The sequence below is a fragment of the Acipenser ruthenus genome, chromosome 11 (assembly GCF_902713425.1).
Source record: "Acipenser ruthenus chromosome 11, fAciRut3.2 maternal haplotype, whole genome shotgun sequence".
NCBI classification, from domain to species: domain Eukaryota; kingdom Metazoa; phylum Chordata; class Actinopteri; order Acipenseriformes; family Acipenseridae; genus Acipenser; species Acipenser ruthenus.
In genome coordinates, this window is record NC_081199.1 from 40821821 (window position 1) to 40965999 (window position 144179).

Here is a 144179-nt window from a genome sequence, read left to right on the forward strand (position 1 = left end):
TCCAGAGTTTTGTTACAAGTTTTCTAAGCAAGATTCAGTGCAAATTTGAACAAAAGTTATTGTATTTCTTGCTCTTATTGTATTACTTGTATTGTAACGCTTGAAATGTTTTCGCTTACGATTGTAAGTCGCCCTGGATAAGGGCGTCTGCTAAGAAATAAATAATAATAATAATAATAATAATAATAATAATAATAATAATAATAATAATAAAGTATCAAACCTGTTTCAGCACTTTCTGGTACCTTATCAACACTGACACACTGTCAGCTCTCATTGTGACAAGCTCCCAGGAATATGGAAATATATTTATTGGGTCACTTTTCCATTGTGTCTCTAATTACTGTGTAGTTACATAATAGTTACTTAGTAAATAAATGTGTACTTAGATATAGTTACAATACTATTATGCATAGTTACAATCTACTTAATTTGTAAAAATGTTGTATGATATATGTAAGCACATAAGTGTACCAGAAAACCGTTAGGGTTAGGATTAGGGATAGAGTTAGGGTTAAGGTTAGGGTTAGAGTTAGAGTTATATTGTCTAAAAAAAAGTATGCATTAAGTACATTGTAATTATGAATAGTTTGTAATGAAATGAATATAGTTTCATTATCGAGGGTGTACTTAGTAAGCAGAGCTTTGTTTTATCTATGCTCATTAAAACTAGTTGTATTTCTGTGTGTAATAGTGCACTCAGCTGGGACACGATGAAGTTTTTATAAAGCCAGGTCCCACTCTCCCCAAGCAATAGACTATTTGGCAAGTTAGAGACATGATTGGATAATGAAGATCTCAGTTTCTCCACTGGGGGCTCATGCAGACGTTCAATCAACTTCTTTCTCCTTTTGAAGTGCTAATGAAACAAATTGCTTCCATTTTTTTTGGTGTGAATGTGTATTTGGGAAAATCACAGGTTTGTTACAGAAACAAATAAACAAAAGCAAATCTACTGTTTAAAAATCTAAAATCGAATTCGACTTCAATGACCTTCAAGAATACAGGCACAGCTGAGGAACATCTTTGGAGACCTCAAATAAGCAATTCTCCTCTACAACTGGAGACGGAGCAGGGCCTGCAGCGTCTGTGCCACCAGCTTGACGGTTTAGTGTTCTCCAGTTGTTCCTCTGTTGGCAAGCAGATGTGCCAGGAGTTCAGGGATCTAATATAAAACACAACCTGGCTGTTGGGCTTCAACCTTGGCAAGACTGCAATCTTTTTTTTTTATCTTAGTTTTTAATTAATTTATTGCAAATATTTAACCCCTTTAAAGTATTTTGAACAGGCACACTAGCTTCCAAGTGATTTTTCTTCATATATTTTAAACATATATTACTGTACATCTTTTAAACAGAGATGCCTCTTTAAGAGCCTGATCTTAATACACTGATTTGTCAATTTACAGAAATGGTGCCAAGGCATGAAAGGGTCAGACCAAATTGCGCATTGGTTTCCATATTTAAGCAGGCGGTAAGCTCTAAGCAGAAACTTTACATAGAGTTAGATAAAAGCACAACTATAACATTTAAAAAAAATCATGTTTAATAAATTAGAGGGTGGTAATCAGTATCAATGGCCATGGTTGGCAGGTAGACATTTCTTTTATGTATATAGAAAACAATCACAATTATTTATTCTCTTTGATTTACCTTTCTTCTGTTCTATTACAACACACATGGTGTGCTTTCTCGGGCAGACGTGGAGGTGGGAAGGAACCCTGTACAATGAAACTGCAGGAGATGAAAGGGAAACATTGCAAGCATTTTAATTATTAACAGCCCGCTACATCTATAGGTCCCTGCTAGAACAGTATGAAGACTGCAGTCATACTTTCACTGTGGCTGCTTCCCAGGACTAGAAAAAAGGACATGACTTTGTGGTACCAGGTTGGTTTAATCAGCATAGTTGGTCCTGTGCTTCCATATGCAACTGGGCGGAGGCTGGGCACGAACAAACAACCCCACACTCCACAAGCGAGCATCTTAAACTCCATGAAAAAAGAGCCAGGCCCGTCTGCATTCGTGGTTTTAAGGCTTTTAGCCTCATCTCACCAACAGGGGACAGAACCCATAACGTCAGTGAATCACACAACACTGCCTGTTACACTGGTCTTTTCTGGTTGTGGGGCAGGTTGTGCCATTTCTTGTCTTTAACAAGATCGTAACTGACTGAGCACCTCCAGAAAATTCTGCCCCAAAGACAGAGAGGCAGTCATGTGACCCTGCTGCCGAGCCACAGTGGACAGTGACTGTCAAAAAGCCAGAGCCGATCCTATTGCACCTCATCATGCTGTCAACAGACATAGCAAAATGACTTCCAGGCATGCAAATTAAATCAGGGTTTGCAATAAGCAAGACAATTTTCAAATACAACAATAATTACCAAGAGTAACAGAGTCTTCTCTGGTCACAGCAGACCGAGACACAAAATGGCACTTTTAAAAGCGCTTTCATTATTTACAAAACAAAATAATAAACCAAAACCTAACTCCCATTGGAGTGCTAAACTAAACTTTTCTTCAGTTCTAATTATTCCTACGGCTAAGCCATTTACTGATTACAAAACCACTTGTTAAACACAGTCTACAAGTTTAAACAATACGCCAAGGTTCACAGTCTACAAGTTTAAACAATGGGCAGCAGTGTGGAGTAGTGGTTAGGGCTCTGGACTCTTGACTGGAGGGTCATGGGTTCAATCCCCAGTGGGGGACACTGCTGTTGTACCCTTGAGCAAGGTACTTTACCTAGATTGCTTCAGTAAAAACCCAACTGTATAAATGGGTAAATGTAAAAATAATGTGATATCTGTATAATGTAAAATAATGCATAATGTGATATCTTGTAACAATTGTAAGTCGTCCAGGATAAGGGAGACTGCTAAAAAATAAATAATAATAATAAAAATTATTAATATTCCAAGGTTCACACAGTCTACAAGTATAAACAATACTCCAAGGTTCACAGTCTACAAGTTTAAACAATACTCCATGGTTCACACAGTCTACAAGTTTAAACAATACTCCAAGGTTCACACAGTACCTTTTCTTTGACCACCTAGGTCTACTCCAAGCTTCACACAGACAGCAAACACCAAAAATTTCTGACCTGCTTAAATACCTGCCTGCTAATTACAGGCAGGTGTTGCTAATTAAATTAGAGTCAGGTGAAACTCTCCCTGGCTCACTCCAGTGGCATTCTGGGGGTGTAGTCTTTTTGTAAACCCCAAAACTACATTTTTTTCTCTCTCCTCCCCCTACTCTGTCACACAAGAAATAAAGATCTATTTAATAAAATGTTTATTTACAGGCTGTGCTGATGGTGTGTATACATGAAGTAATACTGAGATGTGACTAACTAGCTCAGCTAGCTTGATAAATACAAAGTGAATTAGGCATAAAATGAGGGATATTCACTCTTGTTAGCAGCACTTTTCACAGATAGATATATCACTAAAGGATTTTTTTTATGTAATAGAATGTTTTAGTTTGAATACTTCTTTGCTCTCTGCAGCAGTGGAAGGGTGGTGACTTAATCAAATCTGATGCATTATTATGTGATTCCTGCTCTAATTGTGTTCATATTAAGCATGCTCTATTTCATTTGCCTTGGTGTTAAGATCTGATGTCTCTTTGATGTAAAACTCTCATGGTGCTCATAACTACTCTTCAGGTACCTATTACAACAGAATGCCAGAATGCACAATAGTACTAGATGTGTGCAAGCGTATCAGGGTGTGTAAAGGTAAAGGGCTAGGAATGCTAAAAAAAAGAAAAAAAAACCTTTGCTGACTTCACATGCTCCACACTGGATACAGTTTTGAAAGGTTATCACATCATGTGATTTCTTTGGAATCTGGAAGGAACTAGGATTCCACAACCCAGACAATGCCAGGTGGGTTCTTATTCAAAAGGGATTCAACTTCAATATTGGAACAACATGAACTGGAAAACAAGACCTTGTTGAATACATGTTGTTAATGCATGGAGTTGAATTCCCACAATCACTGATGTGTTCTAAATAGATTGGGCAAATATTAGTAAACGGTAACTGCAGTGTTTTGAAACGTATCCAATTTGGTCACACTGGAATGAAAATTCAGAAACTGTGTGGAATGCAATAAAATGGCAGAGACAAAGTTTGACATTGATCTTAGTTTCCCTGCGACTGTTAGCGAGGGGACAGCACTGCTTTCTCATGAGAGACTGATGGATGAGAAAGATGTGTTCCGTGCCTAGACAGTGTGACTTCACATCCTACTCAGTGTGATTGTTTACTCACCTCCGATTCCCAGTTACAGAGCTGGCGCTGCGCGCCGACCCTCTCGGGTATAGTCAAGTCACAGTTTCTCTAATGCTTTCCAGAGTCCAGGAGCAACAGCCCCGTATTTCAGCAAACCACATAGCTCATTTTTCTTTCTCCATAGTGGTTTTAATTCAGTAGCTCAAAAGTAGTTTTGCTTCTTGTCTTCAATTCTGCTCTGGTTATTTGTTTGTTCATATATCCTTACCTGTGAAAACAAGGACAATGTAATATAGACTTTTCAAAGTCTCTGTTTTGTAACTGGCTAAGCTAGCTAGGTTGCTGAGGTGCTTGGGGCTGTTAACAAATTATTAAGACGCATTCCAACCCAGTGTAATATATTGGAAAATACAGTTGCTATGTGGGTGGGTGTATTACAATTAGTGTTCAGCGTTTTCGGTTTTTATCTTTAAGTAGGAACAAATATCTAAATAGATGAGTTTACCTTCAGTGGAAGCATGCTAAATGTTCAAATACATTTAAAGAGACATTTGTCAGATTTTTCCAAATGTAATACAAAAAAATTAAAAATACAATTATAAAACAAACGAGAAAGAAAAATAGTATCACTTTGGGTTACAGGGCAAACATAACCATGTTAAACTATGGTTCTGGCTGAGTAACTACCAATGGTTACATAATTACACGGGCAAAGCTATTTCATTTTGTGGAATAAGAGCAGCGAGTCATCTCCATTTGTATGTAGTGCTCGTTTCACACGGTACAGTAAGATCAACTTATTGCATGAACCGGGCTTAAGAACTGAAATGTAGACATGCACAGAAATGTACAGAAATATAATTTCTAACTCTGTCTTCTTTTTTTAATTTTTTCAAGGCCACATGTGATTGCTTCCACACCTGTAAACTCTGGTATTGTGAGTGTAGTAATACCATGACTCAGAAAAGGGTAAGGTTTAAGAAAAGGTAGAACATTATTGTAAAGACAGCAGAACAGTTGAAAAGATTACAATATCATTGTTAAAAAAAAATAAACTCCACCAAAATTAAATGTCTGTGCTTCTTTCTCTGTAATAAAACACTATGGAATTTAGCTATTTCACTGGGGAAGGAACAGTAAACTACTATAAAGATCAAGGCTTTGAAGTGAAATGTTCTTCTGGTATCAAGTCAGTAGTGGCCAATTAAATACTGCAGAATGTGTCCAATGATGTGTTGCTTGGGGTGCATTTAAGATAAAGCTTGCAGAATGATAATACAACATTATTAACTAAGGGAGTTCTAATTAGCCACCTCATAAATTGAATCACACAATTCAATAACTGTAAGGATGGCGTCTGTAATGAATCTCCCTGTAACCGCTGTGCTCAGCCCCTAAGAGATCCTTCTGAATGCATAGAAACAACATCACAAAGCATATTATTTGGCTGCACACCAGTAATGGCAATGGGGGTATTTCAGAACACATGCCCATCGATGTTTTTAAAATGGTCTGAATGGGGTTTACAACGATCGCCCATTCTTGGAAGCTTCATGAAAAGCATAAGGAAGCACCTCCAACATCATTGCCTTATCAAACCAGAAAACTACTATTTTAGCAAAGAAACAAAGTTAAGGGAATGCTGTTAAGTGATTGCTGCAATACAGTTTTGCAAATCCCTACTGCAGACGAAGCTAAGCTGGCATTGAACTGCTCCCGGGTGTTTTGGAATTGTGATCTTTCTTATGTGTAAAACAGGATACTTATCAACTGGGTGCGCAACCAATATGGCTGACAATAGGGGTCCTTCATATACATAACACAGCAGAATTACTTGTACTCTACCACACTCTGTACTGACTACAATCACCAATGGTCATACATTAACTTCTGTAAAGAACAGTACTAGTACATTGGAATATAATACTTTAAAGGTGCTGACACATTAGATAGAGGTTCAGCATTTATTTTATTATTTAATGTCATTAAGATATATATTTTATATTTCCTGTACAAATCATTTTTAAATTATGAGAATGGCTTTTCCGGAGGTTTTTATTTGACCACAATGCTTTTCCTTCTCCTGTTTTTAGTTTTCCAATTTGTATTCAATTTGCAGGTCAATAAATCTTTCTTTGTCATCTGCTTCAATGGAGCCTGAATAAAGGTCATTTAAATTGATTCACCTTTCTTATCTCCATGGTGTTGCCTGCATAATCCTGGTGTCTATTGTGTAGGAGCAGCCACTGCACGGTACCTACTGCTGTCCCCAGCTGGGAGAGAAAGCTCAGACTCTTATTACAAATCATTTGCAGGTAAATTGCATTTTAAAGTCTTATTCTCTCCTGAATTTACAGAACTTATTAAAGCGAAAAGTAAAGGAAAATCAAATCTTTGGGAATGACATTTTAGAGACATTGATATCTTTCTTGGCGAATACTGACCCAGGCTCAAAATGCATTGATAAAACATTTAAGTCTATTGCATGTTATAACCCTTTAGATAGATGTGTTTGCATCAAATGAACCATGCATCTATTTTTGAAATCATTAAAGTACATGCAAACTAGTTCTACTGCATTACATTGACCTCTCTCTCTCTCTCTCTCTCTCTCTCTCTCTCTCTCTCTCTCTCTCTCTCTCTCTCTCTCTCTCTCTCTCTCTCTCTAAAATTCTTGGAGGATTCCAAAGGTAACTATAGGTCACTGAAATGGGCAGTGTATCTGCCCACCTTTGCCCTGGACCTGTCATTCCGAATCAGCTTTTCACTGCCATGTTCAGTGCATGTTCACCGTGACAGTGTGCAGCAGTGCTAAGTCTCTGATCAGCAGTGCTGTGGGAGGAAAGATAATGTCTATAGCAACAGTAAGCAACCCACAATCAGGCCCCCTCCCAAGAGAAATGTCTTGTAGATGCTGTTTAATCAACAAGCACTTTATTAACAGTCACTTGCTTTGCAAATTAAAATTGTCTTGAGTTTATTCCCTTATCTCATTTAGCTAACAGAAGTCTTTAGGACACAAAGAAGCCTTGCTTTCTCTGGCTTCCCATTGTAGAAATAGAAAGAGTCCATATATTACAATTTGTCTAATGCAGGTAAGAGAGCAGGTATCTATTTTGGAATATTTAGTAAACATTTACATTAATTGCTTTGCTTTTTGTATATGATTTTCCTTTGGTTTTACACTTTATTTACATATATGGTTGTGTATTTACAACATTACAATAACAATTACTATGCAAGTGTATTTATTGTGTCATTTAAACAGACACACACACACATACACACACACACACACACGCACACACACACACACACACACACACACACACACACACACACACAAACACACAGACACAGACGACAGTCTAAATAAACCAGTCTAAATACTAACTGTTGTCAAATATACCTTAATAATTGATCCTTGTGATGGCTAGCTAGCACAGTAATGGGTAATTGCAATCGGTGTGCCATCTGTACCAAACTAAACTCTGCATTGTAAGAAAAAAGCATGCTCTGCATCTGTTCTAACATACTCTCTCATGGATTTGTTTGCAGACACTACTGGTAGCTGTGCTATTATTATGTACAAATTATGATTTAGTGTTATAGATTCCTCTTGGAAGTCAATAAACAGAGTGCTTTTACTGGATGCGCCACTCGGAAGCCTCAGCTTCAATTCTTCTGATCATTAATATATTTGTCCTGCTGACACACCCCTTATCCAAAAAAAAAAAAAAAACCCTGTATGGTGCTGCCACACTCCTACTGACGTTTCACTGGTAATGATGTCCTTCGTAGGCCTGGGGTTTAAAACAACATTTTCAATTCAAAATCAGTTAAATAAATAAATAAAAAGTAGTATTTTGAGGTTCCTTTGTTAAAAAATCCAAACGACATTATTTTCTATCTTATTTTTCATCTTTGAAAACCCCAGCAGTATAGGACTGTCCTTGTGGGAAACGAATACAAAAAAGCGTGCTCTTGTAAATATAGACTTCTCCCAGGGCCCCGTATCATATTAACTCTAATTTCAGAGCTGGAAATTTGTCACTGCTCGGTTCTGAGGTAATTGTGTACCATTCAATCAGTTTAACTTGATCAGCGATACAAATGGCACAATTAAATCAGCCAGCCAGAATTTATTGTTTAATAAGTGCAGGAGTCTGAAGACATCTGCGAGATGCAGACGGAAGAGGGGAAAAGGTGAGACTGAATCCAACCGAATTAGGTCACACCAGACGGTTGCTTTCGTACCAGTTCACTGAAGAGAAACAGCAGCTGTCAGATCCACAATTGCAGAAAAGCCATTCGAAATGTGGGAGGCAAGGGGCTGCAGCACAGCAACAACGTAACTGCTGAATTATTTACTGGCTGCTTATTTAGTGCAGAAATGTTCCAGCGGTACATACAGATCAAACCCAGAGGCACCTTATTTTTTGCCAAACTAATAGATAGTTGTGCATTATTAAGGGCAATATGTTTAAACATGTAGCAGTACACTCCCACGTGTTCCCATGTAAAAGGCTGAGAAGAGTTTAACCCTCATTAAGTGTAACACTTTACATGAAGTATATCTAATTACTGTGTATTTACATAGTAGCTTGTGGTTGAGTGTCCCGCCCCTTTGTTTATTATTTATTTATATTATGATTTATGTTTATATTACAGCGAAAGCCGATATTATTTGTTACTGTTTTGATTATTAAAACCTCATGAGGACCTGACAATCGCGCATCCTTACTAAACTCGTACAGACTATGGTCGAGGGGTAATAAGATAATTAACAGCTAGTTAACCACTCGGTCAGAATATAAAAGCCTGCAGCTATCTGCGCTCAGGGTGGAGTGTACAGAGGAGAGTACGGGAGAGCAAGCAAGGAGAGAGAGATTTAAAAGCTAAACGACTGCTAAGCGTACTGGTTTTACCCCAGCATGATACGTATTTGTTTATTTCTATTTGTTTGGCCAACGTGCCCTTTTGTTTGTGGTGTTTGTTTTGTTTAAATCTTTTGTTTTGTTATTATTTAATAAAAACACTGAGTGCCATAGCGCTGCAGTTTCACCACGCCATTCATTGTTTTGGTTTCTATTTCTGGTCTGTGACGTCACCACACGCCACTCAACAGCTTGGTCACATAGCTACTTAGCAAATACATGTGTACTTACTCATAATTATAATGTTATTATGCAGTTACAATGTACTTAATGTGTACATCTTTTTGCATGATATAACCCTGACCCTAACTCTTTTCTGATACAATTGTGTACTTACATATATCATGCAAAAAGATGTACACATTAAGTACATTGTAATTATGCATAATAACATTGTAATTATGTGTAAGTACACATGTATTTACTAAGTAACTACTATGTAAATACACAGTAATTAGGGACACAATTAGTAATAAGATCCAATCACAAGCTAGAAAACTCGATGTTTCCACTGTCACAGCACTGGAAACAGATCTCTATCACTGATTGTTGCAACGGTCCAGCAGACAAGACTCTGTAACTTTCTGAATAATGTTGCAAACATCAGGTTCTAAACATTGTCCCATTACCCAGAATTTCAGAGAGGAGAGTGGACAATAGCATGTGGTAGAGGAGAGATCATGAGGATGTGTTTATAGTTTAGATCGTCTGGGCCTGGGCTGGGGACAAATCAAAACCTGCTAGATTAGTGTTGTTATCAGTGCACTGTAAATCTGCAAATGAGCTGACAGAAGTCAGAGCAGCAGTGCAGTACAGTACAGTATATCTCCGAGGTCTCGATTATAAATGTGTTTTAACCCCACTAACCACTTATCTCTCTGATGTAAATGAAAATATAGTCTGTGGTTATTTACTTTAACGATACTGAGCATACAGACATCAGTCTCTTGTCTACCTTGTGGTATTTGGTTCATCCATAACTATAAAGCGCTCAGTTATAAGATTGGCTGACATGTTGACTAAAGGGCTTTTGAATTTGAATGCCTTCTGCTGCAGGCTATCTGCCAGTGCAGCACCGTGCACAATGAGTAAACAAGTTCAAAAGCATTGAAAATACCACCTGCTTTATTTATTTTAGCCTAATTGACTCTTTGACTGTGCCTGATGAAATGGCTGCTTGAACTCTGAAACAGCACCTTTCAGACGTTATAAAACCATTGATGAAAAATCACTCTGATCTTTATCCGTCACTTCATCACCTGACTCCTCTACCTTGCATTCTTATTAGGTCATCACAGACCAACAGGGGTGCACTGTTATAGAGACTGTACAAGATAGTTCTGCACAGTTCAGACAAGGAAATACAAACTGGCTTCACAAATTAAGCTGTTAAAAAAACCTTGGAAACACTAAGCATATCTGAAAAGCTGTTAAATCTTTAGAAAGTAATAGGTTTGCCATTCCCCCAAGGAGGCTAAACAGTATGGTATCAAATGGAATGAAATCCAGGGTATCGCTGGGCTGTTTAATTAGTTGTTTTTTTTTCTTCAAATCATTCTATAGGGATGTTTTATTGAGATATGGTCTCGGAAAGCAGAGAGCAGTGGCTTATGTTTGTGAGTTTATCAATGTCAGTGACTTTCATGTTAGGACCAAGACTTATCAGAATGTCTACTGAATATCTCATGATGTTTTTTTTTATTTTTTATTTATGGATGAATTGATAAGATATGAAAAGCAACTGATTAACTTTCTGAAAGTCCTTGTTAATTAATGTGTCTTTTGAAATACATGACCAATGCTGTACATCTAGAGAATGATCATTATTTTAGTCAGAATGTAGAAATGTTTAATTACAATGTAATTACATGTACTTAATACACCTGCATTTTTAAGGCTATCCATATTTTTTTAACAAACATTTATTTAAAAAAAGGATTGTATAACACTTACTATCCTGAAAGTGAGGCTCTTTCATAAGCGCTGAGTTCTTTTTTTATTTATTTTTTATTTGAGAAAAAAAGGAACAGCAATAAAGGAGACCTGTCTTGTTCAGTCAGAGGTAATATGACTAAAAATGAAGAGTAATGGTGTAATAATGGGGGTAAGTCCAATTAGCAGCCCTGATTCCCCAAAAGGCCCAGTCTTCCCTCTTAACGCATTAATATATATAGCTCTGCTTTGCATATAAATGCTGAGCATTGCTCAGCCGCGACACCTTCCTAGTATAAATCAAGGCCACATGAAAGTCATCTACCACCCTGTTAGTTATTTATTATGAGCTGGTCGGGAGGTTAAACCTGATAGCTTTTCCAGCGGGGCTGAGTGACTTCGTGCAGAAGAAAAAGAGGAAGCAAGACTTTTTAACCTCTTAGGTCAATGCCTCAGGTGTAAGTTAGGATGCTGATGATTGCAAGTCATTGGAAGTCTGCTGTTCAGCTGCTCAGGGACCTGTATGAAAAGGCTCCTGGTGAATTACTGCCTGTTTCCTTGGCTACGCTTATATTTGTAAACTGCTCATTTAGGGACTCGTGTACCTCTAAAGGGTTTTGATTTGGATCAATTGGGAAGCTTGTATCCGGAGCCTATCCTCATATGGAAGCAGGTGCAGAAGTGATAGTGTGTTATTATGTACAGGTGCAGAGGTGATGCAGTGCAGGAATAAACAGACAGAGATTTGTAATCCGGTATGAAAAATTGTTGTTTTATTTATAATCCAGCTCTGGTGACCAAATAATAAGCTCCAGTAATACACAGCAATATGTAAAACCCGGAGTACAGAAAACAGGGATTGCAGCCCTAAATAATAAAGAGACGTTATCTTCCCCACAATAATACTTGCCATGATCACCCGTCCTGGTGCGTGCAGTAGTGCTCGTGGTGGGTGTGAACAATTTATTATAGTTCATGACAGTTTTAGTGCAAAGGTGATCCGGTTTGGTGCTGGCCCAAGGCGGCAGCTCTGGATTCTTGTTAGCCGTCTGGTGGTTCAAAAACACAGACAGTTACTAACAAATTACAAACAAAACAAAACACTCACAAATATTTCTTTTAACACACAAGTCTCGGTGTCTCTCACGGTCCTTCCAGTGTCTCAATAAAAACCAAGCAAAGTAAAAGATTTACAATTCTCCGGCCCCTTTTATGCGATTATGCATGACTCCTTGGTAAACGATTGCAGCTGACTCAATTGCCTGCAGCTGCTACCTCATTTACCTTCCAGTTTAATATGTTCCTGCACCAGTGTCTTGCCTTTTTCCAGGCTGACTGACCCAGGGAATGAACTGTCAGGCCAACCCGTCCAAAGCCTTTCCCTTTCGCTACTTAGTGCCCTCACAGGTCGAGAGGGAGATTTACAACCAGAACTCATTATATTTCCGTCACAGGGGCACTTTACCTTTGTTTTGAGCATTAACATGGTGGTCAAGACAAAGGGGATTTTTGAAAGGTAGTGTTTTACTAGATATTCCTGATCATTTATAATGTGAAAACAATGAAAGACATGTCTAATGTTATTACAACCATAACCGTCTGTAGCATAATGTGTTCTCAAGCTCACCACTGATTCATAGTTTTCTGTGCTACATTCTTGGCCAGACCAGTTACCATGTTTCACTTGGTAACAGGATTAGAGTCGACTTTCATGAATATTAAAATTGCTTGTCAAGGAAATTTCAGCTAGGCATTGAGATATAAGTACTGTACAATAAGGAACGATCCCTATTTACTCCTGACTCAACCAAGATGTGTTTTAGTAAAGGAAACATTGGGTGACTGTGTGTGCGTGTGTGTGTGTGTGTGTGCGCGTGTGTGTGTATGGCGTGTGTGTGTGTGTGTGTGTGTGTGTGTGCGTGTGTGTATGGTGTATATGGTGTGTGTGTGTGTGTGTGTGTGCGTGTGTGTGTGTGTGTGTGTGTTCGTGTGTGTGTTTGTGTGCGTGTGTGTGTGCGTGCATGTGTGTGCATGTGTGTGTGTTTATGTGTGTGTGTGCGCGAGTGTGTGTGTGTGTAGGTACTCAGAAATAATGTTTATAACGCAGCTGCCCATGCTCGCCCAGCTCTGTAAATAAATTCCAGAATTTTTCATTGCTGTCAAGCTGACATGTCTCACGAACATAAAAATGAATTCTAAAAAAGGATCGCAGTGACCAATTTACCATCTGTAATCATCTCAGCCATTCAACCTGAAGAAGTCTGCTGTGCTGCCTGCTGCTGGGTGATGGAAGTGCAGGTCTGGCGAGCTTGTGTGGAGGGCGTGATGGTTTTCACTTTACTCTTCATTTCTGAGTGAGTTATGCCAGCCACAGCAATCACAGGCAAGATCACTCAGAAATAACCCCTGTAGTGTCAGATCACCTGCAGCTGGGAAGAGAATGTTAGGGTTAGAAACAGCGTCACTGTAAATCTCACTCTAATAGACACCCTGAGAAACAGGACCTGCGCTGGAGAATCCCACCTGGTGCTTGTCCTTTCTTATAAAATAATAAAAAATAAATAAATAAATAAATAAAATAAAAGGTGTTTGTAGTTGGGAACCATTGCATAGAAATGTTTGCACTCAGAGCTCAAGCAGGAGAATAAAACTTTGGGTAGGGGGGCGGGGTGTCTATTCAATTGATTTAAACAGATTATGGACCATTGATTAATCATTTAAATACTGCTCTTATTTAGATCCTCCAGCATGTAAAATTATGTTGACTTTGTACATATATGGCAGACTTGGATTACTTCTCAAATGGTCTTGCCACATAGAAGACAACTTCAGGTGAGTGGATTTTGTGATATTAGCTGCTAAGACAACACTACTTTTTTTGCCATCCTTCCCTAGCAAAACCCTGCAGGCCCCTTGCTCGGCTTGACTTTATTTTGTAGAGCTCCTCAATACAACCTGATGTCAGTCAATGCATTAGTTTAACCTACAACTAGGCATGTATGCTATGCCTACTTCTACACTGCAGTGTACTGTTTGGACGATAGACAGTAGTGGGAGAGTAATGATATCTGTCTTCTGATTTCGCTGGCTTGATTAAAGAACCAGTCTCGTCTATACTGAGAAGGGGACCCATAATTACACTTACTTTCCACCTCATTACCTAAGGATGGAAAATAATCCCTTTTCATGAGACCTTTGCCATTCCCTGCTGCAGCCAGTGGCGTAAATTATTCTATCTCAAATAATGAAAAAGTGAGGGGGACAGCCCCCTGTGTAAATTATGCCTATGGCTGCAGCTGTTTTGAGTAACTTCTCCTTGTTTTGTGAAGGTACATCTTGGAATTGCATTGCATGGCTAATCCACTGGAGTAATTGGCTTTACAAGTTATTGGTTCTGATGTCCACACACAATGGTCAGGGCTTGGATACAGTAAGATGTCCCTCAGGGTCTTCTTTCAAGGTAAAGAGTTATAAAATAAAATCTAAAATAAAAGAGGTTATAGACTTTTTAAGTTATCAGCTCCCCCCGCCCCCAAATCTACGCCTAATGCTCACCCCATTTTTGTTTTTTTAGGGGGAACTACTCTTCTGCCTTAACATTGTTTGTTATCAGAAATCATGTTTGCAAGAGATTGAATGGACGTGTCTCCATATATTGAAAGGAGTTGTATGCTTTTTCTTGCCGGTTGTAAATGTGACCAGCCCAGTACGGCTTTTATACAGTGTTCGAATTCTGTATACTGATTAAAAACCGTCAACAACATTTTTTGGGGGGTCACCTCTTTCTGAGATGGATGCCCTCTCAAGCCCCAGCGGTGAACAATGACCTTCATGGTTGTGAATTTTTTTTTAATGGTCACTAGATCCAAAATTACAGCTGGGTATGGCTGAGGGATTTGCATGGAATGCCCTTCTGTGAATCTGTGACTGATCTAGTTTTGGAATATAGGCTTTAAGTCTTACATAAGTCTCTACTGCCTCAACAACATTATTATTCAAAAATAAGTTTTTTTTTCTAACCACATTCTTTTCATCTTGTGTAGATTGAGACAGCAACTCATTTGACAGTACAAGCAAGTGGGGGAAATATATGCAATGGGTATCATTAGCAATTTGATCTATTATGCATAAAGAAGTTGCACAAAGAAGATATTGGATGCATCACATACTTTGATAAAATATCTGTGCAAGGGGATTTTAATTTTACTCTTGTTTTTCAGCCGCTAAAGTAGAATAGCTGACCTGTGCCTGAGAATGTAGTGGTTCACCGTCCACTGGATATCTTATTGGCATTTTTCTACTAACAGGCACAGTAATGCTAAAGGACACGTCAACAGACATCATTGGGGTCCATTTAACAATAAAGTCTGTCTGTCTTTATACATAACTTGCATTTAAAGGTACTTTACAAGAGATTGCAAGTTGACCTTCTTTTAGTATCGAAGGAACTTTCCGTTCATTTCATTGTATTCGCCATTAATGAATAATGTTTAATAGGAGAGCAATGCCTTTTTGGAGGCTTAGTGTATATAACCGTTTGTTAAGCTATGATGCGCAATACTTTTTTTCTTCTTCTTTTGTCAGAAAAAGCTATGAGTGACACAGATAATATGCACATAGAGTAGCTGCCCATTTTGGAAGATGGGGAAATGAGGAATGGATTGGACTGGAGAGGAAAGTGGGGCTATTTTAACAGGATGGACCAGAGGGCAGTGCTCTGGTTCAAGCCAGCTCCCATTAGACACTGTCTGAAACCCTCGCAGGGGCTGCTGGGAGTTTGGGTGCGGAGATCAGACCTCACATTTGTGTGTCTCCCCAATACTGGAACAGCACCGCGCATGCTGAGCGAGTTTAGCACAGGCAGACTGAAGGGAATTTAATAGGAAGATTCCGCCTCTCAGGAAAGCAATGAACTTCATGCGTATGAATAAGGCACACTCATACCTGACAGGCCAGCTGAGCTGAATGTGTTTGTCCTCCTGGTAATAAGATATAATTTGATCTTCCCTAATGCTGAAAGGCCGCTTTTGTCTTCGCAGAGTCTGAGAGATTTAATCCCTCTGGTACCATCACATGAATTCATATCACAAAGAAATGGGGTAATATACACAACATGATGGAGAACAAAAATGATAGCAATTATTCAGGTCTGACAAGTACTACTAGTGAGAGTGGAATAGCGTTAGAGATGAGGGACTGGCAGGCAGTGTGGTCTAGTGGTTTAACCCTTTGAGGTTTCAAAGTTTTTTTGTTTTTTTGCACCCGTACTGCTAAGGTTTTTTTAGATTTTAACCAATCTCAAATCTAAAAGACACAGGAAGGGTATTAGAGTTATTGCAAAATCCTCACATGATCCAGAAATATAATAAACACTCAGCAGCTGAGCTGTAGTAGTATGTCACAGAAATCACGCAAAATTGATTTTGTGGAAATAAAAACATTTTATTCAACCTTTTCTCATTTTTTTACTAGCCTTGATTGGCAACTTTGTGATTCCACTGCATGTTTACTCCTATGAGCATAATGTTCTACAAAATAAATGTATTTATAGAAGGTATAGAGGAAAGATGACCAGCACCAGAAAGAGGTCAGGTTGTTACACACTGTCTCAGGCTTCTCGGAACTAGGGAAGCAATCAACTGGATTTTACACTTCCCCTTATTACGCTGTGTTGAAAGTGGTTATTTATTTAGTTAAATAACCAAGTTTTAGGGGCATACAGTACAATATGAATGTAATTGTAATTTTGGAATAGTTGCTAAGGAAAAGATTACAGAAAGTCACAGAAAGTGGGTGTGGGAGAGCATGGCTCTGCCTTTGGAAATACTGGCAGGGATGGAGTTAAATTCTCCTTCCTACCCAGGTGGATTGTGTCAGGTGGGAGCAATCAACCAATTAATTATCCAATTAAATACTCAGCCTCCTGGCATAAAAGGAGGCCTCAGCCTCCCATTTGGGGGAGAGTTCTAGAAGGAGAAGAAGCAACAACAACAACAACAACAACAACAACAACAACAACAACAACAACAACAACAACAACAACAACAACAACAACAAAAACAACAACAACAACAACGACGGTTTTCTGTGTGTGCTGTTTTTGTTCGTTTTGGTAAACCAGTGAAGGCAATGCCCAGCCTGGAAGCCGTATTTTTGTAAGTTTTGTTTTGTGCTTATTGTCTATTATTTCTGTTTAAAACCTTTTTGTTTGGCCCTCATGCCGGTTTATTTTGTATATTAAAAAGCTTTATTTTGAACTTTCACACTGTCTTTGAGTCTCAGCCTCTGTCATCCTGTCACAGTGGGATTATAGCATCTGTTTTTGACCTTGCTAAAATAATAATAGATAAGCAGATGCTTTTATCCAAAGCAACTTACAGAGACTAGGGGGTGAACTATGCATCACAACTGCTGCTGCAGAGTCACTTACAATAGGACCTTGGTTTTACGTCACATCCGAAGGAGCTAAGGTACTAGGATGCAGTTTGTAGGATGTGCCGACATTATACATTTTACTGAAGATGCACATGCCTCAGGGCTAAACATTTACACAAGTAAACAAAACAAGGAGGTTCAAAGCCAGGGTTACTCCAGGCACGTACCAAAAACTCCCCAGGCATTATATAACTTGGTACATGAATACATGTATTATTGTTCTTTGTTCTGGTATTTTTTGATAACTGTCTGGTTTTGTGTTATCTTTAGGAGCAACTAGACAGTTCTGACTGTGTGTACTGTTCACATGGTCCTGTTAATTTTAATGAACAATAATTGCATTGTAGAACAGCTTGTTATTTTGACACCATAGCACTGGGTGACAAGGGCAAATAATGGATCCCTGCTTCATTGTTGCAAAGCTATACTGAAAGAAGTGTTGCATATCAAGTGCAATAAGAACACTTAGAAGCATGAGCTCCAGCTCCCCAGATTACCCATGGTTGAAGTGTCCTAGAATCCTGCGAGTGCTGACTGCATCGAGCCACCCAGTATATAAAACATTACAGCTCACTCTGAGATGAATAACTCCGAGTACCTAAGCTGGCCCTTTGAAGGTCCCTGTACTAGGCTGGGTCATGAAATCACCCCACTACCCAGGAACTGTCAGATACAAGAGTCACAGATTACCTGTATGAGCAACGGAGGCATGTGGAATGCTACACCAAAGTTCACAACTTGATTTCACAGTCTTACAAGGATGACAGAGTCTTTCTGAAGCTCTCCGCAGATGGCTGGTATTTGTTTATGCATCATTCAGGATCACTCTTCAAGTGTATGCATAAGTTAGTGAGGTTTGTACTTGTATAGGTACAGGTGTAGTTCAATGTAGTGTCACCTCCCTAAACTGAATTCATGTTTGTACAGCGCTCGTCTCTGAGGTTTTGGTTTGTTTTAATAATACATAGAACTTATTATTAAAACAAAATCATATATATATATGATTGGAAATACATACATATAAATTAAGTAAATCACATTTAAGGTAATACAAAGCTTAGCTGGGTGACTCTGTGATCAATACTGATCTCACTAAATCTGTACAGCCTTCCTCGTACCATGCAGCAATGTTTCTGTGTTTAAATGGTCGTCAAGTTGCTTTGGAAGACAAGATCGACTGCACCTTGAGACGCCCCTTGCCAACGCTAGCCTATATTTCCAATCACAGACCCATTGTTCCAAGGCTGGCACCTTCCAGTCTCAATCTTCATACTTCATTCACAAGTTATTAATACCAGCTCCCCACAGAGTATTGTCAACTTTTTCAACATAATTAATTATGAGCTTAGAACTTGCCTTTTATCAGCATTTCACAGCACCTTTGTGTTTCTGAAAAAATAAACCTAACAGTCTCTAGAAATGTGAAAAAAGGAATCAGCACCAAAACGTTATGTTTTCTCACTGTGGTTGCGATCGGCAGTGTGTTCCCCACGCTGACTCCAGCCATAGCTTGCATGATCTTGGAGAATGCCCTGATTAGACAAGCGAAGCACAAGCCAGTTATTAAGTCTTCTGAAGCTGTAGGATTAAAATACCTTCCACAAGCCAGCTTTTGTTGTTAATTCAACCAAATCATATTAAATGATACTGGTGCCTTCAAAACTATAAAACACTCAAATAAAAATATCACATATTCTACAGTATTGGTGCTGTATTTCAATAGGACATTTAACAAGCAACAGCAATACAGTGTTCAAATAATGAGGCACTGATAAGAAAATGTATGATTGCTTTATAACATGACATGACACTGTACCAAACAGCATTTCCTTGTTAATATTTGTCAACACATTTATAAATGGGTCCCTTTTATAACATTCTATGACAAAAAAAATATTTCAAACAAGTAGTCATTCAATGTTATCATGTGTAACTGTTGATGGCCTAATTAATAACATGTTTGTACGTTGTATATAACCCTCTAAAAAAAAAAAGAAACACACTCAGTTTATTTTTTGCTCCTTGTTAAAAAAGTATCCCTACCCCCATTAAGTTCTGTGCTCCCATGATCCCATGATCTTCTGCCCATCCACAAAATGTTTAAATCACAGTTTCTTGACACCTACTTTTAAATACTGACTATATATATTTTTTAATTAAAACAGTAAATATTTTTTCAAGAACAATATGAACAATTTATCACTGTCAAGAGCACACAGTCGCAGACAAAAGTATCTGGGCAGTTTAAAAAAAATGAGAAAAACCACAAAGAAAGTGTTTTCTATCATTTCTAATTGTTCTATAGAAAGATATAAATTCAAGTAGAGATTTAGCTTTATAATAAAACAACAAATGATTATATAACATGCATAAAATTCTATATACATCTACATTATTTAATTTTTTTATTTATTTTTTTTTTAAGTCAGAATCTGGTAAAAGAAAAAATATATATATATATAGTGATCTTCGTTCTTTGCCAGTGTGTAGTTTGTGCTACTTAAGTAGAAACAGCACTTTACAGAATGGAAGGCTCTGACCCCTTTATTTAAAACTGAAGCACAACTATCAATTTTAGGAGTTATAATTATCTTGGAATTCTCTTTTAATTTGTACGGTGCCTGCACTGTCTCTCTCGCATTCCACTGAAATGTTGTAAAAAGAAAATAAGAAAATGAAAGCTTTCCGAATAGATGCTTCTAGGGCTAGCTGCCTGGATAGTGTCAGAAACAGCTGTCATGAATTTGTGAAGCAAGTTGCCAAGTATCAGTATCTGGAGCAATTTCGAAGTCTTACAGAAAATATATTCTTTAATATCAGTTCATACTGCATAGCATACATGTAATAGTTTTACAAATTCTCAACATATTTTTTTTCTGCTTGAGGACTAAAGAGAAGCATGTCCTGTCTAGTTTAACACAAGTTTGTGACACATACATTGGTTGATTTTCAAAGCCATTTACTCCAAAGAGTAAAGAGGAGAAAAAAACACCTGCTCAAGTAACTAGAAATAAGCACGGCTGGTATTTATTTTAAGGCAGTTTTAGTGAGTTACTGTAGGTTGTTTGTGTTTCATTGTGTAACCTGAAAGGTTGTTCTTTTATCACTTGAGTTATTTACGTTTTGGATCTAAAGGTTTTGAAAATCAGCCTCAGATGGTTTGCTGTATTGCAAGTGTTTTCAGTTTTTTTATCCAGCCCCTGTAAATGGCAAAGAATCTTCACAAAACAGAACTGTAACCTGTACAGCAGGCAGGAGGAATCAATGCCTGCTTCACTAAATGGTTGATAGCTCAAGCCTGGGTTTGGCAGTGACACCAAGTGGTGTGACAGGGAACTGCCACCAAATCCTCCAGTTGCAATGCAGAGCATCCAACCCAAATGGCCATTCTTTCTACAACCCAATCTCCATTACAAGTCTGATTATAATGTGACCATATACCGGCCTCACTTACAAATCCAAAGTCTGCGTAATCTAACCGCGTGTTTTTTCTCTCTCATACATGAATTACTGTAAAAGCGTCTACGATTTTACATGATGTTTTTCAGAATCAAGAAGCACAAACAGCAAAGATTATCCAAGCACAAAACAACAATGAGAGGCACTGTTTGAAAACATTGACATTTGAACATAGTGTCATTTTTTTAAGCACCACTTATTTATGATGAGAAAGGAGAAATAAGGAATGAAGGGTGAGAGGGAGCTAACATTATAATGTCCTAGCTGGGTGGGACCCTCTAGAGGTGTGTAGGAGGGGAGGGAGGGATTCTGCTGGGCTGGTGGGGTGAAGGCAGAGGAGGGCAGGCAGTTTATTTTATATCTTGTCATGAATTTAAAATGGATATGAACTTTACCGTTATGGATTTTATAATGCATCATTGTTCTTTGAAAATTCATCAGATTTCCTATCCCCTTCCCCTTCTTCCTCCCTTCTCCTCTCCTTACCCTTCTCCTTACCCTTACACTTACTCATCATGTTTCATGTGACTTACTCACCCTAAAGAGATAAAAGAGTGATCGGAGCTTGAGAAACGAAACAGAATGCTACATGTAGGCCCTAAACCTGGCCGAATGCATCGGCAGAAGATAAAAAGTGTGCTGTATATAATTTTTTATCGGGAGCGAGCATTTATAGCCCCTTAGTAATTGAAGCCAGTTGTTAAAATGTATAAATCCATCAGTAGTTTGTGGTTCCAGAGGGAGCTACAAAAGTTTGAAGAAAGCAGTAAAAAGCATTTAAAACAGGCAAGCCTTCTACTGACTCGTTCACATCTAAGGCAATGGCAAAGTCAAGATCAATGACTGATTCATTAAACGCATTGACACTTGCATGTATTGCAATCAAAGGGTACAATGTTTTGCAATCATTTGGTTCTCATGAAATATTTGAATTTGCTGTAATTCACTTAGGCAGTATGGGTGCATCTGCTGATATTAATGTAAAGAAAGACTCTCTCTCCTCGGTCACTGTGGTACATACGGTTGGTAGTTGTATCATTTCCATATGATTATGCAACATACTGTATGTTTATCAATATCTCTGAATGGATTCTGTAATACACAGAAATGCATTTTATAATGTATTGACATGCTATATATCATTCAGTCCTTATTTTCCATGACTGAATTTGCCATGACCACATGTGGCCCCAGGGCATAAAGGGAATATGACGTTCTTAAATACGACTAGATTGTTTATCTACATTTATATATATATATATATATATATATATATATATATATATATATATATATATATATATATATATATATATAGATAGATAGATAGATAGATAGATAGATAGATAGATAGATAGATAGATAGATAGATATAGATATAGAATAATAGATGGGCTTCAGTGAGTTACAGGAAAATAATTTCATCTAGGTAGAAACCCAAGATGGAATTGTGGAATTGTTTTCCTGTAACTCACTGAAGAGGCCCATCAATTATTTTTTATAATACGTGGATGCCCTTGTGATGCTAATATTAAAGAAGACGAGTTTCACTGCTGTACAGATGTTCTGTGTCGTTATCCGTTTCTCCAATTTCTCTAAGCTACGAATGTACCAGCTTTACTTTTTTTTTTCATGTATTCTCATTTTGTTGACCATTAATGAACATTTCTGTAATGTACATTTCTGTACATTTTCTGTACGAGTGATTGAAAACAAGACATTTTGTGTTTGAATTGAAAGTGATGGTCTTGAGGAGTCAAATGGATCAAAGTTCAAGTATATTTTCCTCTAGAAGAATTATCACTTTTTGACGTAACTACTGTGGTAGTATGCCTTTTTTTTAGAATGGCTCAGGATACAAATATAGCCTTCATCTTTTCAGACTTAATAGGTTTTCTTTTTTTCCAGTTTGGGAAAGGAAAACACAGGGCCTAGAGCTTATATCACAGAGGGGTGTGGCAATTTCTCTCAAAAAAAAAAAACGATTTCTAACAAAAGTAAAAGGTTCACCATGTGTTTAAGCTAAATGTCCACTTCCAAACTTTAGAAGTAATTTAAATCATTTAAAGATGCATCATCTAGGGGCTCCCGAGTGGCGCATCCAGTAAAAGCCCTCGCTAGAGTGCAGGATGCGCTCTATAGTCTGGACGTCGCAAGTTCGAATCCAGGCTATTCCACAGCCGACCGTGGACGGGAGTTCCAAGGGGGCGGCGCTCAATTGGCCGAGGGTTGCCCGGGGGGAGGGAGGGTAAAGAAGCGGGCGGCTGACGGCACACGCTTCGGAGGACAGCGTGTGTTCATCTTCGCCCCTCCCGAGTCAGTGCAGGGGTGGTAGCGGTGAGCGGAGCCTAAAAAAAATAATTGGGCATTTAAATTGGGTAGAAAATAATAAAAAAATAATTGGCAACGACTAAATTAAAAAAAAAAAAAAGATGCATCACTGTTAATATTGTACAGATGTCTTGCTGCAGAAAGGAAGAATGGCAAAATCTGTGCCTTCCAAAGAGGCTTTCAGACTTTAGCTGACCACACTACATAGAGTATATCATGTAAATATAGAGTATCAATACATACATAGAATAATATATGGGTACAAATATATTAGCACACAGTAATTACTCAGATGCTAATATTATTAACTCAAAATTTTTCATTCTTTTCACTATAAGAAATATTTCATATATATTTTGTAACAATGTGTTTTTTGTTTTATTTTTTGATAACTAACATTTATGGATTGTAATAATAATTTTGCACATACTGTAGCCACTCTAACCTGATAAACAGCTGGGCTGAGGAAACAGCCAGCCGAGTAGGAGACAGCTGAACTGAGCATTGATGTCGCTTGTGCTTCCCTGCTTAATACATCTCCTGTATATTGAGTGTAATTAATGGTTGTTTTGGAAGAAATAACAACTTTTGTTTTGTTTTCAGCACCAGGAACATCAGGTCTGCCTGGGGCCCTGACATCAGCAGACTGCCGGGTTCACAGAGGGGACAATCAGGCAAGGCAGGGTCGCGCTGAATCATAAGAGGCGATTTCGTCTCTAATTGTGTATGCCTCTTACTGCAATATTTAACACAACTTTTGCTTTATATTTTTTAGATATTTACTTTAGATTCTGAACCTCGGCCCACATTTTCTCTGGAAATCATAAGGGAAGTGAGCAACACTATACATAACATTAAGCGTCTCTAATTACTTTGTATTTACATGGTAGTTACTCAGTAAATACATGTGTACTTCCACATAATTACAATGTTATTATGCATGGTTACAATGTACTTAATGTGTGAATCTTTTTGCACTTTACCCTTTTCTGATACAATAGTGTACTTACATATACAGTACAAAAAGATGTACATTAAGAATATTGTAACTGCATAATAACATTGTAATTATGTGTAAGTACACTTGTATTTACGAAGTAACTACTATGTAAATACACAGTAATTAGAGACACAATATAAAGTGTTACTGGGAAGTGGTATCATAAGAGAAGACAGAGACTACAGTAGATGTATTTATTGCATGATGGAGGCACTCATCGCTGTATGTCTATATTCAGCCAAAAAGGTGATAGAATACTGAGAGCACCACACTCACACTCAACTCACACACAAGAAAGCTATAAGCTGTCTTTCTTTTCTTCTTATCTCTCTCTGCTGAATTCTGAACCAGCTACAGTAAATCACTTAGGGGCAAGGACAGGACATCTCTGTCCCACAGTGGGACTGTCCTAGTCACCATGGAGATAAACTTGGATATAATTATTTCAACTGTTAAATTGAGGGATGTGTCACAGCATTCCCAGCGCAGGGATCTCAGCAAAGACAGTCCCTCCAGAGAGGGTGTCACAAATCACAGGAAGAAAATGCCCACCTTCTCATCACCCTCCCTCCCTTATTAATATCGCAATTCATGCACTTGGAGGCTTTGCTATTGTTTTTTGTTTTTGTTATCAAGGGAAAACGTTAGATCACCCGGCGTTTTCATGAATAATAGAAACGACTGCCGTAATGATCCCCCCAGGGAGTGTGTGAACCTGGTTGCAGACCGCTGAAGGAACATGAATCAAGGCAGAGTGAAGTACACCCACAGCACTGTGCCAGCCAGCCAACACTCGGGTTAGCACTGGGTTAGCACTGGCTACACCATGGCGATGACTCCTTCCATCATTTCACCAAATACAAATAGTTACATAGGACAGCTAGGAGACATTTAAACGTAACTATAAATCACACATGAGAAATCAACAAATCCCTGCTAAGACTCTTGCTTACTTAGACACAATGCAGCTGGTGCACGCTCTGTCTCATTGACGTTGCTTTTTTAAATTTCCACTAATCTGAGTTAGGCACAGTTTATAGATGTGCCTCGGACGCGCAGGAATAATCATGAATGCCACCCAGGGAGGAGGGTGAATATATGAAATGAAAATGAAAAAGCAAATGCTTTTTGGTGTTGTATTCCAAAATATGAAACAAAAAATGACTTTAGTATAGCCAGAAATCCTGTACTATCCTTATAACATTTTAAATAGGGAAACTAATGAGTATTTCAGGCAGGATGCCATCGTGTTTTCTCTTGTGCGGAGTCATGTGTTTAGGGATTGGCTCTTTCTTGATGCTTGCTCTGTCCCTTTGGGGGGAGAAATAACATAAAGGCATAACATAAATGGCTTTTATGTACCAATAGCTCAAATTAGGCACAGGATAAAAGGAATTTGTAATCACAGTCAGCCTTGTAACCAGCCTTACAGTTTCTACAAGCCCCCCTGGGCTGTATTCCTGTCTCATGATCTTTTTTTTTTTTTTTTTATTTCCTGGCCAAGGCAACACAGTGGGTTTTTTTCTTTTCTAATAAAAAAAACAAAAATTAAAATTAAATTGTGTTTTAAACTAATCATGTTTTTCCGATTCCAATGCAGTAAATTGATACAGATTGGACTTTAACACAGTAAGGGACCATTATGTTATGTTTTGTGTTTAAATTCAGTGATTGAGACAAGTTTGCTTCAGGAGATTATTACACCAGTTTAACGTAAATAATCATTTTGCTGAACAGAAACGCACAGTGTGCTGTAAAATAAAAGTCCATTACTTTTAGTGTTACATTTGGAGCTTACTTTTTCAATTGCTGTGTTCATACCAAAGACTTCTTACAAATCAAAAATCACAGATATTCAGGTCAGGGGACAGTGTCTACCAGTGGTGCATTGCCAGGGCCATTCTGTGCACCCTTGGTTAAGGTCCAGGTGCAATTGGAACATTGAAAACATGTGTTAAGCAGAGTTCAGTCTGGAAAAGGACTTAATCTATCCAGCAAAGAAAGCTTAATACAGCCTGCGTGGGCCGACAGAGCCTTTGTAGTGAAAAAAATGTTTTAGAAATGAAAAGTTCAGCTCTAAGGTGGCAGCACACAGGGTAAACAAAATGATTTTACAGCCTATACAGAGTACAAATGTAGGCTCTCTGAACAAAGCCCAGAGGGCTGAAATGACTTGAACACAGTGCCAAACACCTTTTTAGCTGGGGTTAAGTTTGATTACAACAACAATTATTTATTTATTGGCATTTAATTGTCAACACATATTGCTACACCTGATTTCCATTATTTGCATGCATGTACATTGACTGGCCAAAAAAAGAGTGTAAGCAACAATAATGGGGAAGCAGAAAGATCAGACACTTCACAAGTGACAGTGGTTCCTCTATTGTGGCTGCATTGACCAAGGGGTTCCAAATGGTCTCCTGGAATGTCAACACTTGCAGAAAACCAAACCACTGCAAAGCACAAATCTGGTTGCTAGTCTGGAGCCTGTATACGTGTGCACTGCATTGTGACGGCCGTGCTACAGTGGCCCAAACATTAATCCTTCAGCACTGAACAATATATCTCTGTTTCCACTCCAACAATCACTGACACTTTTTGGGCTATGGAATTAGGTCATCTCAATTATTTTGGCCAGTCAGTGTATACATTTTTTGTCCAAGTCAAAAAATGTGTTGGTCTTGTTATGTAAATGAGATGACACTAGATTGATAGGGCTGCCACCCAGATTGGAACTGCTAAACTAAATCCTACACAAAGTTATGCAGACCTTTACCAGTCCTTTGAGGGGAAAATTGAAAGAGAACAGGCTTTTTCAGCGATGGTTTTATGAAACGCATGTGATGGCAAGGAACATGTGCATGGTGTTCTTGCTAATGGAAACTAGTGATGTGTGTTTGCTGTTTGCAGCAGGTGCCTTTTCTCATTAAGTTATTTTTATATAGCTTTTCCATTACTTGAACCATCAAGGGCACATGAGGAGACCTGGTAACTTCAGCTCTTGTTTTAACGCTACAGCTTACTAGCTTATTGAATAAGCTGTTTTTATTGTGTATTATTATTTCTCCCTGGAAAGTAGGAGACACACACACCTGTTGCATTAATAGGATCACATGCAGCCATAAAGAAAAGCATGCCAGTATCATGAAAAAAAAACAGTTTCTACCAGTGTCCACAGCCAACAAGTATGTGCCCACTTTATGAAGATAAATGTAGTCACTGGAGCCTGGACTAGATTAATGTGTTGGCAAGCCCTTAGTAATGATCCAAACAGAAATAGCTGACTTGTGTTTCGAACGATCGAACAAACTTGCGTCTCGAAGAGACATGCCACGTGCTCGATAAACATCAGCCTTACTAACATGAATCTGTGAAATGTGCAACTCAACCATTTCTGAATATTAGTCATGCAGTCCGACTGTGCTCTGGATGTTGTTGGTTTAATAGGTTTTGAATTTAAAATTCCCTGTGAATCAATGCTGTGTTTGCAATTACAAGATTCTTAGATAAGGTGCTGAATTTCATGCTTAGTAATACTAAAATAAATTAATTTAAGTAAGACAACTGTTTTAATCTGGGGTTTCATTCCATGTCTGAAGTGTTTGAGGTCCCAACATATATATCAGAAGTTCTGTAGGGGTGTGTCACTTTTCACAGGTGGGTGATGAACTTGTCGAATGGAGTTCCCATAGTTGCAATGTTTATGAGCTGTTGCTTAGTTAATCTCATTGAATGTTTGGGTCACATGCAAGCCTAGCTTTCAGACTCAAAGAAAGGTTTTCTTGTAGCAAATCAGTGGAATTGAATACTGCTCAAACTGACCATTGCAGAAACTACATTATATACTTTATAGAGAAAAAAGCTAAGTGGAAAATAAGTTACCATTAAATCAGACCTTCTGGGAAACCTCCAGCTATGAAATTAATCCAAACTTACATGCATTTACTAGAGAAAACATACATGCATAAATAATAGAAGTTACTGACTCTGTGGTATGTTATAGGTACAGTACAGCAGAACAACATTATAAGTACAGTACAGCAGAATAGGGTTATATGGGTTAAATAAATGACTACCAAACTAAATAGGCCCTGGTTTACCCTTGTTTGCAACCTTGTCCTGGATTCAGACACCATAGCCATCTGCACACACAGCTTCAATGCACAGGGAAGTGGGTTAGGAGTTGATTTAAGGACACAGTCCACCTCCTTCAGCACTCCGCTGGCCTCAAATATTGTAGCTTGTTGTGACAGGGTAGCGACACTAGGAAGACTCGTTCCTGGCAAGAGAGAGACTCAGACACAGGAAGCTGCTGTTTAAGAGCACATTTATTAAACAAACAAATAAACATGAACAAACAAACAATGGCACAAGGGCCAAAATAAACAGATCAAACTATGAATAAATCTGTAAGCTTTACTTTAGTAATGCATTACATGAAATAGAGAGACCAGTATTACCAGTTGCATGCATGAATAGCAGTCAAATACTCAGCTTTACATAGATAATGTATATAACTTCTGGATATTAGCATATGTGCAGATTATTATTATTATTATTATTATTATTATTATTATTATTATTATTATTATTATTATTAGTTTATTTAGCAGACACCTTTATCCAAGACGACTTACAGAGACTAGGGTGTGTGAACTATGCATCAGCTGCAGAGTCACTTACAACTACGTCTCACCCGAAAGACGGAGCACAAGGAGGTTAAATGACTTACTCAGGGTCACACAATGAGTCAGTGAGTGTCCGTTCCAAATTCAACTTATTATGGGAAAAAAATTCAAGGTCAGGTTTACTTTAGATAATTAATTTAATCAATATACACATAAAACAAACAACACAGTGTTCACTCACTAACTCCCTTCCCCCCAGACAAAAGATTTCCCCTCTCCTATATACCACGTGGCTGGAGCCTAATTAACCATCAATCATTCAATTCAGGCTCCAGCCACATTCTCACATGTATTCTGGAAGGGAGGAATTTAACCCCCTCCCTGCCAACCCAATATTCCCCACACACACATTACACTGGCAGGGCTTCCACCCTGCCACACTTGTGTTCATTTAATAAAGTTGCAATCTCCTTCAGGCTTCTAAATTCTTCCTTTTACCTCAGTAACATTAAGCAGACGAAGCTCTCTGGATGAAGTAGAATAATGACTCATTTTATTCAAGTTATTCAAGAGAACTTCATTTAAGTGTGCTTTGATAAAGGTTGGCATTTGCATTTTCTTATTGGGTTAGAACACCTGTTTCTCAGTCTCCCATGAACACACACATCAGTCAAGCTTGAAGAGGGTTTTCAATTGCAAAAGACAATTGTTTTGGATCAGTTCAAAATGGCAAGCAACTCAAAATGTCACAAGGGTGTTTTTTTTATCATTGAAACGTGTATTAACTATGTGCATAAATTGCATGGGGAAGAAGCTAAACTATAATATACCCAAAATTAAATTTGTTATCGAAAGTAAACCTGACCTTGAATATTTTTCCCATAATAAGTTGAATTTGGAATGGATGCATTAATCTGCACATATGCTAATATCCAAAGGTTATATATATATATATATATATATATATATATATATATATATATATATATATATATATATATATATATATATGTATATATATATATTATCTATGTAAAGCTGAGTATTTGACTGTTATTCATTCATGCAACTGGTAATATTGGTCTCTCTATCACATGTAATGCATCACTAAAGTAAAGCTTATGGAGTCATAGCATATGAAGCAGAACACTGTTGATCCGCAGAGCCAGCATCGCAGCTGTTGTGCGTGCTGATGCACTGGGGAGTTAAAATAAGCTGATCCCTGGAGCCAGCATTACACTTCAGCCATCAACATCAGGCAGAAGGATATCTACATCATCAGATGCAAATGGATGGAGATGCAGATGGATCACATTAGTTTACTGTAAAGTTACATCTTAGTTGGTGCTTATCTTGGCGAGAGCTGAGTTAAAATCGGCATGAAGTTTTAACATCTACTCTCATGTAATGGAAATCAGACTCAGTTGAAGATAAGCATACAAGCTCACAATGTACAGTATTTCAAAACACTTATCCACTGTACAACAATGGAAATCATCTCTCCCTTGCACATTCCAACAGCATCACATTCCTATGTAAATCTTTTAAGATGCCTGCTGTTAAGTAGGCAGCACACATTCTCTCTCTTTCTAAACAAGCCTCTAAAAGGAGAAACGTATTCCTTACTCTTCCAATCCCCACTCATGATCTTTGCTGTTTGTGTTCATGAATAAACCATCGGACAACAAAGCGCTTTGTTTGGGGTGCTGTGTTTTTGGAGTTTGGAGATATAAACGCCTACTCTACTCCATCTGCTAAAATTACTCCACCTGCCAAAACTTAAATATCCTGGAACTGCACTGCCAAATACACTTTTAAGACTTGGAGGAAAGAAAATTGAAAGGGTTTTTTCAATCAATTTGTATCACTACCTGAACAATGCACCATCATTTCTGTACATTAACCTCACACACGGGACAACAAAAACAAAAGGTACGGTGCAGTGGCGCGTGCGCCGTTTTATTTAAAGAATCCAAAAATAAAATATTTAAACAAAAATAAACACTCGCTCACAGAGCAAAATAAAAGGTTAAACAAAAACAAATCACGAACACAAAATAAACAATAAATAATACGATCCCAGGTCAGGCTGGGCAGTTGCTGTCACTGTTCCTGGAATCTTTATGTTTTGTTTCGTTTCGTTTCGTTTCGTTTCGTTTCGTTTCGTTTTGTTTTGTTTCTCGCCTCTCGTTCTCGCTCTCTCCTTCCAACACCCCACACCGAGCTAGAGAGCTGCAGGCTTTTTATAACAGGTGACCATCTCCCGATTAGCAACAAAATTAATCATTTAATTAATTCGGGAGATGGCCACCTTCTGCACGAGTTTTTCCCCTACTCCTGGCAGAGGACGAGCACCGATCTCGCCTCTGCCAGGACACGTTTTAAATATAAACAAAACAATAACACAGCGGCGCTTCGCCGTCATAAATATCATACAATAAAAATAATACAAAATAAATACACAATACACTGCACAGGGGCGGAGGGGGAGACCCCGGTCTAAAAATAAATAAACAATACCATTAAACAGCAGGGCTTTTCTTCCGCCCTGCTACACGGTGGTAGTAGCTTCCTCTGTTCCAGCCAATTATTTTAAATAAAGGAAAACATACAGGAACAGACAGGCAGTTTTAATGCAGTCTCCAGGGAAGTCTGACAAGAAAAGGAATAAATCAGAGAAAAACAGGGCCACATTTTAATAGTGTGGACTGGGTATTGTTTAATTATAATTTAACAGAGCAATGGGGCTTGGGAGCTGACAAAAAGAAACAAAACAAGAAAGATTCTTCAACACTAAACTAGACCCAAACAACTAAGGAAGACACGGCACTCTCAAGTTCTGTCTTTCTCATTTTTTGAAATGATCATGGATGTTTCACCTCATAGGAGACACGTCGATTGGAATTCCAAAGGCTGATGGGAGTACTAAGCAGCCATGGCAAGTAACATGCAATTGTTGTGTCTCCTCACGAGTCATGTAATATTGTGATTCTTCCCTAATTCTAGCAACCAGGTACAGCATGGACAGCTATCCTGTTTACCGGTTTATTTTCAAATCCGTTCGAGACATGCACTAAAAGTAGGTCTTCAAGTTGTCCTTCACAAAACACCCACTTGTGGAATATAACAAAGTGTGTTTTTATTGTTTTAAAAAAAGGTTCATATCATTATAGCTGCACTTGTGTTACCATTGCAGATCATTTTGTTAGGGTATTGATATCTTGTCTTTCTAGTTACCTACCCAGCCAACAGTGCTCACTATAGGTAACAGTCAGCTAAACAGTTTTTAATGAAATTATTCCATTAATTGTACCTGTCTTGCAGTTCCTGTAGCTATATAAGTGTCCAGACCAGAGAGATCCTCAGTGACACTTGGAGCTCCTGGTTACAGACAGCAGAAGATTGGAATACACAATGCATTCTGTTTTAATGATCCCTGTTGGGTTAAACCTTCCAAATGCAATAAAAAATTCTGCCTCAAAATGGAATAACAGCAAAGGTAATAACCTGTATTGCATATGTAGTAATCCTTGTGCAAATGTAATAGCACGCCAGCTGCAAACATATTAAAATAAGTCTAAAGAGCAAATCAGGCCAGACACATGTTCGGTGAAAATTAACATACGTGACATATATTTATTAGCATGCATGCTTTTATTCATACAACAAACTCTATCTTCAAAAGAAAGCGGAAGTTTTTAATATGTATTTTTGTGCTATTTTAAAAAGCCTCAAGCTTTTTCTCTTCAATATAAACAGGTTAAAATATTTATGATAATGCTCATAACATTATTTATTTTTTCTGGCAGCATGGTCATTATGAAGAAACCTTACCTCTAGGCCAGTAATGACCAAAGATGTACTGCAAATTGATATTACTACTATTCCTGCTGTATATTCATGTAAAGTACTGCCAGCAATTCACATTGTTTGTTGTATTGCATCTATTCCTTATCAATACAATACAATAAAGATTACTTTCTAGAAGGTATCCCTGCAATTTATATAGTTTTATATTAAAACATCTGACAGCTAATTATTTAAGCGATCTTTAGAATTGCTTTAAAGTAATTTATTTTCTCTACTTCCAGTTATACTTGTATTGCTGCATGCAGAAATTACTGGAGTGGTTTTAGTCTACAATAGACCTACAGACCAATCCTTCTTCACTGATGCAGATCTCTGGGGAAAAAATACAGTAATTTTGAAAGGTAGTTTTGCGGTTTTCTCATGTTTTTCCTGTGGTTATAAGCATGGTTAGACTGTGCATTTACCATAGTTTACCATGGTTTGCCATGTTTTTACAAAGGTAAACTTTTTTGTTACCAAGTTTTACCAAAACATGAACCTTAAGACTACTATCCAATAATCGTTCCACTACAAAACAGCAAAAATGAATACAAAATCTATCAGAAAAAGGTATTTAATAAGGGACTGTCAATTTTTATTTGTAAAGATTTATTAGGGATAGAAACCGTATGCAGTATATTGTTATTTTATTAATAAATCCTTCTCAGTTATGCTGTCTAAGCCGTGACTATTGACCAATATAGTTTCTTATCATCGCTTGGTTTCATACTCAGCAAAACAATTGACCAATGGACAAAATCACCACAGACAGAAGTCCTGAGCTGATGGTGACATCTTCTCCTCCAAAACCCAGCACACCATTGCTTGTTGATTCTGTGGAAGTTTTGTAGGATATATAAATAGCTAAAAAAATTCTTATTGTTTTAGACATAAAGTTAATTCCAGCTCAAAATTAATTTGTTCAGTGCACACCACAGAAAAAAAAAGTTTCACTTCATTTATTGGTGGAACTAACCCTTTTCGATATAACAAGGTCATATTTCCTATCAAATAAACCACCTGATTTAGCTAAGGAAATGAGGAGTCATTTGTGGAGGCAGGCGTAACTGTTTTGAATCTGTGCAAATGAGGGGTATGGGTGAGCATAAATTGCAGTATCGCAGGGAAAGAATAAATAGCCTAGTCTGAGATGCATTGCTGATGAAACCCTCTCTCACACATACAGTAAGTAATTAAGCGTGATACTGTCATTGTAAGGTCAAACATTTACTTAAAATTCTTTAAGCAATTCAAGTTCATTAAATGGAAATCTCTCGTTTCCAGCTTTCATTGCAAGACCTGAAGTATTGCAATATGTATGCTGCTTGAAAACAATTCCGGTGAGCCATTTCTAAAAGTTTGCCTTGGTAATGTTACACATTCATTTTTCAGTTCTTTTACCATGCTTCACCATACTAATCTGTGGGTTACCATGCTTGCTCGTGTTTTACGTTTTTGAAAATCAGTGAGAGCAGAAATTTGTGTCCATCATGAAGCACAGCAGGGATTTCGGGGGGGAAAAGAAGGCCTGTAATGTGTTGCAAGGAGCAAACCCAGAAGTGAATTAACGCCACAAAAGGATGTGATACCCTGTCCTTCAAAAGAATTAGGATCACAGGTGTGGTGCCTCTGGAAACAAAAATGCATTGCATTTTGTCTGATGTTTACAGCTTTTTATTGTTCTCTGGATCTATCCAATTGATATAAAGTGTTATTGCAATCAAAGTAATTGAAATATAACCCTTTAATGTGCTAAGGTTATGAAAACACACATCTCTAACAGAGCAGTTTACTATTAAGTATGGAGTCCATTTTAAGAAATCACTGGTATCCTTAGTAAAACTTTGGGATTCTTTCTGGCAAACAGTTGGAAACTTTATGGTTGTGAATATCTAAACTAAAGTGGGGATTGATATACATTTGTTGCATACCGTATATATTATTATTATTTATTTATTATATGTAGGTTTATATAACGTTCAAGTTGTTTCGGCCAATTAAACATGAATGTCAAGGATCAAGACCGACTTTATAGTTTTACTGTGTCACATGACTGATAGGACCTTAGCACCTCCTCAAAATATAAAAGGTCACACTTTAACAAATATTGATCAAGTGCCTGACTGACACAACCAATCTTTTTTTCTTGGTGTGAATTCTCTCAAGTGTCTTTTCTTTTAATTCTCATAAGTTAAGCTTGGAAACAAACAGAATTATTTGCGTTGGGTCAAAGTATGCTTGGCCTAAAACAAGTCAAAGAGGATAGGATTATTGAAACAGAGAAAGAGAGATTCTGAGCATCGCCAAGCAATAAGATAGACATAGACAGCAGAGATAGGGAGACTCACAGACAGAGATTTGAATCCCACAGTATTTCATTCAGTGTGTATTCGGTGCTAGCTGTATTGAGCATGTCATACATCATGTGGACTGTACGTTGTCACTTCATCTGGAGAACAATACTCCAGGTACATCCACAAACCTTTAACTTAATCCTAACCTTAAATTATGTCTCCTAGTGGGACGATTGTCTGTTGAACAGATGCTATTCAAAGCATGGGTGCTCCTGCAGAATTTACTACCAGATGAATTGGCATCTTGCATGTGGACCAAGAGTTACCCTGTTGGCATTTTAGTGCCTGTAGGGCTATCTTGGGTTTAATTAAAACTGAACTTTGCAAAAAGAAAGACAATTCAATGTGTTGATTGGTTCCATAGAGGTGACCTGCACCTGATCAGACCCATTGTGCAAGACCCATAGGTCTATGTTAAAGGTGAGGTTGTTTTAATTGGGAGGTTAATCACTTTGCCATGAAGGAGGGGAAACCAAGCTAATTGAAATGCTGTTGTCCCGGGGGAACAGAATTAAAAGAAGTGGCAATGCGTGAAGGATGAGAACTTCTAATTTAGCAGACGTTTAACAGCAGCCTTCCACAATGGTTAAGAGTGTCTGAATTCAAATGAAAAGAGACAAGACTGCAGGGCTTTTTGAGGAAACACAGAAATATGAATTATGAACCAGCTTTATTAAAAGCAGGGGAGATCACATGTAGGTCACCACATTACCAGTAACTGACAGCAACCCCTTATATAAAAAAAAAGTCTCTAATTGAAAGAAAATAGACTTTGGAGGCTTTTAAATAAAAACAGGTGGGTATTTATAAGATTATGGCAAGGTTTATTGCAATTTGATGTTTCTTTGTTAATGAACTCAGCACATTGTTAGTGCATGGAATTCCAAGAGGGTGAGGGCTTTTTAGGACAAAACAACTCACACAAGACTATATAGAAAAAATTGGAATCTCTTCCAGTTGCAATGTTATTGTTCATCATTTGATCGAATGGCCAATCATTATTATCACACTTTTATTTTTAAAGTGAATGCCAATAGTTTACTTAACTGCTCACAAGACTTTTGTTTTAAATAGGTTTGTTTTCTTTAGCGTTTGATGTGTGATTGTCAAAAATCAAATGAGCAGCTTCGTTTTCACAGCAGCCTGGACCATCCACAAACCTTTAGTGGTCAGCACTACCCTCCTGAATCATGTTTATCATACCATAAATCCCACCTCATACAAATGCTGTTGCACTACCACCCCTTGGCAATTCGTTGGGGTATGTGTTCCGGGTTTGTGAGTCGTTGCACAGCCACGGAAGCCCAGTGCACTAGCCAGGTATTCGTGGTGAATGATACATATTTAAAACATTGTTTCAAGGTATTTTATTGATGTTGTTTAACAGACAATTCAGATAAAGAAGTTCATTAACTAGTTATCATCTTTTTAGCACAAAAGGAGATGTCAGACAAGTACATTTAAAATGAGAGTACTGTATACATTAACCAAAGTAAGAAAGAAACAAAGAAAGAATAAAAGGAGGAGAGAAGGAGAACAAACACAGACAGGGCTAATTATCAGATCCTTACATTCGTTCCCTTTTCTCCACAGTACAGTATTTCCTAAGTATTTCTGCAGGCACTTGTGGTGACTTTTGTTTGTCTCTCCCTAAGGTCCTGCCTCCAATATACACATCATTAATTAGATTATAGAAATCATTAGTGTCAGGCAAGGAAGCCAGTGAATTCATTGTGGCTCCTCACTTAGCATATAAAGCAGCTATTCTTTTTTCAGCTAAATATCCATGGCAGCTCTGATTATGCATGATGGATGAGGTCCATAATGAGATCTAGCTTTTCTTTGGACTTTTAACGAGATCTGTGAATATATTTCACGCATTTGCCCTGTTTTCATGATGGAGGAGTAGGCATTTAGGATTCAGTTTGCACCTGGCAGACATCCTCCAGCAATAGATACATACATACATAAATAAATAAATAAAAAAAATAGAACCACATATCTGTATTTAAAGAAAAAAAAAACGACACTTTAAAATTGCTTCAGTAAACAGTTTTTCTATCTGTATGATGCAGTGTTTAAATGTTTTGCTGACTGTAAAAGCAGCTGCAGCTTGACAGCACTAACTGGGTGGTTGTAGTCCTAGAACTCTGGATTCTGAACTCATAGATCATGGAAGCTAAGGATGGCTGAACCTCATCAGTAACTTCATGGTAGGCCTCCCCACAGCTTTAGGCAAACCCTAATACAAGTTTACCATGGTAAGATTGTGCAGTTTTCCAATGATTTCCAATGATTTTCCATTGGTTATATTATGCATTTACCAAACTGCTCAGACAATAGCAGCACCGATTTAAAACGAGAGTTGGAAAGTTAGTCACAAATTTTTTATGTCAAATCTTTATCGGACAAACCCTTTTTCATAACTCTGGCCCTTTTTTATGGCACATTAACTCCTCTAATTTTAACTTGGCTGTTTTTGTCAATTTTTATTTGTTATGATCAGATTAAGTTTTAGTTTTTAGGAATAATTTAAAGGTAATATGTATTACTATTGACTTATTGCAGGGAATTTTGTGAGATGCCAGAGCCTCTGAATAGTACTGATTCTTCATTTGAGCTGCTATGTGAATAAACGAGCCCACTTCAGCCAGTTTAACTATTGTATTTATTTATCAACACAGGAGACACTGTAATCTTTATTGCAGCAATATTATTCTTTTAATATTTACAATGTTTTAGTGGTCGAACAGTGTTGCAGTATTAAAAACCTATATTCTTAAACAAATACTCTCAAAAAGCTACCAGTGCATAATCATGTTGTAATTTATAACTGTGGTTATAACAAATCAATAATGCATCTATACATAGGTTATAAGCAATACAGAATTCAAATGTTATTGCGGTAAACTATTCATCTGTTTTATTAATCTGTGTTTCTCCTCATGAATTCATAGTTGTAGTTGGCACCTTCTCAGTATTGTAGGCACAGTTTGAGAGGTATTTACTCCGCTGAGAGAGTCGTGTATTTCATTCTGCTTTGCTATCTGCTAAATGTCATTTGAAAGTCATTTACAAAAGAAAAATAAGAATATTTTTGTCTAGTTTTGCCACCAAATGAGCTCCTCCTGTATTCCAGATCATTCGTGCGGGTGCTTAAAAAGTGTTACCCAGATTTAATTAGTTACCGGGGGACAAACGGCACAATCCACAGCCTGCCAACACAGTGAGAGAGAGGCAGGGGTTTTATAACAATATCTCTGGATCACTATCAACACCGGGGTAATCCTCCCAAGGCTCAGACTGGGAAGCATGAAGCATAGAATAGGCCTTCCACTGTTGGCTTTGCAATGTCTTTATATTCAGGGAGAGGGTGTAAAGGCGTTGATGGATCCTCTGTGGCAGATAGACAGAGTGACAGGTTGTATTGCAAATCTAATACACACAAAAGTGTGCTGTGACAATGTGAGAGGTACTGTATTGGGTGGTTCAACAGTCACTTGACAAGTTCATGGCTATGTGGGGGTCATGGTTTATGCAGTGGTGCAATCACATTTGGAAGCTTGAAACAATAGACCATGAGGCAGAAGATGGTCTAGTTGTTACCTGTAGTTTCATTACTCAGTGACAAAAGTACCACCCTGTAACTGGTTCAGTAATAGACAAACCTGCCCAGGAACGCCTGACAAACCTTTATAACGTCACTGCCTTGAAATACAAGGAACACAGTGCTGCAGAGACACACACATCTCTCAAATAAAAGCAACTGTGCTGTGGGACTCATTGCTCATCTGCAAGATTCCATAGCCCTGTTCCCTGTCACTTGATATTTTACTTTAGTATTTTTAGCAGTGCTTTGCTGTTCTGAGAGTCTCTGTAATGTGGTGGCAGCCTGGGGCTCTGAGTGGAGGAGAACAGTATAGCTAATGAGCTCTTCAGGGGCCTGGCATAGCTAATCAAATGGCTGAAAACAAGAAGAGGAGACAGGCTGAGTGATGGAGCAAGATGGATTACATTGTGTGCAGGTATTAGCATCTTGCTGGAGTTTTATCAAGGCAGTCTTCATTTTTAATAGTTATCAAACGTGGCCATGCCGCCTGCTTGCCTTCGCTTGCAGACTTGTTAATGACAGGGATAACAGCGCTGTTCATGTGATAGCTCAGAAGCTAAGCTAAGCAGGAACTGTCCTCGTGAGAACTTGAATATGAGAGTTGTTGCTGTAAGAAAGGATGTTAGTGGCCTCATTTAGAAGCTAGCCAGAAATGCATCAATGCACTGTGCAATTTTAAATTGCGACTGGAAGGTTTTTTTTCGTTTTTGTTTTTGTTTTCAAAGCTGAACAACAGGAAATGTGAAGGAATTATGTCAGTGTTATACATACTGTAGACTTTCTTCAATTGATTTTTCATCATGGCATGATCATTGTTTCTGCACACTTTCTGGAGACATAAAAAAAAAAAAGATTTGCTAGTCAGCAGGGCAAATACTTAAATTAACACTCTACCACCCTACATTATGAATCAGCATAAAACCGTTTACATGTTTAGTTTATGAAGAAGAGAAAGGGAGTGCGTTTAGCTGCTACAGCCTTCATCAACATTACCGTAATCGAATGCTTTCAGATATACATTATCGGTCCCAATCTGCACGGATTAACGAGGGTCTACTATATATGTATATATATATGTATATATATATACTGTATATATATACTGTGTGTATATATATATATATATATATATTATTTCTTAGCAGACGCCCTTATCCAATCCAGGGCGACTTACAATTGTTACAAGATATCACATTATTTTTACATACAAGGGTACAGCAGCAGTGTCCCCCACCTGGGATTGAACCCACGACCCTCCGGTCAAGAGTCCAGAGCCCTAACCACTACTATATATACACTACTATATATATATAGTTGCAATTACTTCAGATGCAATCATTAAAACGCTGCCTGCACACAGCCTTATATAGAAACGACATAAGTAAATTACAACATTCCAGCAACGTCATTAAAGGTTGTGTCAGTGGGTAATAACAGTTTGTATTGTACACCCCCAAGTATAAACGAAACTATATATATTTGGTGGCGCAGCATTTATTTTAAATTGATCAAAATGACTGCGGCCCTTTAACGAGGGCGGCGATTATACGAGGGCAGCCTTTATTAATAATACTATGCTTTACAAGCGCTGCAATATTTTATTACATGATTTGATGCATTTTAGAAGTGGCACAGTGAGAGGCTCTGATCTGCAGCACTATACTCTTGTGTGTTTTTGGGGCTTGAATACAGTACATTACAGTTACAGTTGAGAGGTCAGGGGAGTACTGTACCAGAGAATCAAGAGTGTGTATTGGTTGCTATGGGGCGGAACAAGAAGAGGAGAGAGAACGGTAGTTGAGTGTGATGCAGTTGTTTTTCTTAACGAAAAATATTACCTCTGAATATCGGTTTGATTTCTGTTAAAACTAAAATATATCCTAATCAGTTATTATTTGTTTTTCTCTCTGTAATTTACCTGCTTTTTTGTAATTCCTCTGTAAGAGAAACTGAAACTAAATCTTCTCATAGATAGTAAGGAAGTTTATATATATATTTGTACCGGACTGAGTAAAATTCCAATTGAATAAAAAACAAAACTACTAAACCCCCTACAAGAAGATGTCTTTGGCCAGCTTTCGGATAGCACTTAGAGTGACCGGCAAAGCTCTAAGTTCCTCTGAGTTCCAAGCTGAGGATGAGGTAAACAGACAGCCCTTGTTTTATCTCCTGCTGTGTTGGCACTGAACTCTGCTGGAGAAAAAAAATAATAATTAATTGACTGCTGTGCTGTAAATAGTTCATCTTGTCTGTCGGGACTGTAACATAAAATAAAATGTGCTTACTAAGGTGTGTGTACATTAGTTTGTATTACATGCTGGATTGAGGCTGCAGTCTCTTTGGGGAAGTCACATGTACATAACCAGAGTTGCATGTTTCTGTCTTTATTTTTTGGGCAGGGGTAGAAAAAAAAGACCTTTACGTTTCTTTATTGAGAGCGGCGTTTATTCGACAGTCCTGTAAATATCAGAACACAAGCATGTATTAAGGTAGGCTTGCAGCACAATCAAAAGACTAACTTTTTAAAAACTAATAAAAGCAATAAGTATCATCTTTATTTACACATCTTATATTTATTGTTCACCCTCAAAATGTGTACATTGGTAAGCATGGACAATCAATGAAAAATTAACCAGCAGCGAATCTTCATGAAATACTGTTTTAATACAAAAGAAAATGTAACCCTGTAAACATAGAAAAATAAGTTCATACTGTTGGCCCACAACACACTAAAAGAAGCTTCAAACTGTTTTAAAGACTAACAATAAAATCAATACAAGCACCCGTTTTATCACAAAATCAAAGCAAAAGTGACTAATTTGTTTTTGTAACGTGTACATTGAGAAAAGGAGCAAAATACGAATATTCATTGCAAGACTGAAATGCACGAAATACTGTTAATAGTAAAAAAACAACAAAAAAACACATAAACTGCACTAAAAGGCAACCCTGTTAATATCAGAAAACAAGTTTGTATTTGGCTTGCTTTAAGCACGTTCAAAAAAGCTTCACAGCTGGTTTTAAAATGAATAAAGTCATTTAAAAAAAACTGTGTGCTTTACGTGTACCTTAAAATAAACTAAATTCAGTTTTCTTATCACTCAACCTGGGCCTCAGGGTCTCTTCGTCGCTGTTGAAAAACACATTGGTAAGCTCGCTGTACAGCCGTGTGTGTGTATTGGCTGGAACATTCAGTATGAGGCGCATTATATTATTATTGATGACCCGACGTTTAAAAGAGACCCGGCGTCTATTTACCATATTTCCCAGCAGCCCCGGCATCTATTAGAGAGTATTGGAGACTGACGGTTATTTGAAGTTTTACGGTACCCTTGTGATGCTAGTATTAAAGAAGACGAGGTTCAGCAGTACAGTTGGTTTTTTTTTAAACGCAGTGTTTCAGTGCTGTACAGACTTTCTATGTCGTTATCCTTTAGTGCTTTAGCTTCATTTGGATGATGGCCTTTACCTTGTTTTAATTTCCCGTTCCTCTCCAGTTTCTCTGAAAAACAGTGTACCAGCTTTACATCATTTATTTTAACATATTCTCATTTTGTTGATCATTAATGAACATTTCTCTACTGTGGGTGTTGTCGAGTGATTGAAAACAAGACATTTTGTGTTTGAATTGAAAGTGATGTTCTCGAGGAGTCGAATGGGTCAAAGTTCAAGTATATTTTCCTCTAGAGGAATTATCACTTTTTGACATCACTACTGTGGTATTATGCCTTTTTATTTTTTTCGAATGGCTCAGGATGCAAATATAGCCTTCATCCATGCATTATATATATATATATATATATATATATATATATATATATATATATATATATATATATATATATATATATATATATATAATGTAAACCATTATATATTAGCCCTTTAAAATACAGACCTAGACACAAGATTAAAGGTTTAAAGCATGGATGCGCTGTTTTTAATAACAAAAACAAAACAAAAATGAAAACAAACACCTAGCTCTTACGAGCACAAACTAAACACGAGCAGGATCCTACTCTAAATAAGCCTGACAGCTACTGACTGAAAACAAAAGTTTTCTTTACATTATACAAAAGGAACACACAGTACCTTTCTGTGACAGCTCGGCAGGAGGGTACACCTCCTGCTTCCTTCTGCTCAGCCGTCCCGTGCAGACTGACTGCACCTCGTAAATACCTTGCACCTGGTTCTAATTTACACTTACTTCCAGGTGCAGGGGATAACTAACAATAAAATAATTAAACAAAATGGGCATACACACATGTTTTGTGCAGGTTGGATATTAACCCCCTCCCTGCTGTGTTACTATATAAAGGTAGTGGCCAAAAAAATGGAAACCCCAATCTCATATATATATATATATATATATATATATATACACACACACTGTAAATGTAGACATCATGTACATTACTACAAATAGTTACAGACATCTCCGTTTCTCAGAAATGTTGCCTTGCTTGGTTTTACCCCTTCAACCTCTTATAAGAACCATAAGTCATTTATCTTAAGCAAAAGGGACCACTTCAGAATTAGGCATGTTTGTTATATGTTGGATGCCCTGCCTAAATATATATATATATATATTTTATAAATACATTCAGGATGTTCTCGACAGTGTCAGGAAAACATATTTCACCCTCATTAAGAGTCTTTCTGCTGAAAAATACAGCTGAGTTGGAGCGATTATACCCTGGCTTCCCACTACCTACGCACCTATCAAAATGAGCTCATTATAGCACACAAAAATAGCTGTGCTACCCAGAACACCATTCTAATGAGGACTAGGTGAATGTGACAGATAACATTTCTTTCTCCTGTGGCTTTCAGAAGCTCAGTGCCACAACAGCTTTGAGTTAAGCTTGAAACTATCCCAGTATTTTAACAGACAGAAAACCAGCACTCAAACCAAGGGTTAATTTGTGCCAGATTGCACTGGATCCCAGATCCGGTTCCTTTTTGTTGGACAGGCGAGAACAAAACAATTTTCAAATGTTGCTCAAATTGTTGTAAAAAAGAAACAATACACATAACATGTAAAATAAAAAAATGCTTTCCTTCCGTAAATTGAATGACAATTAGGATGTGACATTAATGTGTCTATAAATAGGTATTTCTAAATATTTCTGATCTTTGATGCAGCTGGTGTCTTTTTCTTTACAGTGAGTTCAATCATTTACTTGAAGCAAAATAAACTGACTGCTAGATTCCTGAATGCAGTGTAACAGATAGTGTGCAATAAGGAAAAACATTTGCTGTGGCTGGTTTATTCTGAAGTGATAGAAAATATGTATATTTGCACTATTCTTTCAGAAACTGGAATTTTCATGGGCATCAGCATATTACATACACTGCAATGGGTGCATTTCACAGAAATCTTGAAATCTGTGATCACAAAGAAAATACAATCTTAGAGATAACAATCCCTGTCTGTGTTATTCAACTTTTTTATTGTTTTCCCATCTTCCTGTTTCACTTGTAATACATTCCAGCGTTATTCAGTTTTATGTGAAAACGTAATGTATCTCAGAGCTCTTCCGGAGCAGCTGCCACAGTGTTTACATGGGGACTATGGTTACATCAATGCTCTTTTCCAGTTGCCAAAGCCTTGTCTCATCAATGCATATCCCTTGTGCTCCATCCACTGGTTAAAAATGGTAACAATGGCTCTTTGGTATGCTGTTTAGGAGCCACATCTCTTATCAATCTGCATTGAAATAAAACATGTTTCAATAAATATTGCTTTGCCCTTTTTTATAATATAAGCTGCTGCTAATGCTTTGTAATCAATCAATTCAAATTCTCCTAGAACATCATAAGCCTATATTGGTGAATGATGATGCAGGATGCATAATGACATGTCTAAACGGTCTTCACATGTACTGCAAAAGTAAGACTGGGAAGCGAGATCAATAGTCTATGCAAATAATTGTGTGTGGTAGCTGTCTTTTCAAGTCAGGGTACTTCGATTTTCAATCAGTCAATTCCCTGTTTGAAACAAAAACAAGATAACAGAATCCCAGAAAGAATACTTTAGATCACAGGCCATGAATAGCAATGTCATTACATTGTAATATTTTGGTAACTGAGTTATAACTAAATGTTTATTTTTCTTACAAGGTCATTACTATGTAATGCCATAGACATGGTTTGTTAATTGCTGTAAATGCAGGGTAATAACACAGTGGTTATTACCATGCAATTACAGATAATTGCAAAAGTATCCCTCCAAACTACAGTTGTACCACTTCAGAAAATGTGATTTGAGTAAAAACTGTATTATAAATCAGCTTATGTACATGTTAAACTTTCCTTCTCTTTTATTACATTAAATAGTTAATACTTAATACAGTTTTAAAACCACCTCAAACCCAGGGCTGTCAGTGTCAGAGATTTATTAAAGGGTTATCAAAATTAGATGTGTTTCTAAGTGTTCAATACAATGTGGAGCACTTTTTTCACAGTGAAATGGATGCTCAAATAAGCACACAGCACTGTTTGTGATTCAGTGCTGTGTAAGTACTCAAGGGCCAGTGACAAAACTTCAAATCGCGGGAGTCTAATTAATCACATTCCTCTCGCAACCTTCTACCCCAAACACCTTCCTGTTCCTGTCCAGCCCTACTTACTTTCCCCCACAGAGATTTGCAGATGAATATCATTCTGTGATATCTGTAGCAACATGAGCAGTAACTCTGGCAACAGACAGACAGCACCTGTCTCTCACTCTTTTGCTCTTTCTTTAATCCAAAGCCAGTAATCAGTCAGTCAGTAATTATTCAGGCAAACCTGACCTTTTGTAGGAATTTGTACTAATTCTGTGAAAACTGTTTTGAATCTTCATTAATTAACTAACTGGGGAAGTTTTCCTACGGTGTAAATGTCAGCTGAAATCATAAAACAGCAGGCCTTTTGGATTGCGTTTTCTCAGCTGTAGCAGGGTTCTGACAGAGCAAATAATTAATGCACTGCCAGCAGCGATATCTATTAATGGCTGCGTTGCACGCATGTGATCTGAACTGGGCTTCTTTAAACTCCCCAGTCTATTCATTTATTATTATTATTATTATTATTATTATTATTATTATTATTATTATTATTATTATTGTAGTATACAAGATAACCCCCAGAGCATGTCTGCATTTCCAAAGATGATGAAGTCTAGATGAAAATGTCCCTGTTATAATAAGATGAGCATCACAGGCGTGCTGAACCCTGCACCTGGGGTTCAATGCTATATAACACTTGATGGAAATACTGTATAGAGGAAGCCAGATTCAGAGCATGAAAATTACATTTATAAATTGGGTAGACAAGTCTATGCATACATTCAGTAACAGAACAGAGTAACACTTCACATTAAATGTCATTGTATAGATTTATTTCATCTCCCTTATTATTTTATGATGTTTGCATTCATTCGCAGTGGTTCTGGCTTCTGTTGCTGCTGCTTTGAATGAATGGAGAGAGATCAATGGTTCCTTATAATGAACTGCACGTGGCAGGGTATTGCTTTGGTTGCATTGGGTACTACACTGCGCTAATTGGTTGGAAATGTCACATCATATCAATATGCTAAAGCTACCTGTACCTGACCTTTAATGTATCCTTACACAGCCAAACTGACAACAAAAAAAAACAAAGAGCCACTTTAGTCCCAAGATATTGCATGTGCTTGCTGTGCTTTAATGATAATAAATTGCCTTACAAATTGTGCAATAAGTGAAGCTCTATTTAACTAGCAAGTGCTGCAACTTGCATTTTTAAAATTACAGCAAAAAAAGGCCAGTGGGAATGACCTTTAAATAAAAAAAATAAAAAAAAAAGCTTGCCCATGTGATTGCATTAAACCGTGAGAAATTAGATAAGAGCTCTGTTAGCTTCACAAAGCCTTCCAATGTACGCCTAACTATGCACTTATTGCACAGGCCAGTCTGACTAATATTGAACCTATTGTCTCTATGTCTGTTAAAGACTGTAAATAACTGTGTTGTTTGCTGGGTTTCATTGTGGTAATATCAATTTTACACAGATTGACTCTACTGTCTGTTTAAATAGTTTGCTGCATGTGTTCCTTCACACAACACACAATCCCTTAAAAGCAGGAGAAAAGATACCTATTATACACTAAACAGGGTTTTGCATTCATGATGCATTCATTTTGCAGTCTGAGTTCTTGCCACCATACATGAATGCATCATTTTATGGGCCGCAGTGTGGAGTAGTGGTTAGGGCTCTGGACTCTTGACCAGAGAGTTGTAGGTTCAATCCCAGGTGGGGGACATTGCTGCTGTACCCTTGAGCACGGTACTTTACCTAGATTGCTCCAGTAAAAACCCCACTGTATAAATGGGTAATTGTCTGTAAAAATAATGTGATATCTTGTAACAATTGTAAGTTGCCCTGGATAAGGACGTCTGCTAAAAAATAAATAATAATCATTTTAGAATGATGCATTCATGTATTCTTTTTGCATGCTTTTTTTAGTAAGCCAAGCCAATATATTAATTATTTTATATTAGAAATGCATTCATTTGCAACAATGCTATAGATAGAATACTTTTATTGTATTTACATATTTCATCCTCACCTTCCTTTTGAATGTTAAAATAGTCCGTTAGGTATTTCTAGTATTTATTGTAAACTGTTTTCATGTTACTAGTTGGCAGACAGTATGCACACTATGCCATCTGTAAACACATAAACTGATATACAGATATATAACTGATAGACAGAAAACGGAATTGCATTTATAGTTTTAGAGATGGTTAGGTGCTCACACAGAACAAAGCACTGAAGGATGTAACTTTAATCTTAAGATATGAGTAACATTTTACATTGTGTCTCTAATTACTGTGTATTTAGATAGCAGTTACTTAGTAAATACATGTGTACTTACATACAATTGCAATGTTATTATGCATAGTAACAATGTGTAAATCTATCTGCATGATATAACCCTAACCCTAACACTAACTCTAACCCTAACACTAAACCTAACACTAACTCTAAACCTAGCCCTAACCCTACTAAGCCTAACTGTTTTCTGATACAATTGTGTACTTACATATATTGAACAAAATATGTACACCTTATGTACATTGTAGCTATGCATAATAACATTGTAATTATATGTAAGTACACATGTATTTACTAAGTAACTATTGTGTAAATGCTCAGTAATTAGAGACGCTTAATGTAATGTAAGATATCTTTGACAAACTTTCTCTGGAACATTTTCTCCTGTTATATCTCAGATGAATATCTGCTCATTCATCCAACCTTTCTAGTCCTTGTTAATTTAAAGATGTAATTTCCCAGTCTTTCAAGTGATTTTGAATGCTGCATTAATCTTAATAACATTTGAACCACACCCTCAAATCTCAAATACAACTGCCAGCTCCACTAGGGTTGTTTTCAGACTTCTTTCCTTTTCAACATTGTTAGGTTTTACTTTCCGCATCAAATATGCACACATCTCCCTCCAGTATTTTGACATGAAGAAACATTCTTTGATATTTATTTTTAAGATAACAAAAGCTGCAAGGGATTCTGCTGCACTGAAAGGCTAATGCTAGTTGTCTGAAGTGAATTGTACTTTACCTCTGAAATGGGTTCAAGGTCATTTCAGACATGTTAGCTATCCATGTAATATAGTACATTCTGTTCTTTGTTTTAATTGTTGTCTGTATTAACTTTAAAAATAAACATATTTGACTAATAGAAACTTACTAGTAATGCACAATACAGTGATATAAGACCACACAAGTGACCCGCATATGATTGTATGTTGTCTGAATTGCACATACTCTTTTTATTTATATATATGCTCTGAGCACACTCTTGGGCAAACCTCAAAGAAATTAAGCTGTTTCTATCAAAGAGCCAGACATCTCTGCCGCATATACCTTTCACTCAAAAAAGGTGCTCGCACCTTGTACAAGGGAAGACAGGTTTTAGGGTCACCCCATGACAATGTGCACTCCATTCACTGATAGGTTCTTCATTCAAGTTAACAAATTATCTAAATTAACCAATTTTGTTGTTTTATTTTTCTTTTATTGATTCAAAACGTAATTTTAATAATTGAGATCAATTAATCACTGTCCCTAAACCAAGTCAAGGTTATGTGAAAAAATGGCCATTGTGTATATTTGCAAGTCTACTGTACTCCTGCATAAAATATGATAAACTCGTGCCAGAACATGACACACTGTACAGTACCTTAAATTACATAAATAATAAGGGGAAAGCTACACCAAATCAAAGAACAACAGCCAAAGTACTGCTAAAAGCTGCATTAATCAAAAATACATTTTCAAGCTTGCGCCTCATACTACAATACTGCAGTTAGACTTGGGCCCAAACTGGCGGCAACCACACAACACAAAAAAAGCACCTTAACCACAATTTAAAAGAGCCTGGCTCCTCTGCATGTGGGGCTGTAGAGCTGTTAACCTTCCCTCACCATCGGGGGTGTGGCAGAATGTCCCGCCCCTATGTATTATTATTTGTATTTTATCACGGATAAAAGCGCAGCGGCTTTTGTTATTGTTTTTATATTTATAATTTAAAAACCCCAAGAGGATGCATGACTGATCAACTACTGATTATTTACCTAGCTGACAGTCATGCATCCTTACCAAATGCGTGCAGACTGTGGCCGAGGGGTAATAAGATAATTAACAGCCAGTTAACCCCTCGGCCAGAGTATAAGAACCTGCAGCTGTCCGTGCTGCGGGGTTGGTTGTTGAGTATAGAGAGGAGAGTACGGGAGAGCGGAGAGAAAGAGCGAGGAAAAAGAACAATTGCTATATTTAAAAATATACTTCTTTCTGTTTGTTTGGCCATTGCGCCTTTTTGTTTTGTGTTTTGTTATTGTTTAAATCTTTCATTTTGTTTTGTTTATTAATAAATCCACGCTGAGTGCAGTAGCATTCAGCTTCACCTGCCCATCCATTGTTTTGGTTTCTGTACTTCCTGGTCCGTGACGTCACCACACCTCACCACAGCAAGCCATCCTGCCACAGGGGGTCAGAACCAGTGACGGCGGTGCATCACGCAGCACTGCCTGTTACACTGTAAAGCAGGCAAGAAATCTCAAGAAAACACTGCAATTCAGATGACCCCCCCCCCCCCCCCCGATTCCTTTCCTGCAGCCAGCACTGCATTAGCATTCACATCAGGCTGAGTTTAGAGACTTTTTTTTTTCCATAGCCCATTCCTTAAGCTTGTCTTCTGCCACAGACCCGAGAGAGCCATGCAATTAATAAAGGATGTCACTAGGCAGATAAAAGTCTTTTCTGTGCAGGAGATGAAATCGTGCCTCCCCTCGTCCCCCCCCCCCCCCCGTCCCCGTCCCCGTCCCCGTCCCCCCTCCCATGGTAACCCAGATACAGAATCATTTCACTGGAGAATCCATATACTTCTGGTGTCACCCTAATTTTATATATAATGTTTGCCTCCCGCTTATATATTTAAGCTTGTTTACCCACTTAACCATGCAGTTAAAAAATTAACGTCTCGTCCCATTGTATTCAACTCCAACTTGACCCATCATTGAAAAAATGATTTATTTATTCCAAGTGCCCATTACCAAATGATCTCACCGTGTAACAATTTTTTTTTTTTTTTTTTTTGGTTCCTGGGTAGTAAGTGTTATTTCCTAATTGCTTATGCCTCAAAAGTATAGAACATGTCTATTATTCCCCACAAACTTTGCTTTTGTGACCAGGACAGTCATATTTTGAAATTTACCTATTTTCCAGAACATTCCAGATAGATTCAGTGCTGAGTAAACTTGGAGTAACTTCTAGAACTTTCTAGAACTTTCCAGTAATATAAATAGTAGTATAAATACAGGGGCCTTAAGCCCACCAGTTCAGTTTAGTTCCAGCTGCCTAAGTGGATACATATCTGCATTTTTCTGAGATGGCATCAAGAGGCTGCAAGCATCCGGCAGACGCATTTTGCTGTCTGCGGCCAATTTATCAAGACAAGAGCGGAGGCCTGTGAGGCATCTGAGGCCTGTGAGGCCTACAAGGCATATTTCGGCATGCCTGTCAGGGATCAAGACAAACCCTGGGCACCTCATTTCACCTGCGAGCACTGCAAAAAAACTCTGGAAGGTAAGATGGACAATTGTTGCTCGGAATTTTATGTTATAAAATTTGTTAAAATTTTTAAAAATGTTTTACAATTTTCAATGTTATTGAAAAAATATATCATATATGAAAAATGTTGCGAGAATCTCTTACACATTAGTCATGGGTGAAATAAATGTATTTTTGTAGGATGGTACAGAGGGGAAAAGAGAGCCATGAAGTTCGCTATCCCAAGAATTTGGCGGGAACCCACTGACCACTCAAGCAACTGCTACTTCTGCATGGTGGACCCTTCCAAACGTTGGACTGGCAAGAATGCACCTGCTATCACGTATCCGGACCTTCCTTCATCCATCGCCCCGATGCCACACTGCCATGAGCTTCCCGTACCCACTCCTCCGGAGAGAGAACAGTCGTCTTTAGAAGAGAGCAGCAAGTCAGAGAGCGAGGAAGACGTTGTAGATCCAGATGACAATTTCAGAGGTGGAACTGAGGAGAGAAACCCATACTACCCCAACCAAAAAGACCTCAACGACTTGATTAGAGATCTTGGTCTCACCAAGTCCAATGCCAAGCTTTTGACGTCTAGGCTCAAGCAGTGGAACTTGTTGGATGAAAGTGTGTAAGTCGCAGATTAGAGGAAGCGTCACCAACCTTTTTCCAGCTTCTTCACCCGTCAAGATGGGCTCTGCTTCTGCCACAATGTGACCAGTCTGTTCGAGGCAATCGGAATCGCCTGTAACCAGAATGAGTGGCGCCTCTTCATTGACAGCTCATCCAGGAGCCTCAAAGCCGTGCTGCTCCATAATGGTAACAAGTACCTGTCTCTTCCCCTGGCTCACTCGGTGCACCTCAAAGAGGATTACAACAGCATCAAGACCTTGCTGGACTCCTTGAAGTATGATGAGTACGGCTGGGAGGTCATAGGAGACTTAAAAATGGTGGCATTCCTGATGGGTCTCCAAGGCGGTTTTACCAAGTTTCCCTGCTATCTTTGCCTTTGGGACAGCAGGGACACCAAGGCGCACTACCACAGGCGGGACTGGCCACAGCGGGCCGAGTTCTCTGTGGGGAGGAACAACATCAAGTGGGAGCCACTGGTGGACCCCCGGAAGGTGCTGATGCCACCACTGCACATCAAATTGGGACTTATGAAACAATTTGTCAGAGCTCTAGATAAGGAGTCGGCAGCCTTCAAGTACCTTCAAGACTTCTTCCCTAAGCTGTCTGAGGCACAGGTCAAAGCCGGTGTCTTCGTCGGACCACAGATAAAGAAGATCCTGGAGTGCAATGAATTCCCCAAGAAGCTCACTAGTAAGGAGAAAGCGGCTTGGAACAGCTTTGTCGCAGTGGTTCGGGGCTTCCTGGGCAATCACAAGGCCGAAAACTATGTGGAGCTGGTTGAGACTCTGGTGAAGAACTACGGCACAATGGGCTGTAGGATGTCCCTCAAAGTCCATATCCTTGATGCTCATCTTGATAAATTCAAGGAAAACATGGGAGTGTACTCGGAGGAGCAAGGCGAGCGCTTCCACCAGGATATACTGGACTTTGAACGCCGCTACCAAGGACAGTATAACGAGAACATGATGGGAGACTACATTTGGGGGTTGATTCGTGAAAGTGATTTACAGTATAATCGTAAATCTCGAAAAACTACTCACTTCTAAATCTTTTGTAGTCATTTTTGTATTACTTTAGTACAAATACATGTTAATTTGGATTCATATGTTGTTTTTTTCTGACTTTATGTGAACGAAAAGACACAAATTCACCCGTTTTCTCATTGGAAATAGGTAAATTTCAAAATATCACTGTCCTGGTCACAAAAGCAAAGTTTGTGGGGAATAATAGCCATTTTCTATACTTTTGAGGCATAAGCAATTAGGAAATAACACTTACTACCCAGGAACAAAAATTGTGTTACATCACTGGCGAAGCAGTGACACAATCTTTTTGAACATGGTACAGCAAGTTTTTAGTTTGTATGGATTTCTATATGTGAGAGCCCTTAACCATATACTATAATGGCATTTGGTAGAATGACAACACAAGTGGTTATGTTTTTATATTCTCACATAGCAGTGGTATCACAATGGTATCAATCAATATGCCCTGGTAGTCTTTGTAATATCATGGCATCATATCAAGCTATTGTGTTACCATTGCTGGCAATACTGTGGTTTGCTGACAGATGTTGTACACTTTTCTGTAAAGGAATAGTCACAGCAGTGTAGCTGCACTACAAGTACATGTCTTTTACAGACTCACCCTGCACTGTATGTGCTGTGATCTGATACAAGCTCTATTCCTGGGGGCCACTTGAGAAACAAACACAATAATGGACCGAACATTTGCATTTATTTATTTTGCATATTGCAGATTTTGAGGAGACAACACAAAATATACTGTAGTTCATGTTTTACTCATTGGTAGTTTGTGGTAAGTGTGTAGTCTCTGTAATAATGTTGTGTACTCAGATATTTGTCAGCAGGGAGCTGGAGAGAGAAATAGGCATTCTGTTATTTATAGGCTTTTAATAATTACATATGCAGCAGTTAGCTGGGAAACAAACTACTTCATCGATTGTCAATGATTTCGTCTGTCAAACACAGATCTGAGACTCCATGGTGCATAGGCAGGGGTCTGGGGTTCACAAACAGCATACTGGAGTTTTTACACTGGTTCAGCAGGGTATGTCAGATCACTTTTTAATTGTGGGATGACAGAATGTACAACCACAGGCTGAATTGCAATATCTTTCTGCTTATTATGTGGAAGTTAGAAACGCATTAGCCCTTACCACCTACAAACATAGCAGCTGCTGTACTGCAAATCTGAAAACCGGGGAAAAAAAAATATTATTTTATAAAGACATTCTACAATCGGCAAAACGTTGGTAATACTGTATCAGGAGATTTCAATTACTCAAAGAACTATTGTGTAGACAAACATCTGAATTTGAAAATATGAATGTGAAAAGGTAAAACACTAAAGTTTTCAAGTTCTAAACAACAAAGTTAAGCAAGAAATTAAAGAAAAAAATAAATACATTTAATATATAACAATTTGATTTCAAAAGCTGAGATGTTTAACACAATAGATAAATATTCACATTTTCTAAGCCATAATCATATCGAGGTAAATTAGAGCACAGTTGGATTGAAAAGATACAAGGGTGTCAATACCTTTGGCCACCACTCTATGTATAAAAGCTGTACGCTGTTTAAAACCCAGACAACAACACATTGTGTTCCTTAGAATATATTCCAATCGTTTTTCTTTCCATAAGGGTAAGCAGACATCCAGATTAGCGGGATGGCAACACGCATCTGGAGTACTACCCTGAGCCATTGTGGAGCATTGCTGGAGGCAGCTCTGAAAAAAACGGCCTCTGGCTATTGAACCTGATACACCGTTCCCTACGTGAGTCTATCCCTGCTGTTGCTACAATATGTGTGTCCTTTGCTTGCAACACCTAAGAGCAATGAAACACTATACCATAGGAAACTGTAAAGCACAGTTTCACAAAGTTAGAGTCACTGATCCTAGTCATTCTAGACCCAATATACTTCTAAAACATTACTGTGGTAAATGTGTAATTTTGCAGTTTCCCATACTATCACTATATACATTTACCATACGTTACCTGTCATGGTTTTTATAGTGCTTTACTATGCTTGTGCTGTACCATGTTTTCTCTATGCTTTACTACACTTATATGTTTCTACTGCAGTATATCAACCTTAATCTCATGTGGCATCCTCTGAAAGGGAAAGAAATCTGCAAACCTGGAAGGCAAAGAGACTTCCATGACAAAGGTTAGAAAAACAGAACTGCAAAAAAGAAAGCATCATCTGTAAAACTCACTGTGTGAGTGTAATCAGACAGAACCACGCACATTTCTGACCGATTTCTCCTTTTCTTTGAAAGTTGTCTTAAACCTTTCTAAGGGTTTGTTTTAGATATGCACGGGTGGCTTCACAAGCACACATCAATAGCCTGCCCAGTTTCCCAGGACATCAGCGCAGCTCAGAGATAAATGTTCAGTGTCATCAGTATCTATTAGAGCTCCAATCTTATTCGCTGTTGCCTCATACTGATGGATTGTTTCATAAAATAACTATTAAAGACCCCACGACACTATGATGGCAATTAACCCTGACGTAAGTTATTGACCTCAGATTCATATACACACACACACACACACAATTCTGTCTTTCACAGAGCCATCAGTATGAACAAAGAACAAAGGCTTCTGAACACACTAATGGTGTTTAAATATTTGATCTCTTTTCAAAGTGGAGCCTGTGCAGCGCCTATGCCAGTAAAACAATATGAAATAAATATTACAGGTGCCAGCAGCACCATAAACAAGCAGGTCTGATCCTTATTGTAAAACGCATACGTGCCATTTTTACAGCCACAGGGTATCGCAGCCACAATAGAAATAACATTTCATTTGCTCTGCTGCTGTTTGGGTCACTTTACATGGAGCGAAACAACCCGAGTCACTGTTTTCTGCCCAATAGCAGGTCACTGTGAGCTCATGGCACATGGCACTATGATGACGCATCCATTTCGGGGTGTTCCTGCGTCTTCTGTATGTGAAAGCGCTCTCAGGGCGTTTAAAGACTTTATACCCTCTGAATGTGTAAAATGTTTAATGGTATCTGTTTATTATCCTGTTATATGTGTTGTATTGTCATTACAGAAATTCCACCTCGGGGAAATAGGCTGGTGACAATTTAAATATGCTAAATATTAATTTAGAAACAGTAATAAATGATGATCAAGAACACATATAATGTGTTAATAATAATATGATATAGACTGTGTGGTCCAGTGGTTAAAGAAAAGGGCTTGTAACCAGGAGGTACCTGGTTCAAATCCCACCACAGCCACTGACTCATTGTGTGACTCTGAGCAAGTCATTTAACCTCCTTGTGCTCCGTCTTTCGGGTGAGACGTAGTTGTAAGTGACTCTATAGCTGATGCAGAGTTCACACACCCTAGTCTCTGTAAGTCGCCTTGGATAAAGGCGTCTGCTAAATAAACAAATAATAGACTGTGTATAATGCAAATCCAGGTGGTATAAACAGTTCCCTGTTGTAACTAATTCAATTAGAAAATATTAAATTTACCACGCAGACCTAAAATATAAAAGGCTAAGTTAATGTACAAGTCCAGCCGACTTGCCATCATCGCTATAGTAATAAGTGCTAACCGTCTAACAGTAAGCAAGGACTACAGATGTGAACACAGACACCGTTTAACATAAAGGTGATATTTAATTGAGTGAGAAATGTGGGTGTCAGTGTTCATTTATTGTTAAATGCCATTAAATGGTTTATATAAATTCTGGTTAGACAGGCTGACCAAATGATTAGATAGATAAAGGGATTAAACAAGGTTCTGATCTTTTGTTGGTTTCTTTGGGTGGTATTGTGCAGAACTGTGTATCATACTAAAAAGCTTGTTTCCTTCTTGGAACATTAAGTTTGTACTTTAATTAGCAATGACAGGAAATCAATCACTTAAAGCTTTTTATAGCTGTAATCAGTTTGAACGTTTTTCTAGGCACTGCTGTGTTCACATTTTAAAAGCCACCGAAGTGTGTCGGTCAGACCAGAAACAGAAGCTGTTCTACTGTAACTGAGAAATCTGGAATTTTGAGAGGGGAGTATGAAAAAACAACCATCAACCCTAGCCAGCTCATGACAGCAAATGGGGAGGAAACTTCAAGAGATTAAAACAAACAAAAAAAAATGATTTCATGAATATTAGGAAGTAAGACATAAAAGGCGACCTCCATTCCCACTGTCAAGTCACTTTTCTCCTCTTCTTTACACCTGCACAAAGGACTCCCTGTTGCCTACCAGCTAACACTGCCAACACAGCACAGCCAGGATTCAAACCTGTGAGATTACCTGACACATGCTTCACTCCACAGGGTAGTGCCTTTACTGGGTAACCCTCTGCACCCTCAGGACCCTTATCTTGTTATCTTCACAGAAAATATTGATTCAAATATTTGAGCCTCTGAAGTCCACGCCCTGAATTCACATGTCTTTAAGACACCCCGTTACACAAATGTTTGGGAACATAATAAGTAAGTTGTCATGTTCGAGAATTCTTAATTGGATCCTTCAATATGTGTGTTTTGCGTGTGCCACTGTCAAGAATCCACTGTGCCGTGTGACAGAGACACCGTTATTTTATTATTAGGTTTATGTAGAAGAATAATCTGTCACCATTTCTCCTGCCTGGGATGTGGGTTTTCCTGTTAACTTCTAGTCAGTGATTTACATTGTTTGAAGTTTTGCACATCTCTTGACAGTGTCAGTTTGCACATTTATGGTAAACACATAAATGTGCCAGTGACCAAGGAAACCGACAAGGAAGAGAACATAACATTTGCATCACAGGTTCTACAAAAAAAACAAGGAAGCATAAGCAAGAGGAGGGCTTAAGTAGATATTGAAAAGACAAGATAGACTCAGAAAATAAAATGCTGTCCCTTTATTTTTTCTAAATTAAAATTCTTGACCATAAATCTTCGTAACTGAATTTGAAACTGAAACTGAATTCCACCACGACTAACGTATATCTTTCGAAAAGCGAAAAATCCCCAGATCCAACAGTACTGTCGAGAGATCGCGAGCAGGTCTTAATTTAACTTAGAAATTGCTTGTCTTGCGATGAATTCGCGAGAGTTGGCAATGCTGGGTGGGCAAAGCGGGAGAAAAATAAATTATATTTAGAATGCAATTTCCCACTGAGAGCCTAATTCTCTGCGTTTGGCTTTTTAAAAATACAACAGCTTTCATAACTGTGAGGCTTGTGACAATTTAGGATGCAAAGTAGGCAGATGAAATGCATATAAAGTTTATTAGCAGCAAATCTGGCAAACATGACAATATATTGTCACAAGGCTTGTATAATTAAGCAATAGAGGGCATGAATATCTGGTATTTAGGGTTTTGTGATTTTTTCATTTTAAAGTGATTGGAGCTATATAAATACTGTATATATAAAATTGCAAATATGTATTTTCATTTAAAACATGATATTTGACACTACTCTAGGTAGCGGACTGTGTTGTGTGATACACTGTCGTTACGGATTCTGTCCTGTGCCCTGTCAGTGAGATAAGATGAGGTTCAAAGATTTAAAATCACAAATGCAGACGAGCCTGGCTCTTTTGCACAGTAGTTAAGATGCTTGCTGGCGGAATATTCCAACAGTTAACTGTAGGACTGCACATTTTCTGATGGTGTCAGTAACAGTGTCATAGTGTGATCATGCTATAGTGTCGCACTTATCAAAATTTAGTATTGTTGAAGCATAGCCGAGTGTAATAAAGCATAATAAAAACATGGTACAGTCCAGAGAGGTGAAGCCGAGAGAGGCATGGTAAATGCATAGTACAACCGTGTGAAAATCATGGGGCAACAAGCAAAAAGACTGTACAAATTTACTGGGTCAAACTTTTAAAAGGGAATAGAAAGTGGTGGATGATGTATTATAGTATCATAATTAATCGCAATGCCCCCAAGTCTACATCCCCTTCCTCTGGTTTCTGTTGTTTTCTTTACTAATGGCAACAGAGTGTGAGTCACACTTCAGGTTTCTGTATCAAATGTATTGATCAAAACAACAATATGGATCAATAGGTTTCTTGTATCATAACAGTTACTCCAGAAATAAAAGCGTTTTGCATCTGTTAAGTGCAGGATAGAATGGAAGGCACTAACTCCCTGTGAAGCTCTCTATTACACTAAATGTGTGTGTGCTTGGCTGTTATTTCAGCTTCCTGGAGACTTTAATTATCACTATGATAAACAGTAAACACTGTCATTCTTCATAAGTCAGAATGAGGACAGCAGGCGCTTAGTGAATTCATTTGCTCTTTTACTGTATAGTTACTTTGTTAGCATTACAGTTACAGCTGAACAGTTTGTTCCAAGAGAGTGGTTATTGTGGTGACACAGCCCACACATCCATGTGGCTTCTTGGCCTGGTCCCTTGGGACATATTCCAAAACATGAACCCAGTGAGACTGATGTGGGGACTGCATGGCAGCCACACAGTTCAGCAAATTGGAACGATGGCATGTACTATATCTTCATCCTTTGAGACTTGATGAAACAGGCTGTCCATTGTGCAGTCATGTCCCAGATTAATCAGCGTTGACTGTGCAGTGCAGCCACAGTTATTTGTGCTTGGGTGGCATTCTTCTTGCAACAGTATGATTAAAAACAGCATCTAAGAACTTGTCCTCGGAGGTCACATCTTGAAACTGCATTGGTTAGCAGCTGTTTTTCGCGGAGCAGAATGGAGCTCACAGTTTTGACACTATGCTTCAAACAGGAAAGCTCTACAAAATTATAATTGATGACCATTTTAGAGCGAGTTAGCTCGGTTTCGAATAGGTCCCTCAATGCTAGAAAACGCCATTAGGATTGTGCCTCTAACTTAATTGCACTGCTGACATTCCACCCACACCCCTCATGGGGAAAGTGGTTCAATTATAAAAAGCTTTGTAAAACCTGCAATAGAAGTGTTCCTTTACTTATTTGTTGCGAGCCATCTTCAGGGGACCACTAGCTGCTTCCAGCCATCAATCTCCCTGTAAGAAGAGAAGGAGTTTCACTGACAGGCTCTTCACACCTGCTAATAAACAAAGTTCAGTGCATTATCTTCTGCGGCTTCAAAGCTGTGGAAAACTTTAGAATCAATTGCTGTGCTACGTATATCCTTTGGAATATTTTTAAAGCATTAGTAAATGTTCTTATTGCAGTTTAAACTTGTTTAAATATAATGTTCAGAGAGTTTTTACATAATGTATTAAGCAATTCTAAAGTGTAATCAAGTACTGCATTTATAAATGTACACCTTTCTGCTCAGAGCTAAAACCTGAATAATAAAGCATACTGAATGCTGGTGTATTAAGCCCAATCATGTCAGTTAAGGGATTTTTCACGTTCTGGTATATGCACAGAACCACTGGGGAAGAAGATGACAACCTTCACGCGGTCTTTCCTGTTACGTGGTAAAACACAACAAATGTCATCAAGACCCGGGACCCAACGACCCACCTCGGGATGTGTGTTGACACGCTTTGACCCGAGTTGAGAGAGACAAAATGCATGACAGACTTTTCATAAGCCAACGACATAACAAACAGCCATGCCTGCTAGAAGGTTTCACTTCCGTAGGGAACATTTCTGTTTATTCTGTTTAGCCATACTTTTGTTGATTGAAACAAACCATGAGCCAGATTGCGGCAGGGATGAAGAAACATTTGCTCCAATCAACATTTGGGCCGATGGTTCAATCCAAAGACGCTTGGATGGAAGCGTCCATAACAAGCTGCTTCCAGGGCATTGATACATGCATTGTGTACTTGCGTTTTTCACCCAGGTCAACCCTGCTTTATCAAAAGCAGCGTTTAATCGCATACCCGACCCACATGACACCGGGTCTGACCTGGGTAGAACATGCCAGTGTGAAAGGGGCTTATGAGTGACAGGGGATGTTGTAACACTACCATTGCAGATTCTGATTTCTACAGGTGAGACGCTGTTACAAGCTCTTTAAATGCTTGTGCAAACAAGCCTTGCTCTTTCATACAGTGTTTAAAAGCTCTTATGGCGTGAGTGGTTGCTGGTTTGCACCCAGCGTCAGTCCTGTTACATTTGCAGGGTGTGTTCAATTTCAGCGTTCAAGTTCAATACCTGCCAGAGAAAGTTAAAATAGCATGTGAGACTGGCAGTGCTAAGAAAACAGGAACATTGACCATAAATTAAGCAAAGCAGTGGTTAAATACTGAGTACAAATAATTCAAATAGCTGGTATTTTATTCATCATTCAATAAACGATATGTTTAATGAAGGGATATATATCTTACATCAATTCATTACATCACTGCTGTGCGTCAGAGTTCGTCTCCTCCTCCCCAGCCTCCACCTGCTTTTTGGTTTTGTCTAACGGGGAGGGCAGCTATCCTGCCCCCCTGCCCAAGGCTTCCTTAAGGTCAGACACGCCACTCATCTGCTAATGGACAGGGCCAAAGAATGTAGTGAAAAAATATGTTCAATGTAGTAGTGTTCTCTAGTCTAGGCTTTTAAATGAATTACTCTGAAATCAGAACAAAAACAGTAGTGAAATTGTACAAAGAGAAAACACCATGCGTCACATGTATAATGTATGCTCTTCTGTGCCTGTTCTGTGCCATTCTATTCCAATGTGCTGCGTTACATGAAAAATGCAGCTCAGACATGTTTCGTGGGTATGGTACTGTAATCTGCTGCAGTCAGAAAGGATTTGGTCTCTTTTCTTTTCAGAGTTATTTATACTATTCTGTTTGGTACTGTACTTAAACTAGGCTTTGATTGTGTATTTAATTAGTAATTATAACACTGTTATTAACAATTTAATTTCAACATTTTTACTTGATTAGAAAGATCTTGTTCTTTGCTTGCTTTTTTACTTTAATTGGGGGTATGCAGATTTTTCAAGTACAGTACTACACTTTAGATTTAGAAAGTTCAAACTTCTGCTTCCTGGTATACTATCACTTTCTTGGACCATGGAAGTGAGGTCAAAGAGCTGACCTTCAACATAGGAAGTCAAAAGGTCTCAGGAAACCTTGTTACCATAGCAAAAGAATAGCATAGTAAAAGCATAGTAAAGCATAGGTGATCACTGTAAAGAATTCTAAAAACCATGGTAAACTGTGCTGAATGCATGATATAATAATTGTAAAACTGCAAAATAACTGTGGTAAATGTTTACATGGGAGAAGCAGTTAAAGAAATGTGTCAGATTGCATTGAAAGCTATGGCTAGGAGATGCATGACTGCTGCTCAGCTGCACATGGGTGCTTCGGGAGGGTTACATTTCTAAATAAATTAAGTTTAATAAATAAAACAATAGAAAAGAAATGTATTGAAAATATCTGTGGAACCAGCCCCTGGCATTTTTCATTTTACGCTTTCGACATTAGCTGCTTTTATACGAAATAGAAAAGTAAATAAATATTAGCTCCAAACTAGAAGACGAGCACAGTAGGTGTCATAGAAACGGGACCTTGGGCTGTTAGGATGCATGTTTAATGTGAGAGAAAGCAGCAACAGCCCCACTGAGCTATTAGGGGAGATGCGCTGAAGAGTTTTGACACTAATGGGAGCTAATAGGGAAAAATAGCAATTGAATAAAGAGATGAGGATTCAGCAGGCAACCTGCAGGGTAACTAGTGGGAAAAAGTGCACCTAGTAGCAAACTGAGGTGCATATCCAGCACGTTCAGTAACTCCTAATGCATTTTGTAATTCAACGTGTCCAAATTGTAGTGCAATTTCTTGTTTTTGTTCTTTTTTGTCTGCTATACTAAGGATGCCCTACAGGTGGTGCTGAGGTTTTGGCTTGAAGCAAACCAACAACCTCTGGGTCTTTTAACAGACACACGTTAAAGTCTTTTAGGTTTTGGAGTTGCTGGACTATTTGAGATACAGACACACTAGCTATCGGGATCTCACGTGTCAGCGGAAAGTGAGAATTCAAAGAAGCAGGTGTAAGGAGGCTGTGTGGTCCAGTGGTTGAAGAAACACTGGCTTGTAACCAGGAGGTCCCCGGTTCAAATCCCACCTCAGCCACTGACTCATTGTGTGACTCTGAGCAAGTCACTTAACCTCCTTGTGCTCTGTCTTTTGGGTGAGATGTAATTGTAAGTGACTCTGCAGCTGATGCATAGTTCACACACCCTAGTCTCTCTGTAAGTCACCTTGGATAAAGGCGTCTGCTAAATAAACAAATAATAATAATTTAAAAAATTATAATTCCTTAGAAAGTGTTATTGTGGGATATAAAGCAATAACAATCTTCAAATATAAATGTTGTGGCTGATGTTACAGTATATGTGTCATTTGCTATCTAGTTTTACTGGTAGGCCTGTACTGTATGTGTGTGAATAGCATTCGTACAATAATAGCTTTACTGTAACTATAAACATGTGATAGAGATCAAAGAAGGGTTATTACAGAAGTCTTATTGGATTATTAATGTGTCGCACCAAGTCTCTGCCAATAGGTTCAGCAGAGAGCGGACAAGCCCCAGTGGACTCACACAGACCCAGATCCAACCCAGTCACATTTTTCCAAAGAAATAAAAAGAATGCTGTTTCCATGGTATATCTGTAATTGAGCCTCCAAGCTCTAGATGCCGTGTCCAGGTGTTTCTATGCTGTTATAGAGCTGCAGTGTGTGGTCGCTTGCTATTAGTGAAGACCAATAGAGGCTGCATTTGTTTGTCCTTGCCCTGCAATGAGAATTCCTTATCAATGTTAACCACGGTTAATTTGTACATTGCCGATTCTCAAGCTTTTTATTTATTTTTTCATTTGTATACTACTCATTTACTGAGCCTTCGTCCAAAACTTGAAACACTTAATCATGAATGATCCTGTTAAACGATTATGCTGTATGGTTAAAGCACAATACCTGCTGTTATGATAACATCCCAAGTCATTTTGTATTCTTTCCTTCTATTACTCAAATCCATGCCTCAGGAGACAAACTTCTTGGCATATCCAGAGAGGAAAAGCAGCAGCAAAGTGTCCCAGACAGAATGTTGTGGTCATGTTGGTTCCATTTGCTTTGGAAATGACTAGGTGGGCAGCAGAAATCTGTGTATGACTGGATTACTTAATTGTTGGAATGATATAAGTCTATGTTTTCACCAAGTCTTCAATTTTTATAGGAGTGGTATAACACTTCTAAAATGTTGCATATTTTTCCAGATAAGATAAATAATGTATATTCCACTAGTGAGTAGAATATAAGAACAAGCAACATATTTGTGTAGGTTTTGCCATTCAGTAGAGTAAGGTTCTACTTACTGTATGCAGGTTCCTTAAAAGCAGTCCATTTAAACTACCCACCATTGCTAAATCAGGCAGACCCAACATCTTGTAACCAAAATCAGGTGTCAGGTTCAAACCTGGGATCTGCTTCTAGCCATTAATAGGATGAGCAGAAAAGCTGAAGAAAAAAAAAAAAAACCTGTGGCAAAATGGCCCTTGAAGCAGGCTGCTTCAGTGACTGCCCTCGGAGTTGCACCCTGGGAAAAACAGTGGCAGGTCCAGCTGTCTCTGGAGAGCCTTGTCCTTCACTGCCTCGCTCCTCACAGGGCTCGGTTTCACAGGAACAGCGGGAGCAGGTAAGACAACATGAGCGTTTCTGTAAAATTACAGGACATTTGGGACTCTAGTATAAACTGAAGTATTACTGAAGGAAACTTAATAGTAAAATAGTCTCAAATGTGGATAAGACTTCAAGTTTGTGAAAGAATTTGACTCTGTTTCTGTAGAACCCTGATTGAGGGCATTGCCATGTGGCAGTAGACTGTGTATTGAGAAGGTAGAAGCTGCTGTGCAGTCATGGCCAGCTACCAGATGTGAAGGCCTGATAATCAGGGTTTTATTGTGATTAAAAAGTTTTTTATAGCTATGGATGAATAAACAGTGTCTATCCTTTTATCCAAGGATACTTACAGAGACTAGGGTGTGCGAACTATGCCGCAGAGTCACTTACAACAACGTCTCACCCGAAAGACAGAATACAAGGAGGTTAAGTGACTTGCTCAGGGTCACACTGTGATGACTCAGGTTAAAAAGGGTTTGCAATTAAAATAATGGAGTGGTAAATTACCTATAATTCATGACTAGAGTTGTTTTTTTGTTGTTTTTTTCAACAGTAAGATAATAGCGTTGGTCATAGCGCTCACTGTTAACCCTAGATACACTGTATATGTATTCCCTGCGTGTGTTATGCCCTGCATATGCCAAATGGTCAAGCAATGTTATACAGTTATCCTGCTTTGTAATACATAGAGTTATGTGTAGATTTAGTTTTGGGGAACAAGTATTTTATAAAGAAATTGCTATTTATAAGTAAAATGCTTAAGTTTAGTAACGTCAACATTTTTGTGTGATTATCCAGCTACATAATAATTATACATAGAAACTATTTTTGTGACCAAACTTCAATTCATTTAAATTGCTTGGACAAGTGCAGAGGTGGTTAAATCTATAAGGTTATTTAACATGTGAAACAATTACCCTCAATTAAAACTAGATTGGAGATGGTATGGGAGCATGGAGGTTTAATACTAAATAAGATGGTTCTATAATATGAATCAAAGCTTTTGAATTTTTGAATTTTCCACAACCATATTTTAAGTTCAGAGTAATTTTTACTTTGACTGGCACTTCAGTAATCTCGGCATCATCCACCAGACCATTGGAATTTAAGCAGTACATAATTCTACTAGTGTTAAAACTGTAAAGACTCAAATATCTGCTGTCTCAAACATAAAAGCCTGTTTCTTGTTCCGTTGCAATGAGGTAAACCTATTGCTTGACCTTGCAGCAAGGTGACATATCCGCAGCTAATTCATTCTGTGCAAATGTATCAAACACCTCCCATAGCATTGAGCTGGCATTGGCTATCTCATACAGACAAAGGGACACTGTTTAATCGAATTAAACCTATTCTTTCAAGATCACTGGCGTTTGACAGTGCATATCGTACCTTGTACCCTAGAAAAGTATCAGCTTTTACCATTGGGAGGCTATTGTTTACATCACATTTAAAATCCATTGTTGTGTTCTGTAAGGGATCAAATTGATCCCAAATCATAACAATGCTTATAGGAGACTGGCATAACGAGTTCTGTCAGCATGGCTGTATATTAAAGGAGGTTTGTAATAATCCTTTTTCTTTTAACTGTTTCCAATCCCATTATCTCATGATACATGTTCTCAATAATCATGTATTACTGTTTCTGCACTCTGGAATATTTACCATTTCAATATAGTCACATGCATATTTCGGGGCAGTCTGAGCAAGGTGAAATTCATACAAATGTGCAGTCATTTGTTAAGGTTTGCTCTGAAACAGTGCTACAAAGGTAAAATATGGTAGTGACTTTATTAAACATTCCAAATATCTGTGGATGCAGAACAGAACACGTAATTATTTACAACATATATCATTGGATAACAACAGTGATTTTGTTATTTCAGAGGGTATTACTTTAAATTTACAAAACCCCTACTCTTAGAGTAAAGAACAGATTCTGATTAGCAACAATGCTATCCATTACATGTATCGCTTCTAGCTCGGGAATCAGAGTAAACCATACAGTAGAAGAGAATGAGCTGTAAAATAAGAACACTTACTGCTTTCCACGTTTACTTTTGACCCTGGTGCGGGTGAGGTTTTGTGTTCTTTTGCAAGCATTTTGCTTGATAAGAGGCTGCATGGAGGCCAGTGTGAGAGAGCCTGCAATCTCCCACCTGCTGACTATGATAACACAGTAAGTTTATTTGCCTGCATCCCTTCCACGCTCGCTTGTCTTTCTACTGGCTTACTCTGCTTTTACACCAGGCCCTCACTCATCTCTTTCAATCACATTCAGCCACCCTGTGAATTGACATGTCTCCTTGTGCTTTGTTTCTTTTGCCCATGTGGGTTTATGGTGTAAAGGATGTTGCGTGATAGCCAGCCACATTCAAGTTTACCACTTTATGGTAAACTTGAATGTGGCTGGCTAATATGGTAAAGCATATTTAAAAACATGGCAAACAATCGTGTACTATAGTAAATGCATAGTTGAACTACTGGAAAACAGCTAAATTCCTGCACAAATTTCTGTGGAACTATTAAGGTTAATGTGGCATTTTTTTCCCAAGATGGTTTCAAATAAAGATGTACTGTTTTGATATGCAAGGACAAACAAGTCCAACCAATAAATTGCAATCATGAGTAAATAGGTTGCAATTCTGGAATAGATGTCAGCTGTTTTGGACCAAGACAGATAAGGAAAATGTAACTGTGCAATTTTACACACAACGGATATATATATATATATATAGTTTATTCATATAAATATAAATGTAAATTCACTGTATTGTTATCACAAACAGAAGAGTCCCCTCAGCCAGCTGGTCCTGAAGCTCTCTCACCGCACCGAGCCACACTAACACCAACCAGCTTCTGACAGCACTACTCCAACACACACAATCAGAGTCAACAAAATAATAGCAAAACATAAACAAGAATACCTCACCCATTGGGGGGACACACGAAAACACAAAGGCGAAAGACAGTAAACAGAGACAGACATTAGCAAAGTACAGGCTCAGTGAGCACAGTCTGGCCATCGAGACTGGCCAACACGGGACGACATGGCTGCTCAAAGAGGACAGGCTGTGTGACCACTGCCAGCTCGATCAAGGCGAGACATGGAAGACTTCTTCCCAAAAATACAACATCTCTGCACAGAATTCCCAGATCTGCCAGACCCAGAAAAACTCCCCATCCTCCTCGGAGAGCAGACAAGCTGTGTTCAAATAGCAGGCCAGTACACAAGCCTGTCACAGCCTGAGGGAGAGAGAGTGAACACTGGGGCTCTTCACACAGGGAGCATACATGCCAACAGTCCCTATATGGTCGGGACAGTCCCGATTTCCTAGCAAATGTCCCGCGTCCCGATGCATAGGAAGAAAGTCCCAGTATTTACCCATAGAAAAAAAAAAAAAAAAATTCTGCACAGTAGAGTTAGTGAAAACAACGGTTAACACATCTGCTGATCACTAACTTATACAAAGGTAAGAACGCTTCATCATGTCTATTTTTACTGTCATGGTGGTGGTGTGGTGTTGAGTTGGGGGGGGATACGTCTATTATATGATAATGAGTGCTTTTTGCGTATGACCCCTCCCATGTGTGTGATGCAAATGACCCCCTCCCCGGGGCGAGCATCCCGCTGAACAGTTTCCAAATGTTGGCAAGTATGAAGGACAGAGGGAGGAGAGAATAGTATATATTATTATTATCATTATTATTGCTGTTTGAAACTGTTACTTCAAATGTTTTATTGTTGTAAATGTGTTGTAAACTGTTGACTGATTGATTGATTGCATGCAAATTGATGTATGTAAAATGACAATTGTCATCAATGCTTGCTTTGGCAATACCAAATACTGAGCATCATGCTAATAAAGCACTTTGAATTTGAATTTGAATGGCTAGTACGGAACAAAGCCTGGCCAGCTACGGAAATGGCGTAGACTTCAGTAACCTGGCACTTCCAAAGCGGCACACTGCAGTTGCAGATCATTCTCAGACATAGAAAAGGAGCATCTGTAGAAAAAAAAAAAAGAATGCACTACCCAATCCCACGCTTCACTAATCCCCCATGCGCCACGGTGTACAAATACAACGCAGCTTCAAGCACCGTGCCTGTAAAAACCTGTACGCTCATTTCCTCTACCAAATAGGTGGAATCAGACTACATTACGTTCAGTGAGTGCGCGCGGAAAAGGCTTTATTTACAAGGTCTGACAACCATGTGACCGCTCTTCCCTCTGCACTTTACCTAAGCGTAACGACCTGCAAAGAGTAATTATATCCGCTGTACATTTTACGTAAGGGGTTTTGTGAATGTCCAATCCCGCATCTCCGTTGGCCTTTTGTGCGTGTCTGCGGATTTAATTTTTTGGTACCGAGCGAAGAGGAGATGCACACGGCACTCGAGTGAGGTAACGCTATAAAAAACCCGATTTGTTTTCAGTCCCTCTCGCAATACGGAACCGGCTAGCTAAACCATAACAACTCCGGGTAGCTTCCTGGAACAATCATATTTTAACAATTATATTTATCACTAAAATATCTGTGCCGCTTTTTTTCAGTAAGAGCTAAGTCGAGTCTGTGCTAGTTTAAAAAGAATGGGAAAGTCGACTTGCTTAATAAATCAGAAAGCAATACTAATTAGTATAAGAAACTTGATTTGAAAAAAAATCCTAGACGGATGAGAAAACGGGAAGTTATTTGTTTTTTATGTATTTATACGTTTATAAGTAACGTAACGGGAGCGCTAGCCTGCTGCAGTTGACGTGGTTTGTGGATGGGGGAATTGCTCATCATCTTAAACGTGTTGTTGGTACACGTGTGTAGTCATAAAGAACACACATTATAATGTTGTGTTTTTGTTGTTGTTTAATATTTTACTATGAATACCATTTAAACGTCCTTATGGTGTTTTATTTTATTGCTCTAAATTCCAGATGGTAAATTCATGTATTCTTTTCGAATTACTTGCATGACATTGCACCTTGCGTACGCTAGACACAGGCCGGAAAAAACTCATCACTGACTCCGGTTGAAAAAGATGTCAGTATGATTGAATCGGCACTGTATAGAAAGCATAATGAAGCGATTAAACAGTACCTATGAAATCTATATATAATAGGTATTTCTATTTTAAAGGGTTTTAGTTAAAGCAATATGATTCGGAATGGGAAATCTATTTTGCTCTGCATTCCACGTTTTCCTATTTAACTCTAGGCTTTTATAAGGCCGTATATTGCATTTAAAATGGTCTGTCGTGTTTTTATACACACACACACACACACACACACACACATTTAGTTGCTTAAGAAATTTTATTTCGCAACGATATTACATTGTTTGCCTTGAATAGTTTTAATCGCTGACTCAAAATTGAAATCCCCCAAGTTCCAAATAGCTGTAGCCTTTAGGTTGAAATACCTTTATTTTAAGAAAAGAAGCATTAATGGTATTTTGCGAGTGTTTATACATTTCTAATTTGAAGCTAAATAAATACAGGCCACTGTTAGAAAATACAATGTTGAGTATTTACTTATGAGAAAAGTATGGGACAAATAGTTTAGAAGAAATGTCAACAAATGTGTGATTGAGCATGAGTGTTCTCTACAAAAACTGCTCTGGCCACACACAATTTTATTTTAAGCCCTAATACTAAATACAGAAAAAAAAAAAAAAAAAAAAAAATCAAGATTCAGACTGGTGTTGGAGTTCTTGTTACATTGCCTAAGTACACAAAACATTTTATTCTACTTAAGTATTTTGCAATGAGTTGAAGTTACAAACAGGCCTAGGGTTGGAGATCAGAGGCATGCTGTGCAAGGAGAGGCTGGTTGCAAATGTAAAGTTAATCTGTTAGTTGATGAAAAACATCATTATTATAAAGGAGCATATTTTTTGTTTTGCCTGGCATTGTATGTGTTGAATTTATTATTATTATTATTATTATTATTATTATTATTATTATTATTATTATTATTATTAACCAGTGTTTAGTACAGACTAAGTACAGATTTAATTATTAAGGTGTTTTGTGTTGGTTGGTCTTAGGACACACCCACTGAACTCCCATCTGCAAGAATGAAAATAGTTGAATATAGTTCTGTTGATATTTTTTGTTGTTCTCAGCTGATCATGAGATCCTGGGATATAATCGGTTGACCTGAACAGTGTCAGATATAAACCGGCACTATTTCAAAGTCAAAATACTTGTTTAAAAAAAAAAAAAAAAAAACTTCACTCATTTGCGTGTGGGTGTGTAAAGCACACTAAGCAAATGCAATTTTAGCATACAGATGTATAGCAAAAAAGTCAGTTGCATCCTCATTGCTGCATACTGCACTAATTGTTGGAATGCAAGTTAGTTAGCTTGGCCATCTTTAAAGGCAGACTTTTTTTTTCTTTTCTTTCAATCAGTTATTGACAGATGACACACAACAAGCTTAGAACTGACAGACGTTACTGTCAAAGTCTTGTAGTTTACCTAATAACAGTGATCTAGAACACCTGAGTCAGATACAACTAAGCAGAAACAACACTAGGGAACTATGGAGAACATGCGTAAACGGATATTAAACACGTACACAAATGAATATTCAGAACATGTGGATGATAAATTCTGGATGTGAAGGAGTTGTGTCTCCGTACCTCTGCCCCCGACAGATGATCTGGCAATTTCCTGAAATTTGTGTACTGTAAAGCAAAACAATTTCGTGAGCCAGAAATGTTTGCTAATTTCGCGTTTATTAAAAATCCACAAAATTAATGCGCTGTGAAATATATTATTCATACATGTGCTGTACTTTAAAAGAAAAAGAAGCTCAAACATTTATTGCAGCAAAAATTGACTTTGAAAGCTATTAGCAAAATTAAGTTGCCGCAAAAAAATCCTGCTTTACAGTATCAGCAGCACAGTGTTGGGGATTAATAACAATCTTGCATTAGAAATTAAATATGAAAGTGCCCTGGAATCCAGAAAAATACATCTGTGAGGAACTGTGGCAATGTGCCCTGCCCTTGTGTGCGTTTACATGTTGTATGTTGCGTGTTGTGTGTTAAATGTTGGTGTATTGTAGTTGGTACACGGGATATAAATGGGTGTGTGCAGCACAAGTATTTAAATTGTATAATTATATTTAGGCACGGGATTGCACGTGCATTTAAAGTATAGTATGTGAGCATGGGGTTGCACAGAATTAATTCACGTGCTGGGATTCAAGTGAATAATTAATTAGTAATTGAATCCCAGCACAACAGCATATATAGATGCACATTTCTTTCACTCAGGGTTGGGTGTTCGGTGAGTGGAGAACGGGATTGGAGACGGAGGTAGTAATTGTAAAAATAATAGTTAAATCTGCTCACCGTGTTTTGTCTGTAGTCCGTTTTGTTTGTCTGTTTATTTTGGCCTCAAGCGCCGTGTCCTGTTTTGTGTTTGTATGTTACAACCTTTTTATTTTCTGTTCTGTTTATTAAATGCTGAGCGAAACCATTCACCATTGTGAATTTAACAATTTTAATGCGGTTTTAGGCTATGCTGACTTTAAATAAACAGTCATTATAATAAAGGAGAAAGTGTCTATCTATCAAACACCTCAAGTCTCATGTCTGAATTGTGACCCAATTGGGCATTGTCTGTCACTCTCGCCGTATTAAAATCTCTTGCACTGGTATCCGCACACATGCACCAGTCCCAACTGAATTCATCCGAGAGTGGTTATCTCCTGCACAGCAAGGCCTGCAGTACGGCAAAAATGATTCAAGGCTGTAATGGTAAAATCATAGCATGTAAATCGGGTAACTGCTTTATAAGCATCTGTGCTAATTATGTTTCTTGAATACTTTTCAGACAAATCCCTTGGTTTGGTGGCACATTCAAAAATCATTGCACTTTTATACAGTACAATACTGTTTCACAAGCCAGAAAGGCAGTGTTGTTGAGTTAAATATAATTCTGTGTGTTCATTGTTAAGATTAAATTTGCTTCAAAGAACTGCTTTGTGTTGAGAATAGGTAATATTGTACATGTACATTGTTCAAGTGTCATATTGTATTTACATGCAGCTACAGTTCCCACTGCTAGGAACTCGGACCACGTTGGGTCCTTGTATTATATCTTGTCATTAGTGTGTTGTTCTGTTTGATTTAGGTTTATTGCATCTGTCCACAGACAAGTGATGAGTCATTTTCAGAATCTCCTGCAGTTCTTATGCAAAGTTTCCTCCCAAAATCTTTGGGATGAGCTGTACAGTAGCCTATGGGCCTGATTCACAGAGCATTGTGCTAAATTACAGTAACACATGTTGTTTTCCTAAGTGAAAATAATAAATAAAAACATTGATGTTAAAAAGCTGCTAATAAATCATTGTTCATTTAGGAACACTGCACAATACAAGCGCCTACGTGTTTCTAGTTAGTTCTGTAACATAAGCTTCCACAAAAAAAGGGTGCAGACTTAGCACAGTGGTGTATGTGCTATATTTGGATGCTTTCAGACATTGATTGGCTTGGAAGGAAAATGTCTCTCTTTACAGTAAGTCTTCATGCTTGATTTTATGCTTATCAGGCTCAAAACATGTTGGTGCAAGAATAATTGCAATGAACCCATTCATTGAGAAGTGTTGTAATGCCCCATAACCTCTGTGCAGCGCGGTTTTTAATGTCCAGTGAACCTGCGCACTCTAGCTGTGCAGTTGCATAGTAACAGTGTGACTACGAGAGACAAATAAAGCGGGTACAAGACATTTTGAGCAAGTTGTTATTTTTTTTTATAGTAGTTTATTTACAAATGTGTTACTATTACTACTGCTAATCGAGTCAAAGGCAATTTGAAGTTGCCTGTTTCCTTAACCAGCTGCTAACAGCAATGATTTGACTAGATTAACACTCAGATATTTATGGCTTAATAATAGTGAGCATTTCACTTTATTGGATCATTGAAGTTAATCCCAGTTTGCATAATATTGACTTCATTTAATGGGCTCAATTTGAGAAATGGGCCATGCAATTATATTGCAATGATTTTTCAATACTGAAAGATTTATTTGATGCAAATGTAATACTTTTTAGAAAAATTAATTCTGTAAAAATCACGTTTTCTAGTTGTAGAAAAATGATTACCAGTTATACAATAATGTGATTGAAATGATGGACTATTTGTTAGGATGTTAATGATGTAACTTGAGGAGTGCATGTTCCCTATGTTTAAACCAGGACTTTCTTGGAATCCATATGAATCCTCTCTGGTAACAAGTCAGCAATCGCTATGTTCTTCTTTGCAGCTACAGTATCGGTTTCAGTAGAACAGAAAAACTCATTTCAGAATCAGCAACAACTTTATTTAATTTTTTTTTATGTGACCTAACCATTAGTTACAAAAAAAAAGTCATTGGAATGTCACAATGTAGTTAAGCGGGCAATTTTAAACTAAATGGTGCAGATAATCAGTGCTAGCACTTTGATCACTGCTAGTGTTAAAGATGTGCAAGAGATTGAGACCTTGTTAGCTGATGCATTTAAGAAAATAAAAAAAAGTACAAAACTCTTCAGCTATTAGTTGCTGAGTCTTAAAACAGATGCAAGCATTAAAATGCCAGTAATTGTTATGTAGCCCCATTACTAGTAACTACAGTAGGGATAACGGACTAGTCGAATAGCAAAATGACAGACGACCTAATCGCGCGTCACAGGATTGTGAAGCGTGGGGTTTCAGATGGACGGAAGTGCAGTTGCATTTGGAAATCATTACCATGGAAATTGCATGTTACAAATTCTAAGCCATTTTAAAATATAGTGCTATAACAGCATAGTATTACGAAACAGTATATTCCCAAATAGAGCCCCATACATATCACATTTGAGATTTATTATTTAGCAACTAGTAAGCCAAATAGTCATTCTAGCCCTACTAGTAACTGTCCTAATGGTAGTTTTTTTTTTTTTTTACCCTATATAACCCAATTACCCCCCTCTCTTTTTTATTTTATTTTATTTTATTTTTTTAAGAGTTAACCGCATTTCACCAGAAAATGCTGTCAAAAAGAAGTTTAATCTAACTCAGGCAGTTATCCTTCGTCCATTTCAGAAACTGGTTAAAGTCAGAAAAAAAGGCAGCGATATCAGTCCCCCCCCCCCCACCCCCTCCCCCCAAATATATCCTTCAGCAATAATAATACAAACATAACGGTGGCTTCTGCAGAGTAAACGCCGAGGGTAGTGTGGAGTTGGAATTGACTCAGTCAGGGACACAAGTAAAGGTATTTTCTTCCAATGAAAAACACAACTGAACTATTTTCTTAGAAATGAATCAAGACAACTCATTTCAAGTTTCACCTTTCATTACTTTAGCCTAATGTATAGTATTTGCTGGATAGTGATTTCTAATACACTGGTAGTAGAATAATCGCACGTCACATGATTAGGGAGTAATTGTGAAGCGTGCATGGATGGAAATGCAGTAGCAGTTCAATCCATTCATAATATAAATGACATTTTAAAACCATTCATAAATAGATTTTTTGAAAAGCCAAGCAGTTTTACAATATATGTAGGGCACGAACAGCAAAGTGTTATGAAACAAATAGTGTGTTCACAAATAGTGCACCAGCCATTATCAAAAACATGATTTATACATGATCAAATACATGATTTTATTACTGTATTTCTTTTTAAACTAACAAATACAGTTGACCTATTTGCCTATTTTTATTTCAGCATTTTGACTCTGTCAAATTTTTGACTCTGTCTTTTTACCCCTACACTGTAATACTTCAGTTCAGCTTTCAAGGTTCCAGAATGGCTGTTTAAATGGTATTATATAATGTAACGGTATTGCAGGCTACTGCCTCTTATCCTTATTCTTCTGTCGGGACGTTCTTTTGTTTTTGTATAGTGCAATATATTTTTTCTTTCTGATTACCTAAATATCATTAAACTGTTACCAGATTTAGATAACAAACTGGGAATAAATCCCACTCTTTAAGTAAATGTAGGTGTACACTCAATAATGTTTCTTCAAGTCTACTAAAGCTAGTCAGTTGGCTGGGTTTCTGTATTAGCTGAGCCTTTAAAACCAATTGGAGAACTTGGTGCAGACTTCCCCAAATTATTCAAATATGTGTGTTTTTCTGTATAATCCAATTTACTGTACACTACAGCTTTAATACCTAGTTAACGTTAATGAACATCCCACATAGTGCCTTCCCTTAACCTTTTCAATCTTTTCTTCTGAGGATTTGTTTTCATGACAAGTAAAAAAGTTATGATGTCCTTTACTGTATTTATTTTAACACATTTTAGTTCTATGACTTTCAGTAATGTTAAAACATGCTTGAAAATGAACTAATTACACAGAATAAAGACTATTTTGTATCCTGTTTTATATAATCTTTGCATGTGCTTTGAAGGTAATGCTTCATTTGCTTAAGCTGACTTAGCCCTGTGGGCCTCCAGACTTTTTGTGCTGTCATTGGAAGTTGGTTTAACTTTTCAAACTATAAATCTTGCCCCAGCCTGTCCCACCCCACACAGAGCGGTGGACAGCTAGCATACCACACACTAGGACAGGTATGGAATAAGGAGGTAGGTGTTGGCAGTCTTACAAAGTTTGAGTCTGTCTGGTTGGCTTGACTTGTATTTGAACTGCACAGAATTGGGCTGTGACTGTACACAGCTCTCCAGTATTCAGGTTTCCAGATTCCAGTCTGACAGCTGTAAGCAATGAGACAGTGTAGCACTGCACATGAGGCACTAACTGGTTATACAACGTGGATCACATGTATGTCCTCTGCTATCTGATGTGTTGGCACCTGTTGAGTGTTTTAAGATGTAGAAGTATTGTCTGGCTTTCAGGCAGGGTAGACCTGTCCTGTACTGTCAGTGTAGTGGAGGAACCTACACTAACTAAGTACTTAAATAATTGAAGTGGATTTGCTAAGGCAACTGTAGTATTCTACCGGGAAGGTTTGGGTTTCATTTTGAAGGTCAGTGGCATGTTGTTAAATCAACGGGGTATGAAGATCTGTGTACACTTTTCTTTTATTTATTCTGATTTTGTTTTATTTTGAAATATGACATGCATTTGAAGCGGTATTGTATTTTACTCTACCTACATTTTTTTTTTTAATTGCAGGATTTCTATTAAACTACTATTCTATTCTTTTAGTGGCACAAACTCTTGAGTACTGTAGCTGCAATGAGAAATGTATGAGCCTGTGACTATGCCTTGTTAGATATGAGGGTTCCGATCTGTCTGTGACCGCCATGCCTGCTGTTCCTTAATTGGACCATTAGGAGCCAGTGTGGTGGTGTCCAGGGATGCCAAAGTAACTCCAATCTGCTCACATGCTGTTTTTGTAGGACATTTTCAGAGATGTTCCAGTGCAAAGTTGGGTTTTAAAGGAATACAAAAGTTCTAACTATACAGTAAACATCTCTTATGGGTTTAGTTTAATTAGCTTGACTGTGGCCCTGAAACATGTACAACTAATGTACCCATCTGTTTTCACTAGTCCAACAGTATATGTTTAATGGCGATTGCACAAACAGGTAACATCAACAAGTTATCCGGTAAGAGATAATTAGTAACATGTTCCATTATTTAAGATGGTAACTGCTTACTAGTAGGCATTGTGTAGCATAATTGAGCCTCGATGCATGACGTACAGGTTGGGTGTAAAAAGTGCAGTTTTCTGCACAGATTAGGCCCCTCAACAGTATTCCTTTTGAGTCCTGAGATGTGGAAAGCAGTAGGAACCTGTATTAAAGTTCTTGCAGATAAATTTACCCATCATTCGTAAACTGCCTGGTGTACAAGCCTAATTATCCGGGTGAGCAGTGGACCATTGTGTATTGTCTACTTTGATGGACATGCGGTATCATAAACCTTGCTTTTGCTCAACCAGAAGTAACGTACAGCAAACCTCATACAGTACAGTACTTGGCCCTGTGTCATGATTTTACTCTGGCTAAACTTCTTATTATAAACTTTAGTTTTGTCACTGAAGGCTTTGTGTCCCAAATTCCTTTTATTTATTTATTTATTTATTTATTTATTTATTTAATAAACTCGACACACATGCTTAAAATAATTATGAAACTGCCTAGTGTGTTTTTAAAAACAATTAAGGTGATGGTCATATGAAAAAGATCATGGGACTATACTATGAAGCCTAGTGTTGAAAGAGCTTATGATCAGAGATTAGGGAGCTAATACCATGCTTCTAGATATACAGTGCTCCCTCGCTATACCACCAACTCCAGGACCGATACCAAGCTGCAGCGGGGGTGGCAGTATAATGAGGGTCATTAAAAAAGACGGTAAACTACAACAACGGCACGTTGGCAATCCAATCAGTTTGAATGGGTTATGATTGTCTTGCTGGCAGTACAGTAGATAGTGAGAGAGTCTGCAATGCATGTGTGTACACATTTGCTTGGCTTGCTGCATTGGCAGATGGAAGACAGCAAGGCTGGAGGTATAAAAGGGGGAAAATAGCACAGGTGTATATTGGTGCACATCGGATCAGATGAAGCTGTTTACTTTCTGATTAAGACACAAAGGCTAGAGGTCTTCTAAAAAAGAAGCATTAACAAGCACTCTAAACTACTGTAAGTCTCAATCTATGGGATTGGTTTTCCATTAAGATTCAAGATGAATATCAAGTATATATAATGTACCTCTCTCTCTCTCTCTCTCTCTCTCTCTCTCTCTCTCTCTCTCTCTCTCTCTCTCTCTCTCTCTCTCTCTCTCTCTCTCTCTCTCTCTCTCTCTCTCTCTCTCTCTCTCTCTCTCTCTCTCTCTCTCTCTCTCTCTCTCTCTCTCTCTCTCTCTCTCTATATATATATATATATATATATATATATATATATATATATAATATTATATAATATTATATATAATATTATATTATATTATATTATTATCTTATACACTTCAATGGAAAGATTCCACGCATTCTAAATATGGTTTTGCTAGAGGGATATAAGAAATATGCCCTTAGAATCTTTGTAACCGCATCACAAAAAAAAAACAAAAAAACAAACAAGATCACTCCATCAGCTGTTAACAAAATGTTGTTTAAAGTAAATTTCAACCTTTTTAATAAGATGTCAATTGAACAACATTCCGCTGAACAGTTTCCAAATGTTGGCAAGTACGACCGTATCCATAAAAAATAACTTCATTATGTGAGATTCCTAAAGATTTTTTAGCAGTTGATTCGGTATAAATAAATAAGTAACTTAGTGATTCTCTGTTTAAATTGTGCTCTACAGATGTATCAAGGCTTGCCATGATGTTTTGTTGTTTGTCTATTTTATCCCCCCACTGGAAATTTGACAAATTGCACCCTGAATTTGAGGAAAGCAATTTCTTTTGTGTTCTGAAAAACAGAAGTCATGTTTCAGTTCCACAAGGTCGGGGACGTCTTGTTGTTTTGCAGAGTGTGCATTTTTACTTTATCACATGATATTTTGGTCACAAAAACAGCACTCTCAAAAAAGCCCCCCCCCCCCCCCCCTTTCCTTGTCCCTCACACTCCAGAGGATCTTTTTTTGCAGGTAGGTTGATTGATTGCTGTACTTTTTAGGTCATGTTGTTGGGCAAGACCTTGATCTCCAGTTCCGGTTGGCACATTTCAGAATAATAAACATGTAGACGTTGTGAACTGAAGACTTCCTTCACGGTGTGAAATCAGTTCTGCGAAGAAAACTTCTCTTACTTTTAGGTGGTTTTTGTGTTGCGTCACTTTAAATGAACATTTCACAATTGGTATGTCTGCTAGTGTAACCAACATACATTGTTGGTTTGTGTTAAAAATAAAATTGTCAAAACTTCTGCGTCCTGGACCCTCAATGGGAAATAGTTTTGGAGAGTCCTGCATCCGTGGTAATCATTCATTTTTTTAGCTTGCTTGGGTAGGTATGTTGGCATCATTCTATAATAACTGAGCTACAAAATGTCACAAAAGATGGTAGGTACAGTAGCTTTGGCAAGCTTGGTACTGTGATGAAAGCTGCAAAGTCACAGTGACGGTGATATTTTATGCTGTTAAAAGTCAGATCAAGCACCGCCACCAAGCCAGAAACACTTAATAATAAAATAGATATCTGCACCTCTTGTTGACTGATCTCTGAAGGAGTGATAGCTAAGCAATACATCTGTTTCAACTAAATATAAGATCAACTATACAATAAGTCATTACATGAGTTATTTCATTTAAAAAAAAAAAAAAAAAAAACCTAGCCCTTCAGTGTAAAGTACCATACAGTAAATCGTTAGCTCACTTGCCATTGTTGAAAATATAGCCTCTCCAGTAGTTACCGGTAAGTCAGGATTCCTTTTTTTAAAATATCAAATCTAATAAATGCAACATTGAGTAGCGGTTTGCATGTGTTGTTTGTGTGTGTTCCAATCAAACATATATATATTTTTAGCTTAGTTCACCACGTTTCCTGTAGAATCTAGCCTCCTTTCGTATTGGCAAAGGTATGCAATATATTATAAAGTGCTCCACTGTATTTCATATTCTGGCGTAAAAACAAAGACTCCCATTATTTTACTTATTGTCACATGATAATTATGTAAAATATGAGTGTCTTTTAAAGCTCAACTATTGACAAACAACCATCTGTTTTAGAAGATAGCAGACTGTTACTCTAGGTTCAAACAGTATGGTTATTGAGGTACTACAGTGCGTCTTTTGTAAAATCTTGGATTGAGTAAATGAGATTGTTGTCTCTATCATCATGCTTTTAAAGGGTTATAGTTCACAGCGATTCAAAGTTATAAATACTGTAAGAGGTTGGAAATTGGTGCTGTAATGTGTGTTCATGTTTAAAATTGTGCAGCGCAGATTGCAGACCCATGCATGCGATTTAAATTATCTGGAACAACGGAGAGCAAGCTGTTGTAAGTAGACATTATTGAATTAGATATTTTATATTGGACTGTCTTTCTCTGTCTGTTTACATATTTTAAACAGTAAGTTTCATAAAAACTTGGATCAACACAGAGTAAACTGTACTGTCTGTTAAAACATTTTGTTAAAAAAAAAAAGTTTAAATGCATGGGGCTTTGTTTCAAATATACAGCATCCACTGTCACATCGATAGATTATTTTATTGTATTTTTTACTTTACATTTCCTTTTTTTTACATGTTTGTTTAGTTTGAAATGATGTCACGCATTCCCTTTGCTGTTTTTTTTTTTATGTAATTGTCTTGCATTTTATTGCAAGCACTCACAAGGAGTGTAAGTGAAGTCCAATAACTTGTTTACAGTCTTTAGTGCTTATTAGACTGCTATGGTACTTTAAACAGTATCTGTTAAAATCGGAACTACAATAATTGGCAGAGGTGAATTTTCGTCTCTTTGCACAGCAGTGGTAAAAAAAAAACAAAAAAAAACTTGTTTTTGTGGTTAGTCATCAGCTGATCTACAAATTGCTTTACCACCTGCTGAGAGCTAGCTAACTCAAAGGGTTAGACTTGACAATTCCTGCTTTCTACAAATATTTTGGAGCAGAAATATTGTGTGTGTGTGTGTGTGTGTGTATATATATATATATATATATGTGTGTGTGTGTGTGTAATATATATATATATATATATATATATATATATATATATATATATATATATATATATATATAAAAACAGAAAATTCCACATTTTAAAGTCCATATCTCACATAAAAAAATCATTTTTTGGCTTTGGGGTTGTACTTGGTTTACTTTCACAATGAGCAAGAAATTAAATCTCCATGAACAATTTTAGAGCACGGAGAGACGTAAAACTATCTATAATTCTGGAAAATACCAACAACACACCAGAGATGCATGAAGTTGGCGTGACGTCACTAGGGAAACACATACCAGGAACAGCTGAGAGATGTGAGCAACACGCCCCCTTGACGGCAAGTCCACAATTCTGAATGTTGTTCTTGTATACAGTTAACCCCGGCTAGCAGTTCGTTTACGCTTACCTAAAAAAGATGGATGAGTGGATTAATTATTTTGATTTCTGCATCAGAAATCTTGAGCACGCAATTTGTTTGTACTGGTGTATAATACTCTGACGTTACTGTTTTTTTTAAGTCAGCAGTATGAAAGCCATGCTCATGTCCATTTTCTTTGGGTAGTTTTTGGCCACAGAGTTTATTTGATAACAGTATATTGTATAATAATAGTTATGGTAATAATAATAATATCTGACGTCTGAAAAAACAAATGCAACACTTGCAGAGAACTGATTATGTGCAGTGGATAGCCTAGTAGTATTGAGCACTAGTGCACAGGTTTAGAAAAAATCTATGGTAATCATTTTTATATTTGTATGAAGTGTCTTATAGATGCAGCTATTTAAAAATGTATTTTTGATATACAAGTAAACGGTACACAATTGTTTAATTAAGGCTGGTAAAAAAAAAAAAAAAGTATTGCGGGTTCTAAATGGTTCCGCTGTTGCCGAGAAAATTAATCAATAGGCCTTTTTCCATCCAACTTTAAAACTCGGTAAAACCTATGCAAATAAGAAAATATATGCGACAAACGCAGTGGAAACTTTTAAGAAGTTTTTATTCGCATGACAAGCTCGCTCGCTAGAGGTGGTTTTATTTATTAGTCACTTGCATGTAAACCGTAACGAGCGTGTTTCTGGTCCTGGGACCCTTCCTCGCTATTCTAGTGATGTCAAATTGTTTAATGCACATGCTCTGATGATAAAAAACAAGCTGGCAGACATGGAGCAAATAAGAAACACAATTATTTTACAATTACTGAACAAATGTGATGATGTCTCTGCACTTGATTTGTTTACATTTTAAGTTCAAAGTTTCTACCCTTTAATTTCAGTTTTTTTAAAAGTGGTCTATTAAAGTGTTATTTTGTTTAATAAAATCCTGGCAAAAAAACCCAAAACAAAACAAAAAAAAACAAAAACAAGCTAAGAACATAAGAGCAAGAAACGTTTTAGCACTAATATATATTAAATGTAAAATAAAGTGGTAGAATCTTAATTTCCTAGTGTGCGAGTTGTTTGAATGTGTATTATGTTATTAAACTGTACTTTTGAAATCATGAATTTGTTTTCTATGAACAAGTAGTCTGCTCCCTGACTTTGATCATATTATACATTAATTCAAATCATGTGATGAATACTATCCATATATGGACTGTATCGGGGGTGTTTCCCCAAATATAAACCAATCAGAAGTATTAGTATTTTTTTTATTTTATCGGGTCACTGCCAAAAATGCACTGATTTGCCTGACAATCACACAAGAAAATCTTATTGAATGCGTCACCTTTTGCTAAAGATATTAATTTTAAAATAAATTACTCAGTAACCCCCCTCCCCCTCCCCCACTGCAATTTGTAAATGAGCAAACTGTCAGCATTATTCAGTATCATTTCAGGTGTACGCAATAATAACGCAAACTGAGAAATAATTTCGGAATTTGTTAATCTGTTTATTCTTTATTCAGTAATTATTCTGTGGTTTGTTTCCAGTTTTGTAAAATTACCAGGCGTTCTTTCTCCTTTAAAAAAAATTGAAGATAATTAGATAGATAGTAAATGCTTCTTAGTTTCTCCTTGGTATTTTAGTAAAAGCTTGTTTTTTACTAAAATTACAGTTTTTGTAATAGGGTTATTATAGCAGTAATAAAGTCCTGGGTGACATTGTAAGTGATTTGCATGGGGCTAGAAAAGCTCACCTGCCTATCACACCTGCTGAAATATAAAAAAAAAAAAATTCTCCCCCCCCCCCAGAAAAGACAGGTTCATGTTTTAGAACAGTAATTACTGTAACCAGGATACCACTGCCCTTGAGGTGGGGAAAACATTTTTCAATTTTTAAAAATGTGATTAAATCAGGCCTTTTAACAAATATACTGTACACATTACTGCATTTTACTAAGCATAGATAAATGTGAAGTTTGGATATTGAATATTAAACACATTCAATGACTTTGGAATCTGTAAACGGTACTTTTCTGTTTCCAATTTGGGGTTCTGCTTTCATACTGGTTGTCTCTTGTCTCAGGTGGCGAGAATTGAGGAAACTATGAAGGTACACATGCACACCAAGTTCTGTTTCCTGTGTGTGGTGACATTCCTGTTTCATCAGTGCAGCCACTGCCACAAGGATGGCCACCACCACCATGGGGAGGGGGGCCATGTCCACGATCACAATGACTACCAGATCTCCCAGGAGCCTTACATGCGGAACAGTGTGGACATCGAGCCTCCTCCTGACCACGACTCGCCATCTGGCAAAGAGGCTGAGAGCGAGCAGAAGTTTTATGTAGAGCAGCTGTTCCGGCGCTATGGGGACAGAGGGAAACTAGACTTTGGAGGCTTTAAGAAGTTGCTGTCCAGCCTGGGGCTTGGGGAAGTGCATGTGGTAGAGATGGACCATGAGGACTTGGGACACGATCACGTGGCTCATTTGGACGCGCTGGAGGTACAAGAAGGGCTGCATTCCCACACGCACCACCACCCCCCTACTCCACTCTCCCATTCTCACACGCACTCCAACCAGGAGGAGAACAAGACTAGTGTTAGGGATGCCCATTCTGCCCGCTGCAACCAGTCCCAGCAAAGGACAGCAGGACCTACTCCCACCGGGCATTCCCATGAGGACCACAACCACCTGCACAAACTCCACCCACATTACCACAACCATACTGATTCTCCCGTACACCACCATCACTCCCATCATAATCACCATCACGTGAACCACAGTGTTTCTGGAAGCAGCGTGACCACAGAGGCTTCACAGACCTTGAACTCTACCCACGAGCAGCAGCAACATCAGTCTACAGAAACCGTGACCAGGAAGCACAGGAAGAAAAAGAAAGGCACCCGTAACAAAGATGCAGCTCCCCAGGCCGTGGCTGCCTACGAGGGTGATCACCACAGCAATGAAAGCCAGAACCCTCACTTGCACACAGGGGATGCACATACGAACACTGACAATGATGAGCATGCCAGTGGCCATAAACACAGCCATGACTCTGAGGACGAGCACGCACATGTACGCAAGCGAGAGGCACACAACAATCACAAAGCTGCTGCCAAACACACTGTGCCATTCTCTCTGGGTGATCATCTAGCGGGCGAAGCACACCTGCACGATGAGGTAAGTGCCTTTAGTCATTGATTATCAAGGTAGACCTAAAAAGAAAAGCTAGCCTTAAGTATTTTTCTGTATTTGTCATTTATAGATATAAATGGAGTACATATTTCTTTTTTTTTTTTTTTTTTTTTACTACTAGGAGACTGCAAACAGTCTTCCACAGAACCACTACCAGCTACCCCCCACCCAGAAAATGATTAAAAATGAAAAAAGCTGTTTTATGACAGCACTTGACCTTTTTCTCGAGGATAAATGACAGGTATTCCCATTACAGGACTGAGAACCAGCAACAATCAATGAGAAATCTGCCCCCCAGGGTGCTCCAAGCATTTCAGTGAAAATTGCTCCAATTGATCCATTTAAATTATGAAAAACTGCACTGCAGAGAACATTAGCAATCATAAACCTTGAGGTGAAAGAATTATGGAGAAGGTAAATACTGAAGGATCGTTGTGGATGGAATTTTAAATGAAAGTGCTTTAATGATAGCGATTCTTTATTTGAAATACTCCACCAAAGTACTGGCAGTTTTTCTACAGTCTTAACAGCGTGCAAATTGGGTGTGTTTTTTTTTTTAATAAATTGTATTTACAGTATTACATTTCTGTTCAAATTTACAGTGTGTGGTTCATTGAACTCCAAAAGAATATTTTGATATATTTTCTCCAATGCTGGCTGGTTTCACATACTCAGATTACCACTGATCTTGCACTACCTTACCTAAGGTTAGGTGCTGTAGTTCAACGTTGGTGCTAATCCGGGTCTGTGAAACCTGTCGTTGACATTTAACAGAAGAAACGAGAGCATTTTGAAGATGATGAATTTAGTCACTGTGAAAGCACAGAAGTGGAATTATAACAGGGAGTCAAATTGATTAAAATTATATGAACTTGATTGGTAGCAGAGGATTAGTGATGTAGCGGAGATTAAACCTGGAGTCTTGATGCTTAACGGAGGTCTGCACCTAATAAAACTCCCAATTACTCTTTGTTAAAAATATCAGGGTATAAAGCCATTCAGACATCTTTTTATTGGCTTAGGCATTTCAGTTCTTAATCTATCCCTGGAGGGAATACTGTCAACAAAGGGGGGAAAAAAAGCACAAAGCAGTCCTGCACTATGTAGCGTTGTGTAAATGGGCATACCTCTGCACACACATGGTCATAAATGGCAATGCCTCCACCATAAATTAAAGTGTAAGATCACTGTTACTACAATGAATACATAATAAATGTAGCGCTTGTAGCAATGTATAGTTTTTTAAATGGTGTGTTACTAGGACCCCTGTGTTTCTGTTTTTCAGTGTCTGAACGTCACACAGCTGCTGGAGTACTATGGTTTTAGCCCAAGCTCCCTGATCTCCCAAGAGCAGTTCACCTACCTCTGCCCTGCTCTGCTCTACCAGATCGACAGCAGGGCCTGCATCCGACACAGTGACGAACTGGCCATCGACCACAAGTCTCTGAACGAGTCAGCTCTGTCAGGTAAGCAGGGGAGGGCACTCGCAGGCTGGAAGTATAAAAGAGTGCAGTTATTAATTTCAAAATTCATTACATATCCTTCATTCCTTCCCATTTTGGATTATACAGAAAATCTCTCTTGCTTTTCTTTAGTTTTAGTTTTGTTTTTGTTTCAGCTTCCCAAAGAATGCAACAACCCATAACTACCATCTTTCTGTTTGTTTTATTTTCTCTTTGCCAAACTTTGGTGTAAACAGAACAAAAACTGCACCCTACTTGTATGCATTGCAGTGATCCTTGTTTGTTAAATAGGTGGTACTGGTATTTGGGAAAGCTACATTATATAGGTTCAACAAGTCAACATGAAAACAATACAAGAAAAGGATTAAAGTGATGTGATGGATAATTGGCTGTACTTTTTAAACACACAGTCGCAGTAGAGAATGAATACACCAGTTTGTATGTGTGCTTAACTAATTGACGGAGGAAATCCAAACAATCCAGTTTTTTGACTGCTAAAAAGCTGAATTTAAACAATGCAGGTGAAGATGTGTATTCAGATCAGCCTGTGCATGGTTATTTTCAAAGAGGAATTCGTTACCATTAAAAACAAGTGCTGTGTGATCTTTAACATGCTTGAAATAGAGGCGGGTATTCAGTAGAAGCTAAGGTATGTGAAATGTGTACAGATCTGCAAGTGAAAGATTCTAATGCACTCGGGGCGTGACAAGTTTACATTTATTTTTATTTATTTTCTTAAAATCTTTAAAGGAATTACAGGGCTGGTTAAAGTTGGGTGTTCTGTGTTAAATACTTTAATGCTTCATACTTGTTTGCACTGTAGGTGGACAGTATAAACTCCAGCCTCCAATGAAGGTGCTATTTGAGTGTATGATTTAACTACTGTTAACATCATTGATCCCCTGTGGTAAATACCCACCCAAGTGACACATTAGAGGCACTAGCATCTGTAGGTGATTTTAGTTAGATAGCTGCATATCTCTGTGTGCACATTCATTTGCACATTATGACAAGTTCAGTTCTCCCTCTCATTTATTTATTTATTTATTTATTTATTGCTATCCGACTTCTCTGTAACTGTTCGTCTGAATTTGATGGACATTTGTTACAAGAAGCTATTAAATATATATGCATGCCTACGTGCATGCTACTTACATACATTGCTTGGTAACCTTTAAACTTTTAAAATCCGTGCTTCCTTCCAGTAGAAGCCCAGTGAAATGAATGTACTTCCCAAGGACACACAGTGGATTGATGTCTGTGCTGAGAGTTAACCACAGGACCCCCCCCCCCCCCCAAATCCTCTGCTTCCAATAATAGGAGGGTGTTGACACCTTTTTTGTTTCAGTCTTAAAGGTCAAAATTATCAAAAAATCAAAACCTGCACCATAAAGCTACACAATGCAGGAGTGCACCATAAAAACAACATGAGCAATATTAAAAGTAAGAAACACAATTCAGCTGGAGAGTCTTGCAACTGTAGCACACTTGAAAACGAACAACCCTGAGAATAAAACAATGCAGTGAATAACCAGCATTCATCAAAACATAAATGGGACTTTTCAAGGACCAGCTGATTGAGAGCCTGCTCTCGCTAAAGTGAGCTCTGCTGCGTTGTCATTTATCCAGAGAGTATGGCTGATGCCTGATGCTCGATTTGGGCTATTTTAACATGTTCTAAATGAATGTGCTCTACAGTGTTTAACAAGACAGATGTGAGGCTGCATATCCCTAGGTGTTAAAGGTTCAGTTAACTCGCCCGCACCGCTTGCTGAAAGGCAAAATATGGCTTTTAATGTAATGACCACAAGTCACATTGAGAAGCTCTGTTCTGGTATGGATACCAGTGCCGTTAATAGTGTGTGTCTTGGGATGAAGGGTATTTAAGTACAATAGGATGCATTGAGGGACTCCTGTCTCAATTCCCATGTTTCCTTTGTGGGATTCAAGGTGCAAAGCTTCTGCTACTTCTATTGCAGTAGAATAAGAGGAGACTATGGCATGTGAGATCATTAGCTTAGTCTAGCTCAACTAAAACAAATCAACTTGTTTATACCCAGTTTTACAGCTTGGCAAGGCTGTAGCACCAGGTGACTTTTCCCTAGAATGTCACACAGTAAGTCAATAAAAAAAAAAAATAAAACTGGCTTTGTTAACTTGTAAATTAGTCTTAACTAGTAAATAGCCAATTGTTTGTATTGCAGAATTAGTTACTTGATAATGTAAAACTATTTCTACTTGTAGAATTGCAGCTGTCCCATATAGTTTGTTGTTGTTGTTTCCTGCATTTTATTTGTATCCACAATATTATTTTTAGTTTGTGACTTGGTATGCCACACACCTCAACAATTACTGTACTAGTAGTATATATACGATCACTATTGTAACTTCAATCGCTAGAATAATTCTTGTACCTTATTTTTTTCCCATTAGAAACAAAGACTGCTCTTGTCTTATTTATGTCTATGAAGGTTTTAACTGTGATTTCAGTACTTAAATAATGTGTATGTACTGAAATCCTGGGGGTTCAGTTCTGTCTTCAGTCATCCCCTTTGAAGTTTTAATGGCGTCTCAGTATAAAGAAAGGTGCTTTTAAGATATTGCAGTTCGATGTGGGTATTGAATTATCTTGTGAACATCAATCTCTTCTTAGCTCCCATTTTTATAAGGCACATGTCTGTAATACTTCTTATTAACACTCAAGATTAATGCATATCAGATTGCCGGGAAGGTAATTAATTACAAGGCTGGTTTCGGGTTAACTACACATTGGTGCACACTTCTGCATAATGGAATATCAGTGTGGATTCTGACCTGCGGAGACAGAATCTGCATCAGGCATTGTAGTGACTTCTCTGCTATACTTGCACAGTAACTGTACACGAATAATACTCCATCTTCAACACTTGAAGTACACATTGTGCATTAAGATCTGTCCAGATCAGTAACCATTTCTTGTTCATATTGCAGTGTTGTATTCACTAATCAAAAGCACACCGAACACCAGGAGATGATCATATTGATTGTACCTCGCTAGCCTTGGTTGTTGCTTCTCTCCCCTCCTGTGTTATTATTGCTGTTTTCAGATCGTTAACTTTGGCAACTGGAAGCGGTGTCATGTCACGGAGCACTCTGTGTAGCGATAGTAATAATGGTGGGTTAAAGTACTCTTCTGGTAATTGTTTAGATAATTGCAGCATCATTAGGGAGTGCTGGCTGATCCTGTATACAGATTCATAGAGTGAAACGGATAATCCCTCATTAACTTCCCTCTTTCTCATCACCTCGGAGGGGGTGGCTCTATTGGCTGTTAAGTGTGGTAGGATCTGCTTGAGTTCGGAGGCCAGACACTGTTAATTTGGATCCAGGCTTAGTAAAATGGCTGCTAAGTGTTTTTTTCTGCCAATTGAATTGTTCAAACAGCGTGGAATGCCATCTTCTTGCACTGGCTTTGAACACGGATAATTAGAAAGCTTACCCAGTTGGCTACTGCTTGCAACAACAAAAAAAGTGCATTTTTATCAAGATAATGAGATAGGGATGAGCTTGAAGATCCCTAACAGTGTATGCTGTTTAGTTTCAATTCAAGTTTGTCTCAAGGATCTGACTTTAATAAATTACATGCAACACTTGAAGAAGTAAGTGTAAGAGTGAAAGTTTGTCAGATTAACGTGATGGTCCATGCATGCCGTATTTGATGAATTTTTTTAATGCTTTTGAAAGTGACACTTCCAGCTCTGTTTATTTCTAATACAAATTGAAGAGCTGCCAAGTTAAAGACCTGACACTGCCAATAAACATCAAAGCGGTTTATCTCTTCAGTGTGGTTTAACATTGTATCCTCTGTAACTAAATCTTTACAAATAAGTGCTTCCTTTTAAAGACGTAGCTCAGCAATACTTTATATGTGGAATGGGCAGAAATAAAACTGCTACCATGCTTCCTGGTACAACATCAACGTATAAATAAATAAGCAAGGAAACAAACCAAAAGGTATTGATCACCAGGAAAGGGGGAGCTGGTGATGCTGCTGCTAATATGAGTTAAGAAAAGGGATGTTAAAACCTTGGCTAGCACTCCTTTGAGCTTGGTAATTCCTGTCAGTGCTGCGGCAGCACTTTGAAGTGTCTTGAGGAGTTTGAAAGTAGGGCAGCTGTCTCCAGCAGGTGCTGTCCCTTCACTCTGATATAGCCATGAATCATATCCGTGGACTCGTTCAGGCACTAATGGCTGACAAGTCTCTAATAAGAAATCCTGCTAATATCGACAGCACACAGTACCTGCAGCTCATTAAAAACAAGAGGTCATTCTGATGGCTTTGTGCATTCAAGAAAAAAAAATGTTATGCCAATTAATATATATATATATATATATATATATATATATATATATATATATATATATATATATTTAACAAGAAGAAGAAGAAAGTTTTATATTGTAGAAAACACTTAAAACAACCCAGTAAAGTAGTAAAGGCATCCAATGCTTGGTAATGAAAGCTGAACACCTGATACGTGTTTTAAAGTCTTAATTGTATTCTTTAAGCCCTTTTGAAGCTTGAGTTGCTTGTAATGCAATACTTTGATTTAAAGATGTAGATGATGCTTTACGAGTAGGAATCTAACACTGCTTAGCATTCTTGAGCCAGAATTCTCTTCGTGCTCTATCTGTCCGCTTAAGGTAGCCCTTGTAATAAAGAAAGACCATCTGTTTTAAGCTGTTTGGTATATGATGATATCCACCCCTGAAATTTAAATACATACATTATTGCAAGTTTGATTTCAAGACCGCAGGATGAACTTAGACAATCTTGGCTTGGAATAATGGTGACCAGAGCCTTGGTAAATCTCTCATGAAGAAATGTCAAGTGCTGGTTTTAATCAAATATCTATGCTAAGAGGTTAATGCAAAAGTTAAATTGCAGATTAACAGTTGATGGCACATTTATTTATTTATCTTACTGTCATGTAGAGATTCCCCTTATTGGAACAACATCAAATCCCTTTATAAAACAGATTTAGTATTCATACATTTTAACCAGTCAGTTAGGATCGATGTCAATTAAGTCTGTCTATTGGGATACTAGGACTACTTTACCCATGTGAAGTCTCTTGCTTGTTTGAGCACTGGGGGCTGATTTAAGCTTGCATTGGGAACCAATCTTGTTACTGAGATGGTCAGAACAGAATGCTCATTAAGAGCAGTTTCGGAATGGTGAAACATTGTTTAAGTGAATGAATAGGATCCGGGATCATGCTGAACTCATCGTGGGTGCCCTTCTTTAAACCTATAGACCTACTGATTTTATAAGCTTCCGGTCACACTGAAGCACACTTTATACTAAAGTTGTCAGTGGAGATAGAACTAACTATATATTCAACACTTGTTCTGATAGTGTAATGTTTTTAGAATAGTTTGTTTCTTTTAAAGTTTCATTTAAACAGGCTCTTAAATACTTTCACTTATGGAAAAGGGAGTTACCAGGGATAAAATAGCACAAGATTTTGGAATTGGAAAGAGCACTGTGACTGATATTAAAAGGTCTGCTTTGGAGATTAAAAAGCTTGCGGTGGGATTATTGAGAAACATTTACAATTTGAGTCCTCGAATCCAACGCCACTGTCCTGTACATACTCGTATACATAAACCTACGAAACATTGGCACAAGTCCTATTTTTAAATGCCAATCTAGCACACAGTTAATCAATATAATGTTTATAATCATACGGAACAAAAAGCCTATGGGAAGATTGGGGAATGGGGTCTATGAGTCTGTGGTATCGCAACTTTTTCTCCCTTTTGAAAGTTTTGGATGCAGCTGCAGCACAATTTTTCGTTAAGTTTTTCCAGCTTCCTTTAAAAATGCCTTTTAAAGGAGACCAGACAGTCCTCCATACTTGCTATGCATTTTTATAATTTGGTGAAAAAATAAGAAATGTAAAGATATATTTACTCAAGATACAATAGTGCATCACACATGTGCAAAATGCTAAATAAATCAAGAGCACTGAACATAAAGATTAATGGTCAGCCTGTGAAAAGTAGATATCTTAATCTGCCTTGGTTAAGTTAAGAGCAATGTGGACTGTGTGGTTGGAAAAAGTTTCAGGAATCAATGCAGAGAAGAGCCAAGTTATTTGTGAATAGTTTTATCAATAGACTACAATTCAAAGAGATTTTCTTGTGCATAGCTTGTATTGATTTGGTGAATCGTTCCGCTTGAGAGAGATTAGTAAAGATTTTCTTTGTCGTCCGCGTACTCCTGGGGTTCGTTCTGTTGTTAACAAAGCACCTTATTAACCTACTGTACTGGACATGCATGGGGCAGGTTTAATTGACCCTGCTTCTGTCCCACAAAACTGCACGTCGCCCCGGCTGCAATCAATAAATTAAATTTTAGGGTAGGTGGGAAATCCATTCATATGGAAGTTTTTATATCGGAAGTTTTGTTTGATGTAATTGCAAGTCTCCTAGCTGCTTCAGTAGAATTTGAAAATAAATAATAAGAGAGACACACTTCTAATTTTCCATTGAAGTCCTTTGGCCCATCTCCAGTGTGTCTGCCTGTTTACATCATGTGCGCAGCTCTGAGGGGATTCTTTGAAGGAGTGTTGTTTTTGGATTTGGCGAACCTCTGTGAGACCCTGCTAGTAGAACGTGCTGATCCTTTTAACAGTAGAACACACAATGCACATTTACATCCATGTTACCATGCTATTCCCATTTACATCCATGTTAACATGCTATTCCCATTTACATCCATGTTAACATGCTATTCCCATTTACATCCATGTTACCATGCTATTCCCATTTACATCCATGTTAACATGCTATTCCCATTTACATCCATGTTACCATGCTATTCCCATTTACGGCCTCAGTAGAACATAGTCTTCCACATGAGGCTGGATGCAATAGAACATGTTTGGAGGGCAGTTATCATGGAGGGTGTTGTTTCCACTGGGGTTTCATCATTACCGCTCAGATAGGAATACAGTGTCTTAAGGCAGGTTGCAGGGGGTTGGACATGTAGTTTAGGAAAATAGTCCAAATGGAAAAAGTAGTTGTGATTTGACCTTGCACTGCTAAAGCTGTCAGAACCACTTCCCGCATCCTGGCCACTGGGTTTCATTGGTCCTTGCAAGCAGATATTTAATCTAGAAATCTTACTGTGTGGAAATAGTAGAGAATATGATTTAATCTACCTCCTGTCTATATATATATATATATATATATATATATATATATATATATATATATATATATATTAATATATATATATATATATATATTTAATGCAGCAGCCTTAAATGTCTGGTTATTTAATTACACTTGAAGTATGAATGCACTGGACTGTTTAATTAAATAAAATTAAATACTAAAGAAATTGCATTTGACACTGGAAGACATTGTACTAGATAACTAATCACCCATAACACTTTTAGATTAGGGGAGAACTTTGCACTGAGTTTCGCAGGGAAAAATGAGCAAACACTGTTAACGTACTTTGTATAAATGGACTCGGGTCTAATATATATATATATATATATATATATATATATACATACATACATACATACATACATACATACATACATACATACATACATACATACATAATCTATTCTGCAGTCAATGTTGTGAAGTTTTTGTGGGAATCTTCCACACCCCATTTGGCAGGAAGGTGGTTTCCTCCCTCACATCCCAGTGTAAGATGGGATGGTCCAGCACATGACTGCTCACGTGGTGGAAGGTCTTCTGTATCTTGAGCTCCACACAAAGGTCTTGCTTGTATATGTCTGAGCTGCTCATTATTCTGAGTCCAGGAGCTCTGCTATCGGGAACCATCATGACCGCGACCACAAAACTGTCTGGTAAATCATGTGGCTGTCTTGTAAAAAATAATAATAGAATAATAACCTGTTTTCCCACCTCCTCCTGGATGGCAGCACTAAACCCATCCCTTTCCTAGGAGAACTGCAGTCCAAGAAGGTGTGAAGTGTGGTTGTCATCACACGTGCCATGTAATGCTTATAACAACCTGTATCCGGCATTACTGTGTGCTATGGTTTTCATGAATGTGTAGTTATACATGTATATTTGTCAGAAATTTGTAGTGAAGTGGGAGTGGGGAGTATTGGGTTCTCCTGAGTGCGGGCACATCTGGGTAGCCTCTTGCAGGTTTACCTAATATTACGTGTTAAGAAAAAGTGAATCTTCAGCTCTGCGAATTCAGTTGGCTGCTGTAATACTAAATTATGTTAATGGTCCCAGTACACAAATCTCTGGGAAGAGCTAAGGAAGCTCTGGCCATTCTTGGCTTTTGTGCAATTCTCATTTAGCTAAAAAAAAAACTAAAAATACTTTCAAATGCAAATGGGCACGTATAGCTATCTTCATCTGGCGTGAGAAAGCAGATATCCATATTTATAAGAAAAGAAACACTGATTTAAAGTAGGGGAGTGTTTCATTGGCCCTGGCAATACCCCAGCCCCCCCCCTCGCGTTTGTTTGATTTTTCTGTTAGCTCTATATATCTATATAGAAAATTTAGAGAAACATTTGGTGGTGATTTAGCGCATACTAGTTACAGTATATTTAACAAATGTAGTCTGGTGTATTTCTAATATTTTTAGTTTAACCCTTTCTGTAATTTGATAATAAGAAAGCTTACCCTCGCCTCCGCTCTTCCTCTCTTCTGTGTACAGCCTGGGTCTGGGGACTCCTCTCCATCACCATCATCAGTCTGCTGTCCCTGCTTGGAGTGATACTGGTTCCCATCAGTAACCAGTCTTGCTTCAAGTTTCTTCTCACATTCCTGGTGGCTCTGGCAGTGGGGACACTGAGTGGAGACGCACTGCTCCATCTACTGCCCCATGTGAGTACTGCACCTTCCGCTCTTCATGTTCTAACATGATGACCATGTTATAGAAAACAATAACCTTGTTTAGTTTTATTCATGTGACATTATTTTATGCTAACTTAATTGCAATGCACTGTGTGTATTCTTTGGATAAAAGTCTGCTAAATGACTCAACAATAATACTTCTAATTTTGAGTTTTGTACAAATACTGGATGGCCCTTAATTATGTTTTAGGTATATTTGAGAATTATCCCTCTGCTATACATAATGTTAGTAATATCTGATGTCAAAATTACGTGACAAAATCTCGTAAACCCTCATATCTTTTATGCCTCATTAACATTAACTGGGGCATAGTTTTATATATTTTGAGGAAATAAAAATCCCTTTTAGGTCAGCCCATACAGTACCTCCCAGTCAGGCAATCAACATTTCAGTAAATTTATTAGTGTGAGAGATTATTTTTTAGTTACAAATAATCAGTTTGCTCTATTTATTGCAAAGCCTGAAATGTAGGCAATATATCTCATTATTTTACAACCCTGCCAAAACAGAACGCTTAATGCAATCATATATAAACTGCTAAATAATGGGCCCAACCTGCATTGGAACGTTGTGGTTATTGTTCTGTATCAAACGGAAAACAATGTTATTAAAAAAGACTTTGCTTGCATTCCTGGCAAGGGTGAATATAGTGATATTATTGAGTTACAAAATTATTCTCAAAGAGCACAGTCTTCTTTTTCAGAAAGTTATTTAAACAAAACTACTTTACCTCGGTAAACTTCTTTTAAGTTCTGCACAGTGCCCTTTATTCTGTGTATTGGGGATGATCAGACAGATGCAAGGGGGGGAGAAGGGGACATTTTCTTCCAGCTTCATTTATTTCACTGTCAGGCAAAACACTTGCTTTGAAGCTGTTCTTTTTGTATGCATTATAAATCACATGAGAACTCAACCAGTAACGGATTTGTCAGAAAGTTGATCTTTTCCTGTGTACTGTGCATAATTCTGAAGTTGTAAAAAATCAAAAACAAAACCGACAAACAGATAAATAGCAATTCCTGTGCAAGGTCTTCATTTTTATGATTTATTTTGAAGTTCTTTCATCCAGTTTGCACAAGATGACATATCCTACACAAAGTATTAACTTACAGTTTCAGTCTTTGTCAAGCTAACCAGAATGTATTACCAATTATTACAATATCTTTATTGTGTACTCTCGACCATTCTGCACAGAAATAGATTCTGAGTTAATTTATGTACAGTATTGTCTACAACATAAAATGAAATCTATGTTTACAGTTGTACATCTCACATTTTTATGAGTAATAACGGAATGTATAGGACAAAATTAACCATTTGGGATATAATCTATTCAAGACAAGAAAGCCTCAAGTGAGCCACGGATCCCTGCAGATATCAATGTAAAAATAACCCTAAACAATCTGATGCGTTGGGCAGGGACGTGCATTTCCAAGGAGAGTGAAGGGTGCAACAAGCTTGGGATGGATTAATGGATGAACTGCAAACTTCGAAAGAAGACGTATGTGGTCCTTTCGAGTAAACAGTGTGAACTGACAGGCCATGCATTCTGCATATGCCAATTATTTAAGATGTCTGTAAAAGGGATGTGTTAAAATCTATTCTGTTATGTCCCTCCTTTTAACACATGGCCAAATACTCCAACATCACATGCACAAACTGTATGCGTGGAGTGCTGCAACACTGGTCATATTGTACACAGCCAGACCAAGACTTTAGTTCTGCTATTTTCTGTATTGGTTGCTGCTGTAGAGATAGTCAGTCCCAAACAGGGTTGCAGCCAGGAAGGAGATTACACTGTAAGGTTTAAACATTTCCTTCTTTATTTTTTTTGTCCCCAGTCACAAGGCGGACATGATCACAGTCATGAAGGCGGGAAGGGGAAGGGGGAGCATGAGCAGGAGGACTCTGACTACCTGACCCAGTACAATGCTGTGTGGAAGGGTCTGACTGCCCTGGGGGGCATCTACCTCCTCTTCATCATTGAGCACTGCATAGGAATGTTCAAGCACTACAAGGACAAAGGGGTAACAGGCAAACCAATCCCTTTCACTGCTGCTTTCTCCATTTCTCCTTTCATAGCCCAAGAGGAAATAGCTTTGTTCAGAGCTGTCTGTGTCTGCCTGCCTGCCTCTCTCTATCTATCTATTTATCTATATCTGTTTGTTTTCTAGGACTGGTAACAAGTCTTTGGTCTCTTTTTTTTATTGAAAAAAAATCTAATAAAAAAAGCTTGTGTGATTTATTTATTTATTTGTTTGTTTGTTTCTTATTTGCTTGTTTTTGCATGTCTGGTGTCCTGTACTCTATATTCACTCTTATTCCATATTCAGGGGAACAGATCTTGGTGCTGGAAGAAAAAGAATGGGGATGAAACAACAATCGGAAGGAAGCTGTCTGATCATAAACTGAATCGCCGGTCAGATGCAGAGTGGCTTCACCTGAAACCACTGACAGGTGAGGATTAATGATTTGGTATAGCTGACTTGAAATGCATTTATTGAAACAATGTATTCTGGGTAGCCCTGAGCATCTATTATTATTATTATTATTTATTTCTTAGCAGACGCCCTTATCCAGGGCGACTTACAATCGCAAGCAAATACAAATACATTCAAGTGTTACAATATAAGTCATACAATAAGAACAAGAAATACAATAATTCTCAAGTGTGACAAACCACAATTCAATAATACAGCAGATAGTGAAAGTTACATCAGGATATGATTAAGTAGTGATAGTTACATCAGGATATGATTAAGTACAAAATACTACAGATTAAACACTTGGGAGATTACAATATTCTGAGGTACAGGATTAAATGCAGTAAAATAGGGGGCAGATAAGAGCAAAATAAAGCATATTTAAATGAAGGGTGATAGTGTCCCAGGATACAACAGAGGAGTTCTACAGGTGCTGTTTGAAGAGGTGAGTCTTAAGGAGGCGCCGGAATGTGGTCAGGGACTGGGCAGTCCTGACATCTGTAGGAAGGTCGTTCCACCACTGCGGAGCAAGGGTGGAGAAGGAGCGGGCTCGGGAGGCAGGGGAGCGTAGCGGAGGTAGAGCCAGTCTTCTAGTGCAGGCGGAGCGGAGAGGTCGAGTGGGGGTGTAGGGAGAGATGAGGGTCTGGAGGTAGCTGGGTGCAGTCTGGTCAAGGCATCTGTAGGCTAGTACAAGAGTCTTGAACTGGATGCGAGCGGTGATCGGGAGCCAGTGGAGCGAGCGGAGTAGTGGAGTAGCGTGGGCGAAGCGAGGTAGAGAGAACACCAGGCGAGCAGCAGAGTTCTGGATGAGCTGGAGCGGACGGGTGGCGGACGCAGGGAGGCCAGCCAGGAGGGAGTTGCAGTAGTCTAGGCGGGAGAGTACCAGGGCCTGGACCAGGAGCTGGGTAGCATAGTTGGTGAGGAAGGGTCGGATTCTTCGGATGTTGCTCAGGAAGAATCTGCAAGTGCGTGCCAGAGTGGAGATGTGCTGGGAATAAGAGAGGCAGGGGTCCAGGGTGACTCCAAGGTTTTTAGCTGAGGAAGAGGGAGAGAGTGTGGTAGATTCCAGAGGAACAGAGATAGAGAGATCAGAGGAGGGGGAGGAGGAGGGAAAGAAAAGGAGGTCAGATTTAGAGAGGTTGAGTTTGAGGTGATGCGAGTGCATCCAGGAGGAAATAGCAGACAGACAGGTAGAGATACGGGAGGAGATGGTGGAGTCAGAGGTGGGGAAGGAGAGGAAAATCTGAGCATCATCAGCATAGAAATGGTATGAGAAACCATAGGATGCGATGAGGGGGCCCAGGGAGCGGGTGTAGAGAGAGAACAGGAGAGGACCCAAGACTGACCCTTGGGGGACTCCAGTCAAGAGAGGGTGAGGTGTGGAGGTTGCTCCACGCCAGGTTACCTGGTAAGTGCGGTTGGAGAGGTAGGAGGAGAACCAGGCCAGAGCAGTGCCAGAGATCCCCAGGTCAGCAAGAGATGATAGTAGAATAGAGTGATCAACAGTGTCAAAGGCAGCAGAGAGGTCGAGGAGAATTAGGACAGAGGAGAGAGAGGCAGCTCGGGCACACTTAAGTGAGTTGGTGACAGAGAGAAGGGCGGTTTCAGTGGAGTGAGCAGAGCGGAAGCCAGATTGGAGAGGGTCAAGCAGAGAGTGGTTGGACAGGAAAGCAGAGAGCTGGCGGTGTACAGTCCGCTCGAGGGTTTTGGAGAGGAAGGGTAGGAGGGAGACAGGACGGTAGCTCTGGAGGGAGGTGGGGTCGAGGGTAGGTTTTTTGAGGAGGGGAGTGATAGAGGCTTTTTTGAAGGCAGAGGGGAAGATGCCAGAAAGTAGAGAGGTGTTGAGGAGGGAGGAGATGAAGGGTGAGTGCCCCACGTGCTCCATGCTGTCGTGCTTTGCCCTGAAGAAAGTAGATGTTCAGTTCATAAATACAGACTTTGATCTTTGTGTGCAGCATAATTTTTTTTTCTTGTGTTAGTTTGTCTAGTTTGTCACCACCTACCACCCAGTGGTATGTGCCTATTACACAGTCCTGTTATAGTAGTCATTGCAAATAAAATCATTTTAATCTACAGGCGTGTGACCCTGTTGGGATATTATTAGTAAAATGATTCACACACCTATTTTCTTTCTTTCATTGCATTAATCAGGGCCAGATGATTCTGCACTGTCCGACAATAAGCACAGTAACACTCAGCTGACAGAGCTCCAGGGCCCCCCAGAATCCCCCAACAAGAGACCCCTGCCCACAGAAGAGGAGGCTATCATGCTCCCCCAACACGAAGAGCACAAACACCATCACCAGGAGGCAGACTTCTCTGCAGCAGCGGGGAACGGGAGGAAAGTGAAAACGAAGAAGCACCACCGCTCGCATGGACACGGGCATTCCCATGGGAACTGCCACTCTGACCAGGAGATGAAGGATGCTGGGATAGCTAGCATTGCCTGGATGGTGATCATGGGGGATGGCATGCACAATTTCAGTGACGGTCTGGCTATAGGTGAAAAAGCACTGCTTTTAATCTACTCAATTTACAAATGGTGCACCATTGTTCTCAATGCTCTTTATACTTTGGCACAGTTATTTCTTTTATTTTTTGACCCCCTTATTAACTCATTAAATGCAGTAGAAACGTCCGTGGATGAGAAGGTATATCATTAAAGACTGTCGTTATTAATAGCCTATACAAATGACCCGCAAACACACACTTGCTAGAGTAGCTGCTGTTAGTGTTTTAGAACAGACTTTTGATTCTCCGTCGAGGAGAGATTGAAAGGAAAGAGATTGAAAGGTAATTTTCTCAATTGTACTGTTTTGATTCTCTTTTCAGGTGCTGCATTCAGTGCAGGGTTGACGGGGGGCATCAGTACCTCCATTGCTGTATTTTGCCATGAGCTCCCTCATGAGCTTGGTAAGTGTTTTGCTGTGCTCAACAGCTTCTAGTTCTCTGTAGTCCGTTTACTGGTAATCTGCCTCTTTTTCAGCTGTTTGTGTGTAAAATGGTCGTTAATGGCTTCTAAAGTGAAATGTGTTTTCTAAAGTACATTTGTGGAGTGTTCTGTTTGTAACACATATCTTGTACAGTTTATTTTCTTTAATAATTACATTTAAGAATACGTTGTTGGTAAAGGGGGACTTGATTGCTTCTTGGAGGAAGCAGAGATACAGTAAACTCTGATGTCATTATGGGTGTCTGGCCAAAGAATGAATATCTGAAAGCTGTTCTCTTTATACCACGCAGTACCATAAGAGGTTTGTGTGCTGGCTTGAAATAAATTACACTGGCTAGGGATAACATTGAGACTAGAGTCCCGTGAAATTCTAATTCATTTTTGTAATTTTTCGTTTTGTTTTTTTTTTTTCCCCCACAAATGTCATTTTATTACAGATACACATTAATAAAACAACTCAAATATATGTATATCAATAATAGTATACTATACATCATGTTTTAACTACATACATATTTTTTTAATATTTTGACAAATGCACCTCATTGTACAGAAAAATAATTTAGTTACCATAGCTTCTCATTAGCGGCAGTAACAGTAACATACAGTCCCCCACTCTTCTTAATCAACTGCCTATTTACAGTAACTACTGCCCATGCCCGCTGTAAAAATACAACAAGATAAAGGCAGCTGGCTCTTTGAGCTATATATATCTCAGACTTGTGGGACTCGAGTCCAGGAGATGGGCTCGAGTCGCATTTTTCGTGACTCGGACTCGAGTCACGGCCGCAAAACGTTCGGATTCGACCTTGTGTGACTCGGACTCAAACAATAGGGCTCTGTGACTCGGAGATATTAACAATGAGTCCTTTTTTTACTTTCTATTGCACAAGTAATATTACAGTAACTAGGAAACTGTACAATAAAAACCCACCCAACAAAACATTATCAAATCACTGGTTAGCCCTGTTGTCTTTGCAGCCAATCACAGTAAAAATAAGAAAAAGTAAGCTTCATTGTAGCATCAACACACCCCCACATAAATCCAACAGCAATCATCGCAGATTAAGTTTTTTTCCCCTCTTTTGCATTACATTTTATAAGGAATAATGTCAAGCAAGTAATTACTTGGCTTTTAACAAGCCTTTTTCTTTACTGCTTTAAACCATGTTTTAAGTTTAATCACTGTAGAAATGCATTTCTAAAACTGCATTCTTAAAATAGAACATTGGTCACCTTAATAACTGAGGTTACTGAAAACAAAAATGAATGAAAAAAATACTCACATAAGTTCTAATCATACTTTCAGAGCTTCTTAATTCATATCAGAAAGTCGCTGTTTGATTACATATTCTGTGCTTTGCTTCTAATCTCCACTCGTTCCCAGCACACACCATCACTGTTTGTAAGCAACATCAATTAATTCACCTGACAAATTGTGTAAAACTAGGCACTAAAGTCTCAAATCGAAAATTGCCTAACGTCAAACAGGCATATCAGACTGATGACAGAAGGACTGATTGATAGCAAAAAAAGAGCGACAGAATAACTTAATACCACTTCATTTACCAAAATGAAAATCATTTATTATGGATGCGGGAAAAACACATTAACAATACGCTGTGCAGCGTCAAGCTAGAAATCTGGCTGTGTGAACTTCGTTTTTGAATTCCATTGTGAACCTACACAAAGGGGAAATAAAGAAATATAAGATGTTTTTGTGTAAAAGAGAAAATATAAAATATACATGATCTGAAATCAATTGAACTGAAGCACAATCTCGTAAATGCATCATTGTATTACAGACTTAATAAAAGTGCAAATGCAATGAAAGTGAATTTTAAATTGAATTTATCATATTTTTCAGTCTTACGTAGTTTTTAATGTAATATATCATATTTTTCCACCATTAAGTATGCAAACATTTATCATATGCAATACACATTGGGTCTTGTACATGTTTTTTACTTGTGCAACTTTGCTGTGGACTCCTCGCAAATTGTTTTTTCTTTTTAGAGAAATTGATTTTCTGTTTCCCGTTTGTTTGCAAAAAAATAATGTAATGGTAAATGTAACTCTTTGACAATAGGTAAACACCCATCAGATCGCAATTGATTGCATATGTACCAAAATCTGACTGCGCACTACTACATTGACTCTATAGTTCAGTGAAAAATAATGTCCACAAATTTGAACTAGAAGCCTAGCTGTAAATTCCAGGTGTATTCATCAAACAATATTCCAGTTTCAAAAGAAAAGAAGATAGTGACAGACATGTTGAAAAAGGCATGCAAATAGAATAATCTAGCTAGAAAAAATAAATCAATTTATTTATTTATTTATTTTTAATTACTTGTGCATTTTTCCTCAGGGATATCGGACAATGTCCGTAAGGTAAACTGTTCCCCCAGTAATACCAGTTGTTTAATGACAGTTGATTTGAGTTTGTTTCAAGGACTCGAATGATAGTGACTTGGACCCTAATGACTTGGATCCTGATGACTCGGACCCTGATGACTCGGACTCGGACTCAACACTCGGGACTGGGACTCGAGGTTTGAGGACTCGACTACAAGTCTGATCTATATGTATATACACTGCCCTGCTATTGTGGGGCTGTCATAATTGCACATACAGCAATCTACCCATTAAAAAAACAAAAAAAAACAAGATAGATTTTGTATTTCAGTAAGTAAAGCAGATTCATTCATTCAAATCCATTCAAAACCAAAACAGCATGTGTGCCAGTGCAGTTTGCACCATTTGAAATAAAACAAAGAATTAGCATACTAATACAAAATACAGATGAACCTGTTTTATATCACCTCGCTTAATATCATACCCCGTTTTATTAACACGATTTTTCAAAAACCACTTGCTATGCACCATCAGTTCTTTGAGAAATTACCTCTCCCAATATCATCTCACAAACCCACTTATTGTCACATTTTTTGAAGCATGTAAAATGCTGCGTGGCCAGGCTTTACTAAGTAACCGCAGGCTATAATTTAATTTCTATCGCAAATAACAACCAATAATTATCTCAGCTCATAAACTGACATTTTGTGCAGCCTGTCAAATGCTGCGTGGGCGGTCTTAACGGGATACAGTTCAGTTACAAAACAAAGTCACCAAATTTTACCAGTCAGTCTGTACAGTTACTGTATACAACTGCACGCAAAAAAAAAACACACCAAGTGTTGATAGCTCTCATCATTTGTCAATTCTTGCCTTTTTAGATAGATACAAACTGTTTTGTTCCAGTTAATGATACAAAGCGTATTTGTCCTGCAGTAAACTATGTGCATTTGTTTAAATGTAAAGAACGACTAAATGTCCAGTATTAAAACACTGCTCTTTAATGCACCGTTAGTTTTTTTTCTCGCACTCGTAATGTGCTGTCCCAGGCAAACGTGAAACCCGCTTTATATGCACGGCAACCATGATATAAAGCGGGTTCATCTGTACAAGCAAACAAGCCATATTTTCCCCCAAAAGGCATAAACAGCTAATGATGTTTAACGTCGCTGTCTTTCGACTCCCATTCCAGCCGACAGTCATTATTTTGTCACGGTCAGCTGCATAAATCCCCTCAATCTGAAATACTTTGTACCGCTGTTCAATTGTTGTGTGGTTTAAGCATTTTAGAAACAAACGTGTCTTCTCTTCCAAAAGTTACTTTTTTTGTATAAACCTCCCAATTTAAAAATGTAATTTTATGTTTGCTTTGTAATGATTTATCGTTTTATTTCTTTTTATATTTGCATTTTGTTTTATTTTGTTTATATGTTACATTTCTTTTTATTTCGTGTTATTTCGTATTTGCGAAAAACACAGGGCTCTAATTGAGACATTACACTGTAGTATTGAAGGCTCTTGAATGATTTGACCTAGACAAAGATGCCAATATCCTTTCTCTTTTAGCCATGAATGTATACAAGATAAGCAGTTAAAATGCAGAGGATTGGTACAAATAGTAAGATGAGGTTGAGTGTTTAAACTCCAGTATAGTTAGTTAAACCTTGCTTAAGCTATAAAGATCTTACATTTAATTTACATCGTGATGCAGTGCAGTTAAACACATGTTGGTGACTGTTACTGATACAAAACATTTGTCTGCCTGTTTTACTTTAATATTTTACTTTCAGAACTTATGATTGAGTGTCTTAAGTTATGACAATATAACTGCATTACAATTCTTATTACAGTGATTTAGCACATAACAGTGCAGTTATTTTGCAAAACAGAGTTTGAACCACTGCCCTTCAATCCGTGATTAAAGGTGAGGCCGCCTCCTAGCAAACCCTTTCTTTAAAAAAAAAAACCTATCTGACAGATCATTAAACTTCTGATGCCATTTGCTGTCTAGAGTACAGTAAAATACTGTAGTTCTAGAATTATTCCCAACCTGCCTTTTCAAGGTTACTATTATAAACCTGTACAAGTCTGGCAGGTAGAGGCCAAGGTGTAGAGAAATCAGTTATGCCTCGGCTTTCTTCAGACATCTGAAGGCCTGCCAGACAAAATGTCACTTTTGCTAACCTCTTGTTCCTCTTCAATGTGGATTTATCCTCGGTGTGCACGTAATACCGTGTGTTAATTGATGTATGTGTTTTGGGTGGCAGAGAAACGTTAAGTTCACAGTAAAGGCATTTCAAGTCACTCCATGGAGTTGTTTACAACCCTTCAAAATGAAGGACTTTTTGTAAAGAAATGACTTACTAGTTTGGGTCATGATTTTATTTTAAGGGCCGTTTTTTTAGTTTATTAACTGTTTACAAACATTGTTAATTTTTAGCGTTAGGGTTAATAAAAACCTGACTTAATTTGCTAAACATTACTACAGTAACAATTTGAATGGATTTCAAGCATATGATTGGCTGGGTATTGATCATCCATGGGCTCTGGTGTTTGATTGATCATCCATAGGGCTGTGGTGTTTGCAGTTTTAAGCAGCTTCAAGCAGCTTCTTGAAGGATCCCAGGGTGTCAGCTTCAACAACATTACTGGGGAGTTGGTTCCAGACCCTCACAATTCTCTGTAAAAAAGTGCCTCCTATTTTCTGTTCTGAATGCCCCTTTATCTAATCTCCAATTGTGAACTCTGGTCCTTGTTTCTTTTTTCAGCTTTCCAGCAATTCCAGCAATAACCGCATATGTAGCTCAGTAACAGATTGGGCGCTAGAGAACTGCAGGCTTGGAGACAGAACAGCGTGAGAGTGAGAAAGAGAGAGTTTTATCCATTGTGTTTGTGTCAGACAGGAACTGCTTTACAGAGTTGCCCAGAAAGTAATGGGACAGGGCCTGAGTGTACAGTTATATGTTAAATCTCTTCAGTGCTTCATATTCTGTTTTGTTCAAAACAAAGCTGTGATTATGCTTGGTTGGTAAAAGTGCTAAAAAAAAAGCGCTTTACAAGATACGAGACTAGGGTGTGTGAACTATGCATCAGCTGCAGAGTCACTTACAACTACCTCTCACCCGAAAGACGGAGCACAAGGAGGTTAAGTGACTTGCTCAGGGTCACACAATGAGTCAGTGGCTGATCTGGGATTTGAACCGGGGACCTCCTGGTTACAAGCCCATTTTTTTAACCACTTTAGACAGCCAGCTCTTCTTCCTCCTTTTCTTTTTAAACAGTTTTGCATTTAGCATGGAGCTCACAGACGGAAAAACCACACAGTGACACTGCTAGTGCGGTCATATTGAGCTCAGTCTAATGGCGTCCCTCCCTCTGTTTGCCCGTCATTAACCAATGATACAGTACGTCTTTCCCGTGGCAGGTGCACAGTAAAAAGAAAGATAACAATAATACAATAATGAGTCACTTTCTCGCAGGACGAGATTAGACAGAATTCAATTGAATTGTGACAGAACGGGCCAGCTGACGCTGAGCAAGTTTGCGAATGGTTTGTAGATCAGATGTGCTGGTGCTGAGGGACATCGGCGGCAACGACGAGCAGGCATATAGGCAACTTTTGCCTATATATTATAATTTGAGAGGCACTGCTGAAATTGCCGTTTGGTTATTTCGCGTCCTGAAAGAGAAGTTGGAGTATGATCATTTGAAAGTGTAGCATCTAAAACTTTTTGCTTCTGCATTACATTCACCTCCAGCTTGTTTTAATGAATAAGTTTTTCAGCTCAGGTAGCGAGTGGCAATATTTCAATGCTAGTGATATCTCTTGTCAGGCTTGCTGATATACAGAATATATCACTTGATCAATATGCTTGCAACTGGCTGCCACATGAAGTTTAAAAGGGGCTAAGTAAATACTATATTTCTGTTCTGTTCGTATTCACTTGCCAGCTAACTTGTTCTGTATGAAGTCCATGATGCAAAAGTAACACTGGCAGAATTTTGCAAATCACATCAACTGGCTTGACTCCAGATTCGTGTTTTATTCTGACCTTTGCCGTCATATGACTGAACATGCATTTTCCCTTAACTTGGCAATTACAGTGAAAAAGTTTTGTTTGGTTTTACTTGTCTCTGTGATATGAGCTTGAAGAGATTTTAATTCCCAGCAAGATCATTCAGATTTTGAGAAACATATAATTTAGGTGTCGCCTTGATAGTGATTAGCAAGTAAGGAAGTTCCTTACCTATTCAGATGTATGATTTTGGAACCAATTGTGTTCATTTAAATATGTGTTTTTATTTAACCTTTTTTTAAATGTGATTAGAAATACAGAAGTCATCGTTAAATGTACGTAGGACAGCATTCATAACAAGTACATAATCTGTGCCATTACACAGCTAACAGTCATTGTTCAGTCATTCGCAAAAATAATGCAGAAACAAGTCCGTATTTCCACAACCCACTACATGTCCGATAGCGAGCACACACTTCTCAAGAGGAATAAACTCATCGGACGACACTTTAATACCATGCTGATGAGTTCTTCCTCCCACCCGGTCCAGCCATCCTGACTGCTTCGCTGACAATCAGCTCAGTGCAGAACGACTTCTATAAAGTTATAAACAGTAAATCCCACAAATAAAAAAAAAAAAAAAAAAAAAAGAAAAAAACTGCAACAGACCTGCCAGCAGCACACACACACACACACCCCTCCATCTTCACCTCTCCTCATCCACACCCAGCATTCACTATTTACGATGTGATTATTCAGCAGTATGTCAAGAGTAAATTAATACTTCCTTGTCACCTCTGATTGCAGTATCCAGGGTTTTTGTTCTCTGCTGTCTGTGCATTCAGGAGTTGTTTCTCAGAGCCTGTTTTCTCTTTCTTCCAGGTGATTTTGCAGTGCTGCTGAAGGCTGGCATGTCAGTGAAGCAGGCCATCGTTTACAACCTGCTGTCTGCCCTCATGGCGTACGTGGGCATGGTGATCGGCACGGCTGTGGGCCAGTACACCAACAACCTGACCCCCTGGATCTTTGCAGTCACTGCCGGCATGTTCCTCTATGTGGCGCTGGTGGATATGGTAAGCATGTCTATAAACAGTGGACATATGGACGTACTAAAAATAAGCCAGTACAACCTAAGCCTTACAGTATATGGTAAATCTGAAAAAAAACATTCTGAACCCAAACCCTAAAGAAAACCAAATTATTTAGATCGAACAGCATTATTCAAAACTAGTTACATACAAGTATGAAGTGTTTTTCATAAACAGAAAATAAGTACTACAGTCTGTGGTATGCATAAGCATGGTTGGAGAAAAGTGGCAGAGCGTGTGAGTGTGTGTGTGTGTGTGTGTCTGTTTTAAAAACATCTTTCCAGCCTTGCTAATCTCCGTGACGAGCTGAATACCAGAAAAGCTCCTTGCTCTCCAGCGGTTTTGCTTTCTGAGGAGATATCCTGCCAGTGGTGAGGCCTCTCGGGGATTGCTGTGTGTGCATTTCATCTCCAAACCAGTGGAGAGAGAGGCATGTGGCTGTGCTTCCCATGCCTGCCTAGCCTGCACAGCTTCCATTTCTGAATGCTTAGGGCTGATAAGCTGCATCTTTTTAAAGAGCATTTACTAACCAAGCTCCCTGAAGTAAATCTATCAAGCTGTTTGTGTACATTATTGTGAAAGTTTTTGATGGATGTAGGGGCAAGCAGGTTGATATGAAATTTAGGGCTCTATTTAATATGTATGGGGGCTGCTCAGAGCCTATTACAGTGATGTGCAAACAAAGTGACCTCTAATAAGAACACTTTTTACAGACTGCAAAAGGCAATATTTAACTTAATATTTTAGGTGCACTTTAGTAAGATGAACTATTCTTAAACACTGCAGTTTGTCTGGAGATCAGCATTTTCTCATCTTTCGATTCTTCAAGTTGGCAGAGCAAATATAAAAATACTGAATAATGGAAGAGATCTACAAATGTTTTGTGAGTTTGGGAATAACGAACACTTAAACCAGCACTGATGCTGCTTGCTGTCATTTTCCACATGGTACGGCTCTGCCTTTGAAAGTCTGATGCTACAGATGTTAGCAGTGCATTTCTGGCAGGAATAAGGAGGAGAAACACTTGCTTTATTACCCACAGTAGTCTCTTTTCATAAAGCCATAGTGTGTGTTTAGTCACTTTTAAAGGTTTGGTATTTATGAACGTTTTTATGACAGGATCAGAGTACTTGCAGACTCCCCCACAAACACTACCCAGGGACGCCCTTGCAAACAGGATGTTACACCTCAAAGGTTTTTTTTTTTTTGTGCTTAAATATTTCAATAAAGCTGTATTGGTGATGGGTCTGTTCGCATGTTTGCATTGCTGTTGATCGGAGAGCCACTGAACTAAGTAAAGTGTAGACAGCTTAGTACTGGGGATCAGCAAATTCATACTCCATGCTTGGGCACCAACAGGTTGAAAAAAAAAAAAGCTAATAATAAGGGCTTTCACCCTTGAGCAGTTTCTGTTGTGATGATTACAGGGAATAATTTCCTAGGATCCAAGGCTCAGCTGCTCAAGAAGTTTGTTTTCATTTCGGTTATTTTCAATTTGTTTTTTTTTTATGTTTTTATTTTCTCATGTACTTTTCTTCTTAAATTGAGGGTCTGGGACATTTCTAATTTTTAAAGGTCTGTTTATATGATGCTGCAGTTTTCTCTCATTACACAACCCAGTATAAGTGGTGTTTAAAGAAAGGTGTACAGTCTGTCGCTTCACATAAAGGTAATAGGCTGGAGAAGACTGGAGTGCCACTTGTTGTTTGCATTTCAGTGAGGGGAGGGATTGAGGTTCCTGTCACCAGTTCCAGAACTGGCCTGCTGAGATCTGTGAAGGCCTGCTCATGCAAGAACAACCTTTTGTTGACAGCCACAAGTCAGACTTCTGTTGCACACTTGTTGCCTGCAAAATAGAACAGGGTTTCCAGGATGTTGACAGGGTGCTGATCAGGGTGGTCACACAAGACAAGGAAGTCTCTAGTTCCAGACAACAGGAAGATGCTTTTGTGTGATCGTTGTTTTCTCGTCTCCTCCCTTGCAGCTGCCAGAGATGCTTCACGGGAACAGTGAGGAGCTCCAAGAGTGCCCGCTGGGCTACTTCCTCCTGCAGAACCTGGGCATGCTGGTGGGGTTCGGCATCATGCTGCTCATCGCCATCTTTGAGGACAAGATAGTCCTGGACATCCAGTTCTAGCCAGTCAATTCCCCAGAGAGAGAGAGAGAGAGAGAGAGAGCAGTGTCGTAGTACTTTGCTTCACCTTAATGCTTGTGTCGCAGTCCATTCGTGCATGAACTTGGCAGTGGCAATCATTTGCATTTCAATGTGAAAAAGCAGTGGCGTACGGTTTCATTATCATCATGGTGTTTTTTTTTTTTATTGACCCAACCCTACCTGGGTTATCTTAGTGTAGACATGATTCTGGAAGGCCACAGGGGTGCTATAAACTTTTTTTTAAGTTTTCAAAAGTCACCAAGCTGTGGTGACCTGATACAGAAAATGATAGTTAATATAAGTCTTATGCTTCACACCCATACCCAGTTGCTCTTTAATGTTGAGGCATGTAAGTCAGCAGCTTGCACTGGTTTTACTAACGGACGTTGGTACCTTTACCTTCCCTGAGCAGCTCGATTTCCCCCTAACAAGTATCATCAAATCTGGAAACAGTTTACTGTCTGATTTTTAGCAAGCTTTTTCTGCAAAGCTTGAACATTTTCGGAGCACATTTTTACAGTTCAACACACAGGTATCGCTTTATTTTCAGCCTGTGATTGCCTGTTAAGAGTCACAGAAACCTTGGCCTTAACCTCCAATGACTTCAACCCCTTTAACACAGCACACAGAGCTACTGTTCAGGTATTGCCGACAACACAGAATTTCGTTGCCTGTATTGTATAAACTGAACATTATCGTGTCCGTTTAGACTTTGGCGGACAATTCAGATTTTACTTCAATCCCTTGGAATTTATTACATTTACAACATTCGGCATTCTTGTGGCACAATGTGTGTTTAATGTAAAATACTGAACCAAAATTCACTACTGTACAAATTACAGGTTATGTTATAATATTGAGCTTTTTAGACAAGCCCTAGTCTAGTGCAGAGATCAATCTGTCTACATCAGTGTTTCTCCCCTTTCCCATAACAGTAGGACCACATTAATGAACACTTGTACATGATAATTTTTAGGCTAGTTCTGTATATGTTGTTGAATCATTGTTTACAGCTTTGAACAGTTCTGGAATCACTGCCCAATTGCCTTGACTCTGGCACTCAATGGGACAGAAATATTGTGCAATGGGAGGAGCTTCCTGGGTGTTCAAGTCCTCACTGACCGCTGTGTTATAGTCCGGTCATTGGTTGCTTGTGCATTGTGGTATATATCCCATTTGGGAACTGTGTGAAACATTTGCAGTGTTAATACAGAAGTGACATTCTCATCGCTAGTTTTAAGTGACCAGTTGACCCTGAACTGATGTTCTTTGCTGTAATCTTCAGGAATCTGACTTTTTGATTGGTGCTTTTTTTCTGTTACAGTATAATTCCTAATATTTTAGTGCTTTTGCTGACTTTAAGGCTTCATTAATGAAAAATTGTATTAGTGGAAAAAGCACCCAAATCGGTGAGTAATATAAACTTTGATCAACAGAATGCTATTCCTTAAAAAGCTCTCCACATGCATGTCTGCAGATAATGGGCTTGTGTCTGCACTGCAGCTTATAAAATAAAGCTACATTAGATAGCAAGTCAGACTCTTATGAACAGTAACCTCCCAGAATTACAAGAACACGACACATCAGGCAGCATTTTCTAAAGAACTAAAAAATATAACATTGTATACCTTTTATGGTTAAAATAGTTTTTGTCTTTTAAACACACTGCAGTAGCTTTTAGTCTTAAAACATACAGTAGGTAATTCCAGTTTTTTTTAGGTTTTTGTTTTTTCTGTAATAGCAACTGTTTTTAATGCATGCACTCACCATTGGTCAGTTCAATTTTCTAGCACTTTTTTAAAATACTGTAATAGTTTATTGATTTTTGTTTTTTGTTTTTGTTGTAGTTTTGCTGTAATTCACAGCAAAACCACGGTTATGGAGATGACTACATTACAATACAGTTCCATGCTAGCACTCGGCTCAATGATCATCCTCCACTTTGAAAAAAATGGAATCATCAAGAAAAATACATTTTTGGTGGTCTATTACTATAGAATGAATTATGCAACTCATTGTCGTTTATACTGATGTTCTACAAAATGCTACTGTTATGTATATAGATCGCCATGGTGCCAAATGTCAGACGCCATGTTCAGAATGAAGCTGTAGTGTGTCAGGCAGTGGCCACGGTAGAAATCTCTAGATACGCAAGTTCTCGTTCCCTCCTGTCATTCCATTCCAGTCTGTGATACCTTACTACCAAACCATTGTCTTGTGTCCAGAATGGCTCGTGTCTGTGTTCGCTGGAGTACACGATTGTTCATCTGTGCGGTTTATCCTGTCACTGCGTGACATCCGTGTTCTTGTTTATTGGGTGTAAACCATTGAAATCGCATTAAAGTAATGTAATTGAATGGATAGACGTGCTTGTAGGCTGCTTTTATTTCTTGCTTTGATTTTGTTGGTATTCATTAAACAAATAAATACATACGTGATTAAAAATAATAAAAAATATGCAATACCAGATGGGTTAATACTGAACTGGCAGGTTCAGTACAATTTGAGATGAAGGCCCATTCAGGACGTACCGTATGGAGAGCTGTCTGTGTACAAATATTTCAAAAGCTGAGGTGGGTCAACTAATTGCTTAGACCTGTGTAGATCCATATGAAAAAGTAATTGCAGGGAAAGTGCATGTCAGTAGTTTGCTCTTTACTAAAGACTAAAGCGAGATTCATTTCTGACCTAAAATGGATTTCAACATGGGCATGATGATCATGGATTTTATACAAGCAATTCTTGATTTATATATGACCTCAAAGGATTTAGTGTTATGGTACGCCGAAAAAAATTTGACCTATAATTTCATCTATAGCCAAAACAATGATTTTTGATTTTACAGACCTGGGTATATAAATGTATTCACTGCCTTTCCCATTCTTACTGATTGTCAATGTGTATGCATTCCTTATTGAATAAAGGAAAAAAATAGTCCTGCATTATTGACCTGGAATTACTGTAATTTTAATATATATTTTTTTATTTTACATAAAAATCAACATCATCTTTACAGGAGCTTCCTAGTTGTGTACTTGCCCATTATAGTGCAATTTTTACCCACCTCAATTCTTTGTGTGGTTATTTAAGCTCCTTAAATTAGGGCCACGATTCCTTTTAGCATCCTTTGATTACCAAAAAAAGACACTCACTGACACTGCATATTATAGTAAACATGATTTGGTGTGGTTCAGTCTTCAGTCTCTAAACCCCTAGTTAAGCAGTCTTTTTTCGTTTGCGTTTGCACTTGTGCTTTTTGCCTCCCCATCCCCACCACCTCTACCTCTACCACTGAATCTCCCTATTCACCCTTGGCACCTGGGCAAGGTGGGACCTGGCCTCCTTGACAGCGGCTGCCAGTGACAGGGAACCCCACTAAATCCATACAAATGACTCGGACAGTGCTCCTCGGTTAATTGTAAACTTATGTTGTGGTATAAAAAAGGGTTTACGGGGTTAAGTGGATAGTGGAATAATATATTTTTCTGTTTTCATTGTCAACAGAGATGTTCCCAATGTATACCAAGCCATAACATTGAGTCATGAAGACAATACACTTATTTTAAAGTGCTATTTAAAAAATAACAACAGTAATAAAAGTAGACAATCATCTTGCTTCCCTGACGGGACTGTAATATAGCTAGGAGTAATAGGTTATGATTTTAACCATTGCAAACTAATGGAGCAAAAACAGAAGCTGCATACTGCACAGTGTGTGTTCTGGCTAGCCCTTGAATGTACATGTCTGAAAAAGGAATCAAATGTTTCTCATATTCCTAAAATAACACCCTACCCATGATGACCTTTGTTTGCCATTATGGAAAGCACTACATTAATGAAGACATGGGGCATGTTCTTGATTGCTAACATTTAAAATAAATAAATAAATCGGCTCCATTGAGATGCAACGTCAGTTAACCCGACCAGACAGGCTTGAAAGATACTTTATCCTCTTACGCCCTCTAGTCCCGCGGGCGGAACACGGAACTGCACGTAAACATTATATTTCATAACTCATTTGTAATATTACAAAAGCAAAAGAGAAAAAAAGCTGATGAATATCAAAATCGTTGTTTTCCTACCGTCAAACCACGAAGGAATTTTTCGAATCCGTCATTTCACCGCTGAGATATCCCATTCGCAATGTGTCTAGTACCCCCATGCTTCCAAAACAAATGCAATCGACTAGCTTGCGTTTTGCTGCTCTGGTCTGGTAGGGGAGGTCACAAGCTTTCCATTCATACCTTTACTTTGTTTGTAGCCCAATCCATTACAGAGTAATCGATGTGCAAACAAACACGCCCACCTCTTGAATGAGATAAGGGGAAAAAAAAAAAAAAAGCCTTACAAAGGCAAATGCATGTGGCAATGGATAGCATGTGAGGTGCCAGAAGTTAACATCCCTTTTAGAACTTAGTGTATCACTGGACATGATGGACAGTGTTTATTTCTGGAGAGGTTTGGGGACCCTTGGGCTTAGCTTTGTAAAAACTCCTGTAGAATTTGATCCCTTTGTTCAAACAGTTCCAAATTTTTACCCAGTATATTAGACATGTTAGTGAAGCACTGAAACTCTGGCTCTTTTCATATGCTACAAGTTGAAAAAATGACTATAGAACATAAAAAAATGAAAAGCGTTTGTTGTTTTTTTATGTATTTTTTCTGGATATCTCCTTCCAGTGTGGTACTGATTAAGACTTTTATCACACCTGAGGTTTTAGTCTTGATGCCCAAGGGGTTACCTTGAATTCAAGCCCTGAACCATGCCTGTGCTGTCTATACTTTGGAAGATATTGTGATTTATTTAAGGGCACAGCCCCCCAGGCGGAAATTGCCTGTGAGGGGCTGGGGTTTTGACAGGTTATTTTGTTTATTCTCAAGTGACAAATGCACAAACAAAAATATTGTTTTAGGCACCAAGTTTAAATTCCATGGGAAGTTGTGAAAGTGCACATTGTTTGCTTCATATCAGACTGTTAAGAGTTCAGTTGGCACATGAGAACCACTCCATGGCCGATCCAGTGCTCCTCTGGCATGTTGGAGGGGATGATTGTGGAGATGACGAAGTTGGTGGAGTGCCCGATGGTGGACAGAGTGCCTCTCCTCTCGCTGGTCTTGTAAATGGGGGATAAGTAGCTTGGGTGCTTGGGAATGTCCTGTCTTTTACAAGGCTTCAGCCACATCTGCAAAATATTTATAACCGTGTTTAATATATAACTTTCAAGCAACATTTGGTAACAGGTAATTGCATCACAAGTCGAATGTTTATTTTCCTTCTGAATTCTGATCTAATAAATGCTACATCTAACCACCGCAATCCTTGTTTAACAGATACTTTCTGCTAAAGCTTTATAATAAGTTCCAGTAATTGGAATGTAAATAACGTATGAACACACTTTCCAAAACAAGGCATTTTTTCACCTTAACCCTTTATCAACATTAACCATGTTAACAAGTAATACGTGGAAACCTAACAGACATACCGCTCAGTTGCATCTCAAGTGACACAAGATACCTTCACGAAATGGAGCAATGTCCTAGTAGTTATTATTACACTGATGAAGGCAGTAGCCGAAACACTTGTCTCCTTGACTTTCTTATACGTTTCTATGTTTTTGAAGTTCTATTTTGATCAGACACAAAGTAGGCTGCTAAATATTACTGTTTCCATTAGGTTTGACAAGAACTAACACATGATCTCGTAGGTCAGTCTTGGGAGAAAGGTTTACACTGGTGTGATTAATTTCTAAGAAGGATATGATCAAAGGAAAATAATTTGCCTTGACCAGACTGCACCCAGCTACCTCCAGACCCTCATCTCTCCCTACACCCCCACTCGACCTCTCTGCTCCGTCTACACTAGAAGACTGGCTCTACCTCCTCTACGCTCCCCTGCCTCCAGAGCCCGCTCCTTCTCCACCCTCGCCATGCAGTGGTGGAATGACCTTCCTACAGATGTCAGGACTGCCCAGTCCCTGACCACATTCTGGCGCCTCCTCAAGACTCACCTCTTCAGAAAGCACCTGTAGAACTCCTGTTTTTCCCCTGGGACACATATCACCCTTCCTTAAATGCGCTTTACTTGCTCTTACCTGCCCCCTATTTTACTGCATTTAATCCTGTACTTCAGAGTACTATAATCTGCCAAGTGTTTAATCTGTAGTATTTTGTATTTAATTATATCCTGATGTAACTATCACTGACACTATTATCTGCTGTATTATTGAATTGTATAAGGGTGTCTGCTAATAAATAAATAATAATAATAATAATAATAATAATAATAATAATAATAATAATAATAATTTGCTGCTGGCTTTGCATGTTTTTCACAAGTTTCCTGAAGAACAATGAGCGCTATCTGGATATAAGGGTTATAAGGGCGGATTATCTGTACCACCCAAGCAATACAATGATTACAGATTCCTTCAAGAATAAGCGTCTCTCTTTAAAGAATCCTTCACTTTGTTGTTACTTTTTTCTACCAAAAACATTATTTTAATTCTTTTCTGCTTCTGTCAGAATCATCACAGCAAAGTTTCTGAATAAAACATTAGCCCCGGATACAACATGAAATGGCAGGGCTGTCAACATTGTTTTTTTTTTTTTTAATAAACCATCTCGCTCCAAAATAAAACGTGCAGCAGATTGCATTGTAAGAGTTTACTTTATATTTTATTTATGAGACCTAAATTATTGCTTGGGTGGCTTCACTATAACAATACAGGTAAAGATGGATGTTTTAATTTGGTTTGCCCATTGAAATGGGGGGGAAAAAAAACAAAAAAAAGCTAAGCCTGGTTTGTTTGATGTTTGCAACCAGATTTCCTTCTTGCATCCTTTTTAATTGATATAAATTCTTGAGAAAGATTCTAGGGATAATAACTAGGCCTATATAGCTAATCGTTTGATGTTTGTTAGGGCCAATTAGGGACTCGTCAATAAACTCAAACAGGATGGAATAGTCAGGGCAAGAAGGCGATTGGTAAGGGAAAGGTAAATACTGACCACGGGTATGGTGTCATGGAGGACTTGGTAAGGGAAAGGTAAATACTGACCACAGGTACGGTGACTTTGGGCTGAGACTGTTAGAACTTTCTTTTTCCTGTCTCAGCGAGCCCCGTCAAGAAACAGGCCCCGGACATAAACTCCTACAGAGAAAAAAAATAAATAAAACTATTAAGTGCCTCTGTATGACCCCCAACTAACAGATGAGGGAGTTAATTAAACGTGCTTATGACAAGTGCCATCAGAGTGTCAGACTGACAGCACTGCTACACAAGAAGTATAACAATGGCATAGTGAGGGTTTCCTATATAAAACCATACAATGCAATGTAACACCAGCAAAAACAAGACCCTCCTTTACACTGTGTGTTTATATGGTATATATTTCAACTCCTGGCACACACCCATCTGTTAACACAGATCACTCAAACAGGACGGAAACTTTTTAAATCTAACAAAACTCATTTTTAATGACAAAGGCAGCATGCTAATTGATTGTTAGTTTGATCGATCTGGCATGACAGCGTAAACCCCTGGATAATTACCCTCCCATTCACTATGCCAGATTTATACTTGGAAAAGTGTGCAGCTTCGCTTTGCGGTCCTCTCGCCCAAACTGCATGACGTCTCTTATACAATAAGGGGCATCCAGCATACGACGTATACACGTATAAACAAGAGGCTCACTCCCGATTGCTGACCAGCAGCAACTTGCATTGAAATATAAAGATTGCCACCCAGCAAGTTTTTATTCATATTTACATGATGATGTAATTTATGTTTGTATTATTATTTTACTGTTATACTCAATTAAACCTCCCTCTCCCCTTTCTCAATGCTGAATAAGAGATATGTTATCCCCAGGGAGGTGCTGCGCCTTCCTCAGTGCTGAAGAGGAGATTCAACGTCGTTTGAAGAGACAGGGGTTGTCCTCTATACTAATTGCTGATTGTTAAACATTTAAGTAACATGCTGTCTTCCTCATTAACACACTGGCACCTCATTTCTCTCAATATTGCAATTAGTAGGACTTTTAAGAGTCCCTCTGCTTCCTTTTTAACACACTACTTTTGCTGACAAACTACATAATAATCTATTATGAAAAGAGGTGTACTTGGCATATCAAATGTATTGTACTACTTAAAGTATTAAAATAATCCTATAGCCACCCCCGCCTCTCCAAGGTCATACAGTTAGGCTATTAAATATGAAAATAAATAAATGACTCCATTAAAAATGTAAAGTTCCTAGTATTCCAATACAATGTGCTGTGCTGGGCTCACCGTCCTCGGGGGCCTGGTGGTACTCCTTATCCTCCAGCACCTCATAGTCAAAGCCCAGCAGGTCGATGGGGATGGTGTACTTGCGAGCGAAGTTCTGCTGGCTGCCCGTCAAGAAGGCTTGTGTTAAGAACAACCCAGAGAGCCAGAACACGGGGGGTGCCGTGGTCATACCAGTCCTGCAGGGGCACACAGCCACGCACGCCATTAAGATACAGACAGTGCTATGATGTATAATCACTAGTTTTCAAGTCATCTTCAGATATAAGAGACGTTTTAAAGCTGGTGATTTTATATCATAGTTAATCTAATAAACAGTATAAAATATTCAAACCTATTGCTTTGATTACTACGGCAAAAACAAATCTGTTTCAACTTTATTCATGTGTCTTTATTTTAATACCCAAACTATATTGTGTGCAAAAAGTGGAATATACAGTAGATTGGGGTCTTTGAAGGCTAATGTTTATACTGTTCAAAATGTATATAATTCGGATCAGGATTTTTTTTTTTTCTAGAAAATAAAATAAGTTAATGATCCTCTATTGCATTGAGTCATGTGTAAAATGGCAAACAGATATTGCACATCTCTTTAAAAATGTTTTGTTACCCCCAAATAAATTCATGCAATAGAGGGTTATGCTATCAAACTCAGCCAAGCTCTTTACACCGGATGTATGTCTGGCACCACAGCTATGTCTGTCTATTGCAGATCGGACCCAGATGCTGCTTTGCCAGGGGCCCTCTGCCCATGTGTTCTGTATGCTTCAGAGCGGCACATCAGACAGGCACTCCTCGCCTGTGTGGGCAGGAAGCAGGTGCAGGAGAGAGGCAGCCCTGCCCTGCAGATCTATTATAAAAAGTTTAGTAAATGAGAGTGGGATTGTTTCCAAGGTGTCATGTGTGTTAAATATGTTTTTTGGATTGTGTTAGAAGATGAAGGATACAAACAGAAACGCAGATCTTTTGAAAATAACTGCTATGCAGATTTGGATGTTCAAAAGGGTCTATATTGAATGGATCCTACAATTGCAGTTTAACTGCTGCTTTTTACACCAATGAAGAAACAAGTTTGTCACCTCTTAGATTCTGCACATCCTTCAGTCACTGCACTGCACTGTAAATATTCACTCCCAACAGCACAACACAAACGTTTTTATTATACCTTGAAACATACTATAACAACATAATGTTATCTTTCAAGATGCCGGTATTTTACCTGTATTATGAGTTGTTTTTAGAGTCTCTTTTTTTTGCCTTCAATTTAAACTTCTCATCTGAAGATGAGACTTTTGTGGTCCTGAAAGCTAGTATAAATATATATGTATATATTGTGTATACATATTTTAGCGGATCCTATTAAGAAGGTATCACCAATAATGACATTCAATTTATATATTTTAAAAATTGCCCTGTACATCCCCAATTTGCTTACATTGTACCTATATACTACTAACAATAAAAGGTTCAAACAGTATCCTTCCTAGATCTTCAGGGAAAAAAGGTAATTAAAGAACTTAATAGACAAAAGAGTGCTTGAGTGAACCACAGTCCACCACTTCCTGTAGACACAACCATTTTAAATCAGCTTAACACTCTGACTCTGTACACCTGTGAAACAATGGTGTTTTAATTATACAACATTTTAATTAAAATAAAATCAAGGTCAGACCTACACTGCCATATCTAATTCTTAGAAATGTAACTTAAACTCTGGGTCCAGACACTGAATAACATGCAGTGATGCTGGATACCGACGACTTCCCTTTAGAACATGTTTTTTTTTTAACAAAGTGTTTTGGCAAAGGTAATTGATCAACCCTTTTTTCTTTCTTTTTTATAATGTCTTGTTGAGTTTTACAGCTGCTCGATTAGTTACTGTCAGGTAACGAATGCTTTGTACTCTCCTGATGTGGCTGCAGCATGACAATTAAAATATTATGTTCATTTGTAAGAAAAATGCATTAACTTGCAAGGAAGAAAACATGTGTTTGATTGTGATTTCATTCCTAATAATGAGTTACAGAGCTCACCACCATAACTCAATATGATAAGTTAATATTCATGTTAATCTTTAAAAATGTCATCTTGTGCATTTTGGGCTAGTTCTGGCTGCTCAAACTGTTCACAATTATGTCCAAATAACAGACACTGTACACAACTTATTAACTTACTACAAATCACAAAAGCAAAGATATGTATGTTCTAAGAAGGGGATTGACTATATCGTACATGATTTCCAAACTGGTGTACTGCTCTCAGGTGACTCACCTGCAGAAATTTGAGCCTGGCCAGGAAGTCACTGACGTAGCTGCCCAGCGGTTTGAGGCTGGGGTAGGACATCTTCATCCACATTCCCGGGATGCGCCCCTTCAAGATGCTGTTCACTACCTCCTCCAGCTCTGCAGACATCACCACCAGACCCTGCAGGAGCCAGAGTTACACAGGTCTACAAATACAAAAACTACAATATAAGAAACACAGTGCTTCAGTGTGCTGTGCAGATGTGATGGAAGGCTGAAGTCTAATTGTATGACCTTTTGGGGTCTATAGGATTATTTGAGGTCAGCTGAGACAAAACAGGTGCAACTCTAAAGTTGGTTTAAATATACCAAAGGTGTAGTGTAATGTAAGGTTTGTACTGACTAACACGTTGTTTGTTTTACTGTATTTCAAGCTTTGAATACTGCATAAAAAGAAAAGCTTTACCACGTCTAGCAATAGTGAAACAGTATAGTGGCTTTTTTTTCTTTCTGGCAGCTGCTTTCTTAATATAGAAAAAAAAAGACAAATGACATAAAAATAATTGAGATTTTATCTGCCCAGCATGACTTGATTAAACTGGGCTGAGCTTGTGATTTTTGCTGAAGAGGAATGACAGACAATAGCGAATAAACATTTTCACTATAATTTTTTCCAAATCCTCCCGCAATCTAAAATAAAAAAAAGAATATAAAGCTTAACTATTTCTCAGCGGGCAGAAAGATAAGGAGAGAAGACTCTTTTGTTTATAAATGGCTTTTATCTAAATGCCAGAGGGGAACTGTCAGATAATCATCTGCTGACTTATCCATACAAAATGAAAACCTTTATTTTTTTCTTAAAATCAAGCACAGTGTTCATGCTCTGGGTGTAGGTGGTCAGGTATTTGCGCATGGAAGCCTCCACGTCAAAGTTAGCAGTCAGCTTGCTCAGGATGTCAGCTGCCACTTGGAACACCATGTTGTCCGAGCACTTGGTGTCTCCCCCAGAAGCGTGTGATGGAGGGGCAGGGAAAAACCTGCATCAGCTTTATGTATATCAACTACTGTTATATTCCTGTAACTCGGTATGTAGGAAAAGGGTTCAAACAAGCTTGTCCCTGTTATTTACACCGCCTTCATATAGTCATATATGAATGGGACTGCATGCAACACTTGTTAGATCCTACTCCGTTGAACAGAAATCCAGTCCACACTTTATAATGAAGCAAGAGATTATCATTTGTAATTTGTTTCAAACCAGGGTTGTCCCATCAGGCGAGCAACATGAGGAACACAAGTTAATAATAATACAAAAATAATGTTAGTAAAACAATTAATGTTGCTACAAACTACAGGTATCTGAAAAAGCCAATTTCTAGTCTATTCCAATGTTTCTTTTTTCCAGTACATACTGCACTGCACAGCATTGATGTTTCAGTTTAAACAGTGCATTAATCTTATTTAATACGATGCTTTCAGGTAGAAATTTGCTAAATTACCTTTTTATCGTATTGCCCACCGTACACGACAGCTGAAATACTAATGCAAGTTTACACTACAGCAGTCTGTTTAAACTGAAATGCTGTGCAGTGAAGTCAGATATATCCCTGTCTACCAACACCACTAACCAACAACAGTGACTCTAGACCAGGGGTCTCCAACCCTGGTCCTGGAGAGCTACTGTGGCTGCTGGTTTTTTCACTTCAACCAATCTCAATTGAACCGATTATTGGCTTAATTAGTCAAGATTAACAGGTGTTCCAGATCTTTAGCCACTGATGATGTAAAGGCTCCTATAAAACCTGCTTGAGAGGGGCTCTCTAGGAGCAGGGTTGGAGATCCCTGCTGTAGACCACTGACTAAGAAGGACAGAGAGGACACAGGAAACAGCCCTGGAGTGAGACCAGGAAGGAGGGAAGCCTGCCATTGCTGTACCCACTGACCTAGATCTAATCTCCCTCACTCAGGATTTCCCTCACTGTTTACTCTCCCTTTGCACAGGGGCCCTATATTCCCTTATAAAAGTTTACCACAGTAAATTTGCATTGTAATTTTGCAGTTTCCCATGGTTATACTATGCAGTTAAGTTTTATTTTTTTGTATGTGTGTAATCACTTATTACAATATCTTTATATTGCCATAGCACTGTACTGTAATCAATGAATTCTGTAGAATGCAGAATAGTGTCTATTTGGTCTCTGGTGTGTTCTTTTATGAATTACACTGAATAATTCATAATTCAAATTATTTTTGTTTGAACCAAATGCTAAATCAAATAGTTACTCACCTTACTGCATTACAGTTTCCTTTACAGTTTCCTTTACTCATAAATGGATGCTTTTCATTGCTGTTTAAATAATAATAATAATTTAAAATTACTTTTTATTAATAACTTGAAGTTGCCTAAATAAAACAAAAGATTCACTGAGTAACGGTTATATCCACGATAATTGTAAATCAAATTGTTTAAAATAAATGTGGCTATTGAAATAAAACAAAGCTACAATGTTAACGGGTCTGCAGTCAGTAGCTATCCACTTTGCAACAGCACTGGTTATACTTATAGTATCGTACTGAGCTTGATTCATGGGTTTGCAGCGATCCTGAATTTCTAAAAGAGTACTCGAAAATGACGGGTTTCATTTGCTGTTGTATTGTTGTTGTCTGTAGCAGCAGAACTCCTAGAAAGTGTATTTTGAAAAGTGAAAGCATGTTTAGTACACAGGTGGTACAGCAGACTGGGTGTACTTCTGTGATACTGGAACTCACTTCAGACAGATACAACCCCTCGGGAGGAGAGTAGTAGAAGCCGCTGGAGTCGAACTTGTAGTCGGGATTGTCTGTGATCTGACTGTTGTAGAATTTGGAGAGGACATTGTGCAGACTGCGCCGGTCCCAGTTGTCAGTCACAAGGCCCCCGTAGTTACACTTGCCCGTCACGTAGTACAGTACACCCACGGAAATGTTTTGAGATCATTCCTGTTGGTTTCCATCTGCAGCAGACCGAGATCAAACATATCTGAATTTGGTTTTCGTCTGCCACATGGATGTATAACATGCAATTACACAAAAGCTTACATACATATAGGCACATCTTTGATCCTTTGTGCTCAACATTATTATACAACTTAGAGCAGACTGCAAACTAACCCAAACCCTAACCCCAATGTGCAGAGGTCAGGGTTAGGGTTAGGTTTACGGTTTTGGTTCTGGTTCATTGATAATGTTGGACTGTCAGTTTATCTGATCCCCCTTACCTGGTACTGGTTGAGGAACACGTGGAGCTGCTGGACAGAGATTCGCATGTCTGTCTCATTGAACTCATATGGGATATTCCAACCCAGAGGACCGAACTTCCATCTTTCCTGGACCAGGGCATGGAAGAAACACAGCCCATACAACAGCTTCTTAAACGCACCCTGGGGCAAGCAAAGAGACAAAGAATGGTGAATGGATGCCAATTGGATTTCCATACATACACATGTATATACACAGTCTAGCCAAGATAGATAAACAAAATGATAGATTGAAACATTAGAACAGAACTATCAAGGGGATACGCTGTAACAGATAAACACAAAAAGATATACAGGGAAACGAACGAACAGACTCTGATTGTGTGCTGACCGGCTTGTTGCAGCTGTTGAAGAACTCGGGGTCTGAGATGGGGTCCATGAGATAAAAGCGTCCGATGTTGGCACATAGGCCCTTGGGCGCCTCGTTGGTCATCTTGACACCGTTCTGCAGCACTGAGACGGGGAAGGTGGGAGAGGGGTAGCTGGTCAGCCATAGCCGGAAGTCAGGGTGAGTAGTGTCAGGGTTCAGCTCCTGGGAATCAACAGTGGAAAGGACAAGAGGTCTGATTGTGTCACATCTGTGTTTAATGTTCCAAGCCCCACATGTTTATGCAGGTTTTATATGTTTATTGTCTATAAGGTTGAGAGGAATTATACTGAATGCAAGTGTTTATTGTTGTTTGGGTGAACTGTAACAATTTATTCTGTTCTGCTTTCGCACTTGGACACCTGAAAAGTTTGTCTACAGTTTGTTTAGTTTTACTCTGAGTAGTTTACCTCACAGATTTTCTCCAGCATGGGCATCCAGGTGCTGAGGTGGCAGCACCACCCAGATGCCCTCCTTGACAGCCTTCTCGATCATTTGCATGGTGATGGGGCCCTGACCGCATGGGAGAGGAAGGAGAAAGAAAGGGGGAAATGAATGCCAGTCTCATCCCTGGTTGTCAGCAAAGCGCAGCAGTGCAGCCATGGGGTCAGAGCCAGGGGAGAGGATGAAGATGAGGGGGGCGCAGCAGTGACTCTGTCCTAACGCCTTGCCCAGGTCGAAGGGGGGAGCCTCGATGAACTTGCGCCTCAGGCTGTGAATCACAAACTCCTGCACCAAGGGGACCACCTAAGATTCACAAGAACAGTGAGGAGAAAACACAGCTTACTGTCTTATAGCTTCAAAGAAAGAATGAAAAAAAGCTGTTGAGATACTCCAGTTCTGATTTAGTTTTGAGTGGTGATGCCGAGGGTGTGCAGAGGTGAAGGACGAACGAGGTGCACGGTCACATTCATGTTGGTAAACTTGCAGTTTACTTCAGTTATCCAGACGTGCATTATTGTTATTGAACAAGCTGTTAAAGATGCCAAAAACGATCAGCTCAGTGAGTTTGGCAATAGACATCCAGGTGACAAAGACTAACTCGGAGATAAACTAATATGAATACAATTGTTTTGTTTTTATTATTACTACCCAGACGTATTTGTAATGTTTAAAGTAAAATGTAAGTTTGTTTATATTATTGATTGATGGCACTGGTGAGCTTGTAACTTCCTTAGAATTTAAAAGTGTACCAATAAATACTTCCTGTGTTAAGTGTTATTCAACCGTACTGTTGCGTATCTTATAATGTGACAGGGGGGACTCAATTTAGCCTTTTATTTTAATTGCGGAATAATGCAGATTTTATTTTATTTTTTTAAATCAGAGAATTTTGTTCTTTTTATTACGGAAAACTAGGAGACATGATGTGATGTGGCTGTCGTTTTATTGCCTTTTGATCTCCAGGTCAAATCTCGCCGTATGGAGGCACTATATGTTACAAGGTTAAAAACATCAACGATGGCGATCGCTCAGCTCTGACATTTACACCGACAGAGGCCTAATTCTGAATTTTACAGTAGTGCCTCCACTTTCAGGCAAATTTACCAGCAGTGCTGTGGTAACGATTTATAATATATGGATATCACAGGCATAACACCTGAATTGCTTATAGATTTTTTGCTGGCAACTGCAAAATAGCTGCACTATCTTCCTACGATTAACGGCAATCCCATTGAAATCCATATAGATTTGAAAGCATTACTTTAAAGTCTTTTTTTCCATCGTCTCCAACTGATCCTGCTCGGACGAAGGAAACAGAAATATTTGATCAAGACCAGAATAACCTTGATAGCTGAATACAGAATAAGAAGTTTTATCTTTTTTTGCATGTCACACTTGACTGTACGCCGGACTGAGTCTCCCTGCTCCTGGCTGGCTCTTGTCTGTGTCACTCTAATACCAGCTGCCATGCTCAGCCTCTGCTCCTGACCCCTGGGTTGGTGAGGAATGAGTGACGGGCAGTCCTACCTTGTCTGGCCGCAGGCAGCAGATCATCAGCATTCTCTGGAACTCACCCAGCTTACCCTGCCACTCCTCAGGGAACGGCACGTGATGCGGCTCCTGTAACAATAAGACACAGCCAGTCAGCCAACAGCACAGTGTCACCCTGCTTTCTTTCTTTCTTTCTTTCTTTCTTTCTTTCTTGCTAAGACAGTAAGCTGTGTTTCCTCCTCATTGTGAACCTTAGGTAATCTCCATGGTGGTTAATTGATGGGGGTCTATGTTAATGATTAACACATATGTAAATACCACTGCCTTTTAACTACATATTAATCCCTCTGTAGTTTTATTGACACGCCATTATAACACGATTTATTTGATTATGCTTTATATCACTCAAGTTGGTTTAGTTTTCTTTAATGAAGTGATCCTAACGCACTGAGTCTATCAGTTGATATGGTAATACATGGCTAATAGTGGCACTTTGTCATTTCTTTTTTCAGATCCTGGAATTTATCGACCTGCTTGATTAAGCGATATAATTAAGCTATACCAGAAATCAATGTGTGTCGCTGCAACTAAACTGGTTAATGTTTGAATCATTTGAGTCCTACCAGACAGCCACAACTAAATACTTGTTCTCCTTGTTTGTGTGACCTTAAATACAAGCTTTCCTTTTCACATTTAAATATTTACAGTTCGTAGCTCCTGTATCTACAACCTCTGTTCCTGAACTCACCATGCTGTCATAGACCTGCTTCCAGACCTCCTTCAGTCGTTCAAAGTCCCTGCGGATGTATTTGAAGGTCACCAGACTGTCCAGCCTGCAGATCTCGTCCCAGGAATTTGTTGGCAGCCAGGTGCAGGGGTTAGACCCACACCCCCCGACACTGTTGTCAATCTGGGGGTGGGACAAAAGAAAGCCACCTTAGAGCTGTAGTCAACCAATGAACTCCTCAGTCTCTGAATCTGCTACATGGATGCTGGTATTTTCAATAATTAAAATTACTACATCAAACTTAGAACACTTGCGGCAAGCTTGAGCTAATACCTTTGGTCTGATACTACTTTACCAATGCTTATTGCATAGATTTTTCCAAGATACACTATACTCCCCAAACAATTGAACTGTGCCCCTAGTAAATGATTCCAAATATCTTTTACTGATCCCCAATGGTTAAAGTGAGAAAGTGAGCTCACTGACCATCTTCTCATGCTTCAGCAGGTTGATGCTGAGACAGAAAGAGAAAAGCAGCTTGTTCTTCTCTAACAGCGAGCGGCACACGTTGACGTACAGAGAGTAGGTGAAGTGATCTTGCAGGATCTGGAGCCTACACACAGGAGAGAGAGACACCATGAGTTAATCAATACCAGACATAAATATATATACACACACACACACACGTGTGTGTATATATATGCACCGTTCTCCTTGCAGCGCTTAGAAGTACTGCTGCTTGTCATCATGGATTATGGACCAGATTTAAGCCAATCAGCACCCATGTTTTTTGACCATTGGCATTGAATGATGCAGATTATACAACAAAAACAATTCCATTGCATCTTGTCTCTTGGACTCCTGGGGAGTTCGCAACCATACTAAGAGCTGCAATAGATTTCCAGACACTGTATGAAAACTACATCTGTTATAATGCCCAGTCTTAAAAGTGCATCAGTAAATAGGATAAATGTGCAGTGTGTTTGTATATCCCCACACAGTATGCACACTTAAAATCATTTGATTACCAACCACTTAGTCCTACTAGAGCCCTATGGTCGATTACCCATAAAACATGAGCAACATTTCATTATCAATGCTCGCCACAACCATGGAAACTTGGATAGTATAGGGGATTATAGAGGCTTTATGTTGCTTTAAGTTTTCTTTCTTGCAACTATTGATTTTTTTCTTCCTTTTTCACAGACCCCCCCCCCCCCCCCCTCAGGCTAAGAGGTAATACATAATTCAGGTGCAATTATGTCTTCCAGAATGGAAACTGCACTTATATTTATTGATCTCAATTGTTAATTGTTTTTTTGTTAGGCTATAATATAAATTGTTAAATCAAAACCAAACTAGACAATGAATTAGACAATAAAAAGGCAATGGGGGCGGGGGGAGGGGGGGTCTAGGGAGGTTAAAAATCAATGGTTATACCACAAGGTACAGTGGAGCTGCACATTACTGGGAGGTGCTCACCTGGTGTCGAGGTTGTCACATTTCTCCGAGTTCTCGATGGACATGGTAAAGAGGTTGATGAACCAGGTGAGGGAGTACTGGTACATAGGCTTGATGTTAGCCAAGTTTGCGATGGAGAAGAACAGGATGGAGGAGTGGATAACGATGGGCCGGTAGCCCAGACGTTTGGCATCAATCTTCTTCTCCGTCACCTCGGCCACAGCCTGCTTCTCCGTGATCTCACTGGCCAGGACCTTGGAGGATGACAGGATCTTGATGGCTGTTTCGTCCTCCAGGATGTTGCCCTCTGATAATGACAGCACCTCCAGGATCTTGTCCTCGATCTCCTTTAACTACCTGGGCAGGGGGTGAAAAATAATACATGTATAAAATACAATGTGGAACTTTCCCAATTTCTCTTATACATCGCTTACATGCATTTTGACATTGACCAAATATAAATTTCCAAAACTTTGTTTTGGTCCTGAAGAAGTCACACAATAAATGCAGAGAAAACAGGCAAGTCAAAGGGAAAGCAGTGTTTAGTTCCCGAGTCAGGTGTGGAGCATTTGAGTTCTGGGACTTGGAGTCCTCACACGCTCTTAATGTATATGCATTCATCGTGTGACTTCTCTGGGGAGTGCAGGACTGAATATGTTCATTAACATTTAACATGCACGATTATCCTAATGAACCTCTTATTCTCTGCACCCTGTAAAATGAGCAGCTGGTTAGTATTTATTGTTTGCAAAGGAATAGTTGTGTGCTAGCTGTAACTTTATGCTTCAGTTTGAAACAGTTAAATGGGAGTGCTGAGAATCCTGAATACTGTTTCAATCAAGAACACACAAGTAGCTAAACTAGGACAATTTGAAACAAGAGGCCAAGTCACATATTTCCACAGGATTTTGAAATGGACCAGCAGCTGACCGGATGTCCATGCAGCACATAAACTCGATTAGCACTTAACGGCTCCACGGGGGAACCGGCAAAAAGTAGCAAAGCTTGTCAGAATGATGAAAAGTTTGCGAGCGTTATGGGCAGGAAAGGGTTGAAAAGTCACTCACTTAAATAACATGATGCTCCCTCCTAATAAATGGCTGAGCAATAATTAGATTTTTATTGACTAAGCGCTAGCGATGATAATGTCTGTAAGAGCCATCATAAATTTCAGAGCAGTCAACCAGAGACCATCCCTCACCCCCCTACTTCCTCGGCTGTCGATTTAAAATTTGGCACATTGAAAAACCTGAAACACTTTGGAACAATGAATGAACATGAACATCTTTGGAACATTGAATAATCCCCAATATTTTCCAGCAGCACTGTGAACACAGCACAGAAAGAGAGAAACAGACAGAGATCAGCACGGCCTGGGGTCTATCAACTGCACTCCCGAAAAGGGCCTGATGCATAACATTTAGCAAGGGTTTCACAGCTGTTGCCTTGTTTTAGCAAATACTCCTAACAGTTACAAATATTCATGACATTTTTTTTCTAAGTGCAGTAATAGACATTTTTTAGGCTTTTCGTATTTTATTTATACCACCGCAGTACAAAAAAAACATATGTTCGTAGCATTGTCTGTAGTGTTAGCATTAGATAATTGCACACCGTTACAGTTTCTCACTGTATAGCACTTCCACCAGCTCTCCCTTAACTTAGTAGCCCTGTTTTTTTATTGTGGTAAAGTCCGCCATCTTAAGGTGATTTCAAACACTACAAGCTCTGCACTGCTCACCAGGTGTGCCGAACTGAATGCAGTTCTCTAGCGTTCTCACAGTCAGAGTCACTCAGTTTGATGATGTGGAGGGTGTAGGCTTTCTCCATGTTCTTCACCCACTTGTCGGCCTGTCCGTGGAGGTCTAGCATCAGAGGCCACCTTCTAGCATTCCTGAAAAGAGAATAAAAGGGAGATACTGGGTTTTCAGTAAGAGCAGTAGGGTTCTGTCCAACTCTAGGTAGCTATATCTATTTGCAACAATCTAAGGTATTCCCCAAAAAACACCAGTATCCTTGTGCACTGTAAGCTAATATAGTGTCTACGGATATAGTCAGTGGTGTAGTGCTATATTTAGAAGCGAGGGGTCGCTATTATCTACCTACAACCACCCCCCCCCCCCCCCCCTCGCTCTCTCAACCCTACCACGCTGCCTGCAGTCCGTGTTTCTCTATACACTCAACAGAACTGCAGTTTATCACTAGTAGTTACGTTATTTGAAAGGACTAACAAGTGTACCAACTGATTACAAATCAGACAATCAGATATTGAGGTATTATTGCAAAGCAACAAGACTTACAGATATTTATATTAAAGATAAATAAATACACAAATACTGTACATATTTTCACAACCAGTTTCATTCACTAATGCACACATGATTAAAACGCTGTCCTTATTATTATTAATCCTATGCGTAACACTCCCCAACTCCCCCTGCTTGTATATTGAATCAGCTCGTCTCACTGTCCTATTGCAGCCGCTTAAGAGCGAATGAGACTGAGGTTTTGAAACAGTAGTGCATCCGTTTGCAAAAAAAGATGTGTAAGGCCACAGGTACCCCTTATTTGCTTGTTGCGATTGAGTTTGATCTTTTAAATAAATGTTTAGATTATTTCATCTACATTATTTCTTATATATGGGTCTAAAAATAAAAACTGTTTGAATTATTACATCTAATTGTAGAACGCTAGCACCTCAGCACAGCGTTGATACAGGTTCCCTTCACCGCTAGACATTATTCACACCTGTTGTTCCAGACCAGGCACGCTATATTCAAACTTTTTTCATTATCTATCTCTCAAGGGTTTCTTACGGTTATTGTATTCTTTGCTTGTTTGTATGGGTTATACACATGGATATCTCCATATATTAATAGGAGTAAAACAGTTCAATATTCTACACGTGAAGTACGGACGCGGTGCTCTCCCTGCCCAAGAGACGTGGGGGAGCGGTGCGACCCCGTGTCCCCCCAGCACTACACCCCTGGATATAGTTGACAAGCTTTATCAAAACTTGCAGCACAAAACAGTACAGTTTTCAAAAACTTGTAAGAAACATTCATGGCAACAGCTTTATATTTATTCACACAAATAAAATGCAATTTGCAGACTAAAGTAAAAAGATTTGTTAAATATAGTCATTTTTTGTTTTTTTAATATCAAAGGTAAGACAACTAAAACAGATAAACAGTAAAGCCTTCTCTTGAGTGTGACTTCAGAGTGAAGACTACACTGTCCCTGAGTATAAACTGACACACTCATCAGGAGAGACTTTGAAGCAGCAGTGGAATCAGTGAGAACCGCTAATTTCCGCTGCCTTCTTCACAGCGATCTTGTGATGTATAAATATTTCTTAAATAAATAAATGAATTCCTTTGCACATACACCTTCTTCACAATCATCTCAAACATCACATTAAAAAGTTTGACTCTAAATTGTAATAAAAATTTCAAAAACAGGCTTTGGATAGAAAAAGGTTTTTTAAAATGTTTTCCTTGGTGCTGATGAATCGCCGCTGTTCAGATCTCTTGCAGCTTTTTGTGTGTTCTTATTATTTTTGAAGTAATACTAAAAGTCTTTCCTCAATGTTTTTTCACGTATTAACCCTTGCATAGGGTTTAATTGGTAAATTGCCAGTGTCGGTAATGTTTGTCACATTGGCAGAGCTAGGGGGGATGCAGGACTTAGTATGTGCAGGGACAGAAAGTAAACAGATTGAAAATGTAATGCATTTACTATGGAGGCAGCAATCTTCCAGTGACTAGGGTCAAATATGTGGCAATTGAATATTATTTACAGGTTAACCTCTTCCAGACGCTTTTCCAGAGATGATGATGGCGTTGTCAATGGAGAAGCTGTCCGAGGGCAGGCCCGTAATGTTCCAGGCACGGATTTTCACAGACTCCCCCAGACAGCCCATGAGGGAGAAATCTTCCAAACAGGGGATGTGTGACGGCTTTTACACAGAGCAGCCCACTCACATGCTTGAGTCTAAAATAGATAGACAGATTGATAGACACAGTAATGCAATATAACTTTAAGATCTTATTTTATATATATATATATATATATATATATATATATATATATATATATATATATATATATATATATCTACAGCTTAACGCTGTTGATACTGCTGAACAGCAATATAATGTAGTTACTTCTCTCCAATTGATTGGTGTTATCTGTTTACATCTTGTACTGCTTAGACTTATGGGGCCTATTATTTTCCAGACTATTGAGGTCTATTTTTAAGCAAGAGGAAGGCAAAGGCACATTTTAAGAGGAATGAAAAAAACATTAAAGTGGGGATCTCAACAATAATGTATAAATAAACGACTTAATATTTTGAACAGCAGAAGAAAACAACAAGAGTCTAATCTTTATTATTTGCGTGCATTATTATCATGGTGGTATAATAAAATATCTTCAGTTTACTTTTTCAGGTGTCTTTTTTAAATAAAAAAATAAATGTAAATATTAACAACATCTTCAGAGAGATTCTTAAAAATAAAAAAGAATCTCTTAAAAATACTTTTGTAACCATGGAGTATGGTTCGGAGGGCAGGAGCAGGGACTCCTCCCTAGTTCATCCAGCCAATTTATCAATTAACCTTCCTATTTAAGCCCTGGGTTGAACACTCATTCTCGGTCTTGCTTTTTTCCACCTTCCTCCCCTCCTCCTCCAAATCGCAGCACCACCTCTGCAACGGTCTCCCTTTGGGGGCAAGTGACGTTCACTTCACTTCACAGCCGAGCTGGCCTCAACCTACCAGAGGAAGGTTCTCCGAGAGCCAGAGGGGACCCCCGGCCAAATCTATCTTAACAATCTCTATCATTCCAGGCTCCCCCTGGGGGCAGCATCGATGCTCCCAGCCTTGGAGGTAGATCAGTTCGGTCTCACCTCTGAGAGGGCGGCTCTCCCTGAGCTGGGGGACACCCTCTATTCTTTACTAACAACTTGCTTTCATCTATGCCAGTGTTCCTCTCTGGCTTCCCAGCTTCCCAGCCTTGGAGGCCGATCGGTGCGGTCTCACCTCCGTGAGGGCGGCTCTCCGCGAGCCAAGGGGAAAGCATGTCATCTTCCTAAAGTCACAAGCACATAATTCCTATTTCAAGTCCCAGGGCTTACCCCTCGCAGCCCTTGCTCCTGTCCTGTGAATGAACTTCACTAAGATCTCTCATTAAATATTAAAATATCTGGCGTGAAGGGTAATTTACTGTATCCTTTAATGCCACACCCTTTTAAGAGTATATTTATATTTTCATCATTAGCACTATATTTAAAACCGACTAAATTACCATGAAAATGTCTGAAAGACCATATCTGAATACATACCCTTTGCGGTCCTATGTCGGACCATGTCCGACATTACAATTTTCCCTTTCCGGTCCAGCTGGTCTGCGTTGCTCACCTCGCGGTAGTTGCGGTCCTCCCCCTTAGGGTCGTGGAAGTCGCAGAACATCAGGCTGCGCAGGTCGTCCTCCATCACCTTCCCATCCCCGTCGATGTCCAGGTGCTGAAAGAGCTGGTGGAAGTCCTTGCGCATGTGGCTCTTCATTACTTCCTGCAGGTAGCCCACCAGCCAGGCACCAGATATTCGTAGTACACATGCATCATCTGTCTATATATATATATATATATATATATATATATATATATATATATTTTAAAATGTGCAAAAGATGAAGGATACCAATATGACAATATGGCGTGGGCAGCAGGTTCTTGGCGGCCTCCTTGTACACTGCCATGGTGCTGTGGATTACCTGAGGAGTCACCACTGCAAACTCATTAGGAGAGCTGAACCTGTGTGCAAGAAAAATACATATAAGGCTTGGGTGCAGTGCATTTGTACACGTGTCACATAACAATAAGAAAAACAATTGCTCATTTAAAAAAAAAAAAATGTGATCCATAGAAACAAAAAACAAGAAATACTACATTTAAAGAAAAAGAAAAAAGAGGAAGAAGAGGAGGAAGACGAGGAACAGGAATAAGATGAAGTAGTAGTAGTCAAATAGTAGTGGTAGTAATCGTATTAGACGTAGCAATGGCAGTAGTAGTAGCAGTGTACCATATGGCAAGATGGCAGTCTATAATCCTGGAGAAGATGGTGTACATGGATTTCTCATCAAACTCAGGTAACAGTGTTGAAATGGTGTAAGAAACAAAGAGTGACTGGGTTTCTGCCACCACCTGAAAATGACAAAGAAACATAATGAATCATAAAGCTTATGTGCACTTTTATGCCAGTGCCCCAATCTGAATACTAGGGAGGGTTTGCCCAGACATTGTTAACACTGCAGTTCTGACATTACTGATTTTGCCTGAACTCAGGATCTGGGGTTTCACTGCGTGTTTAAGGTCTTGAAACCAGGCATTTCATTAAAACCAAGCCCCTTTATGGGAAAATGCAGACTCAACCGGCGGCCCCATGGCGCACATAATCTGGATATCCACCAGCTTGATCATGGAACAGTCCTTCAGGTCGTACCAATTCCAGTGGTCCAGCCATTCACGCTGCAACTCGACAGGGGGCTGGGCGCCATACATCTCCCGAGCGGGCATGTTCACATCGTCCACAAACACCACCTGCACTCAGCACACAACAGAGGAACCAGTCACTGACTCATATTGGATCATATGGACGCAATGAGCCAGACTGTCAAAGCTATTTACTTCAAAGCAGCATTAGCACATTCTAAAAAAAACAAATAAGAAACAACTTTAGGATACTAATGAACCCCTGAGTTGTTAATTTCTGGTTTGGCAATGTAACAAGTGTTTTTGCTTTTCTAATGCTAATGATGATTTGGAGTAAAGAGGTTTGAGCCTCTAGTCCAAAGTGATAGATTGCTGTTGAATGAATTAAATTAAATACCATTTTCTTGCCCAGAGGGGGCCCGTAGACCCCCTTCCTCCACTTATCCAACTTGAACATCATGATGTTCTGGGTCTGAGCTGCAGTGGTCTGGGCTGAGAAGTTGATGAGCAGAGGGTTGTAGACATTCTTGTCCAGGTGTTTTAACAGGAAATCCTGAAAAGAAAGCCCCACCATCAACATACTGTATAATGTGCTTGGAACACCCAAGATAACTAATTGTAAATGAAAGGCAAAGGTTCAATTTCAATATTTAGAAAGGTAAATATATCAAATCCAGTTCCGCAAAACCAATCCAAAGCCACTTCATAAAAAGTATGATTGATATTATACTCATTCTGCCAGAGGCACAAACCTATGCTATTACTCATCATGGGATGTAAAGCATATATAACCGCTGTCTTCACCTGTCAAACATGAACAATACATGTTTGGTTTCCATACCATTCATCCCTTGCAGTATAAGGAAAAAAGAAACGCTCCATTCTAATGCAATGGAAAACAATGGTTTGAAGAGGGTGGAGTGTATTTACAAAATAAAGAGTCAGGCTTGACTGTTAATCAATGGAACTGCAAATGAGATGGATTTTTAAGCAAGTTTTTAGTCTCAGAATGTTAAAAAAGTTTTCTTGTAATCTCACCATTGAACTTAAAACACATACACGCAATGCACGCAATCTCTGTCTTGGATTTATTTCATCCATCAATTTCTTCAGTGCTAAAGGCAAGTTACCAGTGTATACTGTCATCAGTTTTAGTCGCAAGCTCATTTATCACAGAGAGTCAGCCCAGCTTTGTGCTAGACACCGTAAATTAGGTCAGGAAAAAGTTACACAGATAAGGACAAAATGGCTACATAAAAATAGGATGTTCTAGGAGAAACTCCAGCATAGAGCTTCATTTCAAACAGGAATTATGGTTTAACTATTTTGAAGAGATTTGCACTGCAGACATTTTAATATAGTCTGCAGGCTGAGACGGAATATCACAACTGGATCTACTATAGCCAGCTTCTCGAGACACTGGACACTGGTCTCAATATTAACCATGGATGAGGAGTCCTGGCTTTAGGGCTGTCATATTTGTGCTCTGACATTGCTAGACAATATCAGATCACGGACATTTCATACTAGAAATTATGTTTGTGGCAGACCTTGATGTGCATGCATATCCCTATTCCTATATGTTTTACTGCACACAAAATGCTGGGCCTTAGATTTTAGGACTGGAATCTTTGCACCCCATAGTGAAACTTGCACTCTTTAATGTGCTGCATCTTTCCCCATGGGTATACTATGCATTTGCCATGGGTTGCCTCTCTAGGCTTTACAGGGTAAGATGGTATTCACATACTGCAAACTTATTTCACTCTTGAAGTCTGGGGCAAACTGCTAATTGTCAGTAGGCTAAGATAAAACTGCAAACTCAATGTAGTCAGACATATATCTTGCCTTAAAAATTATAAATATAAAGTTTAATTCTTGCACCCATCTAGAGGCACAGATTAGCGCTGCACATCGCTTTGCAAAGAAATATGTTCTCGGGAAGCCAGAACACTGTATTAAAAGAGAAAGGTCACCTTTAAACTGCTAATTGACACTTACAATAATGTAGACGCTCTTGCCGGTGCCCGTAGGCCCAATGAACACGGTTGGCTTCTGATGTGTTGTCAGGAGCTCCATCAGTGCTGTGTATCGGATCGTGTCCAGGGTGGGCACAATGATTTCATTAAACTGCACATCCTGCGGAATCGCAGGGGCCGATCCCAGAGCTTCAGTCCACAGCTCTCATCTCCCTGAGCCCTACACGGGAAGGCAAAGTATTTAACATGGCAATCCAGGGAGAACAAACCTACTAAGCTTCATTACCCCTTTCACCGGAGGCTCCCTGACAGAGGACAGGAGCACTCAATAAGTTCAAAATAGTGTGGTAACTTCTTGCAAGGAAGTTAAACAGACATTTACAGTTACAAGCAGGGCTGCTGAGATTAACACTTTCAGAACCAATATGATGAAGTTATACAATGCAATACATTTATAAAGATACTTCTGTCTAAATGTGCTTTAAATGAACAAGTCATGAATCATAAGCCCTGGAAAATGATAAAGTTGGATTTAGCTTCATAACAGATCTTTTGCATCTAACTGCAGAGACCACCAGTATGATAAGATATGGAATTGTATGCTTAGAATTGTATTTATGTATTTGTTAATGAGACACAACACTCTTAACTGATTTATGTGTAGTTGCTACAGATAGGTTCAAATTGGGACATGGCTTGTATTATTATTATTATTATTATTATTATTATTATTATTATTATTATTATTATTAATAAATTCTTACAACAATACACAAATGCCACTTAAACATACCCTTTGTTGTTCTGGTGGGTTGCAGAAGTCAGTGTGTCTACTCAGATTATTTCCCATATAAACTGCTGTGTAAAAATCTCATTAAATGTGTGGAAGGATTACATCTAAAATGAGAAGAACATATCCCACTAGAGTCCATTCTCCTGCAGATTTTGCCTTACTCCTACCACTGAGCTCTGCTGGTCTTTCCTAAGAAGCAGACATGCACTAATCTCCCTTTCTTTTAACTACTTGCAATTAAATCTCGCAGCCAAGCAAGCATAATCCTGCAGCTTTCACACTTTCATCTACTTCCAGGGGGCCTCAGGCATGCAGGTTTACTGTACTACTCATGCATCACAGAATTGTATTCACAATCTTTTCAAACTCTGATGCTGAATTTGGCAAAGACAACGATGTCTGGAAACAAAGATGTTTTTCCAATATAAAACACTGTATATGAAGTCCTGTAAATAAGCAAGTTATTTATGTGGAAGTCTCCCACCTCTTTGATGAACTTGTACTCATAGATGGTGCCCTCCTTGGGCACGGGTACAGTGAGCTGCTTGGCTGGGGGCTCCATGTGATGCAGGATGTTGAAACGCATCTTCGTTTCCTCACTGAGGGGCCCTTCCAGGATCTCGTGCACCAGCTTGTCAAACTTTACACGTCCAGCCTCCTGGCCGCTGGCTCCCACTGACCACACCAGGGAGAAGACAAAGATCCCATGAAAACAGCCAATTTGTTTATGAACACATATAGGCACATATATTTATATACACATATCATAGCACATCAATTGTGCATCTGCAAAGTCATGTGACGGCCTATTTCAAAGTGTATGATAAGATTGTTAAAACTATTGCACTTATAACTTGATGTTCAAGTTTAAATGAGTACTTAAATATGACTTGGTATTGATGGGGGGACCCAGCTTACTAAATAAAAGGACACAGCACAGCTCATCAAGTGTTCTGTATGTTTTACAGGCAACAGAAACAGATACTATTACAAATTATATACTTTTTATGTTTATTTATTTTATATTTTATTTTTTTTTAGTTGTAGGTGCGATGACAGTTGTATCGTACATGTAAATTAATTTCATTCTCTAAAATATATCTGTGTTATATCTGCTGGGGAAATTTCATTTAAGTTTCGTTGTCCGCATACCAAGTGTTATTTTCCATTTGGTGTTGTAAAATGGAGATGTCAAAAGTTAACAGAAGGGTATTTTGTGTTTTCCTGCACAGTGTTTTAGGGATGCTGAATTATTAAGTATTGCAAATGTACGATTAGGAAACACATATGAATAGCTAAAGTTTGTAAAGCTCAGGGTTGAACTCACCTCCAGCCACGAGCAGACATCTCGTTCATTCATGCTTTTTATCTTGGATTCATCTGTAAACTCATCCATCAGGCAGTCCATGAGATTCATCAAGGAATGAACCAGGTTGGTATCCAAAGTGGGGGAAAGCTCGTTAAATAGAATTATTATTATTATTATTATTATTATTATTATTATTATTATTATTATTATTATTATTATTATCATTAGTATCTCACATTGCAGATGCAAATACACTGGTGATTAAAGAGCAGATGAAAATTGGGTTTTAGTGTAGGGTTTGACATTGAACCCAAAAGCAGGTATCAATATATTTGCCAAGATGTGACCCACTTACCATTTTCATTGAATGGCCCAATGGTACTTTAAGGCAGTTAACAGTGCCGCCTACTGGAAGTTTAACTCAGCGCTGCATTGCTCAAAGCTTGGTGCTCAGCTTGAAGGAATCCCAGCAGGACTCTGCTCAAAGTATTCTAACAGATCTTTGAGATTAAGAAGGAAGTGTCTCTATTCTCGCAACCCTTTCAGGCTCTGTTTGCAAATGTGGAAGATAACTATTTAAGATAAACGCATCATTACTCACCCCCCTTAAAGTAAGCAAAAAATCCAGATGATCCATAACTATTAAAACTCAATAATGCTAAATTAGAAATACTAAAATAAACTTAACAAGTTCAATGACAAGAAATTTTGACTAGGAGTCGTTCTCGAGAAAGACATTGAGGCATCGCATCAAAGACTCTAGTCGAAATGTTTGTTGTTTAACTTATCAAGTTACTTTTAGTATTACTGAGTAATACTGAATATTACCTTTGTTGCTTTGCGAATGAACTGCAGGCAGGCTGGCACCATCCTGTCAAAGAGCCCCCCGATGAGGTCCTTGTGCATTTGATGGATTGAGGGGGGCAAGGTGTTAAGCCAGGACACCATGAGGGGTCTCCAGCCCAGTATGTGGGGCTCCATGTAGATCATACCACACCTGGACACTTGTGGGAAGACAGGCCCATGGCGGCTGTGAGCAGTGCCATCACAAGCATTCTATTGGGATGCTGCAGCCCTACAAGTACCACTAATATGAGGCTTACATTTTTGCTTGACCAGGCTTACAATTTTGTCTGGTTTTACTCTTTTTTTTACCCCTTATAAAAGACTATAGTAAAAGCATAGCAACATGTAATAAAGCACAGTGAAAGCATGGTAAAGAATAGGTAAACATTTTAAAGCCCAGAGAGATATGGTAAAGCATATTAAAAAACATGGTAAACTATAGTAAATCCATTATTATTTATTTATTTCTTAGCAGACGCCCTTACCCAGGGCGACTTACAATTGTTACAAGATATCACATTACACGCATATTACATTATTTTTTACATACAATTACCCATTTATACAGTTAGGTTTTTACTGGTGCAATCTAGGTAAAGTACCTTGCTCAAGGGTACAGCAGCAATGTCCCCCACCTGGGACTGAACCCACGACCCTCCGGTCAAGAGTCCAGAGCCCTAACCACTACTCCACACTGCTGCCAATCCATAGTATAACCATGGGAGAAGCATGGGAAAAGTGAAAAATTTCAGTGGTAAAGATTTATAAGGGACACTCCTGTTTGAGGAGAGTGCTAGTAGTATTAGCCTGATCCAGAGAAGCCATTTCGCAGAATGGCATTGAATCTATTTGGAAACAAATAATGGGCTTATGCGATACTTTCTCAAACGTAATTAAAAAAAGGTTTAAAATTAGTATAAAAGGGGAAAGCCTGCCCCTCCAATCCTCAGTTTTGCTTATGAATATTTAGTCTATGAAATTAAACCTTCACAATGCTGAAGGGAGAATAGTTTTTTTTGTAATGAATACAAACTCTCTTTATATGCAGATTACATGTTATCATTTTTGGAAAACCCAAGTCAGAATATTCAAATGCCACAGAAATAATCCTTCATTCAGGATATAACAAAGGCTCCAAATGGAAAATCAGAGATTATGACTGTGAAAATATAGCATAATAAGATACTCGGATCACCTCTGCAAAGAGACTTTAGATAGAGACCATGTTCTTTTAGTAACCACATTATCTGTCTAATACCTGTGAGCTTTACTGATAACACTGATGCATACAACAATTGACAGTATGCCTTGTGGAATTAGTGGGGTAAATAAACAGAAGAAAAAGATAAAGTAGCAGCAAGTCCTTACAGTAGCAGGCGAGGCCACCTCCAAATCCATGGGCTCGAAGATAAGACTCATCTGCAGGGACATCTGGATGATCTCTCTGCTCATCAGGCACAGCTTCTTGTTGTCATCCAGCACAGTATTCATGCTTTCAATCCACACCACGTCCACTGGCCCGTCAAAGAGTCTGCAGAGCACATTGAGTCATGGTCACAAGAGGGCAGACTCTGAAATACACTCAACTCGGGGTGATGTACCTGTTCTTTTTATTTTTTGGTAATACAAGATATTTTTAAACCTATTGATATTACCATCAGATAATTTTTGTCTACAAAGGTTTTGGCTAGTGCTTTTTTTCGGTGTTCTGCATGTTTTACTTTGCCTGATGCCATGTTTGTCTGATCAGTTATTCTGCTTCCTATGTAATAATCCCTGTTGAGAAAAGACACAAAAACAATTCTGAAAGTGATCTGTCACTTACACTTTATGAATGGCAAACGCGCATCTAATTTCATGAGAAGCTCAGAATTACTTATTGAGCTCCTAGTTTTTCTGTGGGAATAGTTTTTTTTTGCCAGTCATATTCACTTATGGCTCTTTCACACTGATTCATTTTAATCCAGGACCCTTAATAATTTACTGTAATTGAACATCCAGGTTCAATTAAACAATTAAAGACCTGATTGAAACAAGTCTCTGAACAGCTCAAATCAATAACAAAGGATTTGGCTTGACAAAGGTCCTGGACTAGAATGGATTAAAAAAGCCACAGGTTGGTGCCATTGGTCAGTATAATAGCTGTGACACAGAATCTGACCCTTACTTGTGATATAGCAAAGGCTCTGTAACTGACGGCCAAGATCCCGTCAGACCACTCGTGGGATACCAGGTCAAACTGCCCGTACAGCTGACCCATAGTGATGGATTTGGGATTAATCACTGTGATCTGCACCCTGTTCTCATCCATCAGACCCTGTCAGAAAAACAGCAAGAGGCATGAACTAAACCAGTGTCAGGAATACCAAGCTGACAGAGTTACAGCTCTTTGTTTGCAATACTTTCTTCTAAAAGCATTTTGTTCTTGTTGTTTCCTTTAAGCTGTTTCCTTACTAGTTTTGGAGTGGAGCAAATGATTACTAAAGACTTTGGATCAAAGCTGCGGGGGTTACAACAAGAGCCGGATCTTTGATCAGAGTGAATCCAGTGTGCTGTGACAGCTCCAGAAAGCCCACCTTCTCACAGATGTCACTGAGTGCAGCAGCCAGGACGCGGTAGGCGGAGGTCTTCCCCCCGAAGGGCTCCCCAACGATCATGAACCCGTGGCGCACGATCATCATCTCGAAGACCTGCAAGATCTTCTCAGCAAAGAAGTCTGTCAGCTGCAGGTTCATCTTCTCGCAGTTCTCCCAGATCGCTTCCAGCAGCAATCGGTAATCTAGCTTGGGCAGCTTTACCCCTGGGAACAGGTCGGATGTGATGTCCTGACACGCAAATACTTTGTTACTTCTAACAACCACCCTGATATGTGTTATTTTTTTGAATGGGTAATCCTTTGTCCACATGGCATAGTCCACTCACACTACTTTTAATCTAATAAACAGTTCTTACACTGGGATTCTTCTAAAACTAGTACATCTATGCTATATATATATATATATATATATACACACACATTGATATGGTTAGGGTGCGAAGCACAGTCGTCTTACCAGTCAATAATAGTCCAACGCAATCCTCTTGAGAGTTCTCAAACCTGGAATTAGATTAATCATGCCTTCTGGCCTCCTTTGATGGCACTGTGAATGTCTCGTGTCCAGTAGGTCTGCGAGACACACAGCCCATGAGTAATTTGATATGTGCTTGAAACATAGATGTATTACTGTATTGTCGTTTATTTTGTGTATGTATTACTTAATCAATCTATCAAGTTTAATGTGTTTCAAATGCATAACTTATATCTGCCAATCGGAAGCTCCAGCAAACAAAATGCCGTGGCTTACCTGCCCAGATATTTTAAATAAATAGCCTGGTTAAAAAAAATAAAAATACTGCTGTCAAAACTGGTTAATAACTTAAGCAGGACACTGAATTGTCACTCTTAACACTGCAGGCGCAACATTTAAATTCCTGCTGTAAGGACATGGCTTTCAAGGCTTGAAATTAGTTTTCTACCACACAGATTCAGACTAAATTGCTTTTTTTCCTAATGCAGGCAATGTCAAAAGGTCATGCTCGGCTGCCCATGTAGGCCAAATCTATCACACATATCTTGAGAAGCAATTACTACTCCCTCCCCTCAAAACCAAGGAATGAAGTTCCGGTGTCATACAGTAGGATATTTTTCTACCTCGCTAGATAGACGGCCTTGGCTTTCTTCCAGATTCCTAATCTTTACTAAGGCTGCAGTTATGCTTTTTTGTATCCAGCAGCATCTGGCCAGGCGTGAAGGCTCTCTCCATGTTCATTACCTTAAAAGGAGGGGGATAGGGGGGTGCAGACATTTGGCTCTGCTCTGTGCACAAAATGTTCAGAAGACCATTGCAGAGACAGGCTTAACTGTTTCATAACAACTAATAGAACTACATCAAGCCACACTTCTTACTAGCAAGCTGAGTAAAGATTGCATTACTGCACTATAGTAAACAGTTCTAGTCCATTAAAGCAATCAAACAGTGCCATGTTAGGATGCTGGTGGTTGATAGATCAAATGCACATCAACTCCACATGCACAGCATCCTTAAAGTTATACATTATACATTAGCACCTAGCACTGTTAATAGTTTCCATTAGAGTACACATGGGGTTTAAAAAAGAACTACTACAGACATACATTGCTGCTTGTGTAGCCCATAAACCTGTCCTACCGTCACCAGGATTGTCACTGCTGCTGATTGTCACTTGCGCATTTAGGAAGAGGAACAGACCTTACTTGGTGGGGTCTTTGGTTTCAGAGAGGATCTCGAGCAGTTCGTCATTGGAGAGGAAGAAGAACCATGGGAAGAAGAGTCATTTCTTCTCCAGGTATTCGTTGAGTCCCTTCAGGATGAGCTCCAGGAACTCGTTGCATTTCTTCAGCTTCTCCAGCATCTTGTCTATGGCCACCACCGCCTGAACTTGCTTGTCCTGAAAAGCAAATGCAATTCATTCAGTATCTGCCTTTCTCAGCTGGGGATATAGTAGAGGTGGATGTACATACTTTACTTTTGCATAAATGTAGATCACTGCTTGAACAACTGTCAATAACCTTGCTAAGGACATTCTTCTGCACAGGTCATTGGGTGTAATAGCGTCAAGGACCCCCTGGACTCATTCGGCACCTAACCACCAAGCCTAACTCCAGCCTATTTTCCTCCCTAACCCACATGAGCGCAAAAGTCATCGTAGTGCTCCCTGTGATCCCCCATGGGCACAACTGGGCACAACCAGGACCGAAATAG

General features: G+C 38.6%; 1 protein-coding gene and 1 long non-coding RNA gene across 4 annotated transcripts; one reads left to right on the forward strand and one right to left on the reverse strand.

Annotated features, from left to right (window-relative positions):
- Nucleotides 1-525: 525 nt before the first annotated feature.
- Nucleotides 526-3078, reverse strand: LOC131739331 (uncharacterized). Of its 2 annotated transcripts, none has more exons than XR_009330483.1 (3): nt 3042-3078; nt 1653-1733; nt 526-1130 (listed from the first exon to the last, which is right to left on the reverse strand). It is a non-coding gene; the product is annotated as an uncharacterized LOC131739331 (long non-coding RNA). The 2 variants fall into 2 exon arrangements; XR_009330482.1 differs by having other exon boundaries at nt 526-1165.
- Nucleotides 3079-68214: 65136 nt separating this feature from the next.
- LOC117426886 (zinc transporter ZIP10) lies at nt 68215-112025 on the forward strand. 2 transcript variants are annotated; one of them, XM_034045055.3, is made up of 10 exons: nt 68216-68493; nt 83123-84220; nt 85521-85701; nt 94409-94578; nt 96451-96636; nt 96943-97066; nt 99244-99594; nt 99925-100005; nt 107302-107492; nt 109492-112025. In XM_034045055.3, the coding sequence occupies exons 2-10, from the start codon at nt 83144-83146 to the stop codon at nt 109642-109644; spliced, it is 2514 nt and encodes an 837-aa protein (XP_033900946.1). In that variant the 5' UTR covers nt 68216-68493; nt 83123-83143; the 3' UTR covers nt 109645-112025. The 2 variants fall into 2 exon arrangements, with proteins under 2 accessions (XP_058889929.1, XP_033900946.1); XM_059033946.1 differs by lacking the exons at nt 107302-107492; nt 109492-112025 and adding an exon at nt 105172-107294 and having other exon boundaries at nt 68215-68493.
- The last annotated feature ends 32154 nt before the right edge of the window (nt 112026-144179 follow it).

Excerpts from the sequence above, each read along its gene's own strand:
- LOC117426886 (XM_034045055.3), top strand. The coding sequence starts at position 83,144 with ATGAAGGTACACATGCACACCAAGTTCTGTTTCCTGTGTGTGGTGACA. Across the intron at positions 85,702-94,408 it reads GAACGAGTCAGCTCTGTCAG|CCTGGGTCTGGGGACTCCTC; the intron begins GTAAGCAGGGGA and ends TTCTGTGTACAG. Across the intron at positions 99,595-99,924 it reads CAGTGACGGTCTGGCTATAG|GTGCTGCATTCAGTGCAGGG; the intron begins GTGAAAAAGCAC and ends TTCTCTTTTCAG.